This window comes from Lethenteron reissneri, chromosome 35 (assembly GCF_015708825.2).
Source record: "Lethenteron reissneri isolate LAM-NWPU_2019-01 chromosome 35, ASM1570882v1, whole genome shotgun sequence".
NCBI classification, from domain to species: domain Eukaryota; kingdom Metazoa; phylum Chordata; class Hyperoartia; order Petromyzontiformes; family Petromyzontidae; genus Lethenteron; species Lethenteron reissneri.
Window position 1 is genome coordinate 10059528 of NC_083813.1, and position 102620 is coordinate 10162147.

Here is a 102620-nt window from a genome sequence, read left to right on the forward strand (position 1 = left end):
GGATGGAGTCTGGGGGGCTGGAGGTGGAGCTGGAGGTGGAGCTGGGCATGGAGCTGGGGATGGAGCCGGAGGGGATGGAGTCTGGGGGGCTGGAGGTGGAGCTGGAGGTGGAGCTGGGCATGGAGCTGGGGATGGAGCCGGGGGGGATGGAGTCTGGGGGGCTGGAGGTGGAGCTGGAGGTGGAGCTGGGCATGGAGCTGGGGATGGAGCCGGGGGGGATGGAGTCTGGGGGGGTGGAGGTGGAGCTGGAGGTGGGGATGGAGCTGGAGGTGGAGCTGGGTATGGAGGTGGGGGGGCTGGAGGTGGAGCTGGGGATGGAGTCTGGGGGGATGGAGTCTGGGGGGATGGAGCCGGGGGGGATGGGGCAGGGGGCTCTGGGCTCCACAGAGACCGCGGCGGTGGCACGGCGCATGCCGAAGGGCTCCATGGAATCCTCGTCGGTGACTGGGACCGCGACCAAGAGTTCCCGAGTGGGTCGCGGCCCCTTTCGGCCGCGTTCATCGACGAGTTCGAAGACTCGATCCGACGTCTGCTGGTTGGAGGATGAGAGGGGGAGGAGATCAATCACTGCCTCCCTGACCTCGTCTCGTCGTTAGCAACACGAACTTTGGACCATCGGAGTAATAGAGCCTTGCCCTCCTTCAGCTGGAGGAGAAGACATGGCACAACGACACGAACTTTTAAGCTCCTGAAGCTTTCATAATCGTGGCTTGGGTTCTGAGTTGGACTGAACCAACACGGCCCACTGCGCAGATATATTTGTGTTACATGGCCAGTTTTACTTGACCGATCTAATCGATCATCTTCAGGAGGGATCATTGTGACATCTTTAAATAGGGGCGATGATACGACGGAAATAGTTAACGCGAATCGTTCGTCCGCCGCAGCTAAACTATAAATAAGTTAGCGAGTAGCGTTAACACACATAACGGGGATTGTTTCGTATTCTCAAAACTTTCGTAAAATAAAAAAATAACCTTTTCGCTTCTTTCATCTCGCGAAGATGGCCAACTCGTCGAGAACAACCTGAGATGGGTAAAAACATGTTCATAAAAGTTGTTTCGCGAGAAAAAAACCCCTAAAAGATTAAAATGATCGCGAGCAGCTTCAAGCAGGACGCGCGCATGAGCTCGGGTCGATCCGACTGACGTCATGGCAATAGCGCGCGCCGTTGCCATGGCAATGGCGCGCGCCGTTGCCATGGCGATCGATGTTACCGTTCGAAAAAGTGGGGGGGGAAGGGATCCCCAAATAAGGGGGGCGGGGGAGGCGGCTGGGCCCCTAAGGAAGGGGGGCGGGGGGGGGCCTGGGACCCTAAGGAAAGGGGGCGGGGGGGAGGCCTGGGCCCCTAAGGAAGGGGGCGGGGGGGGCCTGGGCCCCTAAGGAAGGGGGGCGGGGGGGGCCTGGGCCCCTAAGGAAGGGGGGCAGCGGGAGGGTGTTAATGCCTGAAGCTGAAAGTACCACCACACTTAAGGCACCTAACTAATCCATACTCTTAGTTTATTTCGGTAAAGTGACGTTCATAGCAAATTTATAGATCACGACGTTTCGATCGCAACACAAGCAACCGTCATCAGGTGAAACAAACAGCAGGAGAACTGATGACGTACGTACGTCATCAGTTCTTCTGCTTTATCGAAAGAACCAAAGAGTATGGGTTCCTGAAGTCACGAAAGCTTCAAATCAACACCTAAAGAATGTTTAATGTTCAGGGTTCATGTCCGAAGATGATCAATCCAATATCGAGAGGGACCCAGGTCCTGTGTACATTCACTTCATTTGTACATATCGGTAGCACCTACTTTTGTTTTTAAAGCTGAGACTATAAATAAATTGGTAGAATAAAATATGCCATGTTTACATTTTTGACGTAGTAAAAATGGCATTTTACTGTTAAAAAAAACAGAATCATAAACATCAGGCTGGCATTTGTCATGTGCACACAATGTTTCCACGCAAAATTTACAATAGTGCGTTTGAACACAAATCACCAATTGCATGTAGCACGTTTTCCTGCCAAATTCAGTGTCTTCTAGGAAAACAAATATCATGAACGAATACATGTTAGCCTGGCTGTGAGCACTTTTAAAAGAACGTAACTAATAACCGAGCAATTTCCAAAAGGTTAATCAGTCTTTGGTTCTTTCGGTAAAGTCAAATGGAAATGAAATGAATTAAATAGAATACGACGTTTCGATTACAACACAAGCAGTCATCAGGTCGAACTACATGAGTCTCTCTGTCTCCGTGTCTGTGTTTTGTCTCTCTCTCAAATGTAGTTCTACCTGATGACTGCTTGTGTTGAAATTGAAACGTCGTATTCTATTATTCAATTTATTTTCTTTCTACGTTATTTTACCGAAAGAACCAAAGAGTAATTCCTGCAGTCACGAAAGCTTCAAGTCAAGGTTAATCATCTTTTTTTACTGAAAAGCCAGTGACGAATACTGCACATGTGCAAATACTATTGGGCTTAAAGTTACACCATGCACAAATGTTACTACTGGACGAGTCTAAACTTATTTAAACATGGAAAAACTCAATACCGTAAGTCAGGTGCAAGCGAATATAGACGATATTAGAAATACGGGAGGCAATGTCCATGAAAAGTTTGGGATTGTGAGCATTTATTTCGACAAAAAGTTTCACAATGCACAAATAATACACCGAGTGAGAGTGGTTATAATTGGTCAGGGCGGATATACATTGTACTGAACATTGGAATAAAAAAGGAATGGTACAGGAGAGAAGTTATCACAACTCGTGTAGTCCACTGTAATTGCGAATTCAAGTGCAGGAAAGGAGGTAGAAACGGAGGTTTATTTGCCCCGTCACTTATTTCCACGTATTGAGCCAGACTTAATGCAGTGCGTGTTCTACTGACAATCTGGAAATCCCTTCTAGGGGCTGGAGTAAATGCTCGCCGAAGCAATCTACTCCACAGAAACATCTTCTCAGCCCCACAAACTCCGTAATACAGCAGTTAAGGGCGTTTGTCAAACATTGCAAAATGCTTTAATATCTGGCTCTGCAGCCACACAGCAGCTGATGCCTGTACATCAGTTGTTAAGAATAAGCACCACACACATACCTCGAAAGGGCATTTTGTATGGTGACATGATACTGCTGGTTAAAGTCTCCAGAGATAATTCTAATTCGACTTAAATACTGAACAGTCGTGTTGGGGTAGTGTGGGTACTCCAATTTTTTCCCCATGATACGTGACCTGCCAAACAACGGTTGTCCTTCCGATTATACTACTGGCTGGACTGAGGACCAGGGAGATTTCAGAATCTTGTTCATTGTTTCAGCTGCAGAGCTAGAAGATCGCATCAATTGTAAATTGTGTGCTAACTATTGCACCACAGCTCCCTTGCAAGTAAGGACTTAGTACAATTACTTTTGCGAAATACCAGTGACTTACCAAGGGACACATCAATTCTTTCTATGGATTTTTACCACCCATTTGGGATCTTCGAGAAAATACAAATAGCAGCAGCGATTAGAGTTGGATTTGATTCATCAACGTTTCACACTTAAAAAATAAAACCTTTATTTGTATATATGCAAAAAACACGCACACTCCATCGCTTACAACAAAAACACAAAAACCTCATTACACTTGAAATTAAAACAGAAAGGGAGCAGTGTGACAAAATAGGGAAATGGTTTATAATTTAAGCATTTTTCACTTTCGTTCGACCACTATGATCAAGGTGCCTTCCAGGCAAAACTGCACTGCTTCGTGGAGTACCACAGTGATATTTTTCAATTACAGTGGCATTTTTCAAATATTGTTCGCATTCACAACCTGCTTAAAATTCGATTTAAAGCTTTCGTGACTGCAGGGATTCATATTCTTGGATCTTTCGGTAAAGTCACGTAGAAGGGAAATAAAAAAAAATCTCACGACGTTTCGGCCACAACACAAGCAGCCGTCCTCAGGTGAAGAACAGAGCCTTTTCCGACAGCACTGTTCTTCACCTGAGGACGGCTGCTTGTATTGTGGCCGAAACGTCGTGAGCATTGTATAGTTTTATTTTTATTATTTTATTATTTCCCTTCTACGTGACTTTACCGAAAGATCCAAGAATATGAACCTGCTTAAAATTGCTTTTGCAGACAAAAGTGAGCAAGTAACATAAACACTTATAACGGACACACTAAGAGTTATCGTGTTACCACTTCTAATTTTAAATCACATAATATAATTTAACAATTACAAGGCAGGAAGTCGGATAACAAAATGTAATTGCGAGTGCTTCTTCACCAGCCGTTTCGTCATGGTATTGCATTCCACTCCTGCATGTCTCTCCGGACCAGTTGAGCATAAGTCCAGAAAACAGAAGCCAACAGCAGCGAGTGGGTTGGGGTGTGGTAAGGTGGTGTGGGTTGGAGGGTGGTTGACGGTAAGAAGTGTTCTTTCTCTTGGCTCATCTTCAGCCGAGCTAAGAGAGGCATAGGACAGGGCAGGTGGCGGTCGGCCCAGTGTTGGCTAGCTCGGACTGGAGCCAGACTTTTGGCAGAGGACGGAGAGTTTGTCCTGCCCAATACGCACACACGAACGTACAAAATCACGTGAGGCAACATCCAAAGTGACAACAGGCAGCATTTGAATTATAATTTTCATGTCTTTTTTTTATTCGTGTCCTGCTGTTTCGCACAAAGACCGTGCAAATATATAAATGTATGGCTCATGATGGTAGTGGCTGCCAAGGGGTGTAATGCATCGGAGAGGAAATCCACAAGGAGAGATGGGAGCAATTGAATCAACTTGCATGCAAGTGGTTGGTGGATGATTACATTGCGGAATATTTAGAGCTGGCGATGAAGGCATCCCCAAAACATCGAACAGTGGAATGATCATGGCTGATGATTATACGAGCACAGTTACCAATTTTGTTCACATTATTTCCCCCCTTTGCTGCAAAAGTTCTGAAAAAGAGTCCTCTTCATTTTCCTCATCGTCCTATGATGTAATGCATCTCTCAATTCAAACGAACAGCAAGTGCCAGTGCATGGCACACTTATGGCTCATCATAAATATGTGGACTTGCAACACTGCACAAGGGCTGCTGTTCACATGAAGATAAATACACTTTTCCATGCTGTTAGTAATTATATTGGATGTGCGTCCCATCATCTTGAGTTGTATCACTTTCTTAAATATCTGGCCATCCATCTGTGACAACAGGCAGTTCTCCTTTGTAAGCAAGTCCAATGTGAGCCTGTCTCATGCAATTTTACCCCATAGACCACACAACAGCACCCAGGAGATATTCAAGAAAACAGAAATGTAAGTCACATTTAAATAAAAGATTAAACATACATCAAGTTTAGCATTTTTCTCAGCAACACACTTGCCCATATTGCATACTTGCTTCAATAGTTTAAAACAATACATCTTACATCCATGTGAAAATGTAATGTATCTATGAAAAGAAACCCTCACAGAATCTTTGGAGTTGACTTTTTGCATATAGGTCCTGTACTGGGATATTTGGTAGATGCCTTTTAGGAATATTTTGCGTGTGAGAGTTAATGGAGCACCCTGACAAAATCCAATCGTGCATAGCAGAGGGGATAATGCTCACCGGGTCCACACTGGACACATCAGAAACTATAAAACGTCAAATTAGTCCACGAACATAGACCATAGATTGCACTTGTCCACACCACCTGAGGTAGCAGCTTTTAACTTTAAATAGTTCTAATTTATGTGGCCAACAATAGTGAATGACGTGACGACCATTTTAAATGAGTGTTATCTTGCATATCAAAAATGGATCTAAGAAGTGGGTTATCCAATAATTCACTCATTAGCCACAAATACATCTATACTCATTCAAGTTTTGCTAAGGTGGTACTTGGTATCTGCTCTGGCCCGTGGACTGAATTACCTGGTTCTCAAATCAAGTATGGAAATTCTGTAAAAACGCCAAACAGCTATTCCTACAATGAACATATTTCCATGTTTTTTTCTCGACCACTTCCTTTACTTATATTTTATTATATTTATACATAGTGTATGCAAATTTATTTGTTTGGATTTAACAACAGGCAGTGGTCTCCACTGCACTCGAGGGTTAGAACCGGTGGCACAACGCGGTTTCACATTGCGTACAATACGAACAATTCACCATGTTCAGAAAACAACATGTTAAAAATATCAAAGGCAGCTGCATTTAAATGGACGCCAATCAGTTTAGGTTGTTCAAGGGTCCATATATATTTGTTTTAGACGTTTCAATCCATATGCAACGACTAAAAAAGTCAACCAAGAATGTGCAGCTGTAAACAAATCATCTTGGCTTGCTGCACCAACTCGGCTAGGGGTTCGGGGGGGTGCTGACCGCTGGCGTGGACGCAACAAGATCTCTCTGCGAGCCACATGGCGTACAATACGCCAAGCCTGGGCCCCCTGCCAACCTACCAGCTTGTGTGCTACAAGATGGTCATAAAATTCACATCCTGCCGAGGAGATCTCGACAAAGTCATGCACCCCAGGCAGAATTTGAAAAATCCCACCACCCACACAACAATCTACCTGCGACAAATTTACTCAAAAAATACCAGCCTCTAAAATGGTCTAATCATTATTTATCTTAAAGAAATATGGACTCCAGTGGGCAGTGATGGCAAGTGTTTTAACTGCTCACACAATCACGGTTGCTTAGGCAATTAAGGAAATCATGTATCCGTGTAATAGCCAAATTAAACCATCTGGGTTGGCACTTAAATTTGAATTCAAAGACAGCAAGACAATATGGCTTTGAAAACGATTGTAAACACTATTAGGTTTACCACTCAACGCTGATTTTCTCCAATTCTCTATGGACACTTTCAGTATACTTTCATAACTTACGCATACCTGTCAATCCATACGGTTTACTCATATTCTTGTCCAGGAAAATTTTGTTCAGGTCCATACGGTGTACAGCTGTTTCAACACAGGCAATTTTCGTCTATTTATTTGTGTTTCTCCTTTGTGGTGGGACTTTGTAGGATGAACGTTGAGATTTATAAATGGCACAGGGTGACCCAATATGATCTGAATTGGTCTGTAATAAGGTAGACACTGGATAAAGGGGTTGACAGGTGTGTTTACGCAAAGAATCCACGTGGGCTAATGCAGCAAGTACCATCCCTGCCTGTGTGCTTTGTGTATAATTTACGTGTAATTTACAGACCGTGCAATTCTATATGCAATTATAGCCCAGTGCAATTTGTTTTGCTTAAGAAAAAAAGGGGAAATACTCTCATGCTGCCAGCGAAGCAGTTTAACCCGAAAGATAACCCACGCGTAATTAGCCAGCGGTTTGATAAACCCATACAATTACATTTGCACACGAACGCATGCACTACAAACAGGGGGTAGGTAACCTACAGCTCCAGAGCCGCATGTGGCTTTTTAAGGAGCTGCTTTGTGGCGTTATTTCACATGCTTTGCGGCTCTTAAAATAGAGGGTTATTTTACGATTTCCAAAACACACCTCTTTTTGTTATATTGGTTGCCGACACCTGCACTAGACATACATACTACAACAATGTACGAAGATCAGAAGTAAACAAGAAAAGGTCAAATAAACTGGAAACAAGGACACATCATGGAGAAACGGGTCTGGTGACAACTTTTGGTCAAATCATCTCCGACACTGTGCTCAGAATCGCATTGAAAGAGGAGCATGGATTTGATAAGCTTAGAAGGTTAAATGACGTAATTTAAACTATTAAGAAAAGGTAGTTTTGGGCAGGAAACGTCGTTATAAACGGATGCCGGCCGATGGTTGAGACTAACGGTGGAGTGGCAGCCAAGGGTTTGAATGGGTCTGAGATGGAGTATAGAAACTCGTGTGCAGGTAATAGCTGGTGGATTATACATTGCTGGGCCACGGCAGTTTTTTTTTTACCCAGCAGTGGAATAATGAGAGTAAATCTTCCATTCTCAGGACCTTGTATCAGTTTGTTGGGCCTCAAAACATGGCTCTTTACAAAATAATTATTTAAAATGAGCAAGGCGGAAAAGAAGGGAATGCGTGGGTAAACTGTTTGAATGCTGTGCGATTAATATTTGACTGTGGTGTGATGTGCTGGTGGAGAGGTGGTGCAGTGGTTAGTGCACTACACCGAGCCTGGCGACCAGAGTTCAATTTCTGGCTGCAGTTGCTATCAGTGGCGAGTGATATGTGAACCGATCATGGCCTCCAACACCACTTTACCAATCCCCATTGACCAGCATGGCAAAGCATGGTCAAATAACTCCATTGACCAACAGGTTATTGAGAGGCCTTCAACCCCACAGTGGAATGAGAAGGGCTGGAAATTATTATTATTATTATGTACTGGAGAGGCTCATGGAGAAGAGAATTTGCAACCCTTTAGTCATGGAGTGCTGAATTACATCCGTCCCAGTGTTGGTCATGGTGGTTGGTTGATCTTACTTCACCACGCAGGCCCAGTGGAGAGGAGAACCAGCACTGGCTTAGGATATCACTAAACTTTGACATTACCCATTGCCAAGTATAGAACTCTGGTTCATATATTACACACACACACACAAAGACAAAGCTATCCTATATAGCCTTAACAGACTTTTTGGGGCAAGTGCTGCTCGTGATCACCTATTAAGGCCGAGGGGGTGGGTGGTCAGCACCATGAGAGCCCACGTTTGTCTCCCTAGTGGCAATTTACACACTGCACCAGGTACTCGTGAGGCCGAATTGACCTGGGGAGGCCCAGGACTAGTTTAGATAACCGGTAGGTGGTGTTGGCCATGAGCGAGAATTAAACTCTAGTGGTCGGGGTTCGTAGCGCAACGAGCCAACCCGCTACACTACCGCTCCCCACCACACACACAAAGATAAAGACAAAGATCCCCCGTATAGCCTTAACAGACTGTAGGGGCAAGTGCTGTTAGCGAGCACCTATGAAGGCCGGAACGGCACACGAGGGGGTGGGTGGCCAGCACCACGCCCGACCGCCTTTGTCTCCCCAGTGGCGATGTTTACACACCGCACCAGGTACTCATTTAAGGCTGAGTCGACCTAGAGGAGGCCCAGGACCGGTTCAGATAATCGTCACTGGTGTTAGCCGTGAGCGGGAATCGAACCCGGGTCGCCAGGTTCATAGCGCAGCGCGCTAACCACTACACTACCGCTCCCCACCACACACACACACACTAACAAACATAACCAAGTAGCAATTTCTGCACCCATAAAAAACACACGTGACTATTTAGGCATGCAATCACACACGAGTATTTTTACGCCAAGGCAAAAGATCCCCCATGTATAGAAGTAGGTTTTTACCCTTTTAAACTGGTACAAAACTGACACCTTTATACAAGGCATCATGTTTGCAATAACCACAACACAAGCAGTCAAAATGCAAACAAAAAGAAGCAAATCTGATAATGATAACGATATGCACTGTCCTTGAAGTTGATTGGTCCACACCCGAGACGGCTTTCTTTAGAGCCTAGTCCCCCATTGGTGTTGGACCAGATGACACTACTACTATATTTTGCCACTGGTAAAAGAGATCTCATAGTGTAAATCCTCCATGTAGATTATAAAAGTGTGGAAAATGCTGCAAGTGAGGACCTACTTCAGCAAATCACAAATGGATGCTGTGGCCGGGCACCACACCACAAATCGCTCCGCGACAGGCGGAGAGGGGGGGGAATTGAGCGATCTCACCTGTGACACGCTCGTCTCCCCTTCTACATTGGTGCCGCTCAATCGGATGGAGTCGCGCGGGAGCTTTGACCCCGCGCGCGTTCTGAACATGTGGGGCGTACGGGCCAACCTTCCAGACGGCATGCACAAGGGGACGCAGTAGTGATCGTTCATAAATTCGTCATTGTTGAAAATAAAACACATCATAGGAGGGTTTCCCTTGGCTCTATGCGTTTCAAGAAAAGGGCGCACAAAAGTGAAACTGCGCGAGAGCAGCCGGCTGGGCGAGTCGCGCACACGGCACACACACACACTGCTGTCCTCACGTCAGACCGCAAAGCCACATGCGAGCAAATTAAAACCGCATTTAGCGAAATTTGAGTAGAAATAGGTTAGCCGCATGTATAGACACACACACACAAAACTTGTCTATCTAAAACAGCTCATGCCACCCGTAAATCACATGTATTGTGTGGCCACCCCCACTGAATCTCCCCCCCCCCTCACACTACACCTCATGAACACAAACATTGAGGCCCTTATGCAGACTTTTCATGCTATCCTCATCTTTCCCAACTCTTTGTTTCCATTTTTATATTCCTTTTCCATCCTCTTCCCTCTTAATTCCCCGTCTCATCTCTGCCAAATAATTTTACCCAATGCATTACTATATCCTTTACTCTACGCCCTTATCTGTCGTGTGCCACAGGTAAAAAGTTGACGCTTCATCTAAACTGGACCGAAGATCACTATCGCCAACCATTGAGAGTGGTGTAGACTGCTGGGGCAAGTCTTGTTAAGAGTACCTAGTAAAGTAAAGATCACACGGGTAACGTGATGGTGGTGTTCGGACCAGGGCTGGATTAAGCTTCATGGGGACCTGAGGCTGCTATAATTTTGTGGAGCCCCCCTCTGTAAATTAAATCCCCCCCCCCTCCTTGACTGTTTCACTACCACCCATGGCCAATGTGTAAAAAAAACGATTTGTTATTTACCTTAGTTATTTTAGTTCGAGTTTTTATGTAGAACTTCTTTCGGACAGTAAGTAGCCAACCGTGCTAATTGGCGGTGTGTTTAAAATGAACGTAATTTTTGGCACATAAGTGCTAGTAACACACACAGTGATGCTATGGTTTTAATTCCAAAATTACCCATAGGATTTATCACAATGCTACATTTTATGAGAGGCGGGGGGGGGGGGGAGCCTCAAAAGCCAATTAACCAGGCTGGGACCCCCCGAAAGCCTGCGTGTTAATCCGGATATTTGGGTGCCAACCATCATCCGTTATTCCCAGCCATTATGGTCTCCCCGGTGCCAATGTTAGCACCACACCAGGTGCACATTTTGGACAGAAGCGGACCCAGGCCAAGCAGCGATTTGTACTGCGTTCTACTGCCCTTTTCATTGTGAATCAAACCCAACAAACCGGAATCAAGGGGCTTTGTATGAGCAATTATACTACGCTCCATAACACGGGCGCGCGCGTGCACACACATACCCCACCTTTACCTGGGATCAAATGCAGGTGGTGTGCGCACCCCTAATGATGAGGCCGATTTGCTGGACAGTCCTCTTTTAAATTTCACAGTCGAGTAACCACTGTCCATTTTCTGGGAGCTTCTGAAAATCAAGGCATGGAAACATTGAAAATACATCCGCAATTTTTTAACATGTGCAGACATCCTATTATTTGCAGTGCTATGGACTAAAAAAAAAGTATCGCTACTTCTATTATATACGAGCTTTTGTGAATTCATTCCACTTACACGCAAGGTAAAAATAAAAAATAAATCACGGACAAGAGGATGAATGTGTCAATCAGCTCCACTTATCATCCGTGAAAAAAAATGCAGATACACGAATAGGGCCACATGGATAACAGTTTTCCGACCCTACAGCTCCCACAGTTAATAGAAGTTGCAGCTAAGGTCACAGATACAAGGAATCATCTTGCATTGCATATTTGTTAAAGTGCAGTATTGCTTTACGGCAATAGAGGGGCAGTGTTACACTGATTGTGTGACAGGCTGATTTAACAAGGGCATGTAAACTGTGTTGCAGGCACCGACAGATTTAAAAGCCATAATTTTATAAAAATGGAATAAAGCCATTTCCAAGCTACAAAAGGGATGCAAGCCTTGTAGCGCGGTGAAATGGTTAGTCCACTGGACTGACTTGCAATCCAGATTGCCTGTTCAGTCTCATCTCGGCATGGCAGTTTAAACAATGGTGTGGGTTTCTTAAATCTCCTCTCCTCTTCCCCCACCAACTTAATAGAATGGGTGCACCATAAATGAGTCAATTAGCACCTCGCGCACAGTGGGCTAAAGTATGAGGGTTACTCTCACTTCGTCCAGCCGTAGACAATTTGGCCCAATGCCTCTCGAACTCTCTCGAGGTGTAAGCTGTTTTGCCAGCAGGAGGCACGAACAAGAAATTGCAGGGCTGCGCCAAGCTACAAGCATCCAACTTAAAATCTCTGTTGCCAGAGCAGAACATTCACGATTGCTCCACTTGTTAGCTTTGTGTGGGAATGCGCTCTGTGTTTATTGGGCATGCGAATGCCCCCGTGTAGGAGGAGAGTTGCACCCCCTCCACCCCCCGAAGTTGCTGCCAAGACTCTTCTTGTGAAGTCGGCAATGACATTTTCACTTCTGGGTTTATAAAAAAAAAATGGCTACATCATCCTCGACGTTTGAATGCTCGGCTTCTTACTTAAAGTAACAACACATGGGGAGCTGGCCGGGTGGCTCGGAGGTCAAAGCGCAGAGCTGGCACCGCTGAAGTCCTGGGTTAGAAAATCGAGGCAGCTGCCCGTCACGGTTTTATGGTCTCAGCCCAAGTCACCAATCCGTGTGTAGTGACATCACGGGATGTCACTGTGCAGTGCCGGCCCTAGAGAGGCACGGCGTGTGGTGTAACGACACCGTGGACACCACGTGGTGTGGGTGTCGTACTGGCCCTAGATGGGCCCGGTGAGCGCTGATGGATAGCGCTGGGTGGCACCACGCTTGGCGTGTAGTGCCAGCCCTACTGGACAAGGTGTGGGAGTGCCACTGGAGGAATGAGGTTACTAAAGGCCATGGCACTCTGGTTGACCCGAGAGGCCACGTGACCAGTTAAGTCTACAAAGGGGCCCCAAGTGGGGGCTAGGGGTGGTCACGTGGTTGGGATCCAGATCCATACCGAGGGTTCTGGAAGGTGGACCGTGGCCAAGGGCGGAGCCAGACACGCTGCAGAGAATATAAGCCGGGTCCCCCAGAGGGACCGGCGTTGTTGTTCATCCTGGAAGAAACCTTCGTCTACGTTCTACCGAGTCTCCAACACGTGGACCTGGACCCGAGCTGTTGGTCCCGGTCCGTAGTAGCTAATCACGTGTTAACTAGTGTAGCTAGCCTGGTGGTCACCACCATAGGTTGTTATTCTGTTAAGGGGAAGTTACCCCGTGTGTTGGAGTTAATTAAAGGTGTTGCCTCCAAGTCTACATTTGCTACTCGGTTGAACTCGCTACAAGTGTAAAAACACCCATCGTAGAAATGTGATTAAAGAAACGCAAATTGGCTATGTTACAACGACTGAAAATGAAACCCTGGCTCAAGAATTGCATTTCAAGTTTTCTACCATCACGCAGTAGCTGATCAATATAGCATGAACATACGAGCGGGCCGTCCCCGTGAACATTCTCAACATAATCTCCTTCGGCGCCCAGGCCACAGGGCCAAGCCGAGAGCCAAGACGGTTTTGGCTCAGGCCGCGTGCAGCACGTCTTGGACTGCCCGTCGCCACGAGCAACTAAAATTCCACCACGCAACGTACAGCAGAAACACACAGCCCCCCCCACTCTCTCCATCTCCCCCACCCCAACATTGAAAGAGTAATAATTAAATAAAAACACGTGAACAAATAAAAGTAGCGTAAACCAAGAACTCTTTGTACAGTCCGCTCCTGCGATGAGCCTTGTGAATGTTGGCTCTCAGCACTTGGCATCCGTACAGAATGTCAGGCAGGCATGCGGCCACGTGCGCTCAAAACCGTGGCAGAGATCTCCCCCCCAGCCAGTGCGCTGGCCGCTACATTTCGTGGAGCGTGCTTCGCTGGATGTCGAGCCGCTACGCCACGTGACGGGGGCTTCGGGAGGTGGCGACGCTCGCGTGTGGAGTTTTACCTTTCTTTCTTTGGCTTGGTGGCCAGAGAGGTGGACTTCACTTTGCCAGCGGGGAGCTGCACACGCGTGCGCACACACACACACACGCACCTCCGAATAGCACTGTTGGCTATGTACGGTGTGAAAGGTTCAAACACACATACGTGCACAGAACATACACCACACACTCGATTATACAGCTACATACAGACACATTACACACACACACACAAAAATTAACCCGTAAAAACAAAGTTTTTTCACTATAAATCCTTTATATGCGTGGCGGCTAGAGTCCTCTCGTTCTCTGGCTTGAGATGGCTGCCACCTATGGGTCAGATGAATGGCTGCCACCTATGGGTCAGATGAATGGCTGCCACCATTAAGCAATTGGTAATTAAATATATTTAATTTTTTCCTAAAAAGTGTAAAATTTAGGAAACATTTTTTTCACGAAAATACATTGTCACGCACAACGAGTATGTGTGCAAAATGTCAGCTCGATTGGATCACGGGAAGTGGGTTAAAAAACGACCACAAATTTTGCACGGTCGTAAGCAAGCAAGCAAGTGAACTTAATATAAAGGATTTAAAAAAGGTCTCCCGTTTAGCCTTAACAGACTGTTCGGGGAAGTGCTGCTCATGAGTACCTACGAAGGCCGGCACAGCACGTGCCTTAGTTTCCGCAGTGGCGACATGTACACACTGGACCAGGTACTCACAAGGTATAACTCGACCTAAGGGAGGCCCAGGACCGCTTCAGATAATGAAGACCGGCGTTGCCCATGGAGAGGGAATCAAAGACGGGTCACCAGGTTCGTAGCGCAGCACGCTACCGCTCGCCACTCACCACACACAACCCCCCCCCCCCATCACTCACCCAGGATGCAGTCTACATCAATCACATACAAACCATTGCACACTTTCTATAAACATACAGCACACTGCATTATGTATCTACATACCACACTCATTTAATATGCACACACACACCACCACAAGTACACATTCCATTATATACTTAAAAACCACATATACACCCCCAAAAAACTCACATCTACCCCATCATGTACTTTTCCCTTCAAAGACCCCAACACACACAACTTACATCGCACATACACTCGCCCACCACATAGGCACATGTACACCTTCCACCACATTTCCTTGAGCTATACATTAAATGGTAGCACAATGAGTAGTGGGTGGATGGTTGAAATCAAACACTAGGTCACGCACATTTTTAAATTCGGGCAGTGGGGTCAGACGCGCGTGGAACATTTTCCTTCCAGTTTTTTTTCCATTGTGCAAGAGGCGTGCGTCTGCATGTGCGCACGTGTTCACACGGCGCATCATGTGCAGCGGTGCTCATCCCACGTGCCCGAGTCGTGTATACCAAGTCTCACACGCCACGACGGGGGAGGACCGGTAGCGAAGCGGTTGGTGCACTGCAATACAAATGCACCGATCGACGAGAGTTCCATTCCCGGCCACAACTAACATCGTTGGTAAAAAATGAAATTAAAATGAATAAAAGTAATAATAGAAATATTAATTTTAATTTCATTTTTTACCTACGCGACTTTACCGAAAAAACTAAGAGTATGAATCCTTGCAGTCACGAAAGCTTCAAATCTAGAATTAACATCGTTGGCATTGTGCAAACATCGGCACCGGGGAGACAAAGGCGGCCTAGGTTTAGTGTTGGCCACACCATAACCACCACCACTACTACGTTCATTAGGCGTTCGCTCATCGAACTGTACCCAACAGCGTGTTAAGGGCTACACCAGATATTTTTGTCTCCGTTCGCACAATCCATCCATGCGGAGCAGCGTTTAATCGCATGATGACGCAACAGGAATTCTCCGAGTGATTCAGGAAAGAGGAATTCCATTCATTGCTGGCGAGGCAGAGGCTAACAGTAATAGTGGGCCTTAGTCATCCCATTGGTCAGTGTTGAAGACCAACAGTTTTAACAATGAATTAACAACATATTAGCAACTCCTTACCATATATTTGTCTCTCCAACCACACACACGGGTCTTCTTTTCAACAGCGTTGGCTCAACACAAGAAAACTCTAAACCCGGTTTGGACATTCAGTGTCTCAGTCAGGTTTGCTTAAACCAATGCTGGTGAACCAACTCGATGTTTAAAATGGCAAGGAACATTTCTGTTAGAAATGGAAAATTATACAATGCTCGATAATTAATTCTCATTGAGCATTGCGGAGAATGCAAGTAACATCATTAAGTTTTTATTTAAAAAATCCAATCCCACAACGATGTTCAATGATGATTAAGCATGAAATTAATTAGCAGTAACTTCACCACTACCTTTTATTTAATTCAGTTCATTAACACGTACAAAAGACAAAGATCCCCCATACAGCTATGAACAGACTATGGGGGCAGAGCTTGGAGCGAGCACCTATGAAGGCCGGCAGGGCACACGAGGGAGTGGGGTAGCCGGCACCACGTCGGGCTGCCTTTATGGTTCGAGTGGCGATGTTTACACACCACACGAGGAACCAATTTCAGGCCAAGCAGACCTAGGGAAGGACCAGAACCGGGTCACGTAGATTTTTCGAATACTCCAGTTTTTCCCCTCCACATTTTTAGGAAACAGCGTTTTAGAATATTTGGCTGCTATAAATTTCTACAACGATAAGCCACTTAGTTGAGCTATCATTTGTGGCCAGGTGACTTCTGAAGAAGAGCTATATATAACATTAAACAAAAAAAATTTAGTTCTAGTTTTCTACGACTTTTGGGCAGTGGCACCTTGCGTGAAGAGCCTCTATTGCGCAGACTGGATCCCTCCTGGGCAGCAAGCTTCTCCGTTTCCTCTCCTGCGGTCGCTCCTCTGCTCGATCCCTGCACCGTCACTTGTTTCTCCAGCTTAACACCGCCTGCACAATGTTTTTTTTTGGTTTGTTTAATAAAAACGCACGTTAAGGGGATCGGGGGCTCGAAATCAAACTCCGGTTCACCAGGTTCAATCGCGCAGTGTGTACGAACCACTACGACACCACCGACCCCCCCCCCCCGTCCCTTAAAAAGTAAATGGCTTCCTCAAATAAAATAATCAATGTCCTTGATTGAAGCAGGTTAGATACCGGTGGAACTCTTCACTGCTTTCGCATGGGAACGCAAACACACGAGGGGATATCACACAACAATCTACACAGCTCAAGTCACCGGTGGCTTCAGGGTCAGACAGAAAAAGCAAAAAAAAATGGATCGATTGGAGAGGTAGGAAGGAACAGATGAGACGTTTACGGAGGTTTGTGGAATTGGAGGCAGCGTGAAACAGGAGTAGGAATGGTAGGAGAGGGAGTAGGGAGGAAGACAGATGCGAGTAGAATGTGCGGAAAGGATGGAGAAAGCCGGTGTAGTAGGTGCGAGGACCTATATGCTAAACCTTAGGAACCCAGGCGAAGACATAGGGACCATATACCAGGACCTAGGGACCCATGTGAACATTGCTCCATGGGGCTCGCCCCTACCCACCTACGCGTTTTCCCCTTAGCCGCATTGCCTTGTCCAGCACCATATCGGCCTCCAGTAGCTCCTGCTCAATCACACAAGACAACCAACCACACACGCGGGGCAAATACGACAGTGCAACATCCAATCACATACATGGGTTGGGGCGCCACGGTGGAGAGATGTTAACTACCTCGCCTGGTGTACAAGAAGTTGTTGAGTTCCATCCCTAAGCTGACACCTGCATATTTGGAGTTTGCATCTTCTCCCCGTGGTCGCGTAGATTTTTCTCTGGGTCCTCCAGTTTTTCCCTCCACATTTATAAATATGCATTGAGTATTTACACTACGAGACATCTCCTTTACCAGTGGCAAATATAGTAATAGGTTTTTACCCTTTCAACTGGTACAAAACTGACACCTTTATACAAGGGTAAAAACCTATTACTATATTTTGCCACTGGTAAAGGAAATGTCTCAGTGTAAATGCTTACCCCGAGCTCTCAATTCTCTGATAGTGCACTGTCTTTGAGTTGTACGCCTTTTGGCGTCATCTGGTCCAACACCAATGGAGACTAGGCTCTAAGAAAAGCTGTCTCGGGTGTGGACCAATCAACTTCAAGGAGAGTGCATATCATTATCATTATCAGAGTTGTTTCTTTTTGTTTGCATTTTGACTGCTTGTGTTGTGGTTATTGCAAACATGATGCCTTGTATAAAGGTGTCAGTTTTTGTACCAGTTGAAAGGGTAAAACCCTATTACTATGCATTGAGTATTTGGATGATATACATTTCGTTGAGCTATCATTTGTGGTAGGTTGCGTTTAAAAAAAGAGAAGAGCTATATAGCTCAGTGAGCCTTACCTGGTAAAATAAAAAATAGTTTATAGTTTGGTATGTAGATGGGAGGGGCCTCACCTCAAGTGGAGGCTCCAATTGCTCATTCCCAAGACTCATAGCTGTAGGCAGACAGAATACAATTTAAGGCATTTAATTCAGCTAATAATTTCAACGAAATTTATATATTCATATAAATCTGGCTGTCGCCTGATGATACTGGTTGAAATTACTGGCGAAACGTCGTACTCAAATTGTCAACGTTGCGAGTTTCCTCTCCAACATAACCAGTGTGCTGTACTATTAACGAATCGGCATGTTCTGTTCACGTGACAAACCTTACCAATTGGCTGCGTCGGGTGGTGGCGGTTTTAACGAGACATTTACATTTGCGTGATCTAACACAAAAAAAAACCTGTGTTATGGATAATAATTTCTCTTTAAACTTTTCCCCACAGTTTGATCCCAATTATTTGTCCAATCAGTTTCACGCCACAAGATGAAGAATCTATGTCGGATCTCTCGTAGCATAGCGAGAGAATGGCCTGCGGAAGTGGATATCACAGCTGCATCTTCTGAGATGCCTTCAAGACACCAGCAGACTCGACTACTGTAATGCTCTTCCCGAAAAATTAACAAGTAAACTGCAACTAATTCAGAATACAGCAGCACGTGTACTGACGAAAACCAGAAAGAGCACCCACAGAACACCCATTTTACAATCTTTGCACTGGCTGCCAGTCAGTCATAGAATTGATTTTTTAAATGTTCCTAATGGTTTTCAAGTCGTTGAATGATCTGGCACATGTATACGTCTTCCAAGCTTTTAAGAAATGAACCAACAAGATCCCTCAGATACTCTGGTATTGGTCTTTAGTCGTCCCAAAGGGCAGCACCAAAACCTACGGAGAAGCAGCTTTTGGTGTATATGGTCCCTCGCCTGTGGAACAGCCTGCCAGGAGATCTGAGGGCTTCAGAATCATTAAGCACTTTTAAACTAAATCTAAAAACTAACTTTTATTAAAACTTGCTTTAAATTAGGATTCTCTCAGTGTTAGTTTTATTATGCCTTTGCCTGAAATGTGTTAATGCGATTTTAATTTGCCTACAATTTCACTTATTGTTCATGCCTATAAAGCACTCTGCATTGCATGTTTTGCATGAATACTATAGAAAGTTTGATTGATTGCGCGTAGTAGATTGCAGCACTATCTCACCTCGCCCCTGCTGCTACAGACAATAATGTTCAATCGTACGATAGTAGAAGCCCGACATTTATCAGCGCCAGAGCTGAACCATATCCACACATTTGAGTGCAGAACAGGTGCCACGTGCTGGTGGGTTTTTTTGTGCAGTCATTCACGGACCAGGCCGAGACCATCAACTCGCTATAACTTCTTCTTGGTTCTTTCGGTAAAGTCACGTAGATGGAAAATAATAAAATAATGAAACATTAAAAAATAAAATATATATTTTTTTATAAATAAAATAAAAGTTTTTTTTTAATTATGTGTTTTTCCCCATCTACGTGACTTACCGATTCCAAGAACACAACATGAGATGTTACCATCCTTTGTGCAAGCACTTCCAAGAGTTCATGAACAGTGAGCCTGGTGAAATTTGGGGAGCGCATCGTCAGTAGTGTACCTTTGGTTCCTAGGGTGTTTCGGCCTTTCACACTATACACCCTCCCCAAAGGCGGCCAGCGACAGGGTGATCAATCCTACGCTTGCGTCCCATTCCCAATTAGTCATAGGAGTTGCCTTGTTGATAGCCAACATCCCAAAAGAACCAAGAAGATGAATCCCTGCAGTCACGAAAGCTTTAAATGGCTATAACTTTAAATGGTTCATTCAGACGCTGTCTCCGACAGACCTGGTGTTCACCCGAGGACGGCTGCTTGCGTTGTGGCCGAAACGTCGTGAGAATGATTTTATTTTTATTATTTTATTATTTCCATTCTACGTGACTTCACCGAAAGAACCAAGAAGATGGCTATAACTCGAGAACAAAGGGAGGTTCACCTTTGTATTCCTGCAGGCTCATGGCACGCACGCGTGCTGGCAGCGAGGAGATGCGCAGCGAGTAGCACATGTTCAGCCCCTCCAGCATGGAGCTCGTCAGGGTTTGGATCTGCTGCTTCCGAGCCAACACTTTGTGTTGCAGCACGGACATGCGGTTGGGGCACAAGGTGGCGGGGGAGAGGGCACACAGGGTGAGGGGGGGGGGTGCATACCGCCCAGCCGACACCAATGTCTGCATTAGGGGTCGTCCATAAATGACGTCACGCGATTTTGGACGATTTTTGAACCCCCACCCCCTCGTCACAAAAAGTCAGACCCCCCCCCCCTCAAATATGACGTCACAAAGCTCTGCCCACCCCCCCCCAAAAAAAACATATTTCTATTTTGAAAATAAAACATGCTTCAAATCGCTTTAAACTATTGTCATTGTAGTGGGTATTTAATGTGGCGCTGCACTCTGATGTTGTAGGAGTGTTGTTCTAACAATTAGTGTTGTTATAACAATTCTAGATTTATTTAAAGTTGCGCATTTTGATGTGACGTCACATTTCTCACCCCAACCCGTCACAAATGTCTGACCCCCCCCCCCCCCAGGCACGTGAATTGTGACCTCGAGTTAGTTTTACCGGCCGCTTTGGACGGCTCTGCAAGAATCCAGAGCCAAGCCAGCCACCAGCGGCAGAGGTCGCTAGAGATACGCTACGTGGACTCACAAATGAGCCACACAAAAAACAAACCCCACCACAATATTTCGTCATGCGAAAGGTTTCATCGCGACGTGGGCCACGTGGTTCGCAAGCAGTTGGCAGCGCAGCGGAACCCCATTGTTGTGCCGTATTACGCTCCCACGTCTATGCGCCCCGCTTTCACCAACCCGCATTGACCAGTGGGACGGTAAAATAACCTTCTCTATTGAAGAGATGGGAAAAGGCATTCGCCCAGCAGTGAATTCGTTAAAAAGGGCGGTGCACGACCCCCGTATTATGTTCGAAATTGACCTGTATGGTAATGTTACATTTGTGCTCATGGAACGAATACAACTGTACGAATGAGACCGTAAAACAAGACACGAAAATCAATCTTAACAATTCATCGAATCGCCAGTGAACCAAATTGTTACACGTTTAACAATACTCGTGCCTCGTCGAGAAATTAATTGTTATATATAATAGAAAAGCACTTTATCAATCCACTCCTGCACCAAGGCTTCTGATTCTGTGTCGGTTGTGGGGGTTATGTAACCATACTTCACCAAGCTGGGTTGGGGGGGGGCTAAGACCAATTGAGATATCACTTGCCACTGATGGGAGCCGTGGCCGCGATTTGAACTCGACGCAATGTGCTATAACCACTGCACCGCACATCACTCCAATTGTTACAAAGCATGGTCAGCACCCATTTATCTCAGACACGTGACGGGGACACGTGTTTCTGGGTAAATTTTGGCAACTTAAAATTCCCACCTGGGAGATGTAACTTTGGCCCATTATTCATCAGTGGTGGTAAGGAGGCAGTCCACATCGGTCACCATGTGGATTCAATGTTCACTCACAGTCACTCCTATCGCATTATCAATCACCATTGGAAACTGATTTATTACGAACGGCTTTTCGTTTTCATATTCTTAGGTTTTTTCGGTAAAGTCACGTAGGTAAAAAATAAAATTAAAAAAGTAAATAAAAATTTAATAAAAATCACGACGTTTCGAGGCAACACAAGCTTCCGTCTTCAGGTGGGACCGTCACAGCACGATAGCTGTATCAAGTGAGAGGATTTTTATTTTATTTTTATTTCACTTTTATTAATGAAAATGTTTTACCTACGTGACTTTACCGAAATAACCTAAGAATATGAATCCTTGCAGTCACGAAAGCTTCAAATCTGGCTTTTCGTTTGTAGTCCTTCCCCACCCCCCGCACCTCCAACGAGCATGCTCGGCCACGCACGGTGCGAAAGAAGTTCACCACACCGACAGGACACACAACACAACACGCGCAACGTTCGTTATTAAAGATCCAAGCGAGGAGAGAAACGAATATTGAGTCTTATAATCGAGACAATACAATAGGTGACGCGTAACCGCAGCGAGTTGTATACTGGATGTGCCACGTTCCGTTAACATGACGACCATTACTAATTGGCTGTGTCGGGTGGTGGCGGGTTTAACGACACATTTGTGTGTATACACACACGATCTAACCCCAAAAAACTACACTAGTTACGTAGTAGTTAGCCTAGTGATTACCACCATAGGTTGTTCTTCTGTTAATGGGAAGTTACCCCATGTGTTGGAGTTAAATAAATGTGTTGCCTCCAAGTATACGTCTGCGACTCGGTTGAACTCGCTGCATATGTACTCCATGTGTAGACTATACATATTAGCGTTGCTGACATATAGCGATACCACGATATAAACACGTAGGCTGCCCCCCCCCCATCACCAAGCCACGAAACCACGGCTGCCAAACCCCCCATCACCAAGCCACAGAACAGCTGCCCCCCCCCCATCACCAAGCCACAGAACCACGGCTGCCCCCCCCCATCACCAAGCCACAGAACAGCTGCCCCCCCCCATCACCAAACCACAGAACCACGGCTGCCCCCCCCCATCACCAAACCACAGAACCACGGCTGCCCCCCCCCCATCACCAAACCACAGAACCACGGCTGCCCCCCCCCCATCACCAAACCACAGAACCACGGCTGCCCCCCCCCCATCACCAAACCACAGAACCACGGCTGCCCCCCCCCCCCCCCCCATCACCAAACCACAGAACCACGGCTACCCCCCCCCCATCACCAAGCCACAGAACCACAGCTGCCCCCCCCCATCACCAAGCCACAGAACCACAGCTGCCCCCCCCCCCATCACCAAGCCACAGAACCACGGCTGCCCCCCCCCCATCACCAAGCCACAGAACCACGACTGCCCCCCCCCCCACCACGGAACCACGGCTGCCAAACAACCCCCCCGCACCTTCCCTGTCGAAGTCCTGCAGGAAGACCTCCAGCTTGTCCCGCCGGTCCGCGGGGTCCAGGCCCTCTCCGGCGGGCCCCAGGGAGACGCGCGCCTGGGCGGCCGCTCTCACGCCGCCTCCTCGACTCACGCTGCCGCCACCGCCAGACTTACGGGCCCCGGCCGAGGTCTTCGTTCTCCGTCGGGAAGCCATGGGGTAGAGGATTTGTCTTCTTGGTTCTTTCGGTAAAGTCACGTAGAAGGGAAATAATAAAAGAATACAAAATTAACCCGTAAAAACAAAGTTTTTTTTACTATAAATCCTTTATATGCGTGGCGGCTAGTGTCCTCTCGTCCTCTGGCTTGAGATGGCTGCCACCTATGGGTCAGATGATTGCCTGCCACCATTAAGCAATTGGTAATTAAATAAAAAAAATTGTCCTAAAAAGTCTAAAGTTATGGAAAAAAAAGTTCACGAAAATAAATTGTCACGCACAACGAGTCTGTGTGCAAAATGTCAGCTCGATTGGATCACGGGAAGTGGGTTAAAAAACGACCCAAAGATTTGCACGGTCGTAAGCGCGCAAGCAAGCAAGTGAACTGAATATAAAGGATTTAAAAATTAAACATAATAAAATAATATAATTCTCACGACGTTTCGGCCACAACGCAAGCAGCCGTCCTCAGGTGAAGAATGAAACACCACCAAGCTTGGAGCGTATATTTAAGCTGGGTTGGAGGGGGAAGAAGAGCGCCTTGACAAAAGAATTTGCATATCAAGAGGATTGGTATTACCTTAGAGTCACGGCATCTCTACAGAAAGGTGAGAGACTCGATTAGCTGAGCCTTCTTATCACAGAGCTTGTTGAAGGATCTTAAAGTTTTATGGAATCCCACCCTGTAGTGGCGGTTAAATTTCGATTTAAAGCTTTCGTTTTGGTTGGGTTGTTTTGGTTGGGTTGGTTGAAAAGCGTGCGCCTTGACTGGACACACACATGATGTAGAAGTCAGACGTGCCCATACCGTGTCAACCGAGACGGTTTAACCGTATTCTTGTACAGGGAAATTTGGTTTAAAAAAATATGCGTGTCTATTTGTTTGTCTTTCTCGCCTTGCGATGGGACTTTGTAGGATGAACGACGTGATTTATTAAAAGGGACACGGGGTGACTAATAAAGGTCCGAATTGGTCTGTAATGGGGTTGGGACAGGTAAGCGTTGCGTGCGCATCAGCTCGCCTCTCTCTGCGAGCAGTTTGTGAGTTCTTCAAATTGCAAAGGCCTCGCTGGGCCATAACAAGACAAATGTGAAAACACCGCTCCACGACCACCATCATCATCATCGCGATGGTTTCAAATGTGTGACGACACGGGCAACACTGGTGACGTCTTCTCGGCGAAAGTGCCCCCCGCCGCACCCTCAAACTCTGCGAATGTAGTGAAGGACATTGCTTGGTAGTGGTGTTGCAATCGTGGTGGTTGTGTTGTTGTTGTTACTGATTACAAGGTGGTGAACACTGCGAACCACGGACAAGAAGCTGCTTCCATTTCGGCTTAAGGCGGTCCGTCGATTTCCACTAATTACGCTGGCACATCAACCACATCAATCTCTTATTTTATCCTAATTAAAACTAATCAATATGATGGGGGGGGGGGTATTTTTTTAAATCAATCTATATATATAAAATCGTGAATGTCTGTCTGTCCGTCTGTGTGTGTGTGTGTGGATTTCGGACCATAAGCACTTTCATTGGACGGCGGTTGCCCCTGGCAACGGATAGCGATGCCTTCGCCGCTTTCATTGGACCTGGCAACGGCTAGCGATGCCTTCGCCAAGGGCTGCAGTTTCATTGGACGGCGGTTGCCCCTGCCAACGGCTAGCCACGCCTTCACCACTTTCATAGGCTCCGTAAATAATTAAATAATAGCCATTACACAGTGTTGTTGGAGCGCTGAGGGGGGGGGGGGGGGAAGGCACGCCACCCGTACCCTGCCTCTGCCGGGTGGACAATTTAGGCAAGGCCGCAGGCTCTGCACGCTACTAGGCCTCGACACCCACCACGCCACTCTGAGGTAAATTCCGCAAAGTTTGTCCTACTCTTCACTCCACCCCCACCACAATGTGTGCAATTTATATTACTTTTAAACCCAACGCGCCAACAATTGATTACTTAAATGTTCACTGTACAAATAGTCACTAAGCTGGGTCAGCGTACTGCCAGTCTATCATGTAGACTGTAGCCTGCTTATTAAGCTCGGTGAGCGTACTGCCACTCTATCATGTACACTCTAGCCTGCTTATGAAGCTGACTGCGTGTACTGGCAGTCTATAATGTGGACTGTAGCCTGGTTATTATAATCGATTCTTTATATGTTCTTTGTACAAATAGTCATTAAGCTGGTTGAGCGACCCCAGTTCGATTCAAACTCACGCCCACCACCGCTGACGATTATTTGAAACGGACCTGGCCCTCCCCTAGGTCCACTCAGCCTCAAACGCGTAACTGCTGTCGTGTGTGAACATCGTCACTGGGGAGACAAAGGCGGACGGGCATCGTGGATCCAAGTCCCGGGCGAAGCCGGGTCTTTTGTGTATGTGTTTATGTGTATCTCTGTGTGTCTGTATGTATGTGTGTATGTATGTGTATGTGTTTGTGTGTGTGTGTATGTATGTGGGTTTTTTTCTATGTCTTTATGTGTATGTCTGCGTGTCTGTATGTATGTGTGTATGTACGTGTGTGCATGTGCTTGGGTGTATGTATGTGTGTGTCTATGTATGTGTGTGTATGTGTTTCTGTGTATGTATGTGTGTGTATGTATGTGTGTTATGTGTCTGTCTGTGTGTCTGCATGTATGTGTGTGTGTATATTGTGTATGTGTTTGTATGAGTTTGTGTCTTTACGCTCGCATTACACAAATGTGTTGCAGGTCTAAGGCGTTCCTTGCGCAGCATTGCCGCTTTATTATTTCAGTCGTTTACTGCCGTACGCACCCTGAAAGTCGTGTGTGTCTGCAGCAAGCGCGTGTATGTGTACCTATGGACGCGCGCGCGTGTGTTGTGTAGGGGAAACGGTAGTGTAGTGATTAGCGTGCTGTCTGTGTGTGTGTGTCTGTCTGTGTGTGTCTGCGTGTGTCTGTGTGTGTGTCTGTGTGTGTGTCTGTGCGTGTGTGGTGTGTGAGGAGCGGTGGATGTAGTGCTTAACGCTACGCTGCGCTACCAACCCGGCGAACCCAGTTCCATTCCCGCTCACGGCCACCACCGGTGACGATTATTTGAACCTCCCCTAGGTCGACTCTGCCTCAAACGAGTAACTGCTGTAGCGTATTAACATCGCCACTGGGGAGACAAAGGCGGCCGGCCGTGGTGGATACAAGTCCCGGGCGAAGCCGGGTAGTACAGCTAGTTATTATGGATAGTTGTACAGTAGCTAGTACTGTACGGGGGTGCTCCTAGACATCTTGTGACCACCGTCGAATTCTCTAAAAAAGCGTTAAAAATAAACTTTATTTGAAAAGAGAAAGTAACATGGAAAGAAGGAAAAATGTTAGGGGGGGGGGGGTCAATTAATTGGAAGGCGGGGGGGGGGGTCACAAGACATCTGGACCAACCTGCACTGGGCTTGGGTCAACATTCCGACTGCAAGGCGATCTCTAGCAAGCAGCGGCAGCAGCAGCTTGGTGGCTTAAATGCAGAGGTGTGGACTCGAGTCATGTGACTTGGACTCGAGTCAGACTCGAGTCATGAATTTGATGACTTCAGACTCGACTTGGACTTGCATAACAATGACTTTGTCCCACCTCTGCTTAAATGTCGACAGAACAAGTGCTGCACATCGTAACGTTCCGCTCACGTGAAGTGGTCAAGTGTCTTTATACGCAACCATCATCATCATCAGCCGTGATCGATCCACTGCTCGATGCAGGCCGTCGCCCCCGTTTAACCTCGCCCGATGTTTGTGCCCTGGCCAAGACGCCCTTTAAACGAGCACGGCACGTGAAGGATAACGCATGTGTCGATCCGTACGGTTTACCCCGTAATTTGTGTACAGGGAACGTTGAGTCTTCACCAGAGTCCACGCGGCGTGCAGCCGTTTCGATACGAGCCAAACATTCGTTTTTGTCAATTTGTGTCTCTCCCTTGTGTGGTGGGACTTTGTAGGTTGAACGTTGAGATTTATCAAGAGCACGGGGTGACCAATGAGGTCTGCATTGGTTTGTAACAAGTAGGCAGTGATACTGGGTATGGTTATGGATAGACGGACCTTGCACCTATAGTGGTCGTGCCTTAACGCCGCTACTTAGGCCAGCCTAAGCAACATTCCAGAATAATCTATACAGTCCTAAATGAAACCCCGATTGAGGACCTATAAACTTACAATTGTATAGCTGTCAAACCCCATGAGTGCCCTACCTTATTACAGACCAATTCAGACCTTATTGGTCACCCCGTGCCCTTCCAAATCTCAACGTTCATCCTACCAAGTCCCATCACAAGGGAGAAACACAAACAGACAAAACAAAGTTTGCCCGCATTGAAACGGCTGTACGCTGTATGGACCTGAAAACTCATTTTCCCTGTAGAAGAATATGAGAATAACCCGTATGGGTTGACAGGTATGCAATTGTACTGTGGAGTATGCGAAAACTGCAGAACACAAGTGTGTATCCGTACAAAACAAACAACTCACCCGGTTTGGTTCCAGAGTAGGGCAGGACGATTGCTGCAAACAGCGCACACAAGTCTGGCTTTGTGCGGCAAGTGAACCAAACCTGTTATTCCCTCCACTTAGACATCCACTCCACCTGATGGTGGTTCAATCACCAATCACTTGCTGGTCAATCAACAATCACCGCTTGAGCAATCAACAATCATTTCACTGGCCCGTTAGCCAATTATTTAGCTTAATCGGCCAATTAACTATGTTCTATTTCGATTTAAAGCTTTCGTGACTGCAGGGATTCATCTTCTTGGTTCTTTCGGTAAAGTCAATAAAATAATAAAAATAAAACATAATAAAATAATTGTGATAATTATTTTATAATGTTTTATTTTTATTATTTTATTATTTCCATTCTATGTTTCTATTGTTGCGAATGGAAGCAATGCGGTTCAGGAGTGAATTGCTAATGTCGAGATTTGCTCGCCACGACGAAAGAGCGCTTCAGGAGCGGAACGTTCGTGTAGTTTTGTGATTCCTCCCTTGAAGGAGCGCAGACTTACTGTGGGTTTAACTATACGGGCCATAGCTTGGGTTGCATGAAGTTGGTGATGTGCGCATTGGCCTGTTGATGTTCTGATACAGTTGATGGTAACTCTGGTGTCTTCGAGGAGGAGCAGGAATATCAAAGCCAGGAGTCGCGATGATGTTTGGGTCTCGATTGGAGGTGTTTGTTATTCCGGTCGTGCGCGTTGTTTCCACTCTTTGTTCGTCGCCCGGCGTTCCTCCGCATCTGGGTGAGATTCTAGGGTATGGGGACAGCAGCGCCATCCATCCCAGAAAGGGGGTATCGGGACTTTAGTTGGTGGCGGCGATGGACGTTGGTGAGGTCTTGGTGGTGGTTGTAGTTGGCAAGACAACGTGCGAACTCCCTTTCAGTTTGCAAATCTCTGCGGATATTTGGTTGCAAGAATGTTCGTCAGAACAGGGAGCCAAGGGGGGATGGGTGTCGGTTTCAGCGTTCTGGCTATGATGCGCAGTTGTGTTATCTAATTGTAATTGCCAATTCATTACGATAATAGTTGGTCACACGTGTTGTGTGTGTGTGTGGACCTCGTGGTGAGCACATGGAGTCAGTGATGATCGGTTTGATGGTTTCCATTTAGCTTGCATTTCGAGCACTTTTGTATTTGTAGTGATAATATTATCTTGGACATCTGCGTGTAAAAAAGAGCTTCATAGCTCATCGGATTCCTCCAGTCGAAATGCAAATTCTGATTCTCGGTGAACTGCGGTTGAAGAACTCGCCATCGAATCTTTATTATTCTGACTGGCAAGTACAACACGGCGGCAGCGATCGCAATACAAAACGCAATTACGTAACGTATGGGGAAACGATATCGCGATAATCGTCATATCGTGGAAATTATCGTATCGTGAAAACATACGTCGCAGTGACCCGATACGATATAAATCCACTGATGAATGTGGGGATTCATATTCTTAGGTTTTTTCGGTAAAGTCACGTAGGTAAAAAATTAAATTTATAAAAGTATAAATAAAATAAAAATCACGACGTTTCGGAGGCAACACAAGCTTCCGTCTTCAGGTGGAACAGTCACAGCATGATATTTTTTATTTAACTTTTTAAATTTTAATTTTTTACCTACGTGACTTTACCGAAAAAAACCTAAGAATATGAGTCCTTGCAGTTACGAAAGCTTCAAATCTAGAATGTGGGGATGCCAACGCCATGCGGATCGTGAGCGGGGGGGTGGTGGTGGGGGATATTTTCCACCATACTTCACCCAAAATGGTCATGTCAGGTTAGCGAAGGCAGGCACGTGGTGGTGGTGGTGGTCGCCCCATCAGAAGCACCGTCTCGCTATCCAGGTTCACAACGCCTGCTTAGCTTAGCTTCCGAGAGCTGACGATGTCGAGCGCAGAGCGGGTGTTTGTTGTCATGGACATCGTCAGCCTGACGACAAACAGCCTCCCATGCACTTCCTATGAGCGGGAGAGTCTCAGAGGAGAGTCTCAGAGGGGAGTCGAGGCAGGAATGCTTGGAAGGGCATGTGGCCGATGGGGGGTTGGTGGTGGTGGTTGTGTTCAAAGTTGTAAGAATGAAGTTGTATGGGGTTGGTGGTGGTGGTGGTGCATGCACATCCCCACCCCTCCCCCAATTACCATCCCACCCCATTCCTCAGCCCCCCCTCTTCCCAACAACAACACCAACCACCCAACAACAACATCAACCACAGCCTCGAATCCTAGTCCTGTCCCGGCATAATCTTACAGCTGCCTGCTGCACAACACCAACATCGGCTTAGCCCTCGCCTCTGTCTCGCAAAGCGCCTTCGCGATCATCAACCAACGCCAACGCAGCATCATCGCGTGGAATCCTCAAGTATCATCTCCTGTTTCAAGTAACGCAATCAAAGGAGACGCGGCAAGAAGACGAAAGCTTCAAGTCGTTCACGCGTGTCACATTGATCAACTCGTGCGTCACTCGGATCAACTCTTTAACATCGGGAAGAAAGAGGCTTGACTCCGTGCGTTCGCGCAGTTACGCCGGCTCGAGTTTGGCTGCTGCTGCTGCTCCTGGCTGCTGTGTTTGGAGCTACAGCTGTCTCCGCCTGGTTGCGCCTGTGTGCGCGGGGAGGATGATGATGAAGACGATGAAGAGGACGACGAAGATGCTGCTGCTTCTCTGCGTGGTGCTGTGCGCGTCTACTGTCGAGGCACAGCAGCAGCTGCCTGCAGCACCACGACCCGTGGCGCAGGGATGGTCGGCCAAGGTAGGTGGATAGATGGAGGCAAAGGCAGGACCCCGGCAGTGCACAGCGCAAGGGGATACAGGCCATGGGGTACAACAGAGATAGGGATGACAGGCCATGGGGTACAACAGAGATAGGGATGACAGGCCATTGAGCAGAGGGGAGAACAGGACGCATCATCAGACGGGATAAAGGAACACGGGGAACGCTGGACATCGTGCAGAGGGAACGGGGCGCGAATGAAACGGGACAGAGCAAAGGATGCAGAGGATACGGGACGGAATGCAGGACACCACGAAGTATCCGACTTACAGAGGATACGGGACACGGAGCAGAGGGGCAGAGGGAACAGGACTCATCATCGCACAGGATTACGGGACACAGAGCAATGGACACAGGGCGCTGAGAATATGGGACGTGTGATGTATGTATGTTGAACTTATTTCGCACAGTACCTAGCCAACCGTGCTGATCAGAGGTGCGGGGACACATGGGATACAGCACGTGGAGGATACACGGTACAGAAAGCAGGACACAGCAGAGGGCATGGGCCATAAAGGATATATGGTGCAGATTAGTGGATACTGGAAACCATGAGATACAGGGCACAAGAGGAGAAGATTCATGACATGGGAGATGATACGGCAGAACATACAGGACATATGTACTGTATGCTGAACTTCATTCGCACCGTACGCAGCCAACCGTGCTGATCGGAGGTGCGGGGGAAGGACAACAAACTAAACACGACAATCAACAGTTCACACACAGCAGACACACACAGCAATTCACACACAGCAGACACACAGCAGTTCACACACAGCAGACACACAGCAGTTCACACACAGCAGACACACACAGCAGACACACACAACAGTGCACACACAACAGGCGATGGCACAGCGCAAACAGGGAAAAGGGCGTACAGGTCACACATCAGCACACAATAGATGATACAGCAGCACTAATTTGCCATCACAATAGGTACACGGCATCATGTGACTGCATTAACAATATGCAAGCACTTGACAGAGGACACGTGTGTGTGTATCGTGTGTGTGTGTGTATCGTGTGTGTGTGTGTATCGTGTGTGTGTGTATCGTGTGTGTGTATCGTGTGTGTATTGTGTGGGGAGCGGTGGAGCAACAGTTAGCGCTACGCTGAGCTACAAACCCGACCACCCAAGTTCGATTCCCGCTCACGGACAACACCAGTGACGATTGTATCCGAACCGGTCCAGGGCCTCCCCTAGATCGACTCAGCCTCAAATGAGTACTTGGTGCGGTGCGTCAAAAACGTCGCCACTAGGGGAGACAAAGGGGGCCGGGCGTGTTGATGGCCTTCGTAGGTGCTGTTGGCGAACAGCACTTGCCCCGACAGTCTGCTAAGGCTATTGGGGGTAACTTTGTCTTTGTTATGTATCGTAGTGCTTAGAGCACAGCGCCACGAAGCTGCGCCACCTGGGTTCGATTCCCTTCGGCGAACATCAGTGGCGAGCGATACTTGAATGGGTCCTGGGCATCCGCTAGGTCGACTCAGCCTTAAAGAGTTCTGTCGCGCATCGAAAGAAACCTACCGCGGAGTGCATTGTTTTGTTGAAGCGGAGAACAAGAATTTGGGTGATTTTGGTGATGATTTGGAGAGGGGGAAAAAAATCGCTTCGATTTTACGTCGTTTTTTTCAATACTCGTCGCGCATTTCGAGAACGCATCCCCGACGTAAATCGGGGTTGCTGCTCTTAATGGCTCCATAAATACCTGCGTGGAAAAGCAATAGTGAGCAAAACAATTCCTTGCTGTGTCTCTTGATCGATAAGGGGCCATCCATTTAGTAGGTACGCAAAAATATGTCAATACTTGACCCCTCCCCCCCTAGATTCATATTCTTAGGTTTTTTTCGGTAAAGTCACGTAGGTAAAAATTAAAATTAATAAAGTAAAATAAAAAATAAAATACAAATCACGACGTTTCGGAAGCAACACAAGCTTCAGTCTTCTATCGTGCTGTGACTGTTCCACCTGAAGACGGAAGCTTGTGTTGCTTCCGAAACGTTGTTATTTTTTTTTACTTTTATTAATTTAAATTTTTTACCTACGTGACTTTACCGAAAAAACCTAAGAATACCCTCCCCCCCTCCCTGTACGCACGCGCACTTTTTACCTCCCCCCCCCACGTGCGTACGTAAATGCTCCCGGGATGACAAGATTGCTGCATTCACCAGGGGCTTGGAGTATGAGCGGGTGAAGGCACGGGGACATTCCGCCAGTGTGCAGCTGTTCACGATTCTTATACAAACAAACGTTGAGAAGCAGAGAGCTCCTCTCTTTGTTTTCTCGGAGGTGATTCCCGGCCCAGAGCACGATGGAGGAAATTGAACCAAGAAGAAGGATTTCAGACCATCAGAAATAGAACTGTTACTGCTGCAGCTCCTTACTATTAAAATTCCCTCCCTTTATTACTGCTAATCCTACATAATACACGAGCATAATGACTTTGAGACCCCCCCCACCACCTACACATTCCACAAGTAGTGACTAATCCCATATCTGCATTTTGCATAAATATGCTTAATTCATCTGTTGATAAGCAAATTCCTTTGTCAAGGCGCCTTCCTCCTCTAACCCAGCTTAAATATACGCTGCCAAGCTTGGTGGTTTCATTCAGACGCTGTCTTTCCGACACCCTGTTCTTCACCTGAGGACGGCTGCTTGCGTTGTGGCCGAAACATCGTGAGAAATATTATATTATGTTTTATTTTTATTATTTTATTACTTCCCTTCTACGTGACTTTACCGAAAGAACCAAGAAGATGAATTCCTATCCCTGTGGAGAGTGTCCATAGGACAACTAACGTTGACTTCCCCGCAAAGAACTAGCGCACACTTATCGACCCTGGAGAGATGATGGGCTGAGTCAACCCGCAGCCAGGATATGAACTCGCGACCTCTCGAATTTCGAGCTCCTCGCTCGACCCCTCAGCCATCTGGCCGTGCCTTGCTTGTGGGAAAACTGTTCTCATGATACACGCACGTGGCATTGCGCTTCCTATGTTGAACGGGCCTGCCTCTGCTTATGATACCCACAGGATGCCAGACATCATCCAGAACACAAAGAGATCTTCCCCAACCCCCCATGGGTCCGTCTTCGAGAGGTTTTACCGTAGCGCGGCTTTGTGCGTCAGAGGTCGCAATTGGGTACCCGATACCCGCACCCTACTCGATACCCGGCTACCCGTACCTGGCCGGGTACGGGTACCCGATACCCGTACCCTACCTGATACCCGGCTACCAGTTTGCGACCCTGGTGCGGCCGGGTACGAGTACGGGTAGGCTGTGAGTCACTGGTGAGTCACCGTTTGTCACTCATTTCGGGTAGGGTACGGGTAGGGAACGAAACCCGTTTGCGACCTCTGTTGTGCGTGCACTTTTGCTCGCGTCCTGATTGAGCTTTGTGTGCGTGCGGACGCGCGCTGGCGTGTGTGCACGCAGGAACTGGCCGACATCGACGACGTGATCCGGAGCGTGGCAGACACCGCAGCAGAACCCATCAAGGGTACGTGTCTCTCTCCACCTCGTCTCCCACCTCCATCTCCCAACACCCATCATCCACCACCATCCACCCCACCCACTCGCCCTCATCAATCACACGTCACCAGCACACACACGGCCTGTGATCGGTTGGTGGATCACGCCGATGAGCGAAATTTCGAACTTCGCGATGCTGTCGGGGTGGCCAGAAAATGCCAGTACCCAGTGCTGCAGCTATGAAAAGTGTACAGGCGGTGCAACTGCACCACGGCCAATGGGCCGGAGCGGCCCAGGCGCCCAGTTACGTAGAGGAGGTTCCATTTCGTTCCTTGCACCAGGGCACACGTCAACAACCATGCCACACCACTGGCAGTACAGCAAGTAGATTCTCACATCCATCTGTGCGGATGTTGAATGTTATCCTTTATGTGCGTGCGTGCGTGCATTTTTTTCCTTCCACATGTAGCCAAGCGCTCGTCAAAACCATCCCAATGCAGGACCCTCTTGAAAAGGAGTCTTGAGACTCCACGAAACTTTCTTTGATATATGATTGGCCGATCACACTATCTTTTGGTTCCTGCCATACAACTCTTAAGTTCTATTTTTGTGTGCGGAATTATGTTCCGGAGTTAAATGCCTCTCAAGCGTCACTCCGCTAATACTACTATTCAGTTCTCCTCTCATCAGATGGTTCTATTAATTCGTTCAAACGATGTTTTTAAATGGGAAAAGTAAAAATTTGCCGATGCGAATGGAAATACTTCACTTGGTCGTAAGAGCAGAGCGCAGCGCAGACCAGACCAGAAATAATTCTCCGTCCATCAACCGACAACCGGCAGTGGGACGCAGTCCCACATGTGTGCGTGCGTGAGCGCGTGCGCGTGTCCATGTGCACATACCAGATTTTTTGGAGGCTTTCTCGTTTGTTTTCCCCTCTGGCCCCGAAATCACTCCCAGATGGTCCAATTGTCAAGGTCCGGTCACCGACTGAAACGGCGTTAGCCCCACCCCCCCTCCCCGTTCCTAACTCGGCCACAACCTCTCCACTTTTCTCGAAACAACTCTCCCTCCGCTCCCCCCTCCAGCACCATCGCACGTCTCCCCCCATCCTCCGGCAGTCCTCCCGACACACAAAGCAGTCCTCATGTTTTAAAAAATCAACCCTGGAGGGATGAACGAGCGAGTCGACCGCTGCTCAGGACTTTGTAACTCGCAGCCGTTTCCGAATGCAAGTCGCCCGCACGCTGTCACCACTGCGCCGCGTGGCTGCATTGGTGGGGTGTGTGAAGCCCAATTCTAACGAAGTTTAGAGCCGTTTTTAGTCAACGGGGAGCACAGAGGTGAATGAAAAGTATCTCTAGTGTGGAGGAGGGGGGGGTTCAAATTCCCAGCTTTCGAAGACCTAGCAAGCTCTGGCACGTCCTTGGCTATGTATTCACAACTTATTAACAACACAAAGACAACGACAAAGATCCCCCGCGTAGCCTTCACAGACTGAAGGGGCAATTGCTGTTAGCGAGTAGCACTTATGAAGGCCAGAACGACACACGAGAGGGTGGTGTGGCCAACACCACGCCCGACCGCCTTTGTCTCCCCGGTGGCGATGTTTACACACCGCACCAGGTACTCATTTGAGGCCGAGTCGACCTAGGAGAAGGCCCAGGACCGGTTCAGATAATCGTCACCGGTGTCGACCGCGAGCGGGAGTCGAACTCAGGTCCGCCGGGTTCGTAGCGCTAACCGCTACACCACCGCTCCCGACGTTACAGAGCTTGCTCCACCTCCGTCCTCTTAACCCCTGACCCTCCCCACTTGCCCAGCTCCCCCAGTTGAGGGGAACGGGACGACCGCCGCGGAGACGGCGGTGGAGACCGTGGAGGAGCTCGCGGTCAACCCCGGCGAGCTGGACCCGTGCGCCGGGGAGCTGGTGCCCCTGAACGGGGGCGGCTGCGGCTGCCCGGACGGCACGACCCGCCAGGGGGACAACTGCACGTGCCCCGCCGGATTCGAAGCCCAGGGGCCGGGATGCGTCGGTAACGGGACGCGCGGAGATGGTCTTCCGTTTATTTTCTTTGTCGGCCCGGGAATTGCAGAAAAAAACCAACGCTCTCGTCGTTCCCGCCTCTTCGTTTCGCCGTCGTCGTTTTTGGTGTCGCTCCGCGTTTGGCGTTTTTTTCCAGTCGTGTGTCGTCGTCCCCCACACCATCCCCCTCCCCCCCAACTTTGACAGCCAACGTCTCGGATTGTTGTTGTTGTTGTTTCGCGCCCAATTATCGCAAGCCCAACCACCCTGCGCCATTCTTTATTGGGTGCGTCGGACGTTCTCTCGACTTAGTCCCCGTTGGACGTTCTCTCGACTGATGGGTTATTTTTTTTCAATTCCATATTTACGCCATGTGTCACAGCAGGTAATATTTGCTGGTGTAACACTTGAATCGCTCAAACGAAGCGCCTAATTGTAATCCCAGTGAGAGAGGCATGAGCGGAGGAAGCATCGACTTGTAATTGCAAACCCAGTGACAGACTGACCCATTTACCACTCTCTCCTCTCCCCTCATCTCCACTCCCATCGCTGTATCTCCCCTGTCATCTCTTAAATTACCTCCCCTTTATTCTCTCCCTGACTCCCATCTCGTCTCGACCTGTCTCTCCCCTGTTATCTATCCCTGTATCTCCCCTTGCATCTCTGCCGCTTACCTCTCCCTGTGTCTCCCCTCTCCCCTCCCTCTCATCCTCCTCCCGGTCCCCCCACCCACCACCCCTCCCCCGTGTGTTCTTGCATTGCCGTGGGAGACGTGGACGAGTGCTCGCTGGGACCGGGTCCGTGTGGCCTCCACGCCAACTGCACGAACCGCATCGGCTCCTTCCTGTGCGAGTGCACGCGTGGCTACATCATGGGGCCCGCAGGGTGCGAGGGTGCGTGCAGCGGCACAACGCGGCACAACGCGGCGACAGCGCCTTGCAGTACCGCACAACACGATGTAGTACAACACGACGGCACAAAGCGCAGCACAGCATGATGCAACACGACGCAGTGTGGCACCAGTACCGCGCGGTGCAGCAACGCGTGACGCGACGCAGCAGATCGACGTGCAGTGACGCAGCCGGCCGCACCGCTGAACACGGCGCAGCAAAGTCCTGCACTGTGAAGCGCAACACGACCGCGCTAGAACAACGACGGTTGTCACCGCATCGCGTGCTTTAAGGTGCGATTCTGTGGCCGTCTGGAACGTTCTTCCTTCCGATATTAGGAAACCACTGGAGCTATGCACTTTTAAATACTCTAGATTGAAAACGCATTTGTTTGGAACTGATTTTTGTGTTTAGTTTGTTGTCCTTCACCCGCACCTACGATTAGCACGGTTTGCTACGTACGGTGTGAAAGAAGTCCAACATACGTGTGATAAGAGCAGCACAATGCAGCGTCACTCACCACAATGTGGAGCGACGCTGCGCTACACAGCCAGCTACGCTGCTGAAGACAACGCGGCCAATGAATGTCCTGCGAGACGAAAAAATGATTTGACCCACCTCTCAAAATTTCACTTGCTTTTCAATCTACGTACCGGTTTGCCAAAAAAAAATCTAAATCAATTGCCATATTTGCCCACGTGACAACTTGCTTTGTTTGGCCTTGTCAGGCGGTCGAGCATTGCAGTTCAAATCGACGTTGCTGCATACGCTGGCCACCAACCCCCTCGTGTGCCACGTCGGCCTTAGTAGGTGCTACGCGCTAACAGCACTTGCCCCAACAGTCTGTGAAGGCTATACGGGGGATGGAAGTACAAGATCAATGGGCTCGCATAAGGCACATGCATGAAGTACGTTGATTCATTAATCCTTCCCCCCCCCCCCCACTTTGCACAAGAAGAGTGCACAAGTGTTGTCATCACATCTGCGCACCTATACAAATCTGGCTGTCGCCTGATGAAGCTGGTTGTAATTACTGGTGAAACGTCGTACTCAGATTGTAAATGTTGTGGCTTGGCTCTCCAACACACCGGTGTGCTGTACTAGTATACTACACTATACACTACACTATACACTACACTACTATACACGACACACTATACTACTATACATTACAACACTATACATTACAACACTATACACTACACTATACATTACACTACTATCCACTACACTACTATCCACTACACTACTATACACTACATTAAACACTAGTGCTGTACTAGTGACGAATTAGCTACGTTCTGTTTACGTGACGACCCCTACTAGTTGACTGTGTCGGGTGGTGGCGGGTTTAATGACACGTTTATATATATTTACGCGATCTAACCCCCAAAAAAACCTGTATCATACGGGGGATCTTTGTGTGTGCGCGCGTGCAGACGTGGACGAGTGCGCGCTGGCGCGGATCACGGGGCTGCAGGCGTGCTCCGGCAGGGGCGTGTGCCGCAACGCGCCGGGTTCGTTCTCGTGCGCATGCGAGTCGGGCTTCGTGCTCTCACTGGACAGCCGCGCCTGCATCGGTAACGCAGCCACGATGCCACTGCCACCACCGCCGCCGCCACTGCCACCACCACCACCGCCACTGCCGCCACCACCACCGCCACCACCACCGCCACCGCCGCCGCCACCGCCACCGCCGCCACCGCCACCACCACCACCGCCGCCACCGCCGCCGCCACCGCTACCGCCACCACCGCCACCGCCACCACCATCACCACCGCCACCGCCACCACCACCGCAGGCGACGCACTCGCGTTTGCCTGGCACCACACCGGAGGGAACTGTTCACCACACCCGACTTGCGATCCAGACATCTCCGGCGCTGCAATTGAAACATTGGCCGCATTTCTTTATTACGCGGCGTTCCAGAAATGTTCCCGGAACAGCGTTCCGGACTGTTCCGGCTGACACGAAGCGCTGTTTGTCGGCACGGGCATGAGAGGAGTGCTGTAGTCAGGAGCACCATGAACCCGACGACCCGAGTTAGATTCCCCATCGCTGCCAACGCCAGTGGCGAGCGATATCATCGGAACCGATATCATCGGAACCAGTCCCCAACACCTCCCCTCCCCCGCCCCCCCCAGAGCGTGAGTCCAGTCAAACAACTCCCTGCTGACCGACAGAGCGTAGGGAAGCCTTCATCCAGCAGTGGATTGACAAAGGGACTGTACATTAATGTTTGTGCTGGTAGGAACCGCCAGGTTACACCTGCCCACAGGGGATTATTGTGTCCGTCCGTCGTGCAGGAAGGGGCTGGGTGGGGAGGGAGGGGCTGGGTGGGGAGAGGAGGGTGGGGAGGGGCTGGGTGGGGAGGGTGGGGCTGGGTGGGGAGGGGAGGGGCTGCGTGGGGAGGGTGGGGAGGGGCTGGGTGGGGAGGGTGGGGCTGGGTGGGGGGTGGGAGGGGTGGAGCTGGGTGGGGAGGGGCTGGTCACCCCGTGGTGCCCTTATAAAACTCAACGTTTAACCTACTCACGCCGGCTTGTGCCCGCCCTCACAGTCGGGCATATGTGTGGAATACACCACCGTTGACCCTGGTCATTGACCGAGCAACCCAACGTTCCTACCAGCTCCCTCCGCAGGAATGTGTTTAATTCACCCAAAAAAAAACCATTGGAAATACCTCTGTGGCATACATTCGTGTTGTCGTCCTTCCCCGCACCTGCGGTCAGCACGGCTGGCTACGTACGGTGCGAAAGAACTTCAACATACATGCATCATATATCCCCTATTCTCAGTACCCTGCGTCCTCTACTTTCTCCTGTACCCTGTCTAATGACGAGTCCTGTTCCCTCTGATTTTAAACGGCCCAATGTCTTTTTTTTGCGTTTGTTTCGCCGCTGTCGCTTCTGCCCATCTCCGCTGAACCCGTCCCACTCCGCACACCCCCCAACCCCCAAAACCCGACCACCGACCTCGCCGTGGCGCCACGGAGACGTGGACGAGTGCACCTTCGAGGAGACGTGTCGGCGCGAGCTGGGCAACCTCTGCGTCAACAACCTCGGCAGCTACGCCTGCGTCTGCCAGGGCGGCTTCCGTGCCCAAGGGGCTGCGTGCATCGGTAAATAGCACGTGAAACGCACACATGTTCGCGCACTCGCACATGTGCACTCGCGTGCGTGAAACGCACTCATGTTCGCGCGCGCGCACGTGTTCACAGTAGGCTGTCGAAGCAAAAAAAAACATGGCATCATAGGAAATATTCGTTTCACGTGTTTTACGGAGTGGAATGATTCCGCTTTACTTAGACAATTTGGTTCAAACATGGTGTTCAACTGCCCTTAATTACACCTAAACAAACAAAATAAAACTGAACTATTTTTTTTGTACTAGGTAAGGCCCACTGAGCTTTCTTGCACTTTTTCAGAAGCGACGTGGCCACAAGTGATAGCGCAAGGGAGTGGCTTATCACGTGGAAATGTATAGCAGCCAAATACTCTTCACCTGGTTCTTAGGTCCAGCGAGTTGATGGCCACTCATCTCACGAACGACTGCAAACAAAGACAAATATCCCCGTATAGCCTGAACAGACTGTTGGGGCAAGTGCTGTTAGCGAGCACCTATGAAGGCCGACACGCCACACGAGGGGGTGGGTGGCCAGCACCACGCCTGGCTGCTTTTATCTCCCGGGTGGCGATGTTTATACACTGCACCAGGTGCTCATTTGAGGCTAAGTCGACCTAGGGGAGGACCAGGACCGGTTCAGATAATCGTCACTGGTGTTGGTCATGAGCGGGAATCGAACTTTGGTCCCCGGGTTTGTAGCGCAGCGTGCTAACTGCTACCCACTACATCTGCACACACACACAAAAACCCCGTAAAAATTAAACTCGGGTTTCCAGCTAATCGGACTAGATTCCTACCGTGAGCATTGAAAATATCCGTCCGATTGCCGTGTGATGAACATTATTCTGCACTCTCGCGTCGGGAGGGGAAAGCGCTGCCCCCTAATGTGCACGAAGCTGCTGCGTGTACGTACGCGTGTATGTGCGTGTGTGTGTATGTACGCGTGTGTGTGTGCGTGTGCGTGTGTATGTACGCGTGTGTGTGTGTGTGCGTACGCGTGTGTGCGTGTGCGTGTGTATGTACGCGTGTGTGTGTGTGCGTGTGTACGTTCACGCGCGTGTGTGTGTGTGCGTGTGTACGTACGCGTGCGCGTGTGTGCGTGTGTACGTACGCGTGTGTGTGTGTGCGTGTGTACGTACACGCGCGTGTGTGTGTGTGCGTGTGTACGTACGCGTGTGTGTGTGTGCGTGTGTACGTACGCGTGTGTGTGTGTGTGTGTGCGTACGCGTATGTGTGTGTGCGTGTGTACGTACGCGTGTGTGTGTGCATGTACGTGTGTACGTACGCGTGTGTGTGTGCGTGTGTACGTACGCGTGTGTGTGTACGTACGCGTATGTGTGTGTACGTGTGTACGTACGTGTGTGTGTGTGTGCGTGTGTATGTACGCGTGTGTGTGTGTGTGTACGTGTGTACGTACGCGTGTGTGTGTGTACGTGTGTATGTACGCGTGTGTGTGTGTACGTGTGTATGTACGCGTGTGTGTGTGTGTGTACGTGTGTATGTACGCGTGTGCGCAGATGTGGACGAGTGTGCGGAGAGGCCGGGGCTCTGTGCAGGGACGCGGCGTGTGTCAGAACTCACTCGGGAGCTACCGCTGCTCCTGTCCCCCGGGCTACCGCGGCAACGGCACCTCCTGCGAAGGCAAACAGCGTCTTCCGAATCGACGCCATCGTCATCTGCATTGTCGTCGTCGTCACGATCAGCTGCATAATCAACATCATCATCGTTGTCATAATCAGCATCATCATGAGCCTCATGCACAATCACTGCCGGCACCACTGTGATCTTCGCCTTAGTTGCTATCAGGTGCATCACGCGCATTCACTCGCAATACCACAGCCACTAACTCCACCACCATCATCATCAACATCGTGCACAATCAATACCTCCAACGCTTCCATCACTAACAGCACCACCATCATCACGGGCATCACACGCACTCAATGCCACCAACACCATCATCATCATTAGACCTCTTTTGCCAGTACCAAAATATAATAATAGGGTTTTCGCCCTTTTTCTATTATTACCATCACCATCATCACCGCCACTACCATCACCACCACCATCGTCGTCCTCGCTTCGATCGTGATACCAAATTGCTACCACCCACGATGTCACAGCCCTCGCACATCACCACCGCCACGACCGCGGGCATCATATTGAGAAGAGACACATTCATCACGTGCCCTCCTCCCCCCCCCGTCTCTGCCACACAGACGAGGACGAGTGCGCGAGCGGGAAGCACGGCTGTGACGCGAACGCGCGCTGCGGGAACATCATCGGCTCCTACTTCTGCCAGTGCCTCCAGGGCTTCAACGGCGATGGATTCTCCTGCTTTGGTAGAGTCCCAGCACTGCCGGGAGGGAGGGGTGGGAGCAGGGGGGGGCAGTCAGAGGCGTAGCTAGGGGGGGGGGCAGGGGGGTACATGTGTCCCCGGGCGCCAAGGTAAAGGGGCGCCAAAATGAGGCTTACGACGTTACATTATAACTTATTGCGGCGGGCGCGGCAGCCTGAAACTACTGCACGAATCTACACCTCAACCTAAAAGTTTATATATCCCGCCACACACAGCCTACATGTCATGTAATTACATTTTGGTATGTGATTAAACGGGGGGGGGGGGCGCCAATTTTATAGTTCGTCCCCGGGCGCAAAATATCCTAGCTACGCCACTGGGAGCAGTGGTGGGTGGGTAGCCATGGAGGTTTGGCGGTGGTGCATGATGTCCATGACGATGGGATGGCGCGGTGGTGGTTGTTCTTCTTGCGTACGATCTACGTTGAACTTCTTTCGCACCGTTCCTGGCCCGGGCGTGCTCGCCGGAGGCGCGGAATCACGACTTGAAGGTCTGTGCCTAAGTTCTAAAGCCGCGCTGCGCTACGAACCCGGTGGCCTGAGTTCGATTCCCGTTCACGGCCAACACCAATGGCGATAATCTTAACCGATCCTGGGTCTCCCCTAGGTCTACTCAACCTTAAATTTGTACCTGGCGCGGTGTATAAACATCGCCACTGGGGAAGACAAAGCCGGCCACGTGTGGTGTTGGCCACCCGTCCCCCTAGTGCGCCGTGCCGGCCTTCATTAGATGCTACTCTCCAACAGAACTTTTTTTTTAGGCTACACGGAGCAGGGGGGGGGGGGAAACCTTCGTCTTTGTTGTGCGTGCGTGCGTGCAGACATCGACGAGTGCACGGTGGTGCAGGGCGGCTGCGCGAGGCTCTGCGTGAACGAGCCGGGCAGCTTCCGATGCGAGTGCGACGCGGGCTACGTGGTGGCTCCCGACGCACGCGACTGCATCGGTGCGATTCCCCCGGGCACTCGCGCACTCACTCGGGCACGCGCGGAATGACAGGGTCGCACTCGTTGCGCGCAAAGTGCTCGCCACAAATGGACCGCGATACCTCGCCGATCTCGTCGAGGAGTGTAAAGCAGCATCATCATCATCACGATCATCAGGCGAACTCCGGTCATTCTCGCAGCAGCAGCAGCGGCTTCTGGCTGGCCATCGAAGAAAGGCGGTCACCGCATCGCGCGCTTTCAGATGCGCTTCTGCGGCTGTCTGGGACGCTTTTCCTTTTGATGTTAGGAAGCCACTTGGAGCGATGCAGTTTTAAATCATCATCTAGATTAAACACTCATTTCTTGAGAACTGCTTTTTGTGTTTAGTTTGTTGTCCTTCCCCCGCACCTCCCACAAGTTCAACATAAATGCAGGCATAGATGGACAGCCCTAACGCGTTCCAGCTTTTAACCTTGGGAAGCGCCACAGAACCGAGCTAAGGGGCCGTCCATAAATGACGTCACGCACCTGGGGGGGGGGGGGAGTCAGGCATTTGTGACGATGTGTGATGAGGGGGGGGGGGTGTGAGAAATGTGACGTCACATCAAAATGCGCAACTTTAAATAAATATAGAATTGTTATAACATCAGAGTGCAGCGCCACATTAAATACGCACTACACTGACAATAGTTTAAAGCGATTTGAAGCATGTTTTATTTTCTAAATGGAAATATGGTTTTGACGTCATATTTGAGGGGGGGGGTCTGACTTTTTGTGACGCCGTGTGACGAGAGGGGGGGGGGTCAAAAATCCTCCAAAATCGCGTGACGTCATTTATGGACGGCCCCTAACCCCCTCTGCGTCCACCACCCAACCCCAGACTTGGATGAGTGCTCGCTATTCAACGGCAACTGCAGCCAGGCGTGCAGCAACACGGAGGGCAGCTACAAGTGCTCGTGCACACCCGGATTCCAGCTGCACGTGGACAAGCGGCAGTGTGTGGGTAGGTGATGGTGGTGGTGGTGCGTGGGTGGGTGGGTGGTGGTGGTGCTGCGTGGGTGGGTGGGTGGGTAGGTGGTGGTGGTGGTGGTGCGTGGGTGTGTGGGTAGGTGGTTTGGTGCGTGGGTGGGTGGGTAGGTGGTGGTGGTGGTGGTGCGTGGGTGGGTAGGTGGTGGTGGTGGTGCGTGGGTGGGTAGGTGGTGGTGGTGCGTGGGTGTGTGGGTAGGTGGTGGTGGTGGTGCGTGGGTGGGTAGGTGGTGGTGGTGGTGGTGCGTGAGTGGGTGGTTAGGTGGTGGTGGTGCGTGGGTGTGTGGGTAGGTGGTGGTGGTGCGTGGTGCGTGGGTGGGTGGGTAGGTGGTGGTGGTGCATGGGTGGGTGGGTAGGTGGTGGTGCGTGGGTGGGTGGGTGGGTAGGTGGTGGTGGTGCGTGGGTGGGTGGGTAGGTGGTGGTGGTGGTGCGTGGGTGGGTGTGTAGGCACACCTAAACTCTGGTATACAGGGTGCTTCAAAGAAAATGTTGACACTTAAATAGTACTATCGTTTTATAAATTGAAAAAGTAACGGATAATGTCCTGTAACGTGATAACAAGTGTAAATGTTAATAGCTTCAAAAAGTCAAAGAGTCTCCACTTGTTCGCCATCGTTGTCAACGCACCCCTGGAATCTTCTGCAGGTGGTCTCCAGGCACATTTGTTGTGGTGTTGTTGCAAATTCTTTTTTTGAAGCACCTTGAATTTTCTGAAACGGTACCTGGGCCTCCCCTAGGTAGACTCAGTCTCAAATGAGTACCTGGTGCGATGTGTAAATATCGCCACTGGGGAGACAAAGGCGGCCGGGCGTGGTGCTGGCCACCCACCCCTTCGTGTGCTGTGCCGGCCTTCATAGGTGCTCGCTAACAGCACTTTCCCGACCAGTCTGTTAAGGCTAAACGGGAGACCTTTTTTGTATGTGTGTGTGTAATGTGTCTGTGTAATGTGTCTGTGTATGTAGCTGTGTAATCGAGTGTGGTGTATGTTATGTGTGTTGAACCTTTCACACCGTACATAGCCAACAGTGCTATTCAGAGGTGTCTGCGTGCATGCGTGTGCTCGCTAACAACTCTTGCCCCAACAGTCTGTCGAGGCTATACGGTGGTGGCTACGCTGCTGCTGCTGCTGCACGTGGCTGCCTGTATTCCAGTGCTGCGGAGGCAGCAGCAGCAGCAGCAGTGAGGGTTGTTGGATAGCCGCACATATTTCCCGGATCCACTCCCCGCAACCCCCCCGCATCTCGGAGAATGGAACGTCCCAAGCCCCGTGTTGCCGCTGCTACTGTGCGTGCGGTGGCGCAGACATCGACGAGTGCAAGGTGCAGAGTGGGGGGTGCTCGCACGTGTGCACCAACTCGCCCGGTGGCTACGCGTGCGGGTGTCCCATGGAGCTGGCACTGGACGTGGACAACAAGACGTGCATCAGTGAGTCGTACGACACGGCGCAGACGCATGCACGGACACGAGACCAAGATCCCCCGGCCACAGCCTTCGTAGACGTCTGTGCAGCGATACTCTTTGGTTTGTTCGGTAAAGTCACGTAAACCAAATAGCATGAATCCATGCAGTCACGACAACTTCAAATCTGGAGTCTGCATAGCGAGTTCGTGGTCTTTGTCCCCAACAACCAATGATTGATGAGTTTTTCACGACCATCCTACTACACAGAGGCCTGATATTGACACCGCTGGCGTCATTGACAAGTCCGCTCAGCTCCACATCCTCCCAACCGCATCAGTCCATCTACTCTCTCGCCCATGCCGTGCTCTTTTAAGGCCCCTTTATCCAGCCAATACTACTCCTCACCAAAGACAAAGATTCCCCGTGTAGCCTTAAGAGACTGTTGCGGCAAGTGCTGTTAGCGAGCACCTATGAAGGTCAAATAAGGGGAGTGGGTGGCCAGCATTATATCCGGCCGCCTTTGTCTCCCTAGTGGCAAAGTTTACACACTGCACCAGGTACAACCACTTCAGGCTGAGTCGACCTAGGGGAGGCCCAGAACCACTTCAGATAATCATCACTGGTGTTGGCCATAAGCGGGAATGGAACTCGGGTCACCGTATTCGTAGCGCAGCGCGCTAAACACTACATGGTACCGCTCCCCACACACACACACAGATACAACAACAACCGACATTCGCCACTAAGTGGCGGTGACGTCACCACGACGCTTGTGCCAGGCCATGTGCACCTTGAGGCCACGTGAAGTGTCGAACGCCCGCTGGCAGGAGGTCACGGGGCAGACTCAGGTGCCACGGGTCGACTGACTGAGATGACCGAGATGACTGGCTGATGCACCACCTGTGCCCCCTACTGTGCCAACTTGCTGTGCTGTAGCCACCCGGCGCTCCGCTCGTTGTTGTGAGCGTCGCTCCTTCGCCCTCCGTTGTTGTTGGAGGGCGACTGCCTCCAACTGCCCAGTAGCGTCCTTCACGAGCCTCCTCCACAGAGGCCGATCTTGACACCGCTGGTACCAGTCATCGGCAAGTCCACTCAACTCCACGACCTCCTGTACCACATCGCTCCATCTCTTCTCTAGCCCGTGCCGTACACTTGCACAGACACACACAGACGCTAAATTAGGTAATGTTATGCTGTTTGTGGTCTGTCCGGAGAGTTCAATGGTCCCTTCCCATCTCCCGCTCCCCGCGTCCGCCAGACATCACGTCGTGCGAGCAGCGGAACGGCGGCTGCGAGCACGTGTGCTCGGTGCACGCCGAGGCCGGCGTGGATTGCTCCTGCCGTGCCGGGTGGCAACTCAACCCCAACAAGCTGTCGTGCGACGGTGAGGGGCGCCGCCTCGCTCACTACGCGGCCGCGCCGGCGGAGGCTCGAGGGCATTTCGCATCTCGTCATCAGGGGGACAGACATTTGTGACGATGTGTGGCGAGGAGGGGGTTTGAGAAATGTGACGTCGCATAAAATTGCGCAACTTTAAATAAATATAGATAGCACGTTCTACTTAATTAAATAGACTTTTTAATCATTGTTTTTCTCCTACAATATCAGAGTGCAGCGCCACATTAAATACGCACTACAATGACAATAGTTTAAAGCGATTTGAAGCATGTTTTATTTTAAAAATGGAAATATGGTTTTGGGCGGGGGGCAGAGCTTTGTGACGTCATATTTGAGGGGGGTCTGACTTAATGTGACGCCGTGTGACGAGGGGGGGAGGTAAAAAATCGTCCAAAATGGCGTGACGTCATTTATGGACGGCCCCTCAGAATCATTGACATCGTCATTCTCACCGCCGTCGTAATCGTCGTAATCGTCGTCACCATCACCACCGCTGTCATAATCATCGTCATCGTTATCATCGTCGTCGTCGTCGCGGTCACCGTGCAAGCTACACGGGTTGGGATGGATCTTTGCCTTTGATAACACAAAGATCCCCCGTATAGCCTTGACAAACTGTTGGGGCAGGCGCCCTTTGAAGGCCGACACGGCACAAGAGGGGGCGGGTGGCCAGCACCACGCCCGACAGTGGCGATGTTTTCACCCTGCACCAGGTACTCATTTGAGGCTGAGTCGACCTAGGGGAGGCCCAGGACCGGTTCAGATCATCGTCACTGGTGTTGGCCGTGAGCGGGAATCGAACCCAGGTCGTCGGGTTTATAGCGCAGCTACACTACTCATGCGTACATTACGCGTACGCACGCGTACTCTACGTGTGCATACACACGCGTACCCGTGCGTTCTCGTCCCCCCAGATGTGGACGAGTGCGCCGACTTCACGCGCGGGGGCTGTGAGCAGCAGTGCGACAACTTCCCCGGCGGCTTCAACTGCTCGTGCTCGCCCGGCTTCCGCGTGCGCACGGATGACCTCAGCAAGTGCGAGCGTACGTACAGACAGAGATCCCCCCCGGCCCCCCCCTGCCCCCGTATAGCCTTAACAAGTCTGGCTGTCGCCTGATGAAGCTGGTTGTAATTATTGGCGAAAAGTCGTACTCGGATTGTAAATGTTGTGGCTTGGCTCTCCAACACACCGGTGATGCTGTACTAGTATACTACACTATACACTACACTATAAACTACTATACACTACACTACTATACACTACACTACTATACACAACACTACTATACACTACACTGCACACTAGTACTGTACTAGTGACGAATTGGCACGTTCTGTTTACGTGACAACCCTTACGTGTTAGCTGTGTCGGGTGGTGGCGGGTTTAACGACACATTTATATATTTACGTGATCTAACCCCAAAAAAACCTGTGTTATGGCTTAACAAGACTGTTGGGGCAAGTGCTGTTAGCGAACACCTGCATGAGGACAGTGGCTCACGAGTGGGTGGGTGGCCGACACCACGCCCGGCCACCTTTGTCTCCCTAGTACTCATTTGAGGTTGAGTCAACCTCGGGGAGGTATCAGGACCAGTTCAGATAATCGTCACTGCTGTTGGTGGCTGTCAGCGGGCATCGAACTTCTCCAGTGGTATGACAGTTGTGCAAACCGCGATACCACCGCTCCCTACTTCGTACAACAACAACCGCCATTCGCCACTAAGTGGCGGTGACGTCACCACGGAGATTGTGCCAGGCTAGGTGCACCTTGAGGCCACGTGAAGTGTCGAACGCCCGCTGACAGGAGGTCACAGGGCAGACCCAGGTACTGTACCATGGGTCGACTGACTGAGATGACTGGTCGTTGCACCACCTGTGCCCCCTTACTGTACCAACACGCTGCGTTTTAGCCACCTGGTGCTCTGCTCGTTGTTGTGAGCGTCGCTTCTCTGCCCTCCGTTGTTGTTGGAGGGCGACTGCCTTCAACTGCCCAGTAGCGTCCTTCACGAGCCTCATCCACAGAGGCCGATCTTGACACCGCTGGTACCAGTCATCGGCAAGTCCACTCAGCTCCACATCCTCCTGTACCACATCACTCTATCTCTTCTCTAGCCCATGCCGCCTCCGTTTAGCCCCCTCGATCCAGCTGAACAAAAGCTATACGGGCATTCACACACACACATCGAAAACTCTCCACTTAACCGGGGGGAGTGGCAAAACCAATTCCAACACTTAAAGTTTCATATTCTTAGGTTTTTTCGGTAAAGTCACGTAGCTAAAAAAATAAAATTAAAATTAATAAAAGTAAAATTAAAATAAAATAAAAATCACGACGTTTCGGAGGCAACACAAGCTTCTGTCTTCAGGTGGAACCGTCACAGCACGATAGCTGTATCAAGTAAATGAGAGATTACAAGAGATACCACTCCGTATATAATCTCTCATTTACTTGATACAGCTATCGTGCTGTGACGGTTCCACCTGAAGACGGAAGCTTGTGTTGCCTCTGAAACGTCGTGATTTTTATTTTATTTTTATTTTACTTTAATTTTAATTTTTTATCTACGTGACTTTACCGAAAAAACCTACGAATATGAATCCTTGCAGTCACGAAAGCTTCAAATCTAGAATTTCTGCAAAGTGTCTTTATCTTGCTCCATTGCCACGTGCCTACAACCGCAGTCGACCAGAGACTCGGGCATAATTCTTCAGTGAGAGATGCGGCCATACGTGGCCTGCGGCCGGCTCTTGCAACGAGCCGGCTGCAATGCGGCGAATTGCCGTGCGGTCGCATTTGGACGCCACACAAACACCTTGAAAGGTATTGCTACGGAAGGATGCTGCTGCAACTAAGCTGGACCCAAAGAGTGACCAACGTAGATGTAAGAGAAAGGTCGCACGTAAGACTTGATGATGCAGGCAGTGGTGAGAAGGAAACCGGCACTAATAGGACACATATGTAGGATAGACAACAAGAGGAAAATAAAAAATGTGAAGAAACTTTGAAACAGATGAAGGCCTAACAGAGAATGGCTTGACGACGACATCACGAGAGATGTGCCCACCACGTGAGCGTATTGGCACACGATGAGAGGAAAGTGGAAACACAACGAAATGTGCGGTGGACACCTAACGGGCTATCTGCCCATGGATCGTGATGATGATGATGATCAATAAACACCGGAGTGTACCGTATTGTAACAATGCGTTAAAAAAGGCCATCTGCGTGGTGGACCGTATCGCTGCGGAGCCTTCTCCGCGAACGATGCTCGTCACTCAGCTGCGGCGTCGCCGCTGTCCGCGCGATGGACTTTGTGTGGCGAGGGTCGGTGGGATGATCCCGCTGCCGGAGGATGGCCCCGTGCTCCGTTTGACCAAAGATGTTTTCGGAACGATCGGCGTCGCTTATTGTCACGTGCGTAGGCGGTGGTGTAGGCCGGCACCGCGGCCCACGCGCTCCGCCTGGGCCCAGGTTCCGTGCCACGAAGAAGGGTGTGAAATTGGGGGGGGGGGGGGGGGGGGGGTGGCGGCATTTTATTCCTCGCTCCAGGGCCCCCATGCCAACCGTGCCACGACAGCGGTTTTTCAGTGTCCGTACGGCGAAGTGGATTTCGAGTGTGGAATTTCGTACGGAATGAGAGAGTGGATCTGCTTCCTTGCAGCGGTCGGCAAGCTCCAGATGTGGACAAATCTCTCCCCCCCCCCCCCCCTGTGATCCACAGCCGTGTGTGACCCGCCCTGCCAGAATTACGGCGAGTGTGTGGGGCCCAACTCGTGCGAGTGTCCCCCTGGGTACCCGGGTCCCAGCTGCTCGGGTAAGAAGCGCCGTGATAGACAAGCACAAGCAACATCCACGTACACACACACACACACAAAGATCACCCGTATAGCCTTAAGCGACTGTTGGGGCAAGCACTGTTGGCGAGCGTCTATGAAGGCCGGCACGGCACACAAAGGGGGTGGGTGGCCAGCACCACGCCCGGCCGCCTTTGTCTCCCTAGTCGCGAAGTTTACGCACCGCACCAGGTACATATTTGAGGGTGAGTCGACCTAGGGGAGGCCCAGGACCGGTTCAGATATTCGTCTTGGTGTTGGCCGTAAGTGGGAATCGAACTCAGGTCCCCGGGTTTGTAATGCAGCGCTGCTAACCGCTGCGCCACCGCTCCCCACATATGCACATTATAGACACACACACAACCACATGCTTCTGCACACTCATCTATACCTATACACACAATATATATACACACACACAACTACATGCCTATACTGTACGCGTACACTTATAGGCTGACGCAGGGATACTTCGTGGGTAGCAGAGGGCGGTGGAGCAAAATACATTGTTGTACTGTGGTTCTAAGCTCCTACAGCTATGCTCCCTGCTTTTGCCATCGGGCACTGATCCAGAACGTGGTGAAGTATGGTCACATAACCCCCATGACCTGTACGACGTGGGTAGGCCCTTATCCAGCAGTAGACAAAATGCTGTACACTTAAACATGTGCATGGGACAAAAAAGTGCGTGATGTCTTTATACACAATATGCTAAACGTGTCAATGTGAAATCTGTACCCCATCCCCTATTCTTCCCCCAACCTTTGCCCTCTCTACATTCACGCGCACATGCACACATGCACACACGCGTACCGCACACATTCACACACACACGTGTACTGCACACACATGTACCACACACGCACCTGTACCGCGTGCAGCCATGTGCACACCACCTTGTGCCCACGGGGGCACGTGCATGCGCTGGGACGTGTGTCTCTGCCCACCTGGGTGGACTGGCCCAGGATGCCACACAGGTGAGTCGCCCCAGGGCCCCCTAAACCCACCTTGCTCGACGGTGATTGAACACGCTCACGAATGAGAGGAGCCGGTCCATCTGGTGGAAGGAGTCGAGGTCAATCTGGTGGAGCCATCTTTTGGGAAAGGTGGTGGAACCGTGGCGTCAAGTTCATTGGAACAATGACTGTGGTAGTAGCGATAATAGATTGATAAGGAAGCAACTGACTGATGCCCGAGAGTGACTCGAGTGAATAAGTGGCATTGTTCGAGAAGAACTGTGATGGTGAGAAGACTATACATTTAAAATATACGCTGCCAAGCTTGGTGGTGTTCATCCGGACGCTGTCTTTCCGACAGCCCTGTTCTTAACCTGAGCACGGCTGCTTGCGTTGTGGCCGAAACGTCGTGATAATTTTATTTTATTATGTTTTATTTTTATTATTTTATTATTTCCCTTCTACGTGACTTTACCAAAAGAACCAAGAAGATGCTTGTTTCATCATGGGACATCCTTTGCCAGTACCAAAATATACTAATAGGGGTTTTCCCCTTTTTTCTGGCAACAAAACTGACACCTTTTGCAAGGAATCATGCTTACATTAACCACAATACAACCCTATTAGTATATTTTGGTACTGGCAAAGGAGGTCCCATGATGTAGCTGCTCACCCCGAGCTCTCATTACTCTGATAGTGCGTTGTCTTTGAACTGTGCGCCTTTTGGCGTCATATGGTCGAACACCATATGAGACTAGGCTCTAAAGAAAGCTGTCTCTGGTGTGGACCAATCAGTTTCAAAGACAATGCACACATTATCAGAGTATTGTTTTTTGTTTGCATTTCACTGCAAGTATTGTGGTTAATGTAAGCATGATTCCTTACAAAAGGTGTCAGTTTTGTTGCCAGAAAAAAGGGGAAAAACCCTATGAGTAAGATGCTTGTTGTTGTTGTTGTTTTGCATCTCCCAGCCGTGTGTGAACTCCCCTGCGCTAACGGCGGGCGCTGCGTGGGCCCGGGCGTCTGCCAGTGCTCGTCCGACTACACGGGGCCGCAGTGTCTCTCGCGTACGTACGGGCGGACGAACGGACGGACGGACGGGCGGACGGATGGACGCGCGCACAGACACATCTGCGTAGCGTGGCTGGCACGGCCCCGCCCCCCCCTGTGCAGGGAATAAAATCACCCGATGTCATTAACAGCGACACGTCGTAATTCAATTATCAATGTTGTGTGTTTACTCTTCAACTGGTACAAAAAACTGACACCTTCATACAAGAGATCATGTTTGCAAAAACCACAACACAAGCAGTCAAAATGCAAACAAAAATCAACAACTCTGATAATGATAATGATGTGCACTGTCCTTGAAGTTGATTGGTCCATTGGTGTTGGACCAGATGATGCCAAAAGGCGTACGCAACTTCAAGGACAGTGCATATCATTATCATTATCAGAGTTGTTGATTTTTGTTTTGCATTCTGACTGCTTGTGTTGTGGTTTTTGCAAACATGATCCCTTGTATGAAGGTGTCAGTTTTTTGTACCAGTTGAAAGGGTAAAAACCTATTACTATATTTTGCCACTGGTAATGGAGATGTTTCATAGTGAACTGGTGTGTTGTTTACGTGACAGACCTTACTGGCTGTGTCGGGTGGTGGAGGGTTACGACACATTTTACACTTACGCGATCTAACCCAAAACACTTTACTATTAATTAAATGCTCCCCACACGTCCGTCCGTCTTCCCATCCACTCGTTGTCTCCAGGAACAATGAGCCCCGGTGTAGTCACACCGCCTGCACACTCGGTAGCTATGCCTCGTAAACCATCGTGCAAACTCCGGTGGTCATCCTCGCAGCAGCTTTTGGCTGCCAATCAAACAAAGACGGTGGTAACCGCGTCGAGCGCTTCTGCGGCCGTCTGGAACGCTCTTCCTTCCGATATTAGGAAGCCACTGGAGCTATGCACTTTTAAATAATCTAGATTGACAAACTCACGTCTTTAGAACTGCTTGTTGTTGTGCTTAGTTTGTTGTCCTTCCACCGCACCTCCGATTAGCACGGTTGGCTATGTACTGTGCGAAAGAAGTTCAACACATACACGCATGAACACAGATGCAAACAGCGCCCTGTCAGCCTCAATATCGGCGCTTGCTAAGAGCATTCTACGTAGGCTGTGTGGGTCGTGGTAAGAGCACTGTGCTACGATCCCAGCGACCCAAGTTCAATTCCTGCTCACGGCCAACACCGGCGAAGATTATCTGTACTGGTCGTAGCCTTAAACGAGCACCTGGTGCAGTGTGTAAAACAGAGCTGGGGAGACAAAGGCGGCCAGGCGTAGTACTGGCCACCCGTCCCCTCGTGTGCCGTGCCGGCCTTCGGAGGTGCTACTCGCCAACGCATCAGTCTGTTGATGGCCACACGGGGGATCTTTGTCTTTGCTCAGCCACGTGCACCCCTGCCTGCCTCAACTCTGGGCGCTGCATCGACGTAAACACGTGCATCTGTGCCGGAGGCTGGGAGGGCACGCGCTGTCAGATTGGTGAGTGCACACGCGTACACGCGCACACAAGTGTGCTCACGCAGCCACATTATTCAACACACGCGCGCGCACAAAGCACGTGCGAGACACGCCGAACCGCACGCACGCACGCACTCACAGGCACGCGGTATTTGCGACGGGGGTCCCGTGCACCCCGGTGGTCCGCCGGGCACCGTGATCGCTCTCGCTCCGTGCCGCAGAGCCGGTGCGCTGCGGCGCGCCCTGCAGGAACGGGGGCTCCTGCGTGGGGCTCAACCGCTGCCGCTGCCGCCACGGCTACACGGGAGCCGCCTGCGACAGCGGTGAGGGCGGCGGCAACGCCGGGCCACGGCACCACCAGCACCACCACCACTTCCGCCAGCACCACCACTGCCAGCACCACCTCCACCACCACCACTGCCAGCACCACCTCCACCACCGCCGGCACCACCACCACTACCAGCACCACCTCCACCACTGCCAGGACCACCACCCACCACTGCCAGCACACCAAAACCACTACCAGCACCACACCACCATACACCGCACACCACCACCATACCAGCACCACCACCACCCTACCAACACCACCACCACTACCAGCACCACCAACACCACCACCACTGCCAGCACCACCACCACTGCCAGCACCACTACCACCACTACCAGCACCAGCACCACTACCAGCACCACCTCCACCACCGCCAGGACCACCACCACCACTACCAGCACCACCACTACCAGCACCACCACCATCGCCAGCACCACCACTGCCAGCACCAGCACCACTACCAGCACCACCTCCACCACCACCAGGACCACCACCACCACTACCAACACCACCACCACCACTACCAGCACCACCACCACTACCAGCACCACCACCACCACCACCATTGCCAGCACCACCACCACTGCCAGCACCACTACCACCACTACCAGCACCAGCACCACTACCAGCACCACCACCGCCAGGACCACCACCACCACTACCAGCACCACCACCGCCAGCACCACCACCACTGCCAGCACCAGCACCACTACCAGCACCACCTCCACCACCGCCAGGACCACCACCACCACTACCAGAACCACCACCACCACCACTGCCAGCACCACCACCACCACCACTACCATCACCACCACCACCACTGCCACCGCCAGCACCACCACCGCCACCGCCAGCACCACCAGCACCACCACCACTACCAGCACCACTACCAGCACCACCACCACTACCAGCACCACCGCCACTACCAGCACCACCACCACCACACCACAGCACCACTACCAGCACCACCACCACTACCAGCACCACTACCAGCACCACCACCACTACCAGCACCACCACCACTACCGCCACAACCACCACCACTGCCAGCACCACCACCACTACCAGCACCACCACCACCACTGCCAGCACCACCACCACTACCAGCACCACCACCACCACTACCAGCACCACTACCAGCACCACCACCGCTGGCACCAACTCCACCACTACCAGCTACACCACTGCCAGCACCAAAGCGCTACGCAACACAGACCAACACGAACCACCACCACTGTCTGTGCAATACTCACTACAACTCACCACCACCCACTAACAGCACCGTCAGCACACCACTCACCAACAGTACCATCGACCACCGGCATCGCTGCACTATACAACACTTATCAAGTACCATCACTACCGGCGCAATTGCACCAAACACCACCCACGCAATCACCAGAACCACTCCAGTGGCACTTCGGCAGTCATCCGGAGTACCGATCCCCGCACAAATTCACCGCCCACCATCACGCACGGTGGCAGCCGTGGAAGCGCGCGGCGACCCCGTTACCCGCATCCACGCCGTGACCGCTCCCGTCTCCCCCACCTCTCCTCCTCTCTCGCTCCCCACCCTGTAGCCGTGGTGGAGCCGTGCGTTCCTCCGTGTCTGCACGGGGCCACGTGCGGACCACACAACTCGTGCTCGTGCCCCGAGGGCACCGAGGGCCTCCGCTGTGAAAAGCTGTGAGTTGGACCCTCTCACCCCACACCCCTTCCTCCTCCACTCCCGTCCAGAATCGCCTCGCCTGCATCTCAGCGCACCTTGGCTTGCATCTTAAGACGTTTGTTGTAAAAGAGTGGTTCAGAGGGGATGGGAGGGGTGGGGGGGGGGGATTTAGGGCGTTGAGGGGGCCCAAGGCGTGACACGGTGGCTAGGAGATGTTAACTACCTCGCCTGGTATGCAGGAGGTCATGGGTTAAATCCCGACCCTGACACCTGCTGCTGTATATTTGGAGTTTGCGTGTTTCTCTCTCTCATCATCATCACGGTGGCTAGGATATGTTAACTACCTCGCCTGGTATGCAGCAGGTCATGGGTTCAATCCCGACCCTGACTGCTGTATATTTGGAGTTTGCGCGTCTCTCTCTCATCATCATCACGGTGGCTCTGAGATGTTAACTACCTCGCCTGGTATGCAGCAGGTCATGGGTTCAATCCCGACCTTGACACCTGCTGCTGCTGTATATTTGGAGTTTGCGTGTCTCTCTCTCTCTCTCATCATCATCATCACGGTGGCTAGATGTTAACTACGTCGCCTGGTATGCAGCAGGTCATGGGTTCAATCCCGACCTTGACTGCTGTATATTTGGATTTTGCGTGTCTCTCTCTCTCATCATCATCACGGTGGCTAGGAGATGTTAACTCCCTCGCCTGGTATACAGGCGGGCGTGGGTTTGATCCCGATCCTGACGTCTGCTGCTGTATATTTGGAGTTTGCATGTCTCTCTCTCCGTGGTCGCGTGGATTTTTATCCGGGTCCTCCGATTTTTCCCTCCACACTTAGAATCAACGTGCGTTTAGAGTATTTGGTTGCTATAAATTTCCACGTGATAAGCCACTCCGGTGAGCTACCATTCGTGGCCAGGTCACTTCTGAAAAAGAGCCATACAAGCTCAGTGTGCCTTACCTGGTAAAATATTCCATAAATCCAGCCCTCCTCCGAGCCCGCTGGAACGTCGAGTTGCGTCACACAGACCCAGGCCCCAGAAGCTCCCAGTTCCCAGCTCCCGGCGTTCATGAAAACGAGGCGTCTGTGGGCCGGGCTCAGCACACGTGGCCGCGGCTTGAGCCTGTGATGCACTTTGAACTTATTCCGCACCGTCCGTGGCCAACCGCGTCAATCGGAGGTGCGGGGCGGCGAAGGAGAACGCCGCGCACACAATGAGAGCCGTTGGCACGGCGCTGCCTGCCGCATGCACAGGGTCTGTCCTCTGGTGACGCGGGCCGTGCTGGGGTCCCGGGCGGTGCGCAAGGGCGTGCGCGAGAGCTACGTGGACCGCTGCGGCCCGCTTGGCGTGCAGCTCTGCACCAAGTACAGGTGATTTTTATTTTATTTTTATTAATTTTAATATTTTAACCTACGTGACTTTACCGAAAAAAACCTAAGAATATAAAGTACAGGTGAGCCCGGAGGACGCACACGTGACGGTTATTTGCACCGGTTCTGGGCCTCGCCTAGATCGACTCAGCCTTAAATGAGTAGCTGATGCGATTGTGTAAACATTGCCACTTGGGAGACAAAGGCGGTCCGGCGTGGTGTTGGCCACCCACCGCCTCATGTACCGTTCCGGCTTCATAGGTGCTCGCTAACAGCACTTGCCCCAATAGTCTGTTAAGGCTATACGGGGGATCTGCGTCTTTGTGATGGGGGGGGGGGGTATGGCCAGGTAGAGGGGCCTAAAAGGGCACGGCAAGGGGTCAGGGTGGATGTGGAGCTGAGCGAGCTGTAAAAGCGGCGTCACGATGGAGGAGGCTTGAGAAATATCCTTCAGTCGGTGGTGGTCGGGGTAAAGGCCACGAACTCGCTACACTTGAGAACCCAATTTAAAATCGCGGTCAGTGTGCAACTGAGTGCCAACAGAGCGGATTGCACCGGCCATGATGCACGTCGCGAGGGGCAGACGGCATCTGAAACTTCTCCAGTCCTTGCACGGAGGGTGACTCGATCCGCATTGGTGATGCGTCGAGAGCTGTGGTGGAGCCGCATTCCCTAGGATTTACAACGATCTCGAGACCGAGTGAAAAGCCTCGCCGATGTCCTGCAGCTCTCTGAACGCGTGTGTGTGTCCGCGTGTGCAGGATAAACCAGGTACGTGTGTACGTACAGGCGTACACGGTCGGCTACAAGATCCAGTGCCCAGCCTCCAAGCTCAACAAAAGGCCCTGATTGCAGAGATGCGCACGCATGCATGCACACACACACACTCAAATGTCAAATCACCTGTATAGAGAATGTTGGGGGCAATTCCTGCTGGCCATGTTTTCACAAATCACACCCGGTACTAATTTAAGGCTGGGTCGAACTAGTGAAGAGGCCCAGGACTGGTTCTGACATCGCTGGCTTCGAGTGCTTCGGACGTGGCTGGAATCGGAAAGCAGGTTTAACAGGTTTAACAGGTTCACAGTGCTTCAACCACCGCACCCCACACACGGACACCTGCAGTGATGCCTCGATGGAGCCTGCAGGCGAGTGGTCTGTGCCAAGACTCAAGGGCCGGGGGGCCGAGACAGGCGCTGGGTGTGCCAGGCTACGAAGAGGGGAAATTGCCAACTTCGTTACATCACTACAAAGATACAGATTTCCACCCCCCCCTCCCCTGTATAGGCAAGTGCTGTTAGCGAGCACCTATGAAGGCCGGCACGGTACGCGAGGGGGTGGGTGGCCAGCACCACGCCCGACCGTCTTTGTCTCTTCCCGGTGGCGATGTTTACGCACTGCACCAGGTACTCATTTGAGGCTGAGTCGACCTAGGGGAGGCCCACGACCGGTTCAGATAATCGTCACCGGTGTTGGCCGTCAGCTGGGATCGAAGTCGCGCACTCGTGCAGGGCAAAAACAAAGACGCCCACTCGGCCGTGGAGTTGACGCCTGTCCATGAGGCTCGATGTTACTGAGCTCTCCCCCCCCTCTCTCCTCCCCCCTCAACTCGCTTTTAAGGGATTACATCTTGAATCATTGCCTCACTTGATGCAGCTAATCTGGCTGTGACGGTCCCACCTGATGACGGAGACTTGTGTTGCCTCCGAAACGTCGTGATCTTTATTTTATTTTATTTTTATTAATTTTGATGTTTTACCTACGTGACTTTACCGAAAAAACCTAAGAATATGAATCCTTGCAGTCACGAAAGCTTCAAATCTCGAATCGATGTTACTCCATTACGAGCACAACACCGGGCAAATACACAATCGCCAAAACCCCACAAAGAACCGCGGTAACACTGCATGGACCAATTCAACACCGCATGCCCACACAGCAGTTTGCTGAATTATCACAATTCAGAGCCATAATCAGAATCGAGAATCAACGATTAGTCTTGCCTTATTTGTACCGTCCGATTTGTATTATCCATCTGGAATGTCCATTAACGTTCGGCATTGTTAATTCGATTAGCCTAAAGGGGCAATAACAACATCAATGAGTGAATAAACATTAAAAAGTATTTTGCTACGTAAACATTCGGTAACTTTTTTCCAGTCCATCTGCCAACAGCTTACACGAATCAATTGCTAACAGCAGCATTTCATTAAGAAGGCAAACACTGAGCCAGTTTTGACTTAGAGTCTCATCGGCAAAGTCAGGCCTGTTAAATAAATACTGCTGTTACCAGATGTTACTGGTGAGAGCAGTCCACTGACTTTTTTACGGTTAATTATGTTTCCCATGATCCTCCATGACAACACATGATTTGAACATGTCAAACACAATTCAGTCCTTTGCCAATACAATTCTGGATGAAGGACTCACCATGCCGTGCCGGTCATGTTGGTCGTACGACCGGACCTCACCATGCTGGACCGTGCGGGACCGTGCGGGTTGATGGAGGAGGCGCATATGACCGGTTCAGATATCGCTCACCACGGATATATTCGCCGTGGCTGGGAAATCAAACCTCGGGTTGCCGAGTTTACAGAGCGATGCGCAGCACCAACGCGCAACCGCTCCACCAAATCTGCACGTAATGTACACACCGTTTAATCGAGCCCCAAACGCAATGGTTCGACGCACGTATCTTGAGCGTGGGAATCAATTTTAATCGATCAATTGTTACATGCCCAGTAACTGCACACCCAGCCTCACAACAAGGTGGTGATGTTTTCGTAAAATTATTCCGGTCGATTAAAATAAAATAACGCCGGGTCCACCGAGTGGATCGCTGTGTGCGTAAGCGGTTCCCGCAGGACGTGGATTAACACTTTGCGTTGGTCAAGAAAAACAAATCAAATTTAATCGATTTCAAAAAAATCAAATACACCGGTAAAGAGATTGTTGCGTTTCACGTCGCAACCGTGTCGCAAAAATGGATGTCATTCTTCCTTGAGGAGTGAGGCAATGGCACCTCAGCAACAGAAAGGGATTTAAAAATGTTTTTTTTTTATCAAGATTAATAAAAATTACGTTTATCATGAACCGCCGCCTCATAACAAGCAAAGAAACCAGACCAACAATGCTCTTTACGAGCAAGAGTCGTTGCTCAAAATGTTAGCCAACAAAGTAGAAGCCTGGATATAAGCACACCTAATATAAGCACGGTTCTAAAAGAAGCAACGGGTGCTGACATTGCACTGGCGGGGGCCGAACGCAGCGCGTCACGTCTGATGCGATCGCACTTTGGATACGGTGAACGCGCACGTGCCTCGACGCCTACGGGGGTTGCGTGCTTCTAATCAGCTTCCACCGCGGTACGCTTTTGTCAAACGTGATCAGGATTCATCTTCTTGGTTCTTTCGGTAAAGTCACGTAGAAGGGAAGTAATAAAATAATAAAAATAAAACATGATAAAATAATTCGCACGACGTTTCGGCCACAACGCAAGCAGCCGTCCCCAGGTGAAAACCAGGTCTGTCGAGGCGACAGCGACTCTAAGACGCTGTCGCCTCTACAGACCTGTTCTTCACCTGAGGACGGCTGCTTGCGTTGCCTTTCTGACAGACCTGTTCTTCACCTGAGGACGGCTGCTTGCGTTGCCTTTCCGACAGACTTGGTTTTCACCTGAGGACGGCTGCTTGCGTTGTGGCCGAAACGTCGTGAGAATTATTTTATTATGTTTTACTTTTATTATTTTATTACTTCCCTTCTACGTGACTTTACCGAAAGAACCAAGAAGATGAATCCCTGCAGTCACGAAAGCTTTAAATCGAAATGTGGTCAGGATTCTTCGCATTTGATGTTCAGCAGCGGGGAAGCAGGCAGCGGTAGGGGAAACTGTTGTCCCTGTGCTAAAGAGGGCAGACCTCGGTGGCCGCAGCTGTTCGTTCCCCTCGCGACGTCCGCAGGAGGGGGGCGGGCTCTGCCACTTCGGACGTTTACCACAAAGCGGAGCGCAGACAAAAGTCTCGCCGTCAAGTTTCTTTCGCCTTGGCAATAGCGTCAACCATATCACGTACGCAATTGAGGTATAAGTAACTCGTCCACCCACCCTGATAGGGGGTCAAATGCTCATAAAAACACCACGGTGGTGTCGGAGGTTACTCGGACGAACTGCGTTCTTCGCCCACGCTGGGAATGTGATGGCGAATTCAGTTTCCGTGTACGTGGCAAAACCACTGACTTATTCCCTAAATACGCCGTGCTTTCTAATACCACAGACGGATTACCTTAACATTTACACCTCGTCTGTGTGATTAGGATGGTTTGGAAATGTTGATCGTCAGGTCGCCTCCTTTGTAGATCATCCCAGGATATGCCCGTGTCGTCATGCCAGGATATGCCCGTGTCGTCATGCCATCAAGGAGCCGTGGATATTGGAGACGCGAGAATTTCAACACCGCGCTGTCACGCGGTGTGTGCGCTGCTCCAGAGGCGCGTGGAATAAAACGTTTTAACACGTCGGAGGCTTTCGCGACCAATATCATCCATAATAGAGGTTTTTGGGTTCGATCGCGTAAAAATGTGTTGTTGAAACCCGCCACCACCCGTCGCGTAAAGTGAACATGGAAAGCCAAGCCACAAAATTTAGAAACTGAGTAAATGTTGTGGCCTGGCTCTCCAACACACCGGTGATGCTGTACTAGTGACGAATTGGCCACGTTCTGTTTACGTGACAACCCTCACTAGTTGGCTGTGTCGGGTGGTGGCGGGTTTTAACGACACATTTATATATTTACGCGATCTAACCCAAAAACCTCTTATGGGAATACAACAAGTCGGACCTAACAGTCTTGCGCGTGAATAAGGCCACAGAGACAACGGTCTGCAGCTATATGGCGCGACTCGCTGGCACGCGCTCGTGCAAGCACAGGTTCGTTGTCGTCATCAGCGTAAAACGTACGCTAAAGTAATCGTTGCAAAAACAGGAATTGTTTTCTGACACCAATACTCGCTGATCCACTGGCACATCTGGTTTTCCACTGGCTATAAACCGTGTTGCCTACACTCACCTCACCAGACATCTGAATCTGGCTTGGGGTTAAGCAGGGCTAGGGACAATGATGCATTCATTGCGGGCGATGTCAGTGCAAATTAACTCCTTTCCCGTTCCGCGAAGACTGCAAGTTGCAGGGTGGGTCCCGTTCACCGCTGATTCTTGGAACACACAAGCGGCTCAGCGTTCATTTTACTTAAGAGGGGCACAGCGCCGTTGTTTTTAAAGTACTCACTGCGGAGAACCGTAGCGACACGACCACACCCTACGATAGCAGGCACGAAACTGGGCCACACGTCCTCCCCGCATGGCCTTGTGGGAGCCTCGGTACCGATAAAGTTTCATTTTTTTCTTCCGATTCCGTTTCTATGACATACACGTACGTCATCGGAATGGAAAAGGGTTAAGCTCAGCGTCACCGCGTTCCACCTGAATGCGTCTTGACTCGTTCTTTGCGTGCGCGGTGTGAGTGGCACTGCTCGGCATCTGCGGTGGAAAAACAACGTTGAGCCGAGCCAGGCTGGCTCCGCGTGGCCCCAGCGCGGCTCAGTTGCACAGTGGAAAAGAGGTACAAGGGGAAAATAAAATCCAGACGTCTTTGTGCAGCTACAGTCAAGAGTCCGGTTATTCAAAACTGTCTCCGGGGTTGCCACCATAGAGGCTCAAAACTGCACCAAAATGAGTACTCGGTTTAGAATAACCGCACAGGGTGGGGACAGTCAAGTTAAAAATCACCATAACCATCATCTCCACTCGAGAAATAAAAATCCCTTTAAAAAAATAATTCTACCCGATCCGTGCACGGTTTCCGCAGCGGCTACAATGCTACGAGTTAAGTTCTGTAATACAATGCACGTGACTAAGCTTCGTTAAGTGTTAATTATGAGAGGGCTAGCTAAAGAGCAGGTTGGTAAACTAAACGCTCTCACCATGGCACTTCGGCTCTGCAGTGTTTTCAACCATTACAAACAACAGCATTAGCTTACTACACACCGATACGGGACGTCACGAAACGCCTCGCCATTAGCTCTGTGCGATTCTCTGTTCCCGTCTCCTTCTCAAAACCTTTTCGACCGGCCCCCGTTACGTCTAGCGAACACGTGTCCACAACAGGGCTCGATTTATCTGTATAGCCCGAACGTTGCTCGGCCTGTCCGATTTTCGACGGAAACGCGGCAACTTCGCCACTGCCCCGAATGGGACGAATCACCCCCCGGGCGACGATGCGTTCCAGCCGTTTCTTTGAGCAGCGGCGAATTCTGGCTGCTGAAATCACAAGAGCGGGAGAAACCCGCGCGCGCTGGTGAGCGAACGTCGACCGCGTCCGCACGTGTCATGCGGGCGGGCGGGCCCGAACGTGCGCCCGACTGCACGTACGCGCGTTAACGGCATCGTCGTTATGCGGTCGCACGCACGCGGGCATCGACGCATGCGCCGTCGCGCGTAGGAGCCGCCGTGCTGCGGGGGGCGCGCGTCCTCGTGCACGCACACGGTTCCGGGCACCCCACAACCCGGTTCTGTTATTCCGAACTTTAGTCAAGGGGTGGTGGGTGTGGTAGAGGCCTCCTGACATCAACACAGCCGCGTTTGGCGGGGGATTCTACGGCAGGACAGAGAGAAGTGGCGATGCCACGTGGGACTTGCTCGTTGGGAGGGACAGCGCGAGGCCGGCTGCGTCCGTGCGCGCGTCTCTGTGTGTGCAATTGACTACGTGCTACATAAGACTTTGAAACCGGTGCAACGCAGCTGGCACGAGCGCCGTGCGACTTCACCGCCGCTTAGCAGCACGTGGTGGTTGTTGTTGCTGTCGCTACATTCATTGGCGATAGGTTCGCTTCCCCTTGTGCGAGCAAGCGAGCGCACGGACAGCGTTGGTGTGCGTGTGTGCGTGCGACGCGTAAGCCATCGAGCCGACCCCACACACCGCACGTCACAGGACACCACGATTACACAAAGAGGCGATGCAGTCAACGCAAGCCGGCTCCGTCGGCTCGCCCGGCAATCTCAACCGCAGCGGCCGTTCAGCCGACACGGCCAGGAGTTCGTTTCAGAAGGCAAGCGCAGGCCGCGGTCAAAGCGGCACTTCCGGAGGTTACGGGGTCCACCACCTTGCTCGTCCCCAGTCCGGCAAGACGGTCTTCGAGAGATCCCGGGAGTATCCAGTTTCTTTTGTGCCGAGACGGAGGGCGCGGAGTCGGGTTCGCGACGTCGGAGCGATGAGATCCCACGAGGTGGGTCGCGGCGGGGCAGAGCGTCGTCACGCCGTGTGGTGGGTGACGGGGGAGGGGGGGGGAGGAGGCGGGGGTGGGGGGGGGGGGTCACGACCCTGGGTGGGTGGCGGCGATCAGGCGTAGAACTCGGTGAACCTCGCGTGGAACTCGGTCACCTTGGTCAGGAGGATCTTCAGCTTCTCCTCGGGCGGCAGGATGGTCATGCTGCACGCGAGAGGATGAACGGTAAGCACGCACGCGTGGTCATGCATGTGCATGTTAACACGCGGCTCTTTGGTGATCGAACTGCCAGGAGAAGGCCTGGCGATCGTGTGCCAGTCATCGGGGTGTTGTCCGACTATATTTCACCACGCCGGTCAGTGCAGATTGGTGAAGGGCGCACTGATCTATTCAAATGCCAATCTAGTCGTTGCAGCTTACACACATGTGACAAATCGGTAAAAATAGGTACCCTGCGGCCTGGTATTAGAAAACGCTCTCAAAACCTTGTCGCGTGTCAACACCATACGGTCGTAGTTGGTCCGAAATAACAGAGAACGGATGGTAATTCAAGGTCATTTTGGGGAGTCCCGGTGAGATCGGCAACCCTCTCCCTCCACGAGCGTCAACCTTTCTCTCGCTGCAACAGCCAATTGCCTGCCTGGAAGACGACGCCGTGGCAACGGAGCAGTGGGACCCACCGGAAGTGGTGGGTGCCGTCCTTCTGGCCAAAGCCGCTGCCCGGCACCACGCAGATCCCAGTCTCCTCCAGCAGCTGCAGGCAGTAGAACATGTCCGGGAGGAGGCCTCGTGCCTGCGGGTGGGGGGGGGGTCGAAGGTCACGGCTACACGACACACGATGCAGATTTCTAGTAACATAATTTTTTTTTAGGTTAGGTCGCGGAAATATTAATGTGTCATTAAACCCGCCGCCACCACCCGACACAGGAAATTAGTAAGGTTTGTCACGTAAGCAGAACATTGCCAATCAGTTACTACTTCAGCACACCGGTTGTGTGTTGGAGAGTAAACCCACAAATTGATATCTTCATTGGCGTTCCTCAAAAGGTGCAGAGATTCGAAGGTAATACCAAACGCAGTTAAAATAACACATCACATAAAGTCTTCTAAGGCTAACAAAATACTACACAAAGCTAGCGAATTATTATTAATAGAGAGAATACAACACAACAGGAGTGAATTATCCAACATTTCTGAATCGCTAAAGCATTTACATTTAAATATAAGCAACAGTGTGTCCATGCATGATTGGAATATAATCGATACTATAACACAACAATCGGCTGATAATGTGTTTAATCTAACAAATGCTAACCAAATTAACAAATTTTCTAGACTTTACAATAAACAAATCCCTATTAAAAACGAACAATTTGAAAACAAAACCGTAATGAACTTGACTAACACTGATTTAACCACTGACATGATTTCTGTCCTTTCTAAAGGCCTTAACTTTGCCGTTACCCCACGCACAATTCCAGTGGATGAGATAATTGCTGAGGTAGAATCAGCAGTAAGACTCCTTCCACATAATGAGGCAGAGATGACTAGACACGAGGTTGCCAAAATTATTGAGAATAGTAAAGTACCTAAAGTAAATATTAGCTCGAACGAGGCAAAAGCCTTAAGAGAGCTTCGTCTAAACAAAGATATTCAAATCCTAGCAGCTGACAAGGGCCGCACTACAGTAGTGATGTCACGAGACGATTATGATAATAAAATTAAAGATTTATTAGAGGAAAGTACCTACATTAAAATTAAACGAGATCCAACTAATACTTTGGAACGTAAGACTACTGCAATCATTGCAAATTCATTAATCCCAAAAAATGAGCAATTCCTAATGAAGCCAAGGGCTTCAAAACCACCTAGACTGTATGGGCTACCAAAGATCCATAAAGTCGGCATCCCTTTACGACCTATAGTCAGTACAATTGGCTCTGCCACCTATAAATTAGCAAAATATGTAACTAAACAAATTCAGCCTTACATCGGTAGGACATCATCATTCATAAGAAATTCAGAACATCTTGTGAATATGATCAAAGATATTAAACTTAACCCTAATGATATTTTGGTGAGTTTTGATGTGATTTCGCTATTCACTAAGGTTCCAGTGAGCGAGTCGCTTAAATTACTTGATACACTGGTAAAGAATACAGGTTTACCAAAAGATATTCCGAAACTCGCAGACCATTGTTTAAATAACACTTACTTCTTATGGAGAGGCGAATTCTTTAAACAAAGGGAGGGAGCAGCAATGGGCTCTCCTTTATCTCCTGCTATAGCAAATTTGTACATGGAAAACTTTGAAACCAGAGCACTTGCCTCGAGCACATTAAAACCATCCTTTTGGTTTAGATATGTGGATGACACTTTGGTTGTCTGGCCACATGGTAAAGATACACTTAACGATTTTCTAAATCATCTCAATGCACAAAACCCGGCCATTCAGTTCACCATGGAAATGGAGGTGAATAACACACTCCCGTTCCTGGATATTTTACTTGGGCATGGCCCAAACGGTAAAATAACACACAGCGTTTACAGAAAGCCAACGCACACTGATGCCTATCTGAATGCAGATTCGCATCATCACCCAGCTCAGAAATCCTCTCTTATCAAGACGCTCATACATCGGGCTAAAACAGTGTCAGATGGTGAAAGTCTAGTGAGAGAGATTAAACATGTTAAAGAAGCACTAAGACAGAATGGCTACAATAATGCTCAAATTAACAGAGCACTAAAAGCCAAATCACGATCGCAAAGCAACACTGCTGAAAGCGATCAGATTATTAAAACAATAAAAATACCATTTATCTCAGGAGTAACTGATAAATTAGCCCGTGTTTTGCAAAAGCAAAACATTACAGTAAGATTTGGTACAGTACACAAAATTCAACAACTAGTAACGTGCACTAAAGACGAATTACCTAAATTATCAACAGAAGGTGTATATCGGATTAATTGTGTATGTGGCAGATGCTATATTGGACAGACAGGGCGTAACGTTAGTGTAAGACTAAAGAACACCAGAGAAATATTAAACTATCACAAACACAACTGTCGGCAGTAGCAGAACATGCATGCCAACAGGGACACTCAATTGATTTTGACAACGTGGAAGTGTTGTGTAAAACTAGTTACTACTGGCAAAGACTAATTAGAGAATCGATTGAAATTGAGAGAAACAGAAATAACTTTAATCGCTCAGACAGCTACAGGCTTAGTGCGGCCAGGAAGCGTATTATTAAATAAGATACATTACAATTACTTATAAGGGAAACAACCACTAACTGATTACTAATGTAGCATAATCACAATAAAGCACATTCCAAATGATTACTAATCTAAAACTCGCATCGTAACAATAGCCTGATTACTAATCTAGTATATAATTACAATCACTCGCCCCCTTGAATCTTTGCACCTGATGAGTTAATGATGACGTCACCCTGCTGCTGCTCTATATAAGAACGGGAGACACAGGAGAGCCTCACCATTCTGGCGAATTGCCCGATGATGCTGGTTGCAATTACCAGCGAAACGTCGTACTCAAATTGTAAATGTTGTTGCTTCAACACACCGGTGGGCTAAAGCAGTGAACTATTTGTCTTTGTCAACGTGACACATTTTTACTGATTGGCCGTGTCGGGTGGTGGAGGGTTACGACACATTTATAAATAAACGCGATCTAAACCCAAAAATCGTTGATTATGAACAACATTTACAATTCGAGTACCCTGACGTTTCGTGGGTCATTACAACCAGCCTCATAAGACGACAGCCAGAATTGTGGAGGTATCACAAGTAACATATAAACTCAATTTGTCATTAAGTGAGTTGATGCAACTGCTTTTTTGTACGAGCTCGAATCTGTTCAGATGGAAATTCAAATTGTGCAAATTCTTTGCAGTGTCCCAGTTTTCTGAGCGTCCCACCGGGTGACGTGTGATCTTCAAATACAAGTCGGCCAATAATGTTGCCTTCTCTCTGAAGAAGGTTCATTGTCCGAAACGTCAGGTGAAAACACCTTTTCACCGTTATTTGCAACCCTTCGTCCATGCACTGCTGGGTAAATGTCTCCCCCACGCCATGTCGTTGAGAGGGGTTCTATGACCATACTTCACTACGCCGGTCAATCTTGGCTGGTGAAGGGGTGAGCCAGGATTGGAACAGATCATCACTCGCCACTGATATTAACGGTGGCCGGGCATCAAAGTCTGGTTGCTGGGTTCATAGAACACTGCGTGTACCATTACACCGCCGCTCCACTCAATTTTCATATCATTTACATGAATTATAATTAATTGATTCCTACACGCAATGTTGAGTTCATTTTTATTGCACGGATGGTCCCATTTAGCCAGTTTCCCGGATATTTTGCAGGGGAAAATTGTGGCGTGTGACCACAGAAACAACAAAAAACAAAGGCGTCAATATTGCAGAGAGAATGAGTTACACGGGATATTGCACAACAATCGAGTTCAACGGATGAGTCGTCGCATGCCTACCCGCACAGCATTTATCACGGGCGACCGCTTGAAGCCGAACCCAGGAACTCGACGGATGGCAGCTCAACACTCCCCGACCTTCGAACCACCCAGGACACCTCTAGTGAAGCACGGATGGCGAAGCAGGTGGCGTGGGGTAGCTTGACGTGGACGTACGTATGTACGTGCATGCGCTCGTGCGTTCGTACGTGCGTCGAACTTCTTTCGCGCCGCGCGTATCCGGCCGCGCTCACCCGGACGCGCGATCTGTGGCAGCGACGTGCTCACCTGGGCCTCGGCCACAGCTCGCGGGGGGATGTGCACGCGCGGGAAGGCGTACATGGCTCCCTGCACGGGGTTGCACGCGATCCCCTCCGTGCCGTTGAGCAGCTGAGCCGTGAGCAGCGCCTTCCGCGCGAGCGAGCGCAGCACCGAGTCGCGTTCCTGCGGGAACGGGCGCACGCGCGGAGGCGGCGTCAGCGCGATGGCGACGACGATGCCCACCGCCGCCACCGGCGCCTCGAGCGTCGCGGCCGCCCGCTCGCTCGCTCATTCCCTCCCAGCCACTCGAAAACACCGCACAATCACAACGACGACGACGCACGTGGCGTGGCACTATCCACTTGTCAATGGCATGACAGCCTCCCTACGCGTGCGCGGGGCGTTGTGGGGGTGGGGGTTGACCCGACGATACTTCACCATGCTGGTCAGCGCGGGTCGCTCAAGGTGGGGTGCACAGACGCGGTGGGAGCGTTGAAGTATGGCGCAACAACGGCTTGTTGCCGCACCGCCCCTCTGTCGACCACCGCGTTAGCCCCGCAGCAGCCCCATCGCAACGGGGCCCCCTATTGTGCACGGTGACGGTCTCCCGTCCGAGCACCGTCTGGGCCGAACCCTGCTCAGCTTCTGAGATCCGACGGGATAGTGCAGCATCACGCGCGATTCGGTACCCCGGGGCGTCGCTACCTGCACGTAGAGGCTGTGGGAGGGCTCGCCGAGCTCCGGCGGGTTCGCCAGCACGTCCACGGTGGCCTGGCCCAGCACGGGCGGGCACAGGCGCACCGACACCAGCTTCACGAGCTCGGCCTTCACGCCCGCCGGCAGGTTCAGCACCTCCATGTAGCCTCCACGCTGGCCGCACCTTCGCACGCACGCACGCACGCACGCGGCGCGCATACACGCGCGTGTCACCTGTGAGCGGTGTGTGCACGTGTCTACATGTCTGTCACGTGTGCGTGGTGTATGCGTGCGTCACACCTGTGAGTGCTATACCTGTACACTGTGTAATAGAAGTCCACACACACACCTGTGTGGTGTAAAGGTGTTTTACCTACATCATGAAAACAACAAGAGCTGGCCTATCCCATTATTTGCATAATCGATTACTGTACTAGATTATCGGTTCCCTTATTCAAAGTTCCCCCTTTTTGTTTGCACCGGTTTCCTCCCACCGGCAGCATGCGAAGCTCAGATTATCCAGCGTAAATGTTCTCCGTGGCCACCGGCGCCGGCGAGGCTTTTACAAAATAAACCTCGGCGTTGTTCAATTATCGAAAGCAAAAACGTGATCAAATGTGATGGCTGCACGGAGACACGCCCACACGAACAGGAGAGGGCGTTTATATGAACAGCAGCACGGCCCGTCTGGCAAACGTAATCGCCCCGTACCGCCCGTACCACCCGCCCACGCTGCTCACTCACTCGCCGAGGAAGCCCTTGGAGGTGGAGTGCAGCGACGCAAGCTGCACCGTCTGCTCGTACTCGGGCCCCATGTCGTGCAGGACCTTCTTGAAGGAGTGGAACTGGCAGCCGGGGGCGTACACGTTGTCCTGGTACACCTAGGGAGCACGCCGGGTTGGGTTTGTTGCGCGGGTAGCGGGGGAGACCTACGGCGGTTGGGAGCGTGGCGATTCGCTCCCGCAATCCGAATCGCCAGCGAAATCGCCCAATCTCGTCAGACCTGGGAAGCTCAGCAGGGATGGGGTGGGTGGCAACCCACGGGCCGCTACGGGGCTACGCGGTGGGACGGCGGAGGGAACTGCGGTGGAATCGGTTGCCCGACCGCACTTCTGTGCTCCCCGCTTTCACCGACCCGTACTGGCCAGCGTGGTTGGAGTACGGTCGAATTTACACCCACGACCTTGTTGGAGCTGTGGACTGGCAAGACGACTGCACGCGTACGGTCAGAATTGTATTCATGAATCGATCTCTTTTTGTTCTTATCTACTTTGAGTCACCTGTCTGGCACTGGTCTTCCTCGCGTATTCCGTGAGCGTCAATGCAACATTTGCGATTGGTTTGTAGGCATGTAACTATCACACACCTGGGGCATTCAAAATGAATGGTCATGAATCAGGGCCAAGGTTTGAATTTCAGTCTCGTTTTCAGCGCCTCATTTGAGCCTGGACTTAGAAGGGTTTGGGCGGGTGAGTTGATCAGCTGTCTCGGTTGCAGAGACACAGAGAGAGACAGTATCACAGCCCAGACTCACCAGGTACATCAGAGTGAACACAGAGAAACCCAGCACGAACAGGCCATGCGAGGAGTAAATTAAACTCTCACCTCGTCCGCGATGATGAAGAGACCCTCTTCAGCAGCAAACTCAATCACCTCTTCGATGCTATGCCGGTCCTGCACTTGTCCTGCCAGGGAAAGAGCGCAGCATGTATGTATGTGTAATGTACGTTGAACTTCATTCGCACCAGACGTAACCAACCGTGCTAACTGGAGGTTTAGCACGGCGGTCCAGAGATACTCACTTTGGCACGGACTGCCGGACGAGCGCTGCGAAGATGAAGACGTCATCGTGGCCAAAGTCGTCACCGCACCTCACCAACGCCCTCTCCCCCTCTGGCAGATTTCGCGGCCGCTGCACAGTCGACACGCGAACTGCGAGATCCGACACGACCATCTGCTGTTCGATCTTCCCCTCGTTGGCCACGACTTCCAATTCCTACGCTACCCCCTACACTACCGCTCCCCCACAGCAAAGACAAAGATCCCCCGTACAGGCCTTAACAGACTTTTGGGGCAAGCGCTTTTTGGCGAGCGCCTTTGGCTGGCCATCGAACAAAGACGGTCACCGCATCGCGCACTTTCAGATGCGTTTCTGCGGCCGTCTGGAACGTTCTTCTTTCCAATATTAGGGAGACACTGGAGCTCTGCACTTCTAAATCTATATTGAAAGCTAATTTCTTTACAACTGCTTTTTGCGTTTAGTTTGTTATCCTTCCCCTCGCACCTACGATTAGCAAGGTTGGGCTACGTACGGTCCGAAAGTAGTCCAACACACACACATATACCACGGTGGCGAGATGTTAACTCGCTCGCCTGGTATGCAGGTCATGGGTTCGATCCTGATCCTGACACCTGTAGTATTTGTAGTTCGCATGTTCTCCCCGTGGTCGTGTGAATTTTTCAAAGGGTCCTCCGGATTCTCCGTCCACATTCAGAATCAACGGGCCGCTATAATTTTCCACGTGATGAGACACTTACTGTAGTTGAGCTATCATTCGTGGCCGGGTCGTTTCTGAAAGAGCTACGCAGCTCAGTGGGCCTTACTTGGTAAATAAAAACTTTACATTTTGATTTAAAGCTTTCGTGACTGCAGGGATTCATATTCTTGGTTCTTTCGGTCAAGTCACGTAGAAGGGAAATGATAAAATAATACGAATATCAAACAATAAAAAGTTGTATTGTTTTATATTTGTATTATTTTATTATTTCCCTGAAAACGTTTTGTTGAATATCTGTATTATTTTATTATTTCCCTTTTTATTGTTTAATATCTGTATTATTTTATTATTTCCCTTCTACGTGACTTTACCGAAAGAACCAAGAATATAAAAACTTTATAGTTTTGAGTTTACATACAAGGCCGGTGCCACGGTGCACGAGAATGGCGGGTGGCCACCACCGCGTTTCCCCCCCCCCCCCCAACGCCGCATGCACCCACACCCACGCACACACACGCACACACAAAGATGACAAAGATCCCCCATATAGCCTTAACAGACTGTAGAGGCAAGTGCTGTTAGCGAGCACCTATGAAGGCCGGAATGGTACACGAGGGGGTGGGTGGCCAGCACCACGCCCGACCTCGTGGCAATGTTTACACACCGCACCAGGTACTCATTTGAGGCTGAGTCGACCTAGGGGAGGCCCGGGACCGGTTCAGATAATCGTCACTGATGTTGGCCGTGAGCGGGAATCGAACCCGGGTCGCCGGGTTCATAGAGCAGCGTAGCGCTAAACGCTACACCACCGCTCCCCACAACACGCACACACGCACCCACGCACGCACACACACGCACCCACACACACGCACGCACACACACGCACGCACACACACCCACACACACGCACGCACACACGCACATACCCGTGGGGTTGCCGGGGTTGATGACGCACAAGGCCCGCGGCTCGCAGCTGCGACGCGCCCGCACCAGGACGCGCCGCAGTTCGCGCACGTCCAGCGCCCAGCCGCGCCCCTCGTCCAGCTCGTAGCCCAGCTGCTCGGCGCCCAGCTCGGACAGCGCCGCCGAGTAGAGCGGGTACTGCGGGATGGGGATGAGCACGCCGCTCCGGACGCGCCCGCCGTTCGACACCAGCAGCTTGAGCAGCGTCTTCGATGCCGCGTGGGGGGGGGGGCGGCGGGGGGGAGAACAGACGGAGAGAGAGAGGCTGCGGCGATCGGTGGAAGACGATTCGTCTGCGGTCAATTCGTTATTTTTACTACGAAACTTTTTTTTTATGTTGTGAAAAAATAAGAATAGGTTTTAACCTTTCTGGCAATAAAACAGGTGTTAAGGTGTTCAAACACAAAGGAAGATACCTTTTTGCGAGGAATCAAGTCTGCATTAACCACATGTACCTTTGGCAAGACGTGCAAACATTTTTTTTTATTTTAGCAGGTAAGTCCCATGGAGCAATGTAGCTCTTTTTCAGAAGCAACCCAGCCACAAACGATAGCTCAACAAAGCGGCTTGTCCTGTGGAAATGCATAGCAGCCAGATACTCTTCAATGCGTGTTTTTAAATGTGGAGGGAAAAACCGGAGGACCCGGAGAAAATACACACGACCGCGGGGAGAACATGCAAACTCCATTTATCACAGGCGTCGGGGTCGGGATCAAACCCACGACCTCCTGTGTACAAAGAAGTTAACATCTCGCCACCGTGGCGCCCCTAACAAGCTTCCCTCGCTTGATGCGGGTTCGGCTTTACGCTGTCCCGCCTTCTCACGGCAGGGTGTGACACCTCGATACCAACGGGATGGGAGTTTCGCAGCATTTGTGCAGCGATTCACCGACCCGCACTGCCTCCACAGCGCTGGATCACAGGCCACGTGCCACTCCCGTCCGGCATTGGCGGGGGGGGGGGGGGGTACGCTGCCGTGCCAGAATGAATCCTTCCCGACTGAGGTATGATCTCAAACGCCCCTTTGTCCTGGACGCTTTGAGATGTGTACTTGTGCCAATATCGCCCTCCATAAAGTAGGCATGTACGTATGCAGGTTGAACTTCTTTCGCGCCTCACGTAGCCAACCGTGTTAATCGGAGGTGCATCGGTGCACACTGCAGCAGAATGAGAACGTTACAGGAGTGTGCAAAAACAACAATGGAAAAAAAAACCTGTCACGACCTCAGCGGCTAACACCGACTGAGCAAAAAAAAAAAAGTGATGATGATTTCGCGATGGTGGAGCCGGGTTGGCGTGCCACCCCGTGCCCGCGCGGTCGTTACCACGACACCCTCGCTGGCGCCCGTGCACAGGTAGATGTCGTCTGCGTTGGCGGCGATGCCATCGCGGCGTTCCAGGAAGCGCGCCACGTCCTCCCGCACGCAGGCGATGCCCTGGCTGGCGCTGTACGAGCCTGCAGGCAAAGACAAAGATCCCCTGTGTAGCCTTGACCGGACCGTTGGGCACGTGCTGTTAGCGAGCACCCATCAAGGCCAGAACACCACAAAAATAATCGATTCTTCAAGCGAATCTCGCTCCTGAAACATTGCAAGCTCAGTACATCTCGGTTGTGTTTCTGGAGAACTAAATCACAACTGTGAAGCTTCGCTACTGAAAAACACACGTGGTTAACTGCTGTCCACCAAAACCAATGAACGACGGCGCCACAGCCATTCGTCGGCGTACAGTCGGTACAGCTGAAAATAGCAAGATATCACAGACATCCATTTATAAATCTTGTCTCGTTGCCGTTCCAAAAATCGATCGCTCATCATCTCCGCAACACGCCGTACGACAGAGGAAGAGGAAGCGTGACAAACAAAACTTTACCGCTCTGGCCAATTGCGTTATCACGGCACTTGAGAGATGTCACCGTGACACTGCCCCCCCCCCCCCCCCACGCTTTATTGAACAAGATTAACCTCGTGATGACACTAGAGCAGGACACATGACCATGACTATATATATATTTTTTTCCAATAAGCTGAAATGTTTCGTTTGATAGCTTTGAACACGGCTGGGGCACGTGTGTTTTATTTGTGTGCTTGTGCTGCGTGCTTCAATCGGACAGCGTTGGAGGGGAAAAACTACGGCCCGACGCACCAGATGAGGCCTAAGACCGTGCTTGACCCGACCCACAGCTACACTGGAAATTGAAAACGAATTTCTTAAGAACTTTTGTTGTGTTTAGTTTGTTGCCCTTCCCCCACCCGCACCTCCGATCAGCACGGTTGGGCTAGGTACTGTGCGAAAGAAGTTCAACGTACATACGTACAAAGAATAGGTTTAACCCTTTCTGGCAATACAACTGTTGTGTTAACATGTTAAAACACCAAACAGAAACCTTTTGCAAGGAATCCTGTCTGCATTAACCACACGAACTTGTGGTGAACATGCAAACAAAAACATGCTCTGATAAAATATATGCATTGTCTTTGAAACTGATTGGTCCACACTAGTGACAGCCTTCTTTAGAGCCTAGTCTGAAACAGTGTTAGACCAGAGGACGCCAAAAGGCGCCCGAGTCAGGAATCGAACCCAGGTCCTTCTTACTGTGGGGCACAGGTTTTACCACTGTGCCACCCTGCTGCCCTATCGCCCGTGTGGGTGTGTACGTGTGTACGCGTGTGTGTGTACGCGTGTGTGTACGCATGTGTGTATACGTGTGTACGCGTGTGTGTGCGAATGTGTGTGCACATGCATACGTGTGCATGCATGCGCGTACGTACGCACGTCTGGCCATGCTCCCTCACTTACCGATGCTGACGCCGCCGCAGCTCTGCAGGATGCGCTGCGCGCGCTGCTTGGCGTCCTCGGGGAAGCCGTCGCGCTCCAGCAGCTCAGGGCAGGCGCACAGCGCCAGCACCTGCACACATGCACATACACACGCACGCACACACGCACGCGCACATACACACGCACACACACATGCACGCGCACATACACACGCACACAACACGCACACACACATACACACGCACACACATGCACATACACACATACACACTCACACACACACACATACATGCACGCGCACATACACACACATGCACGCACATACACGCGCACACATGTATGTACACGCGGGAGAGAGGGAACCATGTGAGCAGAGGCGCTTCCAGCTCCGTCTGCAACACCAGCTCCGGCTTTGTCGGCATCAAGACAAAGATTCCCCGTATAGCCTTAACAGATCGTTGGGGCAAGTGCTGTTAGCGAGCACCTATTGAGGCCGGCACTGCACACGAGACTCTGGGTGGCAAAGCACCACGCTCGGCCGCCTTTGTCTCCCGAGTGGCGATGTTTAGATACCACACCAGGTACTCATTTTTGGCCGAGTCGACCCAGCATCAGCATCAAAAGCAGCAGCATCAGCAGCTTCATCAAGATCACGAGCAGCAGCTACATAAAGACCACCACCACCACCAGCTCTATCAATGTCACCAACAGCGCTAACATCACAGATCACTTCAACGCAACTACCATCTTTATCATCACCACCACGAGGCACTAACTTCACCAGCTCCATCAGCACCAGCAGCAGTGGCTCCATTATCATGACCAGCAGCTACATATCAATACCACCACCACTGTCAAGCACTTTATCAACAGCAATGCTTTCAACAACTCCATCGATATCATCACCACCAGCTCCACCAGCAGCTCCAAATCCACCAACAACACCAGCGATATCAACACCACCACCATCACAAGCAACACCACCACCATCATCACCACTGACACCAGCACCACCAACATGACCATCATCACCATCATCACCAGCGACAGCTCTGTCCGCATGCGCACCGCGAGCTCACCTGGCGCAGGAAGGTGATTGGCCGTTGGCCCATGGCGTGCGCGTCCCCAATATTGGCCTTGATCACCTCCGAGAAGGGCTTCTCCATGCCCTGCAGGCACGCACGGTAGGGGTTCATTACATGCCGAATGGTTATATCAATAAACATTCGTTTATAACAAAGCGAGGGTCCAGTCAGCCAAATATTGGGCAGCTCTTTTTTAAAAAGAGTTGCGATCTCTCTTGAAAAAAAAAATACTTGTAATTTCAATGACCTCTCGTCCAAATGAAATAGATGAAAGTTCAGTTTACAGCAATTTTGCCAATCCACTGCTGGATGAAGGCCTCCCCATGTCGACGCTGTGTCTGTCATGGGGAGGGATTTAAATTAAATTATTAAAACAAAAATTTTGCCAGATAAGGCTCTTTTTCAGAAGCAACCTGGCCACAAATGATAGCTCAACGAAGTGGCTTATCACGTGAAAATGAATAGCAGCCAAATACTTAAACGGCCGTTGATTTTAAAAGTGGAGGGGAAAACCAGAGGAGCCGGAAAAAAAATTCCACACGACCACGGGGAGAACATGCAAACTCCAAATACAGAGCAGGGGTCAGGGTCGGGATCCAACCCACGACCACCTGCATACCAGAAGAGGTCGCTAACATCTCGCCACAACCGTCATATATCACTGGTCAGAGGAGATGGAACTTAGTGACAGGGAAGCGGGTGGGCGGGTGGGCAGGTGGGTGGGTGTGTGCCCAGGGCCGGCTCAAATATCACTCGCCACTGACGTTGCAGTGGCGGGGATTCCAAACCGCGTCGCCGGATTTGACTGCAACGGAGGGGCGGTAACGAGTGCCCCACCGCTCCAGCCCACCACACCCCCCAGGAAGAGCTCTTTGTAGACGTTTGACCCGGGCTCGCCGCATGAGCGCGAGTGGAAAGCATAATTTCAGAGCCTGGTTTTCCAACGTTTGGCAGCGGTGCCAGGTGGCCACAAGTTTTTCCAAAATTAGCTCCCGCGCGACAGCTGTGGCCGCTACGGTGCGTGATGGAAGAGTGGCCCGATGCCAGCCTTGCCCGCACAGTGCCAGCGCACTCGAGAATTTGACACTGTGCCGACACCTGCCGCGAAAATTAGACGCGGTTGGACTCCAGCCTTCCCATCGAAGCCACTTTTTGCGGGGTTTTCGATCCAAGGGGCACGTACGACAGAGCGGAGCAAAAACCGCCCAAATGACCTGGTTACGACCGGGTGACACTGGATAGAAGACTGCCTGGGAATAGCGGGCGGCATTGGTTGCAGTGCTCGGTTGTAACTTGGCCAGGAGATAGCTGGACACACCTCCGATTAGCACGGTTGGTTATGTACGGCGTGAAAGAAGTTCAAGATACATACAACCGCCATTCGCCACTAAGTGGTGGTGATGTCACAACGGCGCTTGTGCCAGGCTATGTGCACTTTAAGGCCAGCCTGAATATACATACATACAAACACCCCTTGATGGATATGGCCAAACATCCCAATGCAGCAGGTACCTCCGGAAAAAATCTCGAGACTAGGCGAGGCTTTCGCGGACAAATAAAGGGCATTATTATTCATATTTAAAAACACTGAAGAGCAACATGGACCAAAGGCAGTGAGCAAAGAGACCCTTTCAGGATGTTTGGGTGATATTTCGTCAAGAGTAAAAGCAGGGCCTCGCGTGACCAGTTCAACGTGCCCCCACACAGCTCTCCCCTTCGTACAGGCTGCCAGAAAAAACAACCAAGTGTATCTCTGTGGCCAGATGCTGACTGCACTTGGGACGTAATTGGTTAAAGATGCAAACCCAGGAATAAAAGGAAACACATTAAGACAAGTCCAAAAATATTCAACATTTTGCCCCACGATTTGCTTTCACCAGTCCTACTTAAAATCGGCCACGCTACAAAACTTGCTAATCCTTTTAACTTTTGCTGTTGTTGCCATTATCACATCAAATTTCAAACCATCACTCCGAAATTCTTTCCATCGGGGCGTGCTCTTCATTTTTAGCACTGACGTATACCCTGATGCACCCATAAAACGCCCCCTCGGCAAGATTGGCCCATTGAATGTCGCTTATCAAGGCAATGCGCGAGCACGTTAAAATCACGTCGTGACGCACGTACACGACAGCAACATAAACCGAGCCGGTTTTGAATGTCCATTTTTAAACCACGCCTGAAAACACACTCGTTCAACAAGTCAAAAGGCAACGAGGTCTGTCTTCATTGCATCGACTTTGTCTCCCGTTTGTCTCGATATATATATATAAAATCACTATATTGTGGTTGGATATTTAAATACTTTATAAGGGCCTTAGTTGCTGAAAGGCACTGCTACATACACTCAGGAAGAACCCCCTGAGACAAGCCCCACCAGACAATTGCATCAATCTTTGATGAAACGGGGTACAAATAATTATTTTTAGTTCATCAAAGAGAAAGAGTAATATGATCGTGCGCCGGGACAGATCCTGCGGGGAAAACTTGGAGGAGACGGCCTGGAGAAGATGGCATCGCAAGGTAGTAACGCGAGGCGGTAACGCGAGGTGGTAACGCGAGGCGGTAACGCGAGGTGGTAACGCGAGGTGGTAACGCGAGGTGGTAACGCGAGGCGGTAACGCGAGGCGGTAACGCGAGCTGGTAACGCGAGGTGGTAACGCGAGGTGGTAACGCGAGGTGGTAACGCGAGGTGGTAACGCGAGGTGGTAACGCAAGGTAGTAACGCAAGGCACGGCTTCCAGGAAAATGAGGCCCGCGGCCGGCCCAGAAGATCCTGGATCGACGACGCAGTTTGCTTGGACGGGGCTCCGTGCGGGACAATTCGCCCCAAGGCAGAGAGCCCCGTGGGTGCATCCCACCTCGTGGCCAGCCCTTGGATTGAGGAAGGCTAGAAATGGACAAACGCTCCGAATTCAACGCTGTTGCCGCTGACGGCAGCATGCTCTGAAGACGGCTGCGCCAACGCACTGGAGGCATTTGTTTCTTATTATTCTTCCTCCTCCTCCATATGGTGGGGACTCCATCAGACATGTGCACATGTCCACGTCGATGTTGGCCGCAAGGGTAGGCCGACCAACGTCCAAAATTCTGTCGGTTGAGCGATCAAAGCGGGCTCGCAGTGGCAAGTCCTCACGCGGTCCCCGTCCTTTTGAAACAAGTGACTGCCGTTGAACTGCGGGCCACCGTCAATTTTCTGGAGCGAAGCGGGTGAATTTCAGCTTTCGTGGGCAGAGGCGAGGGTCAGCACGACGTGCGTGCGTGCGTGCGAGCGCGTGCCCGCTCCTCTCCACGCGCTCGCGTTCCTAAAACAGGGCCGCACGAGGGGGGAGCTGCATTGTCAGAGCGGTCACGAGGTTCTTGGCTGACGCTTACCGCCCATCCTGTTTGCAGTCTCGGTTCACCACCACGACTCGGCCGCTTGTGCAGTCACGAGTGCGAGGAAGCCTACTGCCGACACTGTGCCATTTGCATCAAAACAACAAAAAGCAAAGCAAGCTTTTTTTACCCTCCCCACTACCACGAGTTTGTTTACGATTGTGCGCTCAGCATTGCCATGAGACAAAGTGTCCTCATCCAGGAGGGGATTGGCAAAGGGGCTGAATTTTTTTTTTTAAGACAACAACCCACTTGCTACACTGCCTGTGAAGTGAGTTTTCCCCAAGACCCCCGAGGTATGGTGAGTGGCTGTAAGACGCCGCACCAATAAGCAGGGATTAATTTCCCCGCTCGATATTTTCCAGGGCGCTGGAGATGACCGGTATAAGGCATGGCCACTAGAACACAGAGTGTATGCCTATACGTAATACTCCTACATTATTGTTGTACCCTATATTCCTATTATACCACGAACAGATTTCTCGAAGTAAATTGTACAATGAGAACAAAATAAGCCAAGGTGGATGCGGCGTGCCAAAACAATTCCCGGTACAGCATTCCGGGCACTGTTCCGACTTAAAAAAATAAAGCCCTGCTCGGTGAGAATTCATCACCTGCCCCAGCAACATCGCCGCTGTTGCCGGGTTTTTTAGTTGTTTGGTCGTCACACCACGCGCTCGTGCTAGCGTGGGAGCGGTGCCAACCCAACTCGCGCTCTGAATATTCCAACCGCGGCCCACTGCCACCCCCCACCCCGCTCCCTCCCTGGCCCCCACAGCAGGCCGCTCACGCTCCCACACGTGACGCGCCGTCGCAGGCCCGGGTGGCCGGATTCGCCAAATGCCCCTTGGCACGGACGGCCGCGGTTTCGAGCGTCGAGATAACGACGACGAAAGTTCCCCGTCGGCCGCTGCTCGACGGCTGGTCGTGACACGGCGAGGCGACCGCTCGCGCCTCCCGTTCTTCCCTCATTCAGCCACTCGGCGACGGAACCGTTCGCCGTCGCGAGAGGTGCCGGCGGCAGGGGATCGTCGGCCATCCCATCCGCGAGCGGCAACGCCGCACGTTTTGTCCAAGCGGCACGGACTGCACGAACGGCGGGCACGCTGCCGTGGTGTGAATGTCAGCGCGCCGACGACTTTGCCCGCACCGCCGATTAGCATGGGTTGGAATACGTACGGTGCGAAAGAAGTTCAACGTACACACATACCATGCAGAGTACACCGGTTCGGTTGGATCTCCTGGTGCGGCGGTTGTAACAATGGGGGAAAGTTTCTTAGACTCCCCCATCCCCGCCTCCGTCATCCCGGCAGTATCAACGGGTACGGCACATGGTGGGGTAAAGTATGGATACTCCCACCTCCTACATTTGGTGACGGACACCAAATAGTAGAGGTCCTTCTGCCAGCACTGGCACGGGCAGGCAATTGCAGGGCTGCACGTGTTTGATGTCCTTCCCCCGCACCTCCAACGAGCACGGCCGGCCACGCACGGTGCGAAAGAAGTTCACCACACGGGACATGCATGCAATACGCGCAACGTTCGTTTAAAGATCCAAGCGAGGACAAAAAAAATCTCGCGTCTTATAATCCGGATAATACAATAGGTGACGAGTAGCCGCAGCCACAGCAAATTGTATACTTGATGTGGTGTGCCGGCCGGGGTGTGGTTTTTTTTTCCTGAGTCGATGATGCGCCACCCCGCACACCAAACATTGAACCACGGCTGCCAAACCCCCCATATCACCAAGCCACAGAACCACGGCTGCCAATCCCCCCCCCCCATCACCTGCCAAACCCCTCAAATCACCAAGCCACAGAACCACGGCTGCCAACCCCCTCCCCCCGCACCTTCCCTGTTGAAGTCCTGCAGGAAGACCTCCAGATTGTCCCGCCGGTCCGTGGGGTAAGGTGCGAAAGAAGTTCACCATGCGTACACATCTACCTTGACCTACATAAACGGCATGTCTTGTCTAACCGTAGTAGGGTTGTTTATTTAGTGCCTGCCATCGCAAGCCGACTGTCGAGTGATAGCCAAAAAAAATGGCCATCTTTCCCATGACAGTTCTTGTTCAGACTTGCATCAGCTTAGCCCGGAGAGAACATCAAGGCAAACGTGGAGGCACAGTCAATGAATCCGGGTGGCCAGAGGCTTAGCGGTGACAGCTTGCATCACTAAATTACGCACGGGCGGAAAGCGAACATCGGGCCAGCGTTTCGAGGTCCCGTCAAAACGATGCAACCGCGGGCCGCATTCGCCGCGTGGACCTCGTCTACAGGGGCGAGTACAGCACCACCCTCGCACGCCGAGCACAACAATCCCCCTCTCTCTTTCTCTCTGGCCGTGCAGTCTCTTCTCCCAGAACGCGGTAGAAGTCGCGTTGCTGAATAACACCCGCGGCATGGAAAAATCACATTATGATAAGTAATGTATAACGTAGGGGTAAAGCACAGTCCGCAATAACGCGTGAGATGCGTAACGTAGGCCGAACAAAGACCGGGGCGCGTGGGTAGCGTCTAGAAGCATCCAGCAGCATCCCAATGCCTCGTGCGATGACGCTACGCGGAGGCAGCCGTACGAACTGCTTGTTCCTACTCACGCGACGTAGTTCCGTTCGCTCGATCGCGTTCTATACAATTCACATTCATCATCGCGTTGTATATTTAATTTCACGCTATGAACAACAACACGCGTTACAGCAGAACAGACTGCATCAAGATGCTATGTCTGTCTGCACGGCTCAGGACGTTCCGATACTCCCGAGCTCAAATTAAAGAGCAGCCAGCAGTTCCAGCGACGCTCGCTGTTATGATTACACACCAAAGCAAAAAATATACGGTCAGGTTTCCTTGATGGGCGAAGTGGTGATGTGCCCAGATTGGAAACAAAAAACTTAACTTGGCCGCACAACCAAACACTGTCCCGCTGAATGGTTATTTATGGCGATCATATCGGAGAATATTTTGTGGCCATTAAAGGGTGGTGTGGGACATCGTTAACAGCTCGACCTCGCCCGGTGATGTCCTGTTCTCTCGGGAAGGCACCGCTCCATTGCCCGTCCCGTTTTACCAAAACGTACGTCCGATAATAATTCAGCGGCCGCAGTCGCGTCACAAGAGGCTGCTGCGGCCACAAGGGGTATAAAGAGATAAAAAGGCAAGGAATGGTGCAGCCCTGCGACTGCCCGATTGGGTCACTGCTAGTTAAATCGCCTCCTGCTCGAGGGAGCTCTAGACAGCCCCTCTGGAGGTTAATTTGGCCTACTCCTCCAAGCTGGCCGGATTACTCGGAAGACGTGGAGAGTGTCCACGCGTTACCCACCGCATGCAAACTGACGATTGACCAACTGTCGTGTGGACAGAAGCAAGGGGGCAGAATTAAGGAGCTTTCACATTGTCTCAACTATCGTGCCGGGAGATCAAACCAGCGTCCTTTGGATTACAATTCAAGTGCGCGAACCACCACGGCCACAACACAGGTCACATGCAAGGCGGAGGAAAGCAGTGCGAACGAGTTAATGTGTTTTGCAACGCAGTGGTTTTGCATCGAGGGTTTGGGTCGAGCGGTGGTTCGCGTGCTGCGCTGTGATCCTGGCAACCCAAGTAAAAATACCGGCCACGAGTAATGGCAGAGGCAGTCCCTAACAACCTGCACAGGCCAACCGACATGGCGTGGGGAGGCCTTCATGCAGTGGTGCACTCTGAATGGGATTGCAAAGTATAAATAGCGGAGTTCTCTATCAACTAAAGGTGGTCACGAGAAAAACAAAAGGTCCGTCGACGCGAATGAAACTAAATTAGGCGTGACACCGATTCTCGTTTTTGTTCAAATCACAGCACCCGAGACAATTTCCCATCTTTCCAGGCCACCACCACAGCCAAGCGAGCGTCGCTCGACCACCCGCCCAGCCGCGTCCACCACACCCAGGATCAAAACGAGGGCGGCCAAGAAGTGAAAATCCCCAGGGGGGGGGGGGGGTGTGGAGGATTTGAAGGCGAGTGCGAGGAATTTAGAATTTCTGACGCAACCACGAAGCAACGCCACGAAAGCACCATTGGCGGCAATGCAGGAGGTGTTGCTCAACGTAAAAACGAAAATGAACCACGGTTTTGTTTTTGCGAGACCCTCAGGTCCCTCTGGGTGCACAAGGAGGGCATTCTGTAAGGGGAGGTGGAGCGTTTCGATCACGCACGCACGCACGAAATTAATGCGGGGAAGCGTTTTTCATTTTGTACTTCTCTTGGCCAGGGTTTCTTAATTGGCAGTTGATTTGTTTGTGGATGGTATTTCAATAACAAATAAAACACGTAACACTGACATTAAGTGACCTCCCCTGGGGTAGCGACGCATGCTGAAGATGCTCCCCCAGCACGAGAATCCAGATGTTGGACATCGAGCCGGGCAACACGCGGTACGACCCGTGATTGCAACGCAGAGACCCACGTCAAAACACCGTGAATACCTACCCAGTGTGACTTTTAAACTGGCAATACAATCGGTCACATGGCGGAGAAGTAATGACTTGTACGGGACAGCGGTCATCCTAAAAATAACGTTTCGGAATGTTCATTGACAGGACTGTAACACGACCACGGTGAAGACACGAGAGCAGCCTCATCGTCTGTGATGTGTTGTAAATTAAACGTGAGGCGACCGGTTTCCGGCAACGGTCCATCTTCAGGACTGGAGATACCATATTCTCCAGGGGGAAAAAAAGAAGATTGCTTTGGAGAGAGTAAGGCGCACACAGAAAGCCTGTGGGGGTGCGAGTAAATGTATGAAAACCTGGTAACACACAGACACACACACAAACACATTCCCGATTATAAGATGCAACCTCACCTTTTGACCTTTAAACACAAGGGGGAAGAAAAGTGTGTATTCCAATCTAGAGAATACGGCCGTTCAGTGGAGGCAATTCACGCTTTGAAGGTGAAACACTGCCCGAAATGGCAGCTTACGAGGCAAGTTATTGTTTGGTAACAGTCTGGGGAAGAGACATCACCTTGGGTCGAGACAAACAACTGAGTGGCAGCCAAATGAGCGAAGGAGTCTGAGCAAGCTCAGGGAAGATGCAAATATTTATCCAAGTAACATCAAACTCTTTGGTTCTTTCGGTAAAGTCACGTAGAACGCTCTTCCTTCCAATATTAGGAAGCCACTGGAGCTATGCACTTTTAAATCCGGATTGAAAACTCATTTCTTTAGAGGTGCTTTTTGTGTTTAGTTTGTTGTGCCGCCCCCGCATCTCTGATCAGCACTGTTGGCTACATAGGGTGCGAAAGAAGTTCAACATACATACATAGGAGAGGCCTTCATGCAGCACAGGACTGACAAAGCGCTGTGAATTAATATTACCGTATTTTCTGGATTGTGTGTTCCCGGTGTCAATAAAGCTATCGAACTCTGGTCACACACACACACCTACCAGATTATAAGAGAGACCCTCCAGATATTATTTAAGATAGCATACAAGGGAAAAAGGTCCATTTTGTAACCTGGATAAAACGACAGTATACAATTATTATTGCGTAACGCGAAGTCGTCTCCCAGAAGTGCTAAATTCATCTTGTTTTGACATTTATAAACTCCGATCGTAATTTCCGTACATCGATGCGGATAAATAGGCTCTGTCGGATCGATAACCCTCCAGATCGGTGCAAACAAAGATGTGCTTCACCACTGGGACGAGTGGCGCATTGGGATAGAGGCGGCCAGAGCTCAACTCCTGGTCCGTTGTTGACCAAGCCCTTTGTCCGATTGGCATCGATCAAATCAGTGGCATGCTGGGGAAAAGTCAAAAAGTGATCGTGTCGAGATGTTTCTCCTCACCAGAGGAACGGGGCAAATTTCCACCCAAGTATTGTAAACAAGATGTCCAAGTCTTTCTATGATGATCTTTTTATTTGGTCATTACAACTGCAGAAAAAAAAATCCAACTTGGGTTCTATAAAGCGTGATTACGTGACACGCCTGTTAACCAGCTTGGCACCCAACCCAACTTGCAGCACCAAACAGACACTGATTGCCACGATGGCCCAATCTCACAATGTTTTCATCATCACGATGATGATGATAATCTTTTTTGTTTTACCAGTTAACGGCCACTAAGCGATATAGCTCCTTTTCAGAAGCGACCTTGCTCAACAAAGTGGCTTATCACGTGGAATTCATAGCGGCCAAATACTCCTGACGCATGTTTCTAAATGTGGAGGGAAAACACAGAGAAAATTCACGTGACCACGGAGAGAAAGACACGCGCAAACTCCAAATATACAGGCATCATCAGGGTCGGGATCGAACCCACGACCTCCTGCACACCAGGCGATGGAGTTAACGTCTCGCCATCGCAGCACCCCGGACGGATGGCAAATCAGCTGGGCAGCATTGAATTATGAGCCCTCGTGGTTACACGATAGGGCTGATGAAGAACAGTTAATGCAGTTGCCACGCAGTTAGGATCCTGGTGTCCTAGTTTACCCTGCTTGATGTAAGCAGGGGGGCATAGCAGAAACGTCACGAACACAAAGTACTTTCATAGGCAAGTTTAGATATTAAATATTTATAAAAGTACAAGACATCCAGAATCCAAACACAGGCACGAATGTCGTAAACAAAATTCCAAATGAGAATATTACTTGTTTATGTTTTCACATATTTAATATTAATTACAGGTCAGCGACCGCTAACAACAATATCAAGTTGTGTGTTTAATATGCCTTTATTAATTTTATAATTTCACTGAGGCACCTTGAGGAGAATCAAATCCAACGTGAAAAATATTATTTCATTAGAGTCTCGCCAAAGATAAATAAAGCATGTTGTGAATAGTACAAGATGTAAATGACGGTATACTTAATAAGCAGGACCCTGCGGGGTGGGCTGGTAGGAATAATACTTAGTACCGGTACAGGGATATCGACCGGGTATAGAGGAGTTAAAGAAAAAAATACTGTATTCTAGTGTAACGTTAATTAAAAGTGTTTGTTTTGACAAGAAACGCAGTGAGATTTAAAGACTCGTAGTCTTTCATTTCCAACACCACCCTCAACACCATCCCTCCCACGGACGGACGGACGGACGGACGGACACATTAATCTATTGGTGGTCTGGTCCACTTCGTTCCTACCAGTATAATTTTGTATATAATTAATAATAATTTTGTATATAAGATATATGCAAATGTTTACATATACCGCAGTATAGCAAGGCCAGAATTCAGAATTGTGAGAACAGGCTCATGGGAAAACAATTAAGAATGTGTGTAGGATCCATGAAAGAAGCATCACTGAGTCTCAAGACTTGTTTTCAGGAGGGTCCTGCAATGGGGCGTTTGACCAAACCGCTATTATTTTGGCACGTGGGAGGAAACTTGACTACCCGGGGAAACTCCACACATGCGAGGAAATAACATACAGAAAAAAACATCGTGTGGTGGAAAAAAACAATGTCCCCAGTATTTTGAAGGCAATTGTGTACACTGTCAAGTTCAGTAATAATTCATGCTCTTTGGCAGTACGTTTTTTTCCACTCCCTCTGCTCTCAATGGCCATTACAATGTTTCTGCCAACGCATTTATTGAGGGTTAATCTAAAATCCAGTTGCGCACTTGGCCTGCCACCAGCCAATGGCCCATACAACTCAGCTATTACCAAAACAGCAGCATCAGCAGCACCAACATTGGTAGCAGCAGCAGCAGCAGCAGCTGCAGTAGTACATCAGTAGCCAGGAGTACTGTAACGACCTCAGCAAAATCAACGGAGCAGAAGCAGCAGCAACGTCTGTAGCAACATCAGCAGTAATATCAGTAGCAGAAGTAGCTACTTCCTAGCAGCAGCAGCAGCAGCAGCGACAACAGTAACGTCTGTAACAGCTGTGGCAAAGTCAGCAGCAGCCGGTGGCAGAACCATTAACTACGGTGGCATCAGTGGAAGTGGCAGCAGTGACAACTATTACACACACCCACATTAACTTCCGAAGCAGGAATATGGCCATCAACAATCATCACTTGTGGGTGACAAACACCAAGGACAGATTTGAAAGGTGGTGGGGGATGCGGAGTTGTCGCGAACCCCATGTCCAGTTTCAGAATATGTATTCATATACTGGTTGAATCCGATGAGCTATAAAGTTATTTTTTCCACAGATGCCCAGGATGGGGCACGGGTCAAAACGTTACAACCACAAACAATACAAGAACACGATAGTAATGCAAACGTATAGGAAGGGTAAACAATCGCTTAAAAAAATATATATCCTAATTAAACTAAACTCTTTTTTAAATCTTACCAGGTAAAGCCCACCGAGGTTATTAACCCCTTTTTCAGAAGTGACCTGGCCACAAATGATAGCTCAACAAAGTAGCAATACAATGTGGAAATTTTTAGTCAGCAAAAAATTATCTAAGCAAGAGCCATTAACAATCAGTGGAGCTGTCCAATTATTCCCAAGTACCACAGTTCTACAACCACCACAACCGCAGTGGCACCAACCCATCCACCACTGCGTTTGAATCCCACCGAGGTCAATCTTGATTTGAAGCTTTCCTGACTGCAGGAATCCATACTCGTTGGTTCTTTCGGTAAAGTCACGTAGCTATAAAATAAAATAACTCATTTTTTAAAAAGCAACCTGGCCACAAATGATAGTTCCACAAAGTGGCTGTATTATGCGGAAATTTATTGCAACAAAACTAATATAAGCAAACGCCATGGGGGTCCACGTGAATAACAGTGAGTGGGACTGTCCAATAATTCCCAAGTACCACAGTGCTACCAACCATCCCAATAAAGTGGTGGCAACAACCCACCCACCACTGCGCTCGAATCCCACCACCATTCCACTCACCACCACCAGCATCACCACCATCCCTCACTCACCACCATCCCTCACTCACCACCATCCCTCACCCCTCACCACCACAAGCATCACCACCACCCTTCACTCACCACCACCAGCATCACCACCACCACTCACCCCTCACTCACCACCACCAGCATCACAACCATCCCTCACCCCTCACTCACCACCACCAGCATCACCACCATCCAACACTCAGCACCACCAGCATCACCACCACCACCGCAGCCACCATCCCACCACCACCACTCACTCACCACCATCACCACCACCACCAGCATCACCACCATCCCTAACCCCACACTCACCACCACAGCGTCACCACCACTCACTCACCACCACCACCAGCATCACCAGCATCACCACCACCCCTCACTCACCACCACCATCACCACTACCACCACCCCACACTCACCAGCACAGCATCACCACCACCCCTCACTCACCACCACCATCATCACCACCACCACCCCTCACTCACCACCACCAGCCTCACCTGCAGGAGCTCCCTCTCCACCTGCTCTGCGCGCACCACGATGGGGCCCCTCACCGCGTACTCCACGGCGCGCACATTTGGGTTCATGGAGTCGAGGGTGAGGCCGCCCCAACGCTCGGACCTGCCGGGTTCGAGTCCCGGTTCGGGGCTCTGCGTGGAGGCGAGAGGTCTCCGCGGCTGGGACGCGTTCGCGGCGTGCGTCGTGCAGAGCCTCGCCATCAGGAGCCGGAGTCCACATCTTCCCAGATCCATGGTGGTTGTGTGTGTCTCTGTCTGTGGTTGTGTGAACTTTGGTGCCTCCTGTTGTGTGCTGGTGACCGCGGTTGTGTCGATGTGTGTGTGTCTTCTGTGTGTGGTAGTGTGTCTATAATTGACACACGTGTGTGTGGTAGTGTGTCTACAATTGACACACGTGTGTGTGGTAGTGTGTCTTCAATTGACACACGTGTGCGTGGTAGTGTGTCTACAATTGACACACACGTGTGTGGTGTACGTGGAGTCTATGCAGTTAGAGCTGTGTGTGTCATATAGGATACAAGCGCAAAGCAGCGTAGATTATAACCACCAATAATATACCGATAAACTATAGTCGATAGTATGAATTGACAGCAACATAAAGTGTTGCTTGCGCCGTGTGGCGAGTGAATGAATGGATGCGTGCAGTGTGTGACCGTGTCCCTGTATAAAATACAATGTACACACGCAATGTTTATGTATATATATACACCGTGTGCTGTATTAAGCGTGTGAAATCACACGGTATCTGTGTGTAGAATCTAACCTATACACGTGTGTGTGTACGTGAAATTACACGGTGTGTGTACGTTAATATACAGCGTGTGCTTGACTGTGTTGTCCACACAGACGGTGACACTCATACGGTGACACACACTCACAGTGACACACACGGTGACACACACTCACGGTATATGTCGTGTGTCACGAACACGCTGTGCCCAAGACAATACTGGGCGCTGTGGTGATGGACTAAACAGCATCAACGCGACGTGGGAGGCGGAGCGATGCCGGTGGCTCAAACCCCCGGAAAATAAAAGACAAATCAAGACGTGAGACCAGTCGTGATGGATGATGTAACACGGTCGTGGTGTCCAGTGAATGTCGCTTCACCCCACTGACTTCTCCCCAGCCTCGAGGCAAAGTCTATAGCCTCCCTCCTGTCTCTGAGTTGTCCCTTACCCCTTCCTCTGGCCAAGACGAGACACAGGAGATGAAAAACAGCGGCTTTGTTCAATTCAAGCAGCCGTGTAATAATCTCGCCGTCACGTCCGGCATTCTTAAATACACCCACCACACACACGCGCAAGACAGGAATATCAACCGTACGATGTAAATATTATCGGCAAGCGAACGGTGCGTTAACGGTACTGTTACTGTAATTATATTCAGTGTAAATAATTCATAGGGTGGTTAATACGATAGCGCGCAACAAGGCAATACAACGTGTGATAAATACAATAGTGTATACTCGATACAATGGTTAAAACAATACAATAAATATATGTAGCGTAAGCGATACAAATGGTAGAGTGTTCAGTGAAGAGTCGCTACGATCCAGTATACAATGAGTGCACTGTATTGACACGTGTGCTGAGCCGGCTGCGGTGGGGGGGGGGGACAGGGGCGGGGCCAAGTTTGTGGGCGGAACCGAATGAAGGAGGGAGGCGTGGCCAAGTTGTAAGTAGACGGAGCCAGGTTGTGAAGTGGGCGTGGCCAGGCGGTAAAGGGGCGGGGTCAAGTGGTGAAGGGGCGTGGTCAGGCGGTGAAGGGCGTGGCCAGGTGCTGAAGTGGGGGGGGCAAGTTGTAAGGAGGCGGAGCCAGGTTGTGGAGTGGGCGGGGCCAAGTTGTGAAGTGGGCGTGGGCAAGTTGTGAAGTGGGCGTGGCAAGGCGGCGAAGTGGGCGTGGCCAGGTGGTGAATGGGCGGTTCCAAGTGGGTAGGGGGCGGGGCCAGGCGGTGAAGGGGCGTGGCCAGGCGGTAAAGGGGCGGGGCTAAGAGGTGAAGGGGCGTGGCCAGGCGGCGAAGGGCGGGGCCAAGTGGGGAGGGGGCGTGGCCAGGCGGTGAAGTGGGCGTGGCCAGGTGGTGAAGGGCGGGGCCAAGTGGTGAGGGGGCGGGGCCGAGTAGAGGAGATAAGCGAATCAGAATCTTGTATTTATACTGCAGGAAAAATCCGATGAGCTACAAAGCTCTTTTTCACAGATGTCCAGTAGGGGCACGGGGTAAGAACGTTACAACAAGAAACAATAAAAAACACGACAGCAGTGTAAAGTATAGGAAAGGCAACGAATCACCAAACAAGTAATATATATATTTTTAAACACGCTTTCATGAAATGTACCGTACTGGTAATGGAAAAACTCCACGACTCCAGGAAGTGGCCCCGAAGCTTGCCATAACGTCAAAATTTACAGCCAACGTCAGTTTACCCAAGCCAAAACATAACATATAAAAACATTCTGTTTAAAAGTATATACATTTTTATTTTGATATAAGTATACAAAGTTTGCAGTCGATACCATATTCGGAAGTGGGTTAAAATTGAGTTACAATATTTGAGGATGCAACAACGACAACAACAACAGAGTGAGTTAAATAAAAGCGTGTAATAATAAAAACATACAAATACATCTTCTTGGTTCTTTCGGTAAAGTCACGTAGAAGGGAAATAATAAAATAATAAAAATAAAACATAATAAAATAATTCTCCATCCTTCCAGACAAAGCTCCACTGAGCAGCGAGGGGCGGGGCCACCTCGGGGGGGGGGGGGTGAAGTCACGTGGCGGTGGGGGGGGGTGCAGAAATAACACGCGCGCTGCGTCCTGCGATTCTATTGGCCGAGAGAGGCCACGTGGGCCCCATAGATGTCAGCCCCCACGTGCCGGCTGAAATGCCACGTGCGAAGCAAATCAGCTGCTGCGCACGTGCGAGATGCGGTCACGTGATAACCATGGCACCGACAGAGACAGACCTCTCCTAAATATAAACTCCACGCTGCCGTGATGTCACTGTTAGTCGAGTACAGGAGACTTATAATCCACAGTTCGCCGGTTCGATACGATATCCCGCTGGGATATGCGATATGTTGAAAGATTGGACACATTTCTTAAATCCCACCACACCCATTCCCCCGACCGCCTCTGTCCAACGCAGCCGTTATGATTGAGTACACCCAGAGTTGACGGGCGGCAGGCCGCGTGTGTTGACGAAAAGGTTGGGTGCAGTACTCCCACTTTTGCCAAGACGTCTCGTCGCCTGTCCGGTGTTGGTCCAATAGCGCCCTCTAGTGACCGCGCAGACACTCTGCCGTCAGCGGTGGCATGGGACAAGACATTGCAGGCTAAATGTAATTGCAGTGCCAATGATTATGCCGATGAGATGCGCTGTCTGATATGGCAATTGTTCACAATTGCACCCAATAAAATGTAAATAATGCAACATAAATTGGTATGACAACTGATTTAAAACAAAAACCCAGAAACATGCCCAATCGCGATGAAAATTGAACAAAAGGCTGAAAAGTGCGCAAAAATATGCTGGTAATTACATTTTTTTTAATGAGACACGTGGGATGATGAGACGGGGAACGGCGCGATGGCGACACAGGCGAGATCGCGAAGTGGGATTTGAGCCCTGACGCGTCGCTCGAAGGCGAGAGCAGAATCACTTCGACTGCGGGAGGAATCCGATGAGCGAGGAAGCATCTTCTGTTCACAGGTGTCCAGTATGGGCGGGTCAGCAAGTTACACACAGCAACCGAAACAACAACAACAGCAACAACAAAAACAACGATTGGATTTTTTTTGTAAGCAAGTCATTAAATCTAGATTTTAAGTTTTCGTGACTGCAGGGATCCATACTCTTTGGTTCTTTCGGTAAAGTCACGTAGGTAGAAAATTAAATAAATTAAATCACGATGTTTCGATTGCAACACAAGCAATCATCATCATGTGGGAAAACCACAGCAAAAAACAATTATTGCTGTGGTTTTACCACCAAATGTATTTTATTTCATACCTACGTGACTTTACCGAAAGAACAAAAGAGTAAGTTATTAAATATAAATAAATACAAAATTGATATGATCAGGGGTTGAGAAGACCGAGTGGCAGCCAAATAAAAAAACTATTAAACGATTTGTTTTATCGTTTAACACATAGCAGGCTTTCGCGACCAATATTCATAATAAAGGTTTTTGGGTTAGATCGCGTAAGTATAAATGTGTCGAAACCCTCCACCACTCACTCGACACATTAGTAAGGGATTTGTCACGTAAACAAAACTCCAAATAGTTACTACTTCATCCCACCGCGATCTAACCCAAAACCTTTATTATGGACAATTGTCTTTATTCACAAAGTAAGGCCCATTGCGCTATATAGCTCTTGTCAGAAGCGACCTGGCCACAAATGATAGCTCAACGCAGTGGCTCATCACGTGGAAATTATAGCAGTTGCCAAATACTCTAAACGCGTGATGTTGATTCTAAACGCGGAGGGAAAACCCTGAAGGACCCGGAAAAATCCACGAACCGACGGGGAGAGAGAGAGAGACACGCAAACTCCAAATAATCAGTAGACGTCGGGATCGAACCCACGGTCTCCTGCATACCAGGCGAGGGAGTTAACATATCTGCCCGCTCGTGAGGACGTCTACCAAAGAGAATGAAGTGGCGAGCTCAACTCGTGTGCAGGAGCTATACGGGATTGGTCGTTGCATCGCACGGCCGTGAAAGACGCCGACAGCTTGGGGAGGTCTTCATTCAGCGGTGGATAAAGCATAGCCGATGATGACACCCCCCCCTTCATCCAGGTTGACGTATCACACGTGACTTGATAGCTCCATCGCAGCGTGATCCACAAACCCCGCCTCGTCATCTTCGCTGTAGTACGGCGGTTGGAGATCCTCAGCCCACGTACGTGGTGTGGGACTAGCGGAGTGATTGACGTTGCGAGGGTCACGGGAAAGAATGCTACTGAGTTCATGGGTGGAAAAAACCCAATTTTTCCAGCGGCAGGCATTGGGTTTTTTCTTTAATACAATTAAACCCGATTTCAGGGAATTAAAACCTGGTTTAATGAATACGAAACTCTGATCCAAGGCTTAGGCTGCTTCCTCGTCGGTGCTGTTATCGTACTCGGGGGGCCGTCGGGCACGGGGTAGTCGTAGAATGCGGCGGGCAGGTTGGTCTTGATGATCAAGAGCTTCTGCTCCACAATCGTGGGCGCCAGTGAGTTCCTTAGCTTGGAATGGATGAAGCCCATCGTTGAGAAGTTGGCTAAGTGCGGTTCTGCAATTAGAACCAATTAAACCGGATTTCTCCCAATCTCAGATGATCGGGTTTAATATAATAAGACAATTAAACCCGATTGTAAAAAACCCGAGTGTGCCACCCTTGGCTGAGTTGGTGGTGGAAGCGGGTGAAAGTGACCCAAGTCGCGTGATCGATAAGACAGCAAGGCTCAATCGCGCCGCCTGGTGGTCCGTGTGGAGGAAGTCACGCTTTGTGGGCGTTATTGTTGTACAAGGGGGTCCAAGAATGTCTTGCGAGCCCCTATTAATTCTCTAAAACGTAATTTGTGTTTTTTTAAGTAAGGGTTAACAGTATTTAGAACAGAAATTTATATGCAAAAGGAAAATAACATTTGGGGGAAATTTAATTGTGGGTCACACGCATAGGTGGAGTTTGACTTATATGCAGGGTGCTTCAAAAACATGTTAACACTTATATGGGACTATCTTTATATGGAAAAAAGAACAGATAATACACTGTAACATGATAACAAATGTAATGTTAATAGCTTCAAAAAGTAAAATAATCTCCACTTGTTCGCCATCATTGTCAACACGTTGCCTGGAATCTTCTCCAGGTGGTCTCCAGAGCCTGGAGGCACATTTCTCGTGGTATTGTTGCAAATTCTCAGAAGTTTTAACATTTTTTTGAAGCACCCTATATTTGGGAGGGTGGCAGGGGTTCGCTTTGTCCCTCACATTAGGAATCGCGGGTGCATATACATTTTTTAAACTCTTAATTGTAAACTATTGAAATGTTTTTCTTTTTCATGTGTCCGCCCATGGTCACAAGGCACCTGGACCACCCTGTGTACATTGAGACAGGAACACGTGGTTCAGAGAAAATGAAAACGAACTTGGCCGTTGGTCAAGACGAGCAACTGAGCGGCAGCCAAAGGGGAAAACAAGTCTGACAGAGCCAGGGGGGAGATGGGAATATTTGACCGTGAATGTTTAACCAAGTAACCTTGCACCTGCGCGTCTCGTCTCGTAAAGATAGGGATCTTTTCGTGAAGGAATGACACAAATGCACACGTTTTCTCATTGAAAATAGGTACATTTCAAAATATCACAAAAGCAAAGTTTGTGGGGAATAATTGCAATTTTCTGTACTTTTGAGGCATAAGCAATTAGAAAATAACACTTACTACCCAGGAACAAAAAAAAAACGTGTTACGTAATTATTATAATTATTATCAATCAGCAAGAGCCCGAAATTGCGAGGGAGCGAGGGAGCGAGACGCGGAGACGCGCCCTCGATCACTCCAATCAGGGGTCGCGCACCCGCAATTAGCGTGGGTTAACTACGGGTTAACTACTGGTTAACTACGGGTTAATCACGGGTTAACTACAGGTTAACTACGGGTTAACTACGGGTTAATCACGGGTTAACTACAGGCCCAGGCGGATCATCGCTGGCGTGCAGGGGCCTTGTGTAAAACAACATCCACGCACGCGGTCGTCATCATCATCATCAAACAGTCATCATCATGAATCAAGCAGTCACCATCATCATCAAGCAGTCATCATCATGAATCAAGCAGTTACCATCATCATCATCATCAAGCAGTTATCATCATTCACACCGTTGGAAGCTCCTTTGCCTGTAGCAAAATAAGATAATTCTCCTTGTAAAAAAAAGTTTTCTTTCCAGATAAAAGGGTAAAAAAACAATTATCACATTTTGCTACTGGCAAAGGAGGTTCCAATGGTGTAAACGCTTTCCCCGAGCTCTCATACTCTAATGGTTTATTGTCTTTGAGTTGTTCGCCTTTTGGCGTCATCTGGTCCAACACCATGTGAGACTAGGCTCTAAGAAAAGCTGTCTCGGGTGTGGACCAATCCATTTCAAGGACAGTGCATTCATTATCAGAGTTGTGTTTTTTGTTTGCATTCCGACCGCAGGTTTTGTGGTCAATGCAAACAGGACTCCTTGTAAAAAAAGGTGTCAGTTTTGTTGCCAGATAAAAGGGTAAAAAAACAATTATCAGTTATCATCATTGTCATAAAGCAGTCATTAGCAGCAGCAAGTGCAGTGTGTGTACGTGCAGACCCAATAAACAAATCTAGATGTCAACAACGTTGGACCAACGTTGTTCACATGTGGTTAGAACCGATGGATCAAGGTTTTCCCGTCGTTCCATGTTTACTAGGGACAGACCTACCTCTCTTTAGTCCCTCCCAAAATGTATTTTGTCTCTCGGTGTATCTGTGCGCCTCTGTCTCTGTCCCTTCCCGTATCCGTCGGCCTCTCTCAGCACCTCTCTGTACCCGTGTATGCCTCTGCGTATCTCCCTATATCCGTGTCTCCGTGTCTGTGTATGTCTCCACGTCTATCTGTGTCTGTATCCATCTGGCTCTCTGTCTCCCAGTCTCTCCGTGTCTCTCCTCGTCTCTCTCTCTCTCTCTCCCTGCCTCTGTGCCTGTCTCTCCCCGTGTCTCAGTCTCTCCCCGCCGTCTATCTGCACGCACCTCTGTGTGTCTCCGTGCGTCTGTCTCTCTGTCTCTGCCCATGTCGATCTCCGTGGCCCCTCTCCCCTCTGCCAATAGTGGACTCTGCTTTCTGCTGAGACGCCTCAAAGCGACAAACCAATTTAATTTTGCGTGACGTAAATTTCCCTCCATTTGCTAATTGGACGAGATGAAAGTTGGAATGTTTTACATTTCGACGCAGAAACAGAGACGGGAAAATAGAGGCTGGCGCGGAGACATCGAGATAGACACAGACTAAAACAGATACAACAATAAAAAACAGATCAATATACAGACATGTACATACAATATACAGATAGAGAGAGGTGACAGAGGGAGCCACCCACACATGTCGACTGGCTAACAAAATAAAAGGTAGCGCTGTGGCCCTGCAATTGCTTATTCACGCCACTACTGGTGAAAGGGAAGATGGTATTTGGTCTACTCTTCCACGTAGACCAGACATTTTTGGAAGAGGTGGGACATCACCACGCATTTTCTCGCCGAACGTGAACCGCCCATCGACTAACTGGTTGTTCCCATGAATACTGCCGGGTGGTCAGAAGCGATGGGGCGAAGATTTGAGACTCGTGCATTGTTTCACAACTTGCTAGCCGGTAGATCGAATCGAACCGGCGACTCCTGGATTGCAAGTCGAAGCGTGCCGACCCATGGACACACACCGCTAAATCCACCGCTTCTACGAGGCGAGCGGCAGCGTCTAATTAAACAAGAATTTGCAAGCGACGCCAGAATAAACACCGCCGCAGTTTTGCAGTGCGTCAACACCCGCGGTCAGAAGTTAACATTCTTACGGCTTCAGCTTGGGACGCAATGAATGCTTCGCGCTCACAGTGCCGGATTATCCTCGGAGCAAAAGTAGCTACATTTGTAGGAGTTACGGGCCCAGCACTTTCAAGGGCCCCGCGCTAAATGCTTTCAAGCTATCAATTCCGGTTCAGTGATTCTGCACTTGCTCTATTACTATAGTACTATACCGCCTTCAGCTTTTATGAACGACTGGGTGTTTAAGGTTAGCTATTTGTCGTATTATCTGTCTGTATAGCAAATGAAAAAATACAATTACAGTACTTTATTATGCAGATAAAAATAATAGATGTCAAAGGCCCCCGGCACTCGCTTCATCCGGTACTGGTTGGGTGTCCGTGGCGGGCAGGCGGGCGAGCAAGCGGCGTGGGTTTACACAACTCGCAGGATAAACGGGAACACAGGCGTAGGTAAACACAATGAAAGGGGACTCTTAGAGAGAGAGAGTCGAGCACAAATATTTAGCTTGACGCTTCGCCAGGGATTGTGGGGGGGGGGGCACAAAGGCTGCTCTGTTGTGCCTCTTGAAAAAAAAAACCCACCACAACCATCACCAACATCACAAATGATGCTTGAACAAGTCAAGGACAGACACATAAGTCACACACGCACACACACACAAGAAGAAACAACATAATGGCTCTCTGTTTGAGCGAAATGAACGGGCAATTTAAGCAGCGGCACTCAAGAACGGATCGCGGAGTCGCGGATTGCGACGTTGGCGTGCGGATTGTGCCAGGATCTTCGGGGCGAGCCAGGGCACGCGGGGGGAGTCTTCCATTCCGTCCCATCCATTCCACGTTGTTACAGGTGTGCTTCAAAAACAATGTGAACACTTCTGAGAATTTGCAACAACGCCACAAGAAATGTGCCTCCGAGCTCTGGAGACCACCTGGAGAAGATTCCAGGCACGCGTTGACAACGATGGCGAACACGTGGGAGACTTCTTCTTGGTTCTTTCGGTAAAGTCACGTAGAAGGGAAGTAATAAAATAATAAAATAAAACATTATAAAATAATTCTCACGACGTTTCGGCCACAACGCAAGCAGCCGTCCTCAGATGAAGACGGCCAGTGTAATTATTGAATGGCGGTGGGACACACAGACGGGTGGCATGCTGTTGGCCGCTGTGTTTGAGGTTTAACCGTGCGCATGGACCCGCTGCCAAAAGCAGCGGCGTACTTCAGAATAATTAGTTCCATTTAACAAAACACACGACGATCGCTGCAAATTTACAACCCCGTTGGCAATCGGGCACCGCTGTATGACATCGCTCGCCACTTAATTATATCTGTGGTGGGGAATTGCACTCGAGTTTCTGGGCTTAGAGCAGTGAACTAACCACTGCGTCACCGCACCACCCACACGTGTGTATGTGTGTGTGCACGCCTACGTAGCTCCACTGCGGATATATAATCCAATAAAAGCCCATTGAGATCTCAAGTTTAGTTTCAAAGGGGGGGGGGGGGGTGGTTGGGGTTGATTCATCCTGTATGCATGCAGGCAGATTGTGTGGGTACGTGTACATGTGTGTGTGTGATAAATGTGTGTATGCCTGGGTATGTGTGCATGTATTTGTGTGTAGGTGTGCGTGCCCCTGTTCTGTAAACGCGAGTACCGATTGCGATGTACAAACGTTGCCACTGGGGAGACAAAGGCGGCCGGGCGTGGTGCTGGCCACCCACCCCCTCGAGTGCCATAGCGGTCTTCTTAGGCGCTACTCGCAAACAGCACTTGCTCCAAATGTCTGTTGAGATTACACCGTATGCTAACGTGGACAGATGTGCTCTTGACCACTTTGTTTTTTATATCGGCCTCAAAGTGTTACACCCCATGGGAGGCCAACTTACGTGGTTAGGAGTGTCGCTTTAGCACGGAGAATTAAATAAAAGTGGAGCATTGGGCTGTCTCTGTCCTCTGACCACGACTCCCCTGTCCTCTGTGCATGTCCAGGCTCAATACCCTCGGCTCTCTCTCTCTCTCTCTAAACAGAAATCAATAAACACGCTCCTTTCCCAAGGCTGCCCACGTCCCGCTATTCGGTGCGGCATCTTTTGCTGGTCTTGCCCCAAGCTTGCATTCAGTGTTGGAAAAATGGGCCAGGATTTTATGGGCTTATGCAATTTGCACTCATGTATTTTTATTATTATTATTTATGAAGTGACCTGCTTAACTGTTCTCTGTTTTGTACGTCTATCGTTATTTATTGTTGTTGTTGAGGTGTTGTTGGTTGTGGTAACTCGCTGACCCCGTGCCCTTACTGGATGTCTGTGAAAAAGAGCTTTATAGCTAATCGGATTCCTCCTGCAGTCCGAATTCAGATTCTGATCGTCAGATGCGGTGGCATTTGGACGCTCTATAAATCCAATTTGTATTATGTCGAATAAATATAATGTACATCTGCCCATATTATTTATTGAGGGCCCATATATATATAAACACTATCTAGATTGTTTCAGTTGTAAGTGTAATGTTCGACTAAATTTCGTGCCAAATTTCAGCTCTTTTAAGCCCTTCATTCGAATCGACACTCACCCGCTCACTATCGTATTTGTGTACAGTGCATGTATCCCTCGCTGTATGTTGGACTTCTTTCGCGCCGTACTTAGCCAACGGCGCTGATCGGAGGTGCGATTTTGCGTATATGCGGATAACCTATTTCTACCAAAAAAATCGCTGTACGATGCGTTTTGAGTGCACTCATGATGTTTTGCTATGCGGCAGGACGTGGAGCGACATTGTGTGTGTGTGTACTGTGTGCGCTACTCAGTAGGCAGACGTCTCATACAGATGCACACACAGAGATACATAAATTCAACAGTGTGTGTGTGTGTTGTGTGCGTTATTCAGTAGGCATCTGTCTCAGATATACAGAAATACATACATTCGGTGTGTGTTTATTGTGTGCGCTACTAAGTAGGCATCTGTCTCAGATACACAGAGATACATAAATTCAACTGTGTGTGCGTGTACTCTGTGCCCTACTCGATAAGCAGCTGTCTCACACGGACACACAGATGCACACACCGAGATATAGAAATGCAAATGTGTGTGTGTGTCCTGTGCGCGCTACTCGGAAGGCAGCCGTCTCGTGCGGTGTCCGCTGTGTGCGCCCTTTTCTCGAAACGCGTCGACCGCATCGAGCGAAGGAGACCTTCTGATTACCCAATACACGTGGAGCCGTTGGGCCAACTTGCGGCCAATTTCTGTCCACCCACACGCCACCGCTGGGCCAACATTGCACGTTGAGAGGGTGGTATACCGTACGCGCGTGTGCGCGTGTGCGCAACAAGGCCGTAGCCATGGAGTCAACATTGG

At 50.2% G+C, this 102620-nt stretch overlaps 3 protein-coding genes across 3 annotated transcripts; 1 reads left to right on the forward strand and 2 right to left on the reverse strand.

The window, feature by feature from the left end:
• Window positions 1-4057: 4057 nt before the first annotated feature.
• On the reverse strand, window positions 4058-23360 carry LOC133350836 (borealin-like). Its single transcript, XM_061565608.1, has 9 exons — window positions 23147-23360; window positions 20170-20298; window positions 18227-18267; window positions 17334-17394; window positions 16605-16732; window positions 13844-13899; window positions 11188-11298; window positions 9699-9807; window positions 4058-4543 (listed from the first exon to the last, which is right to left on the reverse strand). Exons 1-9 carry the CDS (start codon window positions 23337-23339, stop codon window positions 4496-4498), a joined length of 876 nt encoding a protein of 291 aa, XP_061421592.1. The 5' UTR covers window positions 23340-23360; the 3' UTR covers window positions 4058-4495.
• A 6616-nt stretch (window positions 23361-29976) lies between these two features.
• LOC133350928 (neurogenic locus notch homolog protein 3-like) lies at window positions 29977-62081 on the forward strand. The gene is given in 22 exon segments (XM_061565770.1): window positions 29977-30579; window positions 34046-34109; window positions 35905-36117; window positions 36878-37000; window positions 38437-38577; window positions 39990-40115; window positions 41638-41672; window positions 41674-41761; window positions 42340-42462; window positions 43300-43422; window positions 44283-44405; window positions 45731-45853; window positions 47088-47213; window positions 48142-48270; window positions 50950-51042; window positions 51943-52038; window positions 52989-53084; window positions 54465-54560; window positions 54761-54862; window positions 56451-56556; window positions 57795-57911; window positions 58673-62081. Coding segments are annotated over 22 exon segments (2466 nt in total). The 5' UTR covers window positions 29977-30444; the 3' UTR covers window positions 58761-62081.
• On the reverse strand, window positions 60923-92301 carry LOC133350929 (alanine aminotransferase 1-like). The gene is made up of 12 exons (XM_061565771.1): window positions 91621-92301; window positions 90697-91374; window positions 77958-78047; window positions 76900-77008; window positions 75426-75556; window positions 74064-74307; window positions 72245-72324; window positions 71384-71520; window positions 70649-70823; window positions 69971-70126; window positions 65870-65982; window positions 60923-65393 (listed from the first exon to the last, which is right to left on the reverse strand). The coding sequence occupies exons 2-12, from the start codon at window positions 90946-90948 to the stop codon at window positions 65303-65305; spliced, it is 1578 nt and encodes a 525-aa protein (XP_061421755.1). The 5' UTR covers window positions 90949-91374; window positions 91621-92301; the 3' UTR covers window positions 60923-65302.
• Window positions 92302-102620: the final 10319 nt, after the last annotated feature.

Bases quoted from the DNA above. Each gene is read 5' to 3' on its own strand.
- LOC133350836 (XM_061565608.1), bottom strand. From the start codon at position 23,339: ATGGCTTCCCGACGGAGAACGAAGACCTCGGCCGGGGCCCGTAAGTCT. The intron at 18,268-20,169 runs GTGAACCTCCCT...GTCTGCCTACAG, and splicing joins GAGCCTGCAGGAATACAAAG to CTATGAGTCTTGGGAATGAG. The intron at 17,395-18,226 runs GTGAGGCCCCTC...GTGATTGAGCAG, and splicing joins AATTGGAGCCTCCACTTGAG to GAGCTACTGGAGGCCGATAT.
- LOC133350929 (XM_061565771.1), bottom strand. From the start codon at position 90,948: ATGGATCTGGGAAGATGTGGACTCCGGCTCCTGATGGCGAGGCTCTGC. The intron at 77,009-77,957 runs GTGAGCTCGCGG...GCATGTGTGCAG, and splicing joins CAATCACCTTCCTGCGCCAG to GTGCTGGCGCTGTGCGCCTG. The intron at 75,557-76,899 runs GTAAGTGAGGGA...CTTTGCCTGCAG, and splicing joins CTGCGGCGGCGTCAGCATCG to GCTCGTACAGCGCCAGCCAG.